Here is a 107,163-nt window from a genome sequence, read left to right on the forward strand (position 1 = left end):
GGAAGAAATTTTACAATGAATACAAGCAGTCCAGAAGCCGATTAAGGTGGCAATCATGCACTGTAAAGCACATCAGTCAGGGAATACAAAACAAATTATAGGAAATAAATTGGCAGATAGAACAGCTAGGAATGTCACAAAAAGAGATGCCTTACAAATGGTATTGATCCCTACTAAGACCATTACCAAGAGATAAACCCAAATATTCAATAGATGAGAAATGGAATGAACCTTTGACTGGTGTCAAAATTGGTTGGGCCTTAGAGTCTTTGTCGACACCTTTAGTAACATATAAGAACAGAGAATGGATGTATCAAATAACAGGACAGGTAGAAAGGTTGGCAAATGTGACCAGGACTTTGAGGATGACTTTATAAATAGAATGGCTTTAGATATGCTCTTACTCAAAGAACATGGGGTTTGTGGATACCTGAAGGATAGAATTGACCGTTGTTCCATACACATTCCAATGTGACTTCAAGATGTGGAGCATGATGGACTTACTGGAGAAGATAGAAGAAAATACTCAAAAGCTTCAACAGGACATACAAGAAACTTCAGATAGATAAAAACTTCAGTGGATTGGGATGGAATTTGAGTTCATGGGTAAAATGACTGATTAGCACTGTATTAGTCTTGTTAATAGTCTTTTTAACAATTATTTTGATCTGCTATTGTTTAAAGAAACAAAGAACAAAAACTAATTTAATTGGATGATTATCCAAGCAGTGGCTAGACAACAGGATGAAAAGGAATTGATGCCAAGGCTCCCACCAGCATATAATGAATAAAACAGAATATTAATAATGCTTATAAAAATAATAATCAAATTTTGAAGAAGGATGAAAGTATTGAAATGATTTTCAAAACTTTCAAAGGGGGGAAAATGTCGCAAATAGTCTGATAAAGTAATCAAAATTTGATCACACAGAAGAGTTAGGTTTGATTAAGAAGTAGAAAATTGTGACACAATGTATAGGATTGTTAAGTTTGAAATAGCTAACCATAGAAACCTTACCAGGAAGTTACTGGGTTTTGATATGTTTTGTTTTAAGAAACTAAGGAGATTGTCACGGACACCAGTTATGCTGCTTGGAAAACCCCTTACCCTTCCCATCTTGATTTGAAGATCAGGAATTCCAGTCAGTAGAGTTAGGTAGAACTGACCAATGATTGTTTTGGGGTAAGAACATTGGTAAGGTTATGTAACTAACGAACCCAGTCATTATAAAGGTTAAATTTAATAGCGAGCATATTATGCATTTTATGTAAAAGAACTTCTGTAACAATGACTCGACAGAAAAAGTATATAAAAACTGATGGATTTTGATACTAAGTTGGACACGTTGGGCGGAGCTATCCTCCATGTCCCCAGCGCTGCAATAAAGAAGTGCCTGCTTATCAACTTTGTGTAGATGAGTTTTTCTTCCCATTGCTAACACTATCCCATGATGCTGTGACGAGGAAAAAAAAGTTACACTGTACTTCAGGATAAAATTTCAGTAACTGCTGCAATAATGTACGATTCACTACATAATTATATGCTTAACCTGTGACATTTAAATTTGAAAGCAGTGGCCTTGTGTATGGGATCGTACTTTTGCAGATCTAACAAGCAGATGAAAAAGAGAAGAAGAAAACTGCTTATTTAGCAGTGAGTTTAGATGAACCAATGATATCCTGCGCTGACACCCAAAGTACAAAAAAAAAAAGAGGAAGTATGAGCCCAACCACTTGCCAATTTCTTCCGTGATCAGGCAGCAGATAAGCTGTTTTCAGCCTGGCATTTACTTTAGCTTAGTATCATCGTAAGTACAGCACAATTTGCACAGGAACTGAAAACTAAAGCCAGCTGATAATGAGCTCCACTTTGCCAGTTGGAATGAGCCCTGAGTTTTAGGTGTGATGGGGAAAAAACTTTCCTGCCTCACAGGCTAGCGTAAACAGAGAGAATGGTATCCACACAGTGACTTGGAAAAAAATGGCCTGAGGTTTGTGTGTAAGCTGAGCCCTGCTTGCAGGCTAGTGCTGCCTGTTGCCTGGCAGGAACCTGCCTGGAGCTGCCAGCTCGGTGCTGCTCGCTAGTGCCCTTGTACAGCCACCACGGAGGGCCGTGGGCTGGGCAGCTCTGCGGAGCCTTGCAGGCTGCTGTGGAAGTGTGCTTTCCCGAGTGCTCGTTTAAACCTAAAGCTCAGTGCAGAAGACATCACAGGATGTCAGAAACAACATATGAACCCTGAAGTGTGCATTCACACCTAATAAACATGTCTTCCGGAGATGTACGTATTTCAGCATCACTGAAATGCTACGTAAAAACACAAAACCGAACTATGTAATGATACCATAGGTCCATATTAGCAATGGAAGTTAAAAATTGTCAAACAATAGAAGATAAAAAACCAAAGATGTGGTTTTTAAGTATTCTTTTTCACCATAAATAAATTGAAATCGTGCTGCTTTTCTTAGTTCATCTTGTTACGCACAGTGTTGAAACAGGGGAGGAGAGAGAAGGTGAGAAGAGTCCTGCTATAGGGAGGTGGGGAAAGTCCAAGCTGATCGATGGAAAAAAGCGCTGTCTGTTTGAAGACTGGAGTAACACAGTATGAAGCAGTCCATTCTGAGTATCACTTAACTGCATTGCAAATACAGTACCAGATTTAGAATAACCGCAAATTGAAACCTGAATAGTGGTGGAAACTGTCATCTCTACAGAATTTTGGTAACATGAGTAGAGTGATCGAGGGGGTCTCTCTTCTGACTGTCTTGTTCACAACCGCTTGTTGCCCTGGCAAAGAGTCTTTTATGTCCTAGATACCAGGAAGCAGTTCTCAGTTTTCCCTTTCTATGGTTTCTTTGGGGTTATAGCCCTAGGAGCAGATGGTCCTAAGTTCAGTCACTAGTGCGTCTTTATGGTGGCTGTTACAACCATAGTAATTTCAGTATCTTTTAAAGGCAGAGTTTACAGTTAAATTAAATTCCAGTTGATAAACCTTTAGGTAATACCAGATTTTTCCATAGTTTAATTATTAGTAAGATGATTATAGACCACAAGCTAAGGCAACCACAGACCCTTTCAAATATGCCCAGCAAGTTATATTTCACAAGATGCTAAACATTCCAGAAGTGTCAAACCCTTTTTTCCAATAGATCTCCTCCTAATAAAAGTAAGGGGTAATGCCAGTGGAATTTTTGTCAAGTAGGCAAAAGCTAATCAGGGATGTAACTAATTTCTGACTTTTTCCCTTTATCCCATATGAGAGTTCTAAAATTGCTACTTTTGCTTTGTTGTGGTTTTATGCTTTAGCTGTTTTGTCCCTGCTCTTCCTCTGCATTTGGCCAGACATTCGTCCATTTTATAGCAGCAGAGAAGCTCAAACAGCAGAAGCAGCCAACCTGCTTTCCCACAGTGAGTAACCACAGGCTTGAAATGGCTGAGAACTATGTGCCACCTAGAAAAAAGAGACATGGAGACAGATTGTCCTCGTTCTGACCCTCTTCCCTTCAGTGGATTATGATTGTTCTTGCTGGTTATGATATTCATATATTCTCCATTGTTAATGGCGAGGATGTATTGTGATGATTTATACAGAGGATTTCAGAGTGATGATGGCTGTTGATGGGTTATGATTTCAGAAAATGTAGATAGAAAGGCCTTGGAGTGTATCTTCAAGTTTGCCTTCACTACAAATGTTCTACTGTCCTGCAAAGTTTTTCAACACTAGTTGCAGGAAGCTCTCTCTCTCAGGCAATGTGGTTTTGGCCACATGTAAAGATAGGTTGGGAGATTTTACACATGCTGATTGAAAACAGTCCTTGGGTCTAAATAGGGTGGAGGCTAGACAGCAGTTTAATAGACCAGCAAATATATTCTCTTCCACAGGAGCTGACATCTGCTGGCAGTAACTGCCATCATGGGATTAGTTTTCCAAATTTTAAATATTTCAGGAGAAAGCATGCTTTTATATGTATTTTTACCCTTTAGTGTTTCTACTCTGAAGTAAAGCTGACATCATGTATATCATGAGTATTCTCTCTCAGTGTCTTCAAATCAAAGGTGATAGGTTTTGGTGATAGGTCTTGTTTTCCGTATTTGCAAGCACAGTGAGTAGTGTGGTCTCTGACAGTGAAGCAGTGTGCTTTTCAGTGCATTTTTCATTGATAAGAAAGATCCTGGAAATCGTTACACCCTTACTGGTATATGTTCAGCCTGGCTTCCTAAGCCTAGAGCTTCAGTAGCACTTACAGTAGGACCATATTGACTTCACTGAATTTGCAGTGATGTAGCAGATTGAAATTCAGCTTGAGAAAGAGGGAAATAGATTCTCAGCTGAGCAAAGAGAAGTTGAACTTACATGATTAGTTTCCAAAACAGATTCACTTGCAGCGTTAGATGTTTCCAACAAAGCTGGTTACACATTGCTGGCAAAAGATTTTGTGAGCATGTTTTGCTTGGATTGTTCTGCTTTGTCAGTGCGGTTTGGAACACAAAGGCTATTGTTGAAAAAAACATGAATGTTGATTTGCATTCCATTGCTGGGTTATTACACAGGGTGTGGAAAGAAAAAGCAGGCTCTGATTTAAAAAAAAAAAAGAAACAAAACATTGTTTCCTTTTCCCTTTCTTCTTCCTCCTGCCTTGTTCTCCTCTATTTTAAGGTTTCTACTCCGGACTATGCTCTTTGAGACGGCGAGTGTCCTCTGGCACTTTTAGGCAAATATATGTGCATCCACAACTGTGTCTGTAGAATAGAATAGAATAGAATATTGTGTTGGAAGGGACCTACAACAATCATCTAGTCCAGCTGCCTGTAGATCATCTAGCAGAGATATATAAATTAAAAAATGAACTTAACTTACAGATTCAATTCTATAATGATGTCTGTGAGCAGTGACACTTGCAATATACCTGCTCTGAAAGTAGGAGGTAATTGCAGTACGCAAATCCATATCCAAGCGATTCCAGAAAACTCTGGGTGTAGTTTCATAAGTGGCATAGACCGCGCTTAGACCACACTGCCACCACATCTGCCACCATCCATTGATTCTCAACCTTGAGCCACATGCTCCAGGAGCCTCCATAGCCCTAGTTCTAGTGTTCAGATAGCAGTGTGGTGAGATGGATGAGCTCACTAATACAACCAGAAATAACCTTACCATAGAGGGTTAGTTTTCAGTCGAACTGGTGAGCTGGTCTGGCTCAACATGCAGCCTCACAAGCACTAAGGTTAGCATAACGAAGGTAGAAGGAACAGGACACAGGAAAGGGGAAAGAGTAGGACTGTCAGGGCCCTGAAGGCACTAATAAGCCTTTATTGGCCCGACCTGGGGCCTCCCCACACCCCTGCCCATGGGCCAAGGGGCTCTATTTAAGTTCAGGTGTATCTGTTCCTACCACAGCCATACTTGTGCCTGTCTGTAGGTCCTGTTGATCTGGGTCATTGTGGACTGTCCTGATCTCAGATCTGTGGACTGACTTCCCAGCCTGACCTCGGCTCTCTCCTGTCAGTATGGACCTGCCTGGTGATCACAAAGCTGGGTCTCATCCTGACCTGTAGACTGGCTTCCTGGCCTGACCTCAGGCCTGCTCTGGCACCGTGGACCTGCCTGGCAATTACTGGGCTGTGTCTGACCCTGACCTGCAGACTGACTTCTCAGCCTGACCTTGGACCTGCCTCATTGCTATGAACTTGCCTGATGACCTGGTTTGACCCTGGCTACTACTCCTAGCCGCCCTGCTCCCTTGTTTTAGGACAGTAGGATGGTGTCTGGTGAGGCTTCTGCTCGCTGTGATGTATCTCCCTGTCCCTTAGGGAGCAGCCAGCTCTCACTGCTCCCTGACAAGGATGAGGTACAGGTAGCAGTGTGGTCTCTGACTGGCTCCTACCAATCTAAACTAATTACAAGATTGTTAAGAGGTGGCAGTAACAATGAAGATGTTAGTTCTTCCAGGAGCTGCTTTCCAAAACAAGCAGTCCTGCCTCTTCCCCAACCACAGGTACTTGTTCCCAACCCTCTTCCTTGTGCCAGCACATGTGTTTTTGCAGCAAGGCAGTAAATCAGAACAAACAAAAGCAATGAAGTTGGTTTGTGAAGGAAACAAGGCATGGATTTACCTGGGGCAGGAACAAGCACCTAGTGTTGAGAAGGGGGGCTGACACAGCTTCAGCCTGAAGTGTTTGTGGAAGTCTGGCTGAAAGATCACCAAGGTTAGGGGTTTTACGGTGATCACACCAGGTCTGTCTGGGATCCTGGGAATTTGTGTGATTGGCCTAGGCTGAAGTGAGCGATGGGATGTCTGCCTTTCTGTCAGGCATGAAGGTGCTGCTGCAGTTGCATCCTGCAACTGGCAATGTAGCTATAGCTGTGTTTGTTGCGGCCTTTCTTACGTGAGTAAACAAAGCAGCAAACGTATTCATCTAGACCCAAAGGTGCTGGGCACAGAGTTTGCTTTCAGGTCATACTGGATGAGGAGGGGGTCAAAACCTCAGTGTTCTGTGCTTGACTCTGCCGACTCAGTTGTGTGAGGATCAGCCCATTTAGTACTGATTGGTTGTTCTGTGTTTTTCTACTGCCTAGTATTTCTGTTGTTCTTTTCAAATGTCATCTTCTGTCAGAATCAGCATGGAAGTAATGTCATGACTGATATGTATCTGAACTAGCAGTGTTCAGCAAATGTTAACTTCTGAAATCTTTAACCCACTAAGTGAAATCTCCAAGAAAAAGCTCTCACCATTGACCATACTTGTAGCAGGGAATACAGTGATTAGTTGGAAATGGAGACTAAGCCATGCTCTTGATCATTAAGGTGTTCTCTCTGTATCTGGATTTAGGCATGCTCAGGAAGTTTGCGCTGCAGTTGATTACTCTGGATCTGCTTCATGTCTTTAGTATCCAGCTCTTACGTTATGCTAACTCAATTTTTATTAAATGAGGAAGGAGAGTAGGTTTCCATGAGAACTGATAAAGTCAGAACTGCCCAGCAAGTAAAAGGTATCTCATTACTTGTTGGATATTCACAAGAGAACATTTGCTTTCTTCTGCCATTAATATTGAGGAACCTGTTAAGGACTTAATTAAAATTATTTGCTTTGAGACTAACATGATACGTTTGCATAAAGATCATGGTATTCTAGACACTTCTGAAGTTCCAGAATTTACCAAACATCATGGACTTATTAGGAATCATTGCAAAGGCAGTCTAAAGGATACCAAGCAGACATATGAAACAAACTGCCGGTGTAAGTAAAGGGCAAGTGATGAATGGTATCAAAGCTGGAAGAAAGACTAAGGATTATTTTTGTCTGGAATAGAGTCCCTGATGCTTGGTAAAGATGAAACTGTTGTACACCTTGTGAGCTATATTAAATCAGATTAAGATTAATGAGTGCCAGATTAAGCATTTTCCAGGATATTCAGCAAGGAAAGGAAGCCAAATCACCTGTTAAATGTTTTTGGTTTGGTTTTTTTCCCAAGAGCTGAAAGTGTTGAAGGAGACTGGAATGGTACTTGGAGAGACATTTTATTATTTTAACTGTTCTGCCCATCTTTCTATATCCAGCTTGATGTTTTAAAGAGAAGTGGATACAGTCATGCTGTCCTCTTTGAAGTCATAAATAATGTGAATAACACAGATGATTGACTCAGGCCTAATGGCCATTACTTAAAATATCCTCCACTTTCAGATTTGCACCTGAGTAAACCAACATAACCAATAAGAAATTCTTGGTGCTTATGAATGATCCTGCAAAGGTACAGTGAGAATTACAAAATAAAAGAACAAATGAAAGAAACTTACCTGCTGTTAGTCCACAACAACACTATTTCCTTCTCTGGTGAGCACTTCCTCACAGTAGTTATATCATGGTTTTGGAAGCCTTTTATAATGTTTGTATCTGACATGCCACTTCCATTTGTCTGACAACAATTCTTGGTTGGGATAACCCACTTGAGCACATAGTTCTAGGTTCTGTTCCTGAGTGAATCACTTAACCTCTCTGTCTTTTTCTCTTTCCATCCATAAAATTAGCATAATAATGCTAATTTATCACAGGCTATAGTTAGGCTCAATTATTGTTTGTAATGATCTCTGAGACTGCTGGATAAAACATGCTGTAAAAGTGTATTATTATTGTTATTAGAGCCTTTTGTACAGCTGCACTCTAACAAAGCATTACCATTGCTCACTAGCTTTAGTCCTAAAATTCATTGAAATTCCTAAGGACTTAATGGGATAAAACTTCCTGTTAGTGTGTCCATTTCTCTTCCTGACTCATTCATACCATCAGAAGAACAGTTTCAGTTCTGAAACATGGAAGAGCTGAGGAGTTTGTGCGAAAAGGAATCATGTAATTTCCTAAGTGATCTAGGACTGAAAGCTTTTTAAACAGGGCCTCGCTTAAACTGACCTCAGTTCTGGCTGAACTAGTTCAGACTTCAGAGAGCTGCAATTTGTAGAACAGCTTTCTTAAAATGATGTACCTGTCTAGCTGGGAATATAAATAATCCTTAACTGTGGAAATGATGGCAGTGTAAGAGAGTGGTAGTAGACAAATCTCAATATGTACCATTGGAGGAAAAGATCAGTAGTCTGGGGTGCATAGTTAATGCTCTTGGGATTTGGTTACATAGACCAGGTTAACAGTTGGAAGACAAGGCTTCGAACTCCCCTCCCATTTGTCAGAAGCAGATGAAAAATGAAGGAACAAGCTTCACAACTGGACTGGTTGGAAGAAATGGTTTGCGCGGATGTGCTGGCCTCAAAGGGCAGGCCATACTGAGCAGCCTAACGGATAGCTGAGCTTGAGCAAGTAAGCTTGAAATGGATTTTTTGTTGCTTTGGTTCTACATTTGTTAGACTGTTTGGAGCTGTGAGACAGTTGTCTATACACATGTGTTTTAGGAAGTGAGATTTCTCTCATTTTATCAAATGCTAAACAGTTTTCTTGGAACTTCCAAACCATTTTGTCTTCTGCTGACATACTTCAGCGTCCTACCCCTGCTTGTTCTGGTACTTGTATTACTCAAAATTGATTTCTTACTACTTTTAGTAATGAGAAATGTGTGTTATTCTCATCCTGTCTGTTCTTCAAAATACCTGAATAGTCCCTACTCAAACTTTAGGGGGGTGAGGGTGGGGCAGGGATTAATAATCACAAAAACTACAAAACCAATCCTGCTTAAAGTCACATGTTTCAGAAGTAACTTTAATCAGGAGTTTATAAAAGGAAATTTTATCCTAATTTGAAGATGTAAAATGGCTGAACTTTCTTTTGCAAAGAATAGATTTTATGTTGACTGCTCTGAGAAACTAACTTTTTTTTACAACCTAATTCTTACTGCCTTTCTTGTCCTCTCTCTAGTATTAATAAGAATGATTTGGCTAAAATGTCTGTACCTCTCTCCAGGATTTTATGTGACTAAATTAAGCCTCTTCCCATATGAAACTTTGAGTCTGTTAAACTTTAAATTAAAAGTCTGCTCCTTAAAACTGGAGGAGAAGAAATAGATGATGTGAACATGGAAGAGCTAATCAATGTGAGGGAAACACAGGAAAAGTGTAGGTATGGGTGTCAAGCACGTTGTGCCATTTAGTACAGAGAAAAATAAAATTAATAAGAACAGAGTAAAAATACAATATGTAAATTCACTAATCAGGTAAATTAGCCAGGAGTGATAGGAGACAGAAACATGAAACCCTTGGCATAGTATCTGGCAGCAGTTTAGAAAGCAAATGGGGCCTTAAGAGGTATAATTAGAGAGAGAGACCATGCTCATCAGTAAGTAAAGCACTATTCAGAGAAAAAGAAAGACAAAGCCACTTGTTATGGCTAACTATTTTGAGTGTCCTGTTACACAGAAAGTACAGAAATACAACCTGTAAAGATGAGTGCAAATATCTATAAAGGCATCACTTTCTTTAGATTCTGTGGATGGATTTACAGTTTTTATTGAAATTCTTTTAGCCATTTGTTTACAGTGAATCCCAGGTGTTGTGTTCTAATCCTTAAAGATTTTATAGAGTACTAGACTGTAAGTGGATGTTAGAAGTGTTTTGCAAGAAAGCATGTACAGCACCTCAATGTATCTTAATACATGACTTGTCTGTGATTCTTCAGTTTAGGCAAGCCCATGCTTTTTCATAAGGCGGATTCGTAACACATTGATACAATGCAGTATATCAGAATACATTTCGTAATATTCAGATATTTGCTATTTTTGTAGAATCTCAGTATTTGCCTTTTATAAGAGGAATTGCCTTTAAGTGCTGTTCTGCTTTTAATTCAGTAGTGCCGAAAAACATCCCCATCTAACAGGAACAGCAGGAGTTTGAACTTGCATCTTAGACCACTTAGATATGATTTTTGATAGCCTGTTTATGTGAGTGTGGCAATTAAGAATGAAGATATGTAAATCATGTATAGGAATAACTAAGAACGACTGTTTTCTGTCCCAGCAAATAATGGAAGAATTTGTTTAGTCATACAGAGACAAAGAAGGAATTGTGGGAAAGCCTGGGAAAACTTTCACCACTCAGCTGATTTAGTCTGTATCCTTGGGGCAACTTGAGCTAGCTGTGTACACAAATGGAACTCCAGGGCATGTTAGCTGGATCAGGTATAGAAGTGCTTTACTTTGGCTCTAGAAAGGCAAACTGTTGAGGTTCTATCATCAGTCCTTTTTTTCCTTCCCCCGCCTTGTTTTCTACAGCCCAACAACAACTAGTTGAGGTTTCGGTATTGAAGAAAGTAGCTTCTAAGTCATGTAGTAAGCAGGAGGATTTTTGACAGAAGGCGTTGACTAGCGAGTTCATTGCTAGCCTCAATGTCTGGGTATATGGATGCTTTCCTGAACATGAGTGTTAGGTAAGAGAATTTAGTTCATGATCAAGGGTGTGTTTTTCCTTTTCCAAAATAACTCTTATTTCAAACTGAGTATTCCTCAACAATGTGTTTTTTGCAATGGCACTAGTGGAATGAAGAGCCAAATATAATCGATGCAGCTAAATTCAGAGGCTGAAACACTCATTCCAAGAGCAGGTTTGTTGAAAGGCTGTAGCCAGTTCTGGTATGTACTTTTGGAAACACCCACCCTGGATTCCCAGCTGTGCTTCATGTCCCCTTGTCATTGCTTTGCAGGGATGGTATCACAGAACAGTTGACTACAGTTTCTTGAGGGCTGAGATTGATTCTTTCCTTTGTTTTCTGCATGTTCCTCGTTTACTTGACAAACAGTTAAAAAATAAAAAGTACCGAGGTGGGAATAAACCCAAGCGTATGTATGTCTGTTCATTCATTTATATATTATTAAGCTGAACTCCCACATCCAGGGTGTCTTCTGTAGCTAGAGGGACAATTTATTCTATTGGTCCATCTTGAGCCTGTGTTGAATAAAGACAGAATTGAGCTGATCCATATAAAACTGAAAGTGTTTGTCACTTTTTTCTCAAAGTCTGCTAGTCTTCCAGGTATCTACTGCTACAAGGTTGGTCCTTGGCAGAGTTCCCATTCTACCAGAATGCCCTCATGTATTTCCCTCTTAGGATGACAAGGTGTGACAATACTTTCAGACAACAATCAGTACAGTTTTAGGGACTTCATGTGAGTCTTTCTTTCCACACCCTATCTCCTTTGGCTTCTGCTCTCCAAATGATCAATCTGGAGGACTAGGACTTTTCCTCTAAGAAACCATATACCACAAGGTGGAGGCTGCAATACAAAGTGACATAGGGACTCCTCATTCCTTACCAGTTTTGATAAACTATACTATGTGAGGAGAGATTAGATGTTGTTGCCCTCGAGTGGTGAAAAATAGAGGAAGAGGAAGCATGTTTACAAGTAGGAAGCTTGAAAGAGGTAAAGGTTACAGCACAAATGGCCTGTGAGATCCAGCAAGGATGCTTGAAATAGCCTCACTTTAAGCTGATTGAATAAAGAACTGACAGAAGCTCATAGCATGGGCTGAGACAGTCCTGACCCAGCAGAGGCAGGGAGTTTTGAAGTCAAGAATCAAGAGAGCCAGTGCCTTGGGACTGTAACAATTTTGGCACAAATCAGGTTAGAGCTTAAATCCAAGTTCCTGACTGAGAAATAACATACAATATGAATATATTTCTACCTTGAAAATTTGGTCCTACTTTGTGCAACCTACAAGTGCAACTTTAAAAATTTATTTATTTACTATGCCATGTATCACGCAGCTGTAGAAGGGCCTAGAATCTGGTTTCTGAACTGAAGTTATGTTGAGTCTGAAGCAAAATCATTGCAAGTCTGAGCCTGGAAAATTATTACTAAGCACTGAAAATGGCCCATTAAAGCAAGAGGTATGCATAAAGGTTTGGACAAGCTCACTCCTCTGTTCACTGTGAGATGTTTATTTCTCTGCTGCGTTCACTGCCAGCAGGCTTCTAGTATTTCCTAAATCGCACAACCCAAAACACCTTGCTGTGTCTCTCCCAGAACCGTCCTTCTCCGGGAGAATGAGAATGCTAACCTCAAGAATGCAGGAACAGATGTATTTGTTGTGAGACTCCGCTGAAATCTGTCTTTCACTAAAAATCATTGACTTTAAACAAACCTATCACTTGGTTCTGAAATTGCAGTATCGTACTTTCTCATAAACCTAACAGACTTCTATATAAGGCCCAAATCTTCCCTTCTTGAAATCTATAGGAGTTTTGCCATAGTTTTAAACAGGGCATGACTAGCTTGATAGTATACATTTGACTAAGAGATGAACATTAAAAAACCCTCAAAATTAATCCATATTTAACATTCTTAATTTAAAGTTGATATATGGTGGCGTGTATATAATCAGACAGCTCTTAGTTTAAAAAGCTCAAAACAAACAACAAAAAAAATCCAAATAAAGGGTTGCTAAAATCCTAGCCCATTTTGTAATCATGTATTGGAATAGCAGTTGTTTTTGCTGGTCTGGTCTGCCTTTCTGCTGGCTGGGTTCCCTTTCTGTGTGACAGATGTGCTATTTATGGAAGTGGATTCTGAATATTTTAAAGCACTGACTGTTAGGATCATCTCATTCCCAGCCTTTAAAATGAAAGAGAACAAAATGCCAAATAACTTCCCAAAGAAAAACCTCCAAATTAAGTAGATAACTATTTAATCATTGAAAAAGAAAGAAGAGGAAAAAAAGCAAAATCATATTGTCTATTTTTTACAAGAAGTGAATATGTACATACTGCAGTCTAGTTGTTGCTGTGCAATGCTTTCTGATTTAATACAATACTTCATTTTTAAAAACAGGTGCTCTTTTAGAAAAAAAAATCATAGGGTACACAGGTTCCTAGATAAAGAATATATGGCTGAAAATTTGGCTGCTTTCTTTCTTAGCTATATTGGCAGGTCAAATGAAAGATTGTGCTTCTCTGTACAAATCTGGCCTCACAAGGATCTATTTATTTCAGCAGTTGGCCAGAAACAATTTATATTCACTTATACATATGGTAAATAGTATTTACCTAAAGAAATCTTACAGTGAAATATTTTCAGAGCTAACACGTTAATCTTCACAGTTCTGGTCATGTGTTGGGTATCAGCTTGCAGTATTTGCAGGTGGAGAAGTAGGAAGCTGTAAGAAGTCACTGCAATAGTGTGTGTGGGATTCTGCTCTCTAAACAGGTAGATCTTACAGTTTGTTTTACCTCACCTGATGGTTTATCCTTCTGGGAAGCTAATTCAGGTTATAGTAAAGTGTGGCATGGTTCTCTCATTCTCCCTTTGGAGACACAGTGACAATGAAAATAAAACCCGTTTTGCTCATTAGGCATTTAAAGAAACCCTCAGATTAGGAGTTTTTAATGCTTTTTGTTTTCTCTGTATATTTTGCACTAAATATGCAAAATATTTTATTGTATTTTGAAGTTTTCCAGAAAATAAGCCTTTTTTAACATTGATAAAAACCTAATTCCCACAATTAGTCTTGCAGTCTCTGCAGAGGGTGATACCAATTTAACGTATGCGGCTGAACAATGTGCATGCTATTAATGTCGGAAGGTAACAGAAAGATGTTAAGTAGGTGATGGCAAATTTTTAATTATAATTATTTTTGCAGCTGTGGTTTAATATTTCAAAATTATTTTTTTCTTAAAGACGACAGCACTTTAGTATCTGCATTGACCTCCATGATGTCAGAATGTCATTGTGCAACCGTAGCTAAGAAAAGCCTCTGAGAAAAAAAAAAACAACAAAGGAGCTTTGCATCTTCCAATAACATGAGATGTGCATGTACAGTACGTAGCATTTTGGAATTCATACTGTGGTAGTGAGTTGTTGCTTTCAGTTTGATTAGACAATCATTGTTTCGTTTTCCTTGCTTTGACAGTGAGTATGCTTGTACGCTGCTTAAGTCGTCTTAGTGCTATCTAGGTCAGTATACTTAGGATAGCTTTTATGTTTTGTAAGTCTGACAGATATCGTGCCTGACAGAGATCAGCACCAAATTTTCTTTTATTTATTATATCTGAGGATAGAAAAATATTTTATAATGAATCAGAATTGTATACCACATAGCACCTACTGTTTCTGCATTGCAGATATATTTAGCTCTAACACTGCTTGTGGTTAACAGGGTGTAGCGTAGACACAGACAGCTGATCATGCAGTCAGACCCTGTGCTCGTGTGGTTTGTCAATACTGCTCAGGATTTTGATGGACTGTAAAAGAGAGAAAACAGAAAGGAAAGAAAAAGAACTGTTTTATCTGTATGAACATTAGACCTTTAGTTATGCTATTTTTTCTATCATTGTCTTTTTATTTTATTTTTTAATTCTGAGACTTAAAAACGAGTAAAGCACAGCAAATGCCTCCAGGATTTAGTATGTGCGACGTGAAATCTTTCTGCATCAAGAGGATGTTATGTAGTCAATCCAGCGTTTCTCCAATAAGCAAGAAGATTGTTTTGTTTTCCTCGGCAGGCGGACTCAGCCATTGCACAGGCAGATTTTGATAAGAGTTTGAAAAGCCTACTACTGTATCATTGTAGAATTTGGAGTTTGCTAACAGTGTTAGTGACTGGAGCTCATCTTGCATCACCAGTTGATGACAATTTTCTTTGTTCCCTCCCACCCAGTTGAACCAAGACTCTGTAGCTGATACGCAATGTCACTTACAACATTAATCAGATACTGCATTTAAGGTGAGCTGTCCCTTGCCTCCTCCCTTACCAGAGCTGTGCTGCAGTATGTATCTTACTCCTGCAAGCCTAAAATGGCAGGCAGGATTAACGTTGCTTGTGCTGTGTGCATGCTGTGTATTGAATTCATTATACTGTGCCTAGTATCTCAGATGTGAGTATGTAAATGGTCTGTATGCCATGTCATGCAGTAGTGAAGACTGGTTTGTGCTTCATTACAGGCTTAGATATTTGAGCATCACCTTAAGAATTCTTTTTTTCATTTGCAATGTGGTGAGCTGTTAGCTTGTCATCACATTCAAACTACATTATTAGCCCTTGGAAAGGAAAAAAAAAAAAAAAAAAAGCAAACTGTGCTTCCAGATGGTGTCACCCTTTTTCTTCTTGCGTTTACTGTAGTTTAAATAATGTATATTGTATTGTTAATTAATGTGAATATCGAATTAAAGCACTTGAAACTTACATATTTATTATGCAGGTAGGAGGCACGTCAAATCTATTTTTAACTCTTACGCAGTCCACGTTGTGCAATGGGCTTTGGTTGTCGAGTTTATATTTTCAGCTGTGATATCAATAGGCTGATTTTCAGTAAATGTGACAAGTGGCCTTTGCAGTGGTCAGCTTCAAGCTTTGAACCCTCTGAGGAGGAGAAAAAAAAAAAACAACCTTGTGTTGCAGTTTCGGAAAACCTTGGATGAGGACATTTTTTTTTTCCCCACTCCTGCTCTCCCTATTGATAAACTCGGTTCTCCTGATCACGGTCTATTCAAGCTGCTTCCCATCTGATCTTTGACAACTGCTTCTAAAAAATTATCAAGAAGACCAAGAATAGAACTTATCTTCATCGCTTTACATAAAAATGGCTGGGTGCATTGCCATGCTAACACTGCACTAAGTGGTACACGCAGGTAGGTTGAGATTTGCATGTTTTACTGATTTCTTGGTCAGTGTTGCAAGAACATGAAATGGGCTTTGGAATGTAGCTTTCAGTTAAAAAAATGTATTAAACTGTTAATGAAAACAACCTAGTATTAAATTGTTGGCTTCACATATTGGCATGAAAATTGTTCTTATATGTTTTTAAAAAATCTATTGTGAAAGTAGAGCAATCATGTCTGTTAAAATAATCATATGTACTAAGGGCGTGGCAACGCTTATGCAACAAAAGAATTTTTGAAAACCCTATTGATTCAATTACATTTTAAAGCTGACTACAAGCATTACTAAGCTTACAGTTAAAATGCAAAAATAAAAATTGAGGTAGATAAGAAAAATGAAAAATATTTAAATTCTGTCGTAAGCGGTTTTGTGTTTTGTGCGAAATCTTAAATAAAGATTAATATGCTTTAATGCTTATATTTTCAGTATTAGCTACAAACATAAACCTGCAGTATTTCTTTTTATTTTAAGGTAGAAGGACTTTAAAGAGAGAGAATGATGTAGATGGCCCTGTCAGCTTAAACTGACTATCAGTTCACTGAAGTGTGTTTTACTTCACACAAAAAAGGTTATGAAATAAAAAGTTAACAGCCTTAGGTACAAAAACCTGAATTTGAGCATTACAAATAAAAGGAATTACGAGTATTGTATTACTTACACTAACTTTTCTAATATATTTGTTTCAGATTAATACTGGGCCAGAACCAGTTTCCTTGGCAACCAAATCCTTTTAAAAGGTGCAATAGTAGGGATGTAGAAAGATGTTACTCTCTTTAATAGCAATATCACAATGCAAATGGAAATTTTGCAGTTGTTTTCTTTCACTTCTAAATGAGAATCTGATCTCATTTTATGTTTCCATGCGGCTATCATTTCTTAAACGATGCCATGTTTATAAAGCTGTACACAACAAAAAACTGTTTTATTCCTGTTTTGCATTGGTTGTTTCCAGAAACGTACCCCAGTTTCTTTTTTTTTAATTTAGCCTAGTCTTGCATGTAGGTCAAGGTTTGTACTGTGTGTATATAAAGTGATAGTTTCATTATCACAAGTATAAAAGTATCACTGAAATACTTAGCAGCTGAGAAATGTAGAGAATCAGAAGTATGTTTAAATCTTCTTTCATCTTTGCTGAATTCAGCCACAGTAATGCTAATAAACCTGTCTTTAAATAGTGGACCCACTCTGAAGTTCAGGTAAAGAGCTGTGTTTAAGGATACTGGAAAAGAACTTCTGTCGGATCTTAAACAAGTCTTTATAGAGTAAGCTCATTTGTGGTCTGCGGTAATTGGCAGACCTTAGAGATTTTGCAAAATTTAAGTTTTACAATTCCTTACTTCTATTTTTAGCTAATATTTTTAACAGTATCAGTAAAGTTAAATCTTACATGTACTACAGGTAACTGCTTATATAGAATCAGATGTTACTAAATGTCTCTACTGAGCTTGTAACATAGTGTATCTCCTTGTGAATCTCCTTTGTACATCGACTTGAGAAATTCTCACTACTGCAATGAGACTTTTGCAGCAGGGTAGCCATTTTCCTTTCATGTCCTTGACTTTAAAATGTCTAAGTATATTTTGTGTGGATGAGGACCGAGCACTGAAAATTAATGCAGAGGATGTATTTAGAAGCATAGCCAATTTATCAATAATAGCTTTGACAGTGTCAGTAATATCAAACTAATTCTCATATATTTCTAAATATATCAGTTCAGTGCATTCCAAATAAACAGAGTATAACTGTTCAAAAATATGCCTTGTCATCTGTCTTGATAGGCCAATGCTTAATAATGATAATAAAACCATTTGATTCATAATTATGAGATTAGTTTGACGCAGTGCAATATTCCCCCGTTCACCTAAAGAACCAGAACTGAAAACGTAATAAACAGCATCTATCAAGTGACATATTAAAGTTTGCATTTTTTTGTAATTCGATTTATCTCCAGTAGCTTGCTTCTGCTGATCATTTTCCTGTCTGAAATGTTAATATAGAGTGCACCATTACATGTAGTTAACAAAATTGCATTTCTTTGTTTATTTCTTGTGTGGTTGTTTTTAAAGGAAGTTGCTGAGCAAATGCTATGTAGAAGCAATCTATTTATTGCTGCTGATATTTATCTTTAGAAAAGATGGGGCACTTAGCGATAAACTGTTTTTATTATGTCTTTGTGTTTGAACATACCCACTCAAGGCATTTAAAAAAAGTGTAGCTCTGTTACATGAGCATGCGTCGCTATGATTGTTTTAAATCCATTTACAAATTTGCTCTTTTGTTAGGGGGTGCAAGTCCTCTTGTAATTAATATGACTGAACTCAAGTGCTTTCATGAGTCTGGAAAAACTCATTGGCAGCCTGTGTACAGTAATTTCTTCTAGCTAAAGAAACTGATTATCTATTAAGGAGTCATCTAGTAATTAGCAAGCTGTTTCCAGTTTGGCTATTATACATGGTCTGCTGTATGTATTTTAATGGTAGTTACATCTAGGTAATGCAGAGTGTCAGAATGTTATAGCCAGAAGTGCCATAAGAAATTTTGTGTAAACTTCATCCATTTTATTCTCTTTGGCTGAGAGGGCTAACCAGGGCACGTAGGAGCAGGTGCAGTTTTTCACACCTCCAGCACAGCCTGCAAATGTTATTGTTAGGGGGGCTTGGTTGTTGTTTTTTTTCAGTTTTATCACATAAGTCTAACTGTTGATACCGAATCCTCCCTTTATAATTGAAACGTGTTCTTTTATCCATGCAAATTCCATTTCTGCCTAACAGAAAATCTATACAAAGCACGAGTAAGAAGGAATTCAAACTAAAAATCATTCACTCAGACACTATCCTACCTGCTTTTCAATGACCTTTCTGATTAAGGTTACTTGTGCCTCTAAACTTAATTTTGATTTGAAACTGTAGGTCTCTCAGTGTGAAACTATCTGTGTTCAGATAATATTTGTCAGACTGTCAGACAGATTCTGGTAGTAAAGAACAGGTACGAATTAACCCTTTTGGGCCATCTAGTGTCTGTTGTAATGTATCATGTGAATTGCTTTATTATGTTTTTAAAGGGCTTTATTATGTATAATATTACATTTGAATTCTACTATTATCAAATTTGGGAATTCTTTAGCTTTGATAAGATCTTTCACTGATGGATTCCTCCAAATATGATGTTTAAGCTTCCCATTCACCGTAATATTTCACGTCATTTGTGAATACGAATTTATTGGTATTTGAAATAGTAAAAATGGCTTAATGCAATTTTCTTTCATTCTGGCCTTTGTTATGGGCAGATGTGAGCTCTAGAATACTTATTCAAATCAAGGTGTACTAAAAATATACTCAGCTAAACCAACGAAAAAAAATTAGCTCACCTTCTTACCTTTTAAAGCCAGAGTAACGGATCCTGTATTTCCTGTATAATGTTCTTTATAAAAGTATATGGTATATTTGCAAATGGAAGATGGATCTATGTATTCTTAATTGCTGCTATATAAATGCCTATCAGATGGACTCATCACCTTATGACTATAAGGCCTTATCTGTAAGATTTTGCAGTTCCTCTATGGAACAATTTAATTTTGTTTAGTAGCTTTGAAACAAAGCCCTGTTCTGAATAATTTTTACACTATTACATGATAACCTTATTAGGATGTTTGATACATAATAACATAAAATCGGGACGCTTGACAACGATGAATAATCTTGTAAGCAGAGAGATACAGGAAGTGTATTCTAGAGAACAAGAGTTGCCTAGAAATGTCATTATCACAGATACTGTGATGACATCTGTGACAAAAGAGACCAAAAGAAAAGTGGCAGCATGGAAAAAGGAGGGGAAAAAAGGCCTTTTGAAAGACTGCAAAAAAACATGGAGGCATTTAAGATAAAGGATAACTTGTAATTGGTTTCAGCAGTTTATGTGGAGTCAAGGGATTTGGCTAGTAATATTGATTGTCTCTCCCTGTACCATGATTTCTTTTATAAACTGGCAAACTATGAAGCTAATCTTAAAATACACTTGTTTTCTGCTGATGTCACCTTGTGAAACTCAGGAGCAGACTAACTGAGGAAGCTGTGAAGCCTCCATTATTTGATGTCTTATTCAGTAAATGTGTAAGGAATAATTTGGATATAGTTGAGATGGGGGAAAGGAAATAGAGCCAAGGATTGGTTTTAGTCTAATTCTTCCAGTGACCCCAATGAAAAATTATTTCAAACTTGATAATGTCCTTACATTTCTGTCTAGACCATATTATGAAACATTATGTCCAGTTTGCACTATACAGGTTAAACCATAATAAAACAATGCAGTTAGAAGCATTATTCACAATAGTTTGGTTAACGGTACTGTTTTATTGCTGCTATGTTGTAAGCCTCCCAGGTGTAGATATGGAGTCCTACAGCACTCCAGGGAAAATTTTTATGAATTACACAGTGTATCTGGAAATTAGTACTTGTCTAATAATTTAGTCATTAAATTTGGATTTTCCCCTTTGCAGGCTGATACACAGTAGCCACAGAGTTCACAAAATTAATGAGATGGTTTTGCCGAAAATACCTGTCGATACCACTTTTAAAAGACTCTAGCAGAAGAACAACCTGATTTTAGGTGGGTAAGTTTATGGGGTGATTATAGCAAGCTGAAATCTCTTTAAAACTCACATAGAAATAGTGCTAAAATATTTAACACTTTAAAACCACTGCATTACATGATTATTTTTTTTCAGTTAAAGTTCTACCTTTTTTACAATCATTTAAGAGTTGTTCTGACTATGGTACAACACTGGTCTATTCTCATGTCAGTATTCTTGGATTTTTCCAGCTCCCGCTGGATTTTTATTGCCATAGAGGTTGGACAAACAAAATCAGGCAGAACAGATCTTTGAAACAGGTTGTTATAGCCTCCAGTGATCTGTACAGACCAAACATATTGGCAGGCAAGCAAACCTCCCAAGCTTGCCAGAATGTTAACTCTGGATCCCAGTCACTAGTGTTCATTACAAATCTGTGCCATACAGTAAAGGTAGAGGAACTCTCTTAGTGCCAATGCCCATTTCTAATATTGTTGTTTTAGTAAAGTCGTATATAGTTCGTCTAATCTCTACCTTTATACATGACTCTAATCAGAGGTAGTAGAAAACCTCTTGAATTATGAGCTGTAAAGAGCACTTTCTCAATTGAAGTATAGTATTGTGATAAATAATCAGGATATTTCAAAATGAGAGTCACGTTTTGCATGGCTTTTTCAAATATTACCATTTTCCTTTCTTCTTACTGTGAATATGCAATAATCATCATGGTTAAAATAAGTATGTTCAGTATCTGTGCTTTAGAGTTGAGATACGTATGTATTGAATGAAAGACTCAGTGAAATCCTGATTAATTCATTAAGTTTGAACGTGGTTCTTTGTATTACAGAGTATAATTTGTGTTATAGGAAGGCCGTAGTTTCATTGGTTTCAGTGGCACTGTTTGCACAAATTTCTGTAGGAAACGTTTTTTTGCATCATAGTCATTAATGCTGTGATATCTATATCTAGAAATAAGTAATTAAGGCTACCAGGTAGAATGTTAGATAAGGAAACAAATTTAAAAAAAACAAACAAAAACCCTCTTCAATTGTCAGTATATCTCAAAATGTTTTCTGTATTTAAGTTTACTTTTAATACACAATGTTGTATGACATAGAAGATGGTAATGGATTTTCAGAGACAATAAGATGGCATTGGTGGTTTAAACTAATCAGCGAAACATTAAAATTAAATAAATTCAGGTTACCTGGACTTAAAGAATTAATGGGCTACAAAATCTAAGTTGTACCTATTTTCAGTAAATTGTCATAGCACGCTTGCTCAGTATATTTTAGGTAGAATACTAGGCCATAACCTGTTTCCTTGGCAACCACATACGAATAAAAGGTACATTAGCAAAGCTGCAGATGTGTGTCAGTGAATGCTTATTAAGTAGCCTAATGCATTTACATACCATGTGCTCACAATAATGCATGCATCTTGAAAATCACCATATAAAAAGATTTCTGGGCATGGCCCAATGTGGATTCTTAATATTCAAAGGTTTTAACCTAAAAACCTCATGTTTTCAATGGAAATATCTCTTGTGATTTTTTTTCTTTTCATTGCACTTTAAATTGCACTTGCGATAAGTGGACAAAATTGGCATGGTAGGCTTGGTCTGCAAATCGAAACCTTTCTCCAAGATTCTGAATACTTATAGCACTGCTTTAAGACAACAAAATATGGATGGAAATGAAGGTTCACAGTATCTTTCATAAATGCTTAGGCATTCTAAATTTGAAACTTGTACCAGCATTCAGGAGCAAGTACGACTACACCGTTTTACACAGTGACGAACTAAAGCCACTAAATAAAAATGAAACTGGTGTTGCTTGCAGCACTCTCATTCTATCCAACGTATTCAGGCAATGAGATATGACCATGTGTTGTCTTCTAATAGTCAACAACAGAAAAAGGGGCAGGGGGGGAAGAAAAAGCTGTAGAAGAATCAAAATGGCAGTTGTTAATGGATTTTCAGAATAAGATGTGGATGTAGCGTTTAGGCAGTATTCACACTTTCTGTGCAAGTGTTTGTGTAGTATGATTTTGTCTTATATTCCTGTATTTAAAAGAAGCTCAGATATAAGATCAGTTTTAACAAATTTGTTTACTGACTTCAGCAAGTTTATGTAGAAGTTATTTTTGGCCTGCCTTCTTAAAGTATTCATTTGTATATAAAATTAAAAGTGTATACAACCCTTCAGGTTAACTATGCTATCCTAAGATGATATATCTTTAAGAAATAAGTCTAAAATGCTAATAATTAACAAGACAGGAGAAAATGGGAATCTGCAAATCCTGAGCTTAATTCAGTTGGTGTAATCTGAGAAGTTGTGTATGTGATGAGTAGCCTAATTAAAACCCCCTTGAAATCAATGAAAAGGTTCCCATTGACTTTTTTGGAGTGTGCAATAAGAGAGAAGGCTTCATACATAACAATGAGATTTAGCAAATAAAGATTATCCTGACAATGTTAAACATTTCCATAACTCTCAACAGTCAAGTGTACCAGAATCTAGTATTCATTCCAGATAGTTTGAACACTATGACATTAATCTTTTCATGATCCTGAACCATAAACAATGTTGTTACATACCATCACATGCTGTAATACTACTAAGGCTTTTGAGTGAATAAGAGTTCAGGAAATTATTAGGGAGATGCAAGTCAACTGGTTTTTTTCTTTTCATTATTTGTTGCTCCCCATCTGAGCTGAGCTCACTGTCAGGCCAGGATTTGTGCCTGGGGCAATTCACATTGGTGGCAGAGCATGCAGCACAAACCAGAGGTGGAGCCATCAAGATTTTCTTCTTACTGCCAGCTGCTACCACCAGCTTTTGCTACAGTCCTTCTCCATTGCATGAGCAGAGGTCCTGCTATAGCTTTAGGTTGGAAACGTCCAGCAGGATGGAAGAGGAGGAATAGGGCTTGGGCTGGGCCACTTAGGTTGGCACAAAATGGAGCATAAGAATATTTAAGCATACAGCCAAAGTTATTGTGTGTCCAATAAGTTGTCATAATAAATGGCCACACTGAAATGATGAGTCAGAGTAATAGCTATCACTTGTGCATTGCTTTTGGCATGCTAAAGTTTACCAATGCAACAGCAAACACAAAAAAATATTTTGGAAGATTTTAAGAATATTGGAGATCAGTGGTGGCCAGTTACAGCTTGAAGACCAGTTCTAGCTTTCAAAATGGCCGTGTCCAGCCATCTAGCAGAATACTTAAATCAGGTGTTTCCAGGGGAAGGGATTTAGCCCTATTTTCAGTCTAGCACAATTGCTGCATCAGCTGTAGTAAAGGGCAAGAATGGCTGCATTGGCCTGGCCCCCAACACACCTGACTGAGAATAACAGTGGCCTCTGAGCATGCAGCTTGGCTGCTGCTCTTGTGGACATTGGTTCAGATACTCAAAGGATGATTCCTCTGAAAATTGGAAAATGAGTGGCTGGGTTCAACTACTTTTACTTTTTCTTTCTGATAACTGCATGGGCAACAGAACACCACATAGTAATTCTCCAAAATGAACAAAATTTAAATGTTTAATTTGCTACTTTTGTTTAAAGGTATTCAAATACATAAATTACTACACGTGACAACAGTCAACAACAGAAAACGTCTGTTTTTGTTACTCTGTCTGTAAACATAGCTTCATTATTTTAATTGATCTGTGCTAGCTAAGGACTGTGATATGTCCCAGAAGTGTAGGAGGCTAGAAAGTGGCTTGTCAGCAGCATATAAAAAAATGAAAGACTTAAACGGAAAATAATACTGAGATTGTTCAGAGATAGCAAGATCTAAAGTCAGCTGATTCTTAGTAGCAGTACAACATAAGCTTTTATATTCTGTGCAAAAGAAGAATTTGGATTTATGTCCATTATTGCTGTTGCTTCATTTTCCTATTTAGACTGGTGGAGAGACAAAGATATACCTTTAAGAATTGCTTGTATGTGTTCTGTTTAGTGTTAATGGGACTCAGATTAGACCGTGCCTAAATTGCAAGAACGCAACATACCTTGGAGAAAGACTTTCTTTGGTGCACGTGCACAGCTCACACAGTTTGTGAGCCAAATGAGTTCTGCCAGGCTCCTCTCTCAACCGGACTTGGAGGAGCAGGCAGCTGCTGCAGGTCTCCATAACTGTGCTCCTTCTGCCTTCCTCCCCCTGCACTTGATGCTTGAGAAGAGGAGAAGGGTTACACAAAGGAACTCTTTCCCTTGCTCATGTAACAGAAAGGGGAGCGAAGCCATCTTGAGCTGCTGGTTCCTTCTTGTGCCTCACTTCTGAGTGAAGCGTTGTCTGCCTGAGGGGTGCAGAGGAGCTGTGTTTTCCTCCTCAGCAGCATCACTAGCTGCTTTGACCTCAGCAGTGAGACCAATGAAGAAGACAATCCATCCAAGTGTTTTTTCTCATGGATAGGGTGGCCTGCTCTAGGCACTGAGAAGGAAACCAATCCTGTCACTCATGAGGAATTTGCAAGAGTTGGTAATGCTATATCTGTTGTTTCCTGCTGCTGTTTAAGAACTGAAACTGCTTGACTAGAGAGGAACATTGGAACATTTTTTTCCTAGGCAGTCTGAAATACTCTTAAGGAAAGAATACCACGTGCCACAAGTTGCAGAAGTGAGATTATCAGACTTCAGCAAAGCATCCAAACACCACCACATCAGTAACCTTGGAACTGTTTTATACATTTTAAAGAAGTAAAAGTTTGCTGACAATTTTCTCTGTGCCTTGCAATTTTACCATATAAGAAGTAATCCACTGCTAAACTACTTGGACTTCTATTTAACAAGAACATAATATTTGTGTGATGTTATATGCAATCATTTATATATTGAACGGGAATTGGTATGCATACACTAGCAAGATTGCTGGCTTTAAACTATATGATTTGTATTGTGGCTTAGCCCCTGAAATCAGGGCTGCAGATGCAGATAAATCTTGTCTGACTTCTCACAGATTATCAATGTAGTCTGTTCACATAGGTTCCACTGCAGCACCGGTTCCACCATTATCTTTGCATGCAATTGGTTTTACATGAAACATCATAATGAGAATGTAAAACCCTAGGTGCAGCCAAGATGGCCTTATGAAAATTTCTTACTCTGAAGAATAATTTTAATACACAAGGTGATGGGACTAAGAATTCCAAATAGCTCAAATTATATATATATTATATATATATATGGAAATTAGTATTTTCAATTACAGTACTAGTCATAGAAAAGGTGATTCTTTTTTTAGTGGACGAGCTGAAGTTGCCTTAAGAAAATACCCTACCAATTAAAAAACAAAGGAAAAAAAAAGAGAAAAATGAGTTGGTTTTCTCCTAACCTGTTATATATACTGCCAGAGCATCAAATGGTCAAGTACAAATAAACTAATGTCTCTAAGTTGGGGGTATCTGCTATACAAATGATGGTTATGCATCTGATTTTCGAAACAGTTTTAAATAATCAATTTTAATTAAGATTTAGGGGGAATTCATAACCTAATCTTCCTTAAATCTGTTTCATGTAATCTAAAAAGATGCTTGTATTTATTGTTGTTCAGGAATGCATTTCTTTCTTTCAAAGGATTACAACAGGTTTAATTTAATCCACATTATTGTATTCTTACTGACAACACATCTGACACAAGTGCCTCTTACGGCACTTGTGTCAGAAATCTTCGTTAATACATATTAATATGTATATATGCACCTAAAATGATAATAAACAATAGTAAATAAGCAATAGACAAAGTCCAAGATTAAAAGTAACCTACCTGTGAGTATGAAACTTTGCTTCCCATTTATGTAGGTTGGAATAAAAAAAGAAGATAGTGAAAACTTTGGGACACACTTTGCTTTTGCAATCAATACTGCTGTGTTCTTCAACTATTTGTGCCACCTCCCATAAGCTGTTGGCAAAGAGCTACTGATAAGAACAGCTCAGTTTGTCATAAGATGAAAGAAACCATTTTTTGGTAGCAGAGAGTCCTAAGCTAAAAAGATACTCATTGCTCAGTAGGTGAACTTATTTATAAGAATTCCAGTGATCCAAAAGCAGTAATTAAGCTCTCCACAGAGATGTTCAGGATTTCAGAGATGATCTTTTAATGTGGATTGTGTAAAATAGTGAAAGAAGGCGGATGTATAGATCAGTCACTGAAATTATGACGATTTCCTGATAAGAACAAATTTCTTTACACATCTTTTAAACAACCAGGAAAGCATATGATAGTTCCAAGACAGAATGCTGGGAAAAAAAAAAAGACCTCCCCTCCTTATAATAGGTTGTATTATCTTATGCTGATATTAAACAGTTTCCTCAGATGATAATCAGCATTTATCACGAAGGGGCTCTAGAAAAGTTCTAACTTCCAGGCCCATTAAGGGCGACAATGATGAAATAGTTCATGCTTCTGGATATATATATTTTTTTTTGTCTAAAATGAATCAGTTCCTACTATTCAGTGCTTCTAATGCATAGGCTTAAGATTTGAAAACAAAATAACTGTCCAATAAAACCTCATACACAATAGCTTGTAAAAATAAACACAGGTCAGCCTTGGGCAAAACTAGTATTTTCAAGCAAGCTTTAAGACAAAAGCAAATTGTCCATTTTTCTAACAATATTTTCCACCTGTCTCAAAGTCCAGTTTTTCTCTAAGCTTCTTGATTCCAAGAACTGGGAAAACAGGTTTTGCTGACTGTTTAAAGGGAGAGGCAGAGGCAGAGAGAGAGAGAGAGAGAGAGAGAGAGAGAGAGAGAGAGAGAGAGAGAGAGAGAGAGAGAGAGAGAGAGAGAGAACATATAGGAAGACTACCAAATATATTGGCGCATCTGGCTAAATGAAATCAAGCTACTTCCTTCTTTATCTAGGTAAGCATTTGTTAGTGCTTATGAAGCGCTAATAGTATTGTTGCACTTGTTTCCTGCGGCAGTAATCATCTGAAGAAACCTAAATTAGAGAGTAAGACTACTGCTTAAAATAAACACGATACCGCGTGAGTTTCTATTTATGCTTATAAAAAGATAATTAATATAATCAGATAAGGAAAATAAGGTAAATGTGATTATATTTCAGTAACCAAATGAATTTATTTCAGACATTATTTTTTGAAGGGAGTATTTCATCTGTCCTTTTTAGCGGGTGGTTGCAGAAGTTCTGCACAGAGCTGGGTGTATCTCCATACGTGCTTTCTCTTTCTTCCTACGAGAAAGGCTTTGGAGGAGAGCAAGGCAATCAAAATCCTGCGTTAGGTTCAAGAGGAATTCTCGATGATGTGGACAAAGCCGCACTGAAGACCACGGAGCAAGGGGCTGGATATAGGAACACTGGATTTCCTCATCTCTCTCAATTTACATACAGTCCTTGCGGATAAACAACTTGGCTGACACGCTGAACCTCCCAGCTGGGCCGTGTTAATTAAGCACAAAGCATTTGCTGCAAAATACACGCACGAGAAATAACGTAGCCGCTAGGAAACGAAGCAGGGAGGCCAGGGCGCTGCCATCAGCCCGTCTTTCACAAACCACAGGCAAATCTGATTACCAGGGATTATCAGAGCAAAATGGCTGCTGCGCCGTCCTGCCGCCGTCAGCGGGCCGCGCGCGGCGGCAGGGCCGGCGGGCGCCGCGGGCCACGCGCCGCCAGGAAGATGGCACCTGTCACGTCACCGCGCACCCGGCGCACCGTCCCGCTGAGCTGCCGCCTTCGCCTGCCCCCCTGCTAGAGGAACCCCCCCCAGACATGGTTTTAACTCAAAAACAGTGAGTCGTTCTGCTTTCGAGCGTACAGTTGCGTAAGCGCGTCCGCTGCTGCTGGGGAAAACCGCGCGCCAGGTTAACGCGCGTCTCTCCCTCGGCCGGAGACGTAGTTTAGCCCAGCGCGGTTACTGCCCGCCAACAGGCAGCGTCTTCGAGCTGCCTGCGGCTGAGGGGTTGCCAGAGGTCTGGGCGTCTCGAGAGGCTCGGCTCCGAGACGGACGGGGCGAGGCTGGCGTTAGCGTGCCGCCGTCGGGAGCCTGCGTCCCATGCAGTTCGTGCAGGAGCGAGGGGCCGTCGCGTTTCGGCTCTGCAGCAGCCGTCGGCCTTGAACGTTCTTGCGAAAGCCTGCGTTTCCCACTCACGAGAAAAAGGGTCGGGGCTGTTAGCGCGCGCGTCCAGCTCCCCCCTGTGGGGGAAGGCTGCGCGCGAGCCCGCGGGGGACCCCCCCCCCTTCCCCCCCCCCCCCCCCGTCCGTCCGTCCGTCCGTCCGCCGCGCCCGGCGCCCTGAACTCGGGTTTCGGAACGGACGCGGGCAAGGGGGTGAAGCCTTTCCCTGCCAGAAGGAGCCGGGCGTGCAGCGGGGAATGTTTGCGGGTTTCGCCTTGTTTTTTTTTTTAATTACTTTTAGAGCCGGATCAGTTACGGAGTGCCCTGCTGCCGAGACGGGACTCGCTTTCGTTTTCGAGGCGAGAAACACCACTTCGTAAAAAGCGCAAGCCTGCGCCGAGCGCTGAAAAGGGTTTAAAGGCCGTTTTCCGCGTGGTGAGAAACGATCGTAGAAAGTGCGAAGTAGGACGTGAGAGAACGAGTTAGGGATGCTGCTCATGGGCAAGAATTACGGCTCTGAAGGAACGGTTCATCTGGTGGCCTCAGAGATCTGCTAATACTAACATAATATTCTTACGCTAAATTCCAACACCCCCCCTCCCCAGCTGTCTGAATTAAAAGTTAGAGGAAACCGTGCGAGGCTGAAAAAAATGATTCAAAGTCTATGATGCTTATGAGGCTATAACAAATAGAAAAGGTAAGTGTTCCGTATTAATAAGGAAGGATGCAAGCAGCGAGAGTCTAACAGAAAAAATATAAATGTACTTGCAGAAGTAACGTGTAGCTATGTAGACTGGAGCACTAAGCTACATGCCACTGCAAGCCGTTAAACATAATTAGACGTCATTAAAACTTCCCTGCATGCCTGAGGTCGTAAGGAGGCTGAAGGGACCCTGGCCAAGGCAGCCCTGCGTAGCCATGCTGGTAGCCCAGATGGGACTGGTGAAGTGGTTCCATAAAAAAACTGAGCTACTGTCATAAAAGCAATGGTTGGATAGTAGGTTTCCAGGTGGGCAAGGAGCAGGATAGAGCTGGGGGGGGGGGGGGGGGGGGAGCGGGGGGGGGGGGGGGGGAGTGTGGTGTGTGTGTACTTGGTTTTGTTTGGTTTTTGTTTTGTTTGTTTGTGATGCCTTAGCCTACTTCTGCTCTAGAACAAAATAGCGCCCTTTAGGAGCGTTAGATACAGATGAATGTTCTTTCTCAGTTGGGGAAACAGGCCGGAAACAAAACAGAGGTAGCCTTCAAAGTACGTTAATAGAGTGGAATGAAACTGAACATAAGAAAATTACGGAGTGAACATGTTTCCATAGTGTCCATGTTGGTAAGTACCAGAAAATACTAGCATCTTTAGAATCCCAGTAGAAATGTGCGGAATAAGAAAACAGAGGGAGAACTGTTATTCCAGTTTATCAACTGTCTTGCTGGTTTTTATTTTGCCCGGGTACTAGCAACTGGCCCTAATGTTTTTTTTGTTGATGCCACTAGTTTGTCTTTCAAATTTAGCTGACCAAAGTGGAATAAAAGTATCTCTTCTCATAGGTAATGGCATATACTTGCGTGGCAGTGGATTTCAGAAGTGTAACGAATGTTAAAAATAATATTCCTAGAGTGCAACGGTTCTCTTTGGTAGTAAAGAATTTTGTATTTGTTGTATTTGGTATTCATCAGCCAGTAAAACTTCTTGTGATCTCTTTGTTTACTTCAAAGTAATATTAATATAAAAATTAACAGTAGCTTACTCCCTATGCAGTGTCCATGTAGAGCTGGCTGCTCTAATATTTATAATTGGCAGTGTCATCTGTGAGGTATAAGTAGTTAAATTTGTGTTTGGATGCATCAACCTCTGATCTTTCCATTAACTTTTAGTATTACTTATTTTCACTTATGACTGTTGTCCTGCAGTGGTATTCATTGATGTCAGAAAAGGTAACTTTATTGGTTTAATCAACCTACTGACCATTACACTCCAGTTTCAGATTAATATTTAAATCTCATTTCTCAAAGCGATTTAACAACTTTTAATGACAGGTTAAGTCTGTTACTCTTTTTGCAGAAAATCTGCAAATAGCAAGGTAACTCCCAATCAAAAATTCTGCTGTTCAGAAGCTAAAGTTATCTATAGGTGCACCAAAGACTATTAAGTTACACTATAGAGGTACTGTTCAGATTCCTGAGAAATTGTTTATATCTGGATTGAGAGTAAAAAGTATCAAAATAACATACATATTTGTGTCAAAAAAAGGATGGCTTAGTAGGCCAAAGAGTTTTGTTGACCTTTAATAGGTCAAATGGTATTTACATGTTTTGGGCAACATTTATAAATAATACTAGAATTTCTTCCATAATTATATAATAAAAATAATACACAATAATAGTAACATTCCAAATGGGACTTTCCAGTGTTGTATTATTATTATAAAATATTTTAAATGAAATCTGGAAAGTTTGATCTCTGGTTATCTTGGTCTCAGTAAAGCTCTCTTGGAAACTGAAGAGCAGGTTTTCCTTTTGCAGTATGGTCTGCAAATGGAACGTAAAATACTTCTAAAATATTCCATTTATGTGTGTGCTAAGTAGAGCATTCTGATTTTATAGCATTTCAGACACATTTTTCACAAATGCAAGAAGCAAGACAGGTAAAATAAAAGGCACTAGAGAATCATTACACACATGAATAAATGGACTCTTTGGGGAATGCTTAGGTTGAGACAGAGAAGCAAAAAGTGTTGGCTCTGAAAATAAATTTGCTCTGGAATTTTTCTGTATAACTTTCCAATGAGATGTATAGCAGATGGTTTAGTACACAGCAAAAAAATTAAATATCCAAATAGGAAATGATAGCTTATATTATCTTTACACAAGAAATCTAGTTTGGTGTTTTACTGAGCATACCAGAATATCCAGGACTACAAAAACTGGCAGTCTGGGTATATGCAAGTAGAAATTGAAAATATTAATTTTTCTCCTTAGGAGGATAAATTTTGAAACAACTAGTTGAATAATAAGACTTATACTAAAACCACTTGGGTTTGTAGGCCTTGCTTGTAAATGCTTCTTAGTATAGAAGTAGCAGTGTGATATATTTAGCAAACAGTATGTCAGATGAAGTGTCTTTTGAACTAAAACCAGCTGTCTCCAGTAAAGAAACAGAAAAAACACAGGCAAGTTCCTATGGGGCAGTTTACTGGGAGGTAAAGTTGACATCATTTATTTTCTATGCTCAGGAAATAACTCTATCAGTAGCTCCTGTTGTGAAATGTTTTTGACGTCTGACAGTTGGTTTCTAATACCACATCACATGAGCAAGTCAGATGTGATCTCAGACATTGTCAATGAGAAAAAAGAATCAATTATGGGATAGTGGCTGCTTGCTTGAAGAAAAGCGTTCTTGTCAGTATTCTTTCTGTAGAAGACTTGATATGCTGTAAACTATTTACAATTATATATGGGTTTTCAGATACCAAACCAAAGCAGATAACCATACCTACCTACTGTGAATTTCAGGTTATCACTCCAAATGAATAAACATCTCTGATTTTAAGCCAAATAAGTGCAATAAATAAACATGATAAACTATGATTTTAAGATTTAAAGCCGCAAAACAATGCATCTATATTTATAGCTGCTGTGAGTGACCAGATAAACAAAATAATATATGTCTACATTTTTATCACAGTTATACTGATGAATTAATTTCTTGACCTCCATGACATACATAAGCATCAGAAGTATTTTTTGTGAATCACAATTTTGATATTTATGAATTATGTGCATTGAAAATTCTTAGCCATTAAACTCTATTTGAAGTTTTGGCCATTTGCACAGATAATACCTTCCTGATAGAAACAGGGGCCATGCTACAAAGTACAAATTTTACTTCCAAGCTTCATGCATAATGTACCAAATTATGATCTTTTACATAGGACATTGTGTTTGTCTTTACAGTAAGATTGTTAATGTTTTTTGTATAATTTAATTTGCAGCGAAGTAGTTGGCGGATTTGTGATAAAGTGTCCAAAGTGTAACTAGCTTAGCTAGAGCAAAGGTGTATGTCCCATATTACTGACTTTGTGATAAAGACCCTGTTTTCAAGAAAGGATTACTTCTGAATAGCTTGGGTGAGAGAGTCAATGTGTTCTAAATGGCCAGTGCTGTTTGCTTAGTGAATATGGGTCAAACCTTGATTTCACCATTAGGATCAAACCCATCTTAATAAATATCTTGGCATTTTTAATGTAAACTATTCTAGGGTAAGGGGCATTTTAAATATTTTCAAACTTAATGTTTATGTTTGGAGCAGTAGATGGAATGTTTAGAAAGTACTCCTAACTTATTAGAGCACTACAGTGTGGTAGTATTTTAAGCTATCTTACAAAATATCTGTAGTTGGTCATTTTAAGGTGCATTTTGATTCCACAAGTTGAAAGAAAAGGGTCTTTAATAAATATGCAGATTTTTTTACTGTGGTGGTTGCTAAGTGCCAGTAGGACAACTATTTCTTCATGACTTGAAGTCAGAAATGGGCAGTGGTAGATAAAAAAAACTACTCAGAGATGGAAAAAAAGGAACAAACCTCATTATACGGTACAGATCTGAATTTGAACAGAGCAAAAAAATCATCTGCTTAAGTCAGAGACTTTTTCCAGATATACACTGTCAAATTCATCCATTTTTCAGTCTATTTTTTGTTCATAACTTGCATCTTTTATCTCAATTAAACAAAGCAGTATATCCATACAGTAACAGTCTGGCTAATCTAAACACTTTTTGTCAGCATTAAGCCTCATTATTATAAATTGGCAGTTATTTAACAGTATTTACTATTGCAATTAAATCTCATTATTTGGTAGAAATTAAGAACATACCGTCAAATTTTAAAGTATGAACACTATGAATCTCATCTATAACTGAAGAAAAAACTCCATGCTATTACTCATTTTACTCACTGAATTTATAAATTCAGTTACTTATAAATTTTCGGTCATTTTAAAGTAAGTGAACACTATTTAATAAAATTCAATCACTATTTAAAAAATAATATTCTGTTTACGTAAATAGTGTTATATGTACTCCGCGATTGTTTACAAAATTGTGTTGCTTGTGCATTCAGTTGTTTATAAAGCCTTATTTTTAACTGAAACTTTTTTGTAGGGGATCTCTGATCCATGTTTTAAATGTCAGCTTAATAAGGGGATCACATGCAATTGTGTTGTTAAGTCATTCTCTGACAAACAGCCCCAGAAAACAAAGTCCTCAGTATCCACAGAACCACAGCAATTCAGCCCTCCCCATAATGTCTACCAAATACCTCAACCGCATGCTGGGGGAATTACCTCAAGGGTTCAGTGAGTCATTCATTGTGAACCTGAGCAGATGCACCCACTGGCAGAATAGAAAGCTGGTGGCTGTGGTCCCCAGTGAAAGGCACGGGGTGGGAACAGACCTGTGCAGGGACAGAGAAGATCCTCTGCCTCCTGCTGAGGAGCTACTGGTGTTCCTGCGTCCTTGATCTGTACATAGATTACCTTCAGTATTGTTGGCATGAGTGAACCTAAGATGACTTCAACCTAAAGTGCGCTGACAAAATTTTACTCATTTTTACAATTTAAAAGTTAATAAATTAAAAATATGTATAAAATAAATATAGAACTATAAGTTTGGTCTGTAACTGAAATGGATGAAAAATGCCTTTTAAATACATTTACATTTTTCTTTTTTTTTTTTTGTAGATGACAATCATGTCCCATTCAAAGGATCTCAAGGATGACTTCCACAGTGACACTGTACTTTCCATTTTAAATGAACAGCGCATTCGGGGTATTTTATGCGATGTCACCATAATCGTGGAAGATACCAAATTTAAAGCCCATAGTAATGTCCTGGCAGCTTCAAGCCTTTACTTTAAAAACATTTTTTGGAGTCGTACTATCTGTATTTCAGGTCATGTACTGGAGTTAGATGATCTCAAAGCTGAAGTGTTTACAGAAATACTGAATTACATCTACAGTTCCACAGTGGTTGTTAAGAGGCAGGAGACTGTAACGGACCTTGCAGCTGCAGGGAAAAAACTGGGAATATCATTTCTAGAAGATCTTACGGATGTTAATTTTTCAAGTTCCCCCTGCCCCTATGGATACTGTATTAATGAAAAAGGGACTGTCAAAGAAGAAAAACATGAAAAGAGACATGAAGACTCTGCTGTGACAAATGGACCACGAATTACAAACGCATTCTCAATTTTTGAAACTGAAAACAGTTTGTTTTCTCCACTTGACTTGAGGGCAAGCTTTAAAAAGGTATCTGAGACAATACAAGCTCCCAGCATCAGCCTTGACAGAAGTGACGTTTGCAAAGATGCCGAGCCAGCCAGTACACTGGCTGAACACTCCTATGCAGTTTCTTCCGGAGGAGATACTTTTCAAGGAACACCTTTTCCTGAACAGGAAAGCAGTCCTTCATACAAGATGGGTGAAGACCACTATGAAAATCTCCAAGCCACACCACTCATTCAGCCAGGAAAACAAGCATGTAGTACTTCTAAGACAGCCTTTAAGCCCCAGGGTACTGGTTTGACTATAGCAAAAGTACCAGCCCCTGCTGTAACCACTACAGAAGCCCAACGAGAAGCAGTTACTGATCAGACAATTATTTCCTTTCCAAAACCTCAAAATAAAGCAGGAGATTTCCATTTATCCAGAGAAGAGGAAAACAATTCTGCTAATGTCTCTGGATCTGTGGCAACTGTTGTTCCACCTGTTTACAATTGTAACTGTTGTGCAAAATCATTCAATGACAGGGCATTACTCAGTACTCATCTTCAGCTCCATTCAGAGCATCAGGAAACTTTCATATGCAAATACTGCAGCAAGCAATTTGCAAATTTAAATATACTGGAAAGTCATGAACAAGTCTGCATGAGGTCAAGTAGCTTATCGGTTCACAATGGAAACGAACAAAATTTTGCAGATAACTATACTGCTACAGATGGAAGGAATGGAAGTTCATATGCAAACGCAGAGCCTCTATTGTCTGAAAACAGCATCACTGATTATTCTAATGCAAATTGTACTCTACCAGAAACAGATCATTTGGTTAAGGTTGTTGATGGGCAGATATTATATACTTGCATTGTTTGCAAGCGTAGTTATGTAACATTGTCTAGCCTTCGAAGACATGCAAATGTGCATTCATGGAGAAGAACATACCCTTGTCACTACTGCAATAAAGTATTTGCATTAGCTGAGTATCGCACCAGACATGAGATCTGGCACACTGGAGAAAGACGGTATCAGTGCATTTTCTGTCTGGAGACTTTTATGACTTACTACATACTAAAAAATCATCAGAAGTCTTTCCATGCAATTGACCATCGTCTCTCAGTAAATAAAAAGACAGCCAATGGAGGCTTAAAACCAAGTATGTACCCATACAAACTTTATCGACTTTTACCTATGAAATGCAGGCGACTACCTTACAAGTCCTACCGAAATTCTTCATATGAAAACGTTCAAACAAGTAGCCAGGTTAATGAAACTGCTTCTACTAACTGTTTCATTCCGAGTTCTCTTAGCTCTGAGCTACCACCACTGAATTTTCAAAGTAATATAATAGCAAACAACAGAACTCTTGCCTTGGATACATCTTCATGTAATGATACAGCATCTTCCACAAATACTCAGAATTCTTCTTGGGGAGTAGGTATCTTAAATTCTGACCTGCAAAGGGACTTTTTCACAGCTGAAAAAAGAGTTTCTACTGCTGCAAATGACTCTGGTTCTCAGGAGTGCGATTCCTCAGTTGTGTCTTTAACTAATGTGAATGAAAATTCAACCTCTGTCATCAGTTACAGCAGTTCTGCACCCTCTGTTATAATGCACAGTAGCAGAGTTTCATCGGTAATAATGCACAGTAAAACAGTCACTTCTGTAGAAAACAAGACAACAGAATCTTCAAATAATCTACCTACTCAGTCTGTAAGTGATGATTGTAAATATGGGACAGATAATTATGGGAAGTGCATTACAAAATCAAAAACTATTAAGGAGAAAAAGAAGACACTGCTGTACAACAGAGTCGAAGCAACTGAGGATACGCAGCACGTCACAGGATCTGGAGGTTCATGTAGCAAAACAACAAATACTGTCCAAGAATCAAGTAAAACTGAAACGTATATTGCAAAGCCTGCCTTACCTGGAACATCTACTGACAGCAACGTTGCGCCTCTTTGTCAAATAACAGTAAAAATTGGTAATGAGGCTATTGTAAAAAGACATATATTAGGATCTAAGCTGTTTTGTAAAAGGGGCCGAAAATCTAAGCATGAGTCCAAACAGGACAATCTAATGGAGGAACCAGAAGTGGAGAGAAAAGAAAGAAGCCCATCTAGGCTCTATAGCTCAGAATGCCTGGAGCTGACAGAAATGTGTGATGATGTAAGTGACCAGGACTCCAGTGATAAACCCTGGAGACCCTATTATAATTACAAACCAAAAAAGAAATCCAAACAGCTAAGAAAAATTAAAAAGACCAAATGGAGGAAAAAGCATGGAAGCAAGAATACCATTATGGAAAGCCACAACACATGCAGTCGAGAGTACGCACTCAGGAATGCTCCTGAGGAAAAGGCAATCAGTCAAGAAGAGAACACAGAAATGCCTAATCTTCATTGTGAGCTCTGTGAAAGAGATCAGTCTTCCACTGCAGAAATCCAAGAACATGTACACTGGCATGTAGCTACTTCAAAGCCTTACATTTGTGAATTTTGCCAAAAACAATTTCAAAGTCCATCCACTTTAAAAATGCATATGAGGTGTCACACTGGGGAGAAGCCCTACACCTGCAAAACCTGTGGTAAATGTTTCTCAGTTCTTGGAAATCTACAGAAACATGAACGTATTCACCTGGGTGTCAAAGAGTTTGTCTGCCAATACTGTAATAAGGCGTTCACTTTAAATGAAACACTCAAAATACATGAAAGAATTCATACTGGAGAAAAACGCTACCACTGCCAGTTCTGTTTTCAGAGCTTCTTGTATCTTTCTACCAAAAGGAACCATGAGCAAAGGCATGTACGTGAGCATAATGGAAAAGGATATGCTTGCTTTCAGTGCCCCAAAATTTGCAAGACAGCAGCTGCTCTGGGAATGCACCAGAAGAAACATCTCTTCAAAAGTTCAGGTCCACAAGATAGAAAAGAACAGTTTTGCAATGAAAGCACTAAACTTTTGGAAAATCCACATTTCCTTGGCTCAGAAAGAAGTGAAGTAAAAAATATACAAAATATAACTCCAGACGTTATACTCTGAGTGACAGTTGTGTAAGAGAGAAGAAAAATCCAAAACCATATATTGGAGAAAATATAGATGCATTAAATGGGAAAACGTCTCCACTCAAATTAGTATCATTTACTAAGATCAAATTTCTTCATCTAAACATGTCAATATATGCAAAAGAAGGAAAAATAACACAGGAAAGAAAAAACTAGTATTTGCAATAACACAAACTTAATGTGAAAGACCCAAAATACTTTTGACACAATAGACTTCTGACGGAGAGAGAGAAAAGAAAAAAAAGACAAAAAAAAAAAAAGACCAACCAAACCCCTTCTACTTAGCATTACAGGAAACTAGTCACCGAACTATTTTACAGTGCTGTTTTTAAGTCAGAATCGTTCTAGCCGAAATAAATATGTAGGTTCACAGTGTACTCTGTAGAAGGAATTTTTGCTGCAGAAACCATATATTGCATTTTATAACAAAAAGTAATGTGTTTATAAACAAAATAATTGTAATCTAGTGTATTCTAAAATGAAGGTGGGAAATGTTTCATGAACTTCGATACGCTGAAGTACAGTTGAGCTCTGGCGTGCTTTTCTGTAACTCAACATTTACAAAACATATTCAGGAGCTTAAACCTCTTTTTCTTTTCCATATTCAGTTTTGTAGTTACCATAATAACCATTAAGTCTGAGTGCTCGTGTGGAAAGTATTCCAGATTTATGATATCTCTGAGACATTTAATAAAGATTCAGTGGAACTCACAACAGCCAGTCTTCCAAACTGCATAAAGCCCAATGTCAATGGCCTAGTAGAGCTATTCAGGTACATTTGTCTAAAGAAGACTGTTCTCATGAAACAGCCTACCTTAAAGAAATCCTGTATATAAATGTCCACCTCCTGGTGGGTCTGCAACTCCTGTCTTTTAGAAATATCATTCTTCTCAGCAGAAGAAGAGGAGATTTAGACAGAGTCTTCCTCCTCATCTTGGAGTAATGCCTGGACAACAAACAACAGAGCAACTCCCCATAAATACTTTGATTTTGGGAGGAGTAGGTAAATACTTAGGTTCTTGCTTCCTTAGGTATCCATGAGGCAACCCCTGTGTATAAACAGGGATGGGGCCAGTTTGTGGGGTTCCCTGTCATCCTCATGCCTTAAATACAACAGCTAACCTTCATATGTCCCTCCTCAGTGATCCCCCTAACCATGCCAGCGTCTGGCCCCAGGGAAGCTTTGTCACAGTGTCCCTTGGCCCAGGACAGTGGGCCCATAGCAGAGACGTGCCTGGAATGGGTTGCTGGAGGAAGAAGTGTTGGCCTTTCTGCCTCCCTCATCCTGCCACACCGAAGGGTTGCAGTGAACCTTACGGCTTCACAGTTTGCTAAGAACTGGGAGAATAGGCTTCTGAAAGACATCACCAAAATATTACGGTTAACATTATTTTGTGAAAATGTGATTAATTTTTAAAAAAGTCAAAGAGGGTGTATGTCTACAAGTTGCATTTTATATGATAGGGCTGTCTTGTACTGTATCTGCATTTCCAATTAGTCATGTATGTTCATCTCTGTGATGTGTTAAGTCAGGACAAAAGTTAGTGATCCTCAACTTCATTCTGCGTGCAAATATGGTACACAGTCTGTTTACTTACTTTGTCTTCTTGAATATTTTAAAAGAAACTATAGCTTGGGTACAGTAAAACTACGATTGAAATGATAATACAGTATTGATTGAAGTAATAATATAGTCCACTTACTTATTCTATCATTGGTGAATGCTATGAACCCCTTGAGAAATTCTGGTTTCATAGCAGCTTTGGTTTCATTTAAATAAGGATAATAGAAGAATAAACACAGGAAAGTACGATGATGTTTCAAAGAAAGTACACAAAGATATCTTCTAAGTGGACTTGTATGATGATAATTATAGACCAAAGCAAATAAGGTAGAATATTTATAAATATAAAGATAATTTTACAAATATTTTATATAACTGTATAGTTCATAAGAAAATTATTGATAGCTTGTGTTAGGTTTGGGGGGGTTTGTATATTTTGATAAAAACACAATGACTTTGTAACTCTGTATATTCTCTACAGTTTATAGCAAAGCAGTTTTAAGATGGCAATGTCATGTTTATAGTTCAAGTGTGGCACTTTTACTACAAGTAACACGTTGCAGTAATGAGTCAAGTATTAATGACCAAATTAGAATTAAAGTAAGTGTAAGAGAAGGTAAATACTATATGCTGTCAAAGACTGTAATTTGCTACATAATCACATCTGTATTTTTGTTTAGAAGAAAATATTAAATGCAGATGTTAAGGATTGATAAAGAGTCTAATTTTATTTTTAGAAGGAGTGATTATAACTCTGTTTTTGCTTAATTAAAATAACATCTTCCTATTTTTCTGTAAGTCTCTCCATTTTTTAAATTATGTTAATACATAATATATAAGATCCAGAGATATGTATCTTCTAATAGGTATTTCATTAGAAGGTTAAGCAACACAGTTACCAAACGTTCCCTTCGCTAAGGTCAAAACAGTGAATCGAGAACACGCCAGAGCTCAAAGGAAGTGATGGTATCTCCTGGCATCGTACCATTAAGGGTGAACACAATGCTGAGGTGAAGAGAATCTACCTGCTCGGTATCTTAAAGGACTTGGAAGACAGGTGAACTGCATTTAATACTTTTCAACATCTTAAACGTGTTTTCATGAGGACCTGAAACTTTAAAAATTCTTTTCTTTTCAATTCTGGTAGTAGCCTTGCAGTACAGATTGTGTATTTTACACACTGTAGTTAAGATCTTTTGGGACTACTGTCAAGAAATATAGTTCAGAATGCAAATATCTAATTGCATAAGGAAGTATGAAGATACGTACAAAATAGATTACAGATATTCAAATTACTTCCCCCTTCAGCCAGGTGTCACTAGTCTGTAGCTTGCATTAAAAATTAAATTTAAGCTAAATCATGCAGGTCATTTTGGGATGATCCTCGGGAGAAATGTGTAACTAAACAAAAAAATTTAGAAGTTGCTACATAAAACAAATATGTTTTTCTCTATTTCAAATGCTAATTAAAAAGGCAAGTGGATCATCCCAAAGTTTGTGCATCTAAACAAAATGTTAGTCAATCTTCATTTATGACATACCCAAAATTAGAACAAGTATACTGAATGGTACTGCTGTCTTCTGTGAAATAACGACACAGCTAAACTACAGGCAGAAGCATATGAAGTAAGCCACGAAGTGTCATCATCACTTTCATTTGTTCTAAAATTCCTTAATATAGCAATAATCACTGGCAATTCAACACCTTAGCTGACATAAAAGGTTATCTCACAAGAGCAAAGATCCCCCCTACTTACCTCCTCATTGTTAAATGAAGAAATATTTCCCCTAAGTTTGCAAGTTAGCACACCAGTGTTTGTCTTAACTATGTCCTTAGCTGAACAAACCTACCTGTCATACAGATGCTCCTAAAATGTAACTTTAAGAGAGGCCAAAAATAAACATTATGCAATTGAAACAGTATTCTGAATATAGTATGTTGGATTAAAACAAGGCACTTTTGAAATAAAATGGAGTGTCAGGAATTAGACCATGGCAAAACTAAAAGTTGCACTGCTAATGTCAATAGGAGGTCTGTGCTTCGAAGGAAGCTGATGCTAAGTTAAACAGGAAGCTCCAACTGTAATCGTAAGTTTTGAGAGGTATGGAAGAACTAGAGTCAGATGATCTAACTTTTAAAATGTTGCAACCCACACGTCAAGCATACATCTTCATTCTCGGAGTACTACCTTGCTACGTTTTTCAGATCAAAGCCCTGGGTTAGCCTCAGTTCACCAGCCACCAGTCAGACAGGGTAGCCAACCTAGAGAGCCAACTGGAGATAATGAAATCCTCCATTTGTACTGTGGAGGAACCTCCCATTTCCAACTGGTTAAAATTCATCTTATGCAAACTCATGTCTTTGTGCAGATTCGGGTTTTGCATGCATACAAATACACCCGTTACTGGTGTGATGAAGCAGCTTATTCCCCACCAGCCCCTTGCCTGCCACCTTTCAAACATACCTGTCCTCCCCCAACCACGATGTGGAGCGTGGGGACGAGGAAGGAACCTCGCCACTGCTGACGGGGCAGCAAGGGAGAAGTTGGATGCAGGAGAAGCCACCAAGGAATGAGGCACAGCAGTGCCTGACTGTCAGATTATATGGCTCGATGCCATATCATAGTAATAATGGCAAGATTGGTGCAGGAGAAATAAAAAATGGTCAGAGAACCACAGCGGAGGACTTCAATTAGAGAAAATGACGAGATGCTGGCGTGAAAGATTCCAAACTTGCCTTTGCTTTAACAGGACAGACTGAGAGGGCTTTCTAGGTGCGAAGTGAAGAATCCTAGTCCTCTGCTGCTTTCTAAAACAGCTTTAGCCCACTAAACTACCTCTGTTTTAGGATACATCAGTCACTAAAGGCTTTCACCGTACTCTGTACCTGCAGGGCCCGGAGGCTGATGTACCCTCAGCGCGCACCCGAGTGTCACCAAACTGGACACAGCGCCTGCAGCCGACATCTGGGTGGATGATGCAGACCGACCTAAAAGACAGACAGACGCCCACGGCCGATGTGGGACTTGGGGTGAACTCCAGACGTAAGCAAGATGCCAGGGAGTTTCACATTAGGATCTGTATCTCCAAGAAACGTTGGTATAAAACATGATGTGGAGGCCCTTTAATTCTGGATGAAGATGGGCTGCTGCTGCGCTTTATCTGTAGTCTGCCAACACCTTCAGGTGCCTTACGGCTGCAGTGAGTGAAGCATTGCTCACGCCAGTTTGCGGGCAGCACTGGGATCTGAGCCGTTTCCCGCTTGTTTTATGGCATTTCGTTTGTGGCCGAACCGGCAGAGGTGAACAAGTGACAGCAGAGAAGACCAACAGAAGCCATCGCGTGCTTTTCACAGAGACAGGCCACGGGCACACCAGAAATCAGAGCGACCGGCTCCGTCGCTCGTTTCAGCCCTTTAACGCGACGAATATTATTAATACGGTAAACACAAGGGTGTAAGGCGCCTCGCAGCTAGAGCCCCTCTGCCCACGTAAGAGCTACGCAAAGGAACAGGACAGGCGGGGCAAGCCGCGGGGCGGCCGAGACCACCGGGCACACGGTGAAGTGGGGACGGAACCGGGGAGCCGGGAGGAGCCGGGAGCTGCCGGGCGCCGCCCGGGCCGGGCCCGGCCGCAGGCCCCCGCCGCCGGCGGCAGCCGCCGCGGCAAGGGCGGAGCCGCCGCGCAAAGGCCTGCTGGGAGGCGGGCGCCAGCGCGCATGCGCCCCGCCGCCCCCCGCCCCGCGTCGGTCTCTGGTGCCCCCCGAGGGCGGCGGGCGGCGGCGGGCGGCGGCCGGCGGGGGCGGAGCCGGAGCGGCCGCGGCTGGCGGGCGTGTGGCGGGGCCGGGCCGGGCCGCGCTGCGCCGTTCCCTTCCCCCCGCGGCGCGCTGCACTGCGCAGGCGGCGGCGCTGGCGCGATGGCGGCCGGGGACGGCGGCGACGAGGTGCGGGTGCTGCAGAACCTCCGGGGGAAGATCTGTAAGTGTGGCGGGGCTGGGCTGGGCTGGGCGAGCGCCCGTGGGCCGCCGCGCTCAGGTGCGCGCTCCTGTCGTGGCTCCGCGGCGCGGGCCGCCGCCGTTCCCTCTCCTTCCCCGCGGCGGGGCGGGCGGCGCGGCGGCGGCCGGGGGCTGGGTCGGGGGGAGAGCGCGGCGGGGGGGTGGAGGCAGCAGGGGCTCCTCACGGCGGCGCCCCTCGGGCCCGGCGCCCCTCGGGCCCGGCGCCGGGGAGAGCCCCGCGGGGCGGGTGTGGGGGCCGCGGGGGCCCGGGCCGCGCGGCGGCGGCGCCGGGAAGGGGCTTTGTGGCGGGCGCGGCCGGCACGTGCTGGCGGGGGCGGGCGGGGCCGGGCCGGGCCGGGGTCTGCGCGGCCCCGGGGGCGGGCGGGAGGACGGGCTGGACGCGGCGGGGCCGTCGGAGCCCCGGAGCGGCTGGGAAGCATCCGTTGCTCCTGGGGTTTCCTTGAGTCAGCGGGCGAGCAGAAATGCCCCTTCCCGTCCGGACCTCGGGCATCGGCGCCTGTTTGTCAAGCAGAAATTGCGAAATTATTGATGTGCAGGAAGTCGGTGGTAGAGGGCTGTTCTGGAAACGGTCATTAATGCTTCTGTTTCTTTGTGTAGCGTGTGTGCGAGTGAGAGGGAGGCTGGTGACTTTATTTTGGTGGTTAGGAAGTGCTGACTAAAAATACCTACACGTTCGGTAACGTGGGAAACCAAAGGATGAGCTGGGGAGGAGGGGCCGGGGAGGAAAACAGATAGTGTGGTGCCGCTCGGGAGGACTTCAAAGCAAGGAGGAGAAACAGGATGTGCAGCGGCTTCCTGAAGGGGTATCAAAATACATTCATACAATTCGGATGCAACCCGTTTATTTCCTTTCTCACGCAGTCGATCGACTTTTTTGAGAATGAAGCGAAACAAGTTGAATTGGGCATGGCGCTGGGACAGAGAACCGGTTGTGAAAATCTTTTGAAGGATTAGGTTTGATGGAGGAATGGAGTCGTGTTTACTTAAATGTCGTCATGCAGTATGGACTTGAATGTGTCTTAAGTAAATAGAAGGCTAGGTCATGGAAGCAGGAGACTGCATGAGGTATAGCTGGAGGTGCTCTCGCTCCAGCGTGTTTGCGATAGAGAGCGACTGATTGCCTGTTGAGTAGACAAGGCTGAACACACGCTTACTGAGATCTTACAATGTTAGCAATTATGACAGAAATAATATGTGTCGGTTGCCTTTAAAGAAGAATACTGTTAGTTTGGGGGCTAAAGCATTAATTACTGAAGCTGACTTATTTATTGACACCATTCTGCTGCTGAACTTTTATCATAAGTTTTTTTTTCAACACTGGACAACAAAACATTCAAGGAGTTTTACATTTTGTGATACCTGAACCTGATTTCTTCACTGTGAGGGTGGTGAGGCACTGGAACAGGTTGCCCAGAGAGGCTGTGGATGCCCCAGTGTTCAAGGCCAGGTAGGATGATGATTTGAGCAACCTGGTCTGGTGGAAGGTGTCCCTGCCCATGGCAGGGGGCTTGGAGCTAGGTGATCTTTCAGGTCCCTTCCAACCCAAACCACTCTATGATTCTATAAAAGTTTTTCCATTAAGCATTAAAAGACAAAACCCAAAATGTCTTGAAACTTATGTTGAAACTCTGGATTAAGCCTGCAGTTGTATTGTAACTTTGTTCAATTACCTGGTAAAAGTAACGGTGAGCTGAGGTCTGTGACCGGCTTCCTAGGGAATACATAAAAAGCTGGTTGCCAAAGATTGACCTGTAAGAACTGTATGAGCCTACCTGGAAAATGAGCAGAAGTAACAGCTGCAATAAAAGACGTGTCTTGAAACAGTGTGAAAATCAATTTGCAAACCTGCTTGTTTCTTCTTACAAAACAAAAACACTTTAAAAAAAAAGGTATGCGTTAAGTATGCTGTGGAAGCTTGTGAACCCTAAAATCCCTAGATGCTCTTTTGGCTTCTTCTCATAGCACATGCTGTTTTATTTTCACTTCTTGCTAGTATTTTACTAATGTGTTTTTTAGGGGAAGAGCCTCTGAATGAACAATAAGAAACAAATGTAATAATGTAATACCCTTTGATCTGGAGGGATTAGCAGTAGCAGACCTCACTTTCGAAGCTGATCTTCATAATTTGTAAGAATTCCTTGTAGCAAGTTTCTTAGAAGTGGAACACATTCCGGTGCCTAAGCTTTGTTGGCATTTAAACTACTACAAGACTTGACGCTGACTCATTTTATATGTGTTGCATGAGAGAGAGTGGTAGTTTTAATGAGCTAACGTCAGTTCTATGTAATTCTGTATGTATAGAAAACACCATCTGCAGCAAGTTCTTATTTATACTGTTGTTTTGCAATACGCAAATAGATGGTAAAATCTCAAGTTAGTGATGATATACAAATCATCACAATGGATTTAGAATTGAGCCATATACATAAAGCTGGCTTAAATAGCCATTACATACCTAGCAGTGAAAAAACACAGTAGGAATGCATTTGTAGTCCCTGGTACTCTCTCTACTCTCTCTGTTTTCTGGGATGTCAGTGTTTGCAACCAGTCTCCTGCCTCCAGTTTTCAAGTAAGAGGCAAGATGAACTGGTCTTACCAGTTAAGACCCCATAATTTTTTTAAATATGGTATTACACTTCAGCAGGTTTCCACCAGAAATCCACTGAAAGTCTGTCTTTTCTTTATGATGAGTTTGTTGCATTAGTGGCTCTATTTTGTGTGTCATAGTAATGACAAAAGTGCTTTACAAAAGTACATGGATATCATGTAGATTTAGACATATTGCATAGTGTAGTGTTTTAAGCTTTATAACTAGCTTCTGTTTTCATTTTATGACATACAGTAGTACATGTTTAGGTGGTAAGTGATTTTAGTTGCTTTGAATTTTTTGGTGTGTTTACTGAAACCTGTCTTAGTGGAGCATTTGGAAAATGTCTGTTGTCTCCCAGAGCTCATCTGACAAAATTCGGGACACATTCTTTTTCAAACTTCTTGCACTGAGTTGTTAACACTGTGTGGTTATCTCAGCTTATGCTGAGCTTCTGTAGTGAATTTAATTGTTGCTATAGAATATGTTTAGTCCTATAAAGCAAATACTTAGGAGTTTGTGTGCATAAATGTCTTCTAAATTTCTTTGTTCTGGGTCCCTGTCAGAGGATGTGCGCTAATGCGCAGAGGATACTGTGAATAGCATTTATCTATCCCACCTCCTGCTTTTGCTTGGTTTCTGATGCACTGTTAACAGTGAACAAGCTTTACCTTGACGTTTTCATGTAGCATCTATGTTTAAAAAATTATGCGCAGGCATGGGAGTTTGACAGAACTGTTGAATTTGGTAGGTTGCTCCATTGCCGTTAGTAATAACTCATAACATTAATGTGGAGAGTTTGAATTTATTGAGTGTTGTACACCTGAACTCCTATTGCTCTAGCACTTGAGTTTTTATTAGCGTTGCATCTTTTCCCTTTTGTTTAGGTTTGACCTAATCTTACTTTGAAGTGAGGTTTTACTGGGTTATATAGAGAACCTAAACAATATTTTTCTAAATATTTTTAAATACAAACCAACATGTATAATTGGCCAAAGTGTGGGTGTTTGTGTTGTTTTTTTTTTAAATTGCTATTATTATTTTTTGCTGTTTTCCTGAAATAGCAGAGTAGCAATAAAGAAAGTTAATTTGAAAGTCAGGTAACTAATTGCAATTGTGAACTTCTATGTTTTCAAAATAAAAAGGTTGACTTTTAGTATTTTAGTGATGCATTTAATGGTTTCCCTATTGAATTGGGCTACTACATGTGTCATGTGAAAATAATTTGTGGTTTAAGTTAGTCTGGTGACCAAAGCTGGTGAATTGATATGGTTAATACAAAATAAATAAGTCTGTTATTGCTGCTGTTTCATCACTTGTGCGTTTCCCCATTTGAACTGCAAGTTTCAGTATCACACTATATAGTTTTTAAATGACAACCACTGTGAAGAGGCTTGAAATAGTTCCACAGTTAGATCTGAAATTGGGTTAACTTCTCTCTTTTCCCCAAAACAACTTTATTTGGTGTTTCTGACTAACCATTCATACTACCTACACTTTCCAAACAAACCCTTGGAAAACTCTGGTATACATTTCCTCAAGATACTTCTCTCACCTCTTAACTTTTTTCCTTTCCATCCTTTGAAGAGTGAAACATACGCAGTCTTCAGAATTCAGAATTGCATACCTGATAGATGCACTGAAAATCTAAACGTTCAAGCAGATATCTGGTGTTGTTCATACTTGATTTTTATGCAACCATTATAGCCTTAGGTTTTCAGGAAAAAGTAAGACTTAGTGTAATCAAACACTTGTGCTCTTTTTATCCTCCCCTTCCCCCCCGCCAAGTAAATAAGCTTCTTTCAAGAGTTGTACCGCTGTATAGCTGAAAAGTTTCCCACAATCACAGAAATTGAGAGGTATTTGGAAAGATGTGAAATCTCATGCTCTGTACTTCACCTGACAAGTGCTCTGAGGTTATTTTAAACTCAGAACTGAGAATCATCCCCTCTGCCTCTCAAAAACCTCAATAAACTTGTCTGTGCCTTAAAGCTAAACACTGGGGCTACATAATAAAAGTTTTTGTCTCATTAGAAAATCAAAGCTTCTATTTCTTCTATTTCCTTGGGTAGAAAGTTCCTTTTAATATTGAAAGACTGCAGTATAGTAGACATAAAAATTGTGAATTATGTAGAAATATTTAATTTTTACTCTGTTAAGAAAACACGAAACTATAATAATCGTAATTACCTTTCAAACTCTGGTGCCTTTACAGTGCCAGTTAAGTAATGGTATATCTTAAATATTTTATGTAAAAGTAGGATGGTGAAGCTACAGAGTATTAACTAAAAAATAAAGATTCTTATCAGGAACACCTGACAGAGTTCATGCTTATTAATTACAAACTACAGTATCAGAAGCTCTCTGGGGATTACTAGCCTCTTTCATGAATTTATTTTTATATTTTCTGTCGTATGTTTTATTAAAATAGCTTTTTTTTCAGACGGTGTTCAATCTTTGATGCTTTTCTCAGTTCTTCTGCAGTATCTCACTTAAGAGTAACTTTGAGTTTAGTCTCTTTTTGGAGTCTAACAGCATTAAAAACCGGTTCTGTTCATGTCTCTCAATCTGTCAACATTAAGTGTGATGTTTAAAAATATGTATACTTCCTCCTCTCCCACACCCAAGTTGATGAAAAGCTCATTGATGCTTCTGAGAGCACAAGTTTTAACTGTGGAAGTTATTTAAGTTTCATGCTTTTCCTCAGTGTACATATGCCTGACTTGGAAAACATCGTGCATGAAGTTGATTCTCTGTTCCTGTTAACCTGTCATGTTCTCTGCTCAGATATGGTTCTGGTAGCCTTTCCAATGCCAGGCATTACTTAACTTTCGAGACTGTAATAATCTATTTAACACCAAAAAAAAAAAAAGGGGGGGGGGGGGAGAGAAAACAAAATTCTGATTTTACTACTTAACAGCATAGACAATAAAGCTGACTCCACTGTACTTCATACCTGCAGTGTTTTAAAAAGGAACATATGTATGACACTTCAAATCTAGTTTCAAGCTGTGCTCTGTGAAAATGGAGGTGTTATGTTATTCAGACGTGATAAGTAATTAAAACTCAATACTTTGGCATAGTTTTTATCCTATTACTTTTTAATACCTTATATAAAGTTTAGATAATGATGATTCCACATTTCATTGGGAGAGGTATTCCCAGTAGCAGCTAAGGATGAATGCTACTGTAGAAGGTCCTGGTTAAAACCTAATGCAGAATAAATTCCGGTTGCCTGTGTTTAGGATAACAGATGAAGTGGAACAGGGACAAAGAGTGGCTACTCACTGATTAGGAGCCTCTCATATGACAGAGTACCAGAAATGCTTGTCTTGTTTCTTTTAGCAGAATAAAATGTGGAAAGGGTCTGTTGGCTGTCTTCAAAGACATGGGGAGGGGAAGCAAACATCTGGGGGGAAATAACTAAGCTAAAGAACAGTGTTGCTGTAAATAAACGTAGATATCTGCAGCATTCGGATCTTGGAAGAGCTCTCTGATTTGAGCATTGGGAACTGCTTTTATCTGTAACAACTTAGAAGTAACAATTTCCAGAAAGGGCTGCCTGATGTCCAGCCTGTGTTATTGCAGTGGCCTAGTCTCGGTATCTAGCAAATCCTTGTATTCCTGTGTCACATTAGAAGCTTCCTTTTCTATTTGTTCTATCCATGTTGCATTTAGTCAGTAGGTGATTTTCCCCCTTCAGCTAGACCAGACAGTTAGGAAAAAATAAACAGTACTCATAGCTGAACCTTTGAAAATACATCAGTCAAAATCAGCTGTTCATTGTGGAAAATGAAACAGAGATTTGATGGGTAAGTTCTTGTTAATCAGCATCCTTTAGCCAAAATATTTGCAGAGAAAATACCAAGTGAACAATAGCTTGGCCAGATCATGTCTTGGTCTTATGACCTAATGCCATATCACCTCAGGCTGCAAGCTTCTCGGATTTAGCAAGCCACGCAGGGTCAAGCTGGAGATGAGACCTCTCAAGGGAAAGTGCAGGTGCTGCAGGAAGTGGTGTTCATGAGTCAGCGTGCTGTCCTCCTCCTGTCGACTCTCATTCCACGTGAAGCTGGATGTAGCAAGTTCTGTACACTGTTGGATCTTATGAATTGAAAATGAATGTGTAAATGCATGCGAACTGAATGAAAAGTACCTTTTGGACACACAGTAAAACTGTTAAATTCTTGTGCCTAATATTTTGTGGGCTTTCCCCCCTCAATACTTACAGTCATTTTTTTTATTTACAGATGACGCCAAACACTTAGTACCCAACAAAATGAGAGACTTCTTCTGTACCATAAACTTGGACCAAGAAGAAGTTTTTCGTACACAGGTAGTTGAAAAATCTTTAAGGTAAGCTTAATTTTTTAAATGGACATGATAAGCAAGACTGCCTCACTTCAGAATAAAAGCAAGATATGTATCAATGTGCGTGTGCTTTTGCTTGTACCTCTTTAAAATGAGAGCTGACTTGGAAACATTACAGCAATGAGTAAATCGTGAGAGCAGTTGAAAGAAGATAAAACTGAGGCTTGCAAGTAGTACAGTGCTTTTAAAATAAAGTATGCTAGAACATATTTCACTATTACTTTATACTATTCCATCGGGCAGCATAACATTCTTTTTCTTGCCAGGTTATTTTCAAGGGAAAGAAATCTACCTGATACTTGCTCTCCATGCCATTTCCTCCTCCTGACATGCAGTTGGTCTGTATTGGTGGAATTCCACTTTTAGTGTCTGTCTTGTAAAACCTGTTTCTAGAATGAAGGATCGGGAACTTTTCCACATATAAGAGTTTTGTGTGCTGTGGGATGTGGGAAAACCAAATCTTAAAACAACTTCCCCTCCACCCCTCCCTTCTTCCTGGGTACAGCTTCACTCCTGAATTCTCTACCTACCCCCCACAGTGGCGCAGGGGGATGGGGAATGGGGGTTAGGGTCAGTTCATCACACGTTGTCTCTGCTGCTCCTTCCTCCTCAGGGGCAGGACTCAACACTCTTCCCCAGTTCCAGCGTGGGGTCCCACCCACGGGAGACAGTCCTCCACGAACTCCTCCAATGTGGGCCATTCCCACGGGCTGCAGTTCTTCACGAACTGCTCCAGCATGGGTCCATTCCACGGTGTGCAGTCCTTCAGGAGCACACTGCTCCACTGTGGGTCCCCCACGGGGTCACAAGTCCTGCCAGTAAACCTGCTCCAGCGTGGGCTCCTCTCTCCACAGATCCGCAGGTCCTGCCAGGAACCTGCTCCAGCGTGGGCTTCCCACAGGGTCACAGCCTCCTTTGGGCATCCCCCTGCTCCGGCATGGGGTCCTCCCCGGGCTGCAGGTGGAGATCTGCTCCACCATGGACTTCCATGGGCTGCAGGTGGACAGCCTGCCTCACCAGGGTCTTCACCACAGGCTGCAGGGGAATCTCTGCTCTGGTGCACTGGAGCATCTCCTCCCCTTCCTTCTGTACTGACCTGTGGGTCTGCAGGGCTGTTTCTCTCACATGTTGTCACTCCTCTCTCTGGCTGCAGTCTCTGTGCCTGTTGCAACTTTTATTTTCCCTTCTGAAATCTGTTATCCCAGTGGCGCGCACTACCACCATTGCTGATGGGCTCGGCCTTGGCTAGTGGTGGGTCTGTTTTGGAGCTGGTTGGCATCGGCTCTGTCAGACATAGGGGAAGCTTCCAGCAGCTTCTCACAAAAGCCACCCCTGTAACCTCCCTGCTACTGAAACCTTGCCACGCAAACCCAATACAAAAAAAACCCCAAATTTTGGGGGGGGGGGGGTGTGTCTTAAGTAACGCACACGCACACCCTCTCCCTCAAATTGAGAATTTTTCAGGTGATAAGAAATTAATATTTCTAAGTTGAGAACATTTTGTTAGGAGTTTAAGTCAGTGTTCTGAATCACTCTGCCCATAGGTGCCTTTCTGTCTCTGCTGACTACATAGGGAAGTCCGTTATCCTCTGAATTATGGCTGCATTTAGATTCACAGCATGACTAGGGTTCCAGACTGATGAAATGTAATAAAATGTCATCCTCTATTAGCAGCGACCAGAGTTGGATGCTTACACTTGATTACTAGTGTGTGTCCAGTTATGACAGCTGACACTTGTTCCAGAAACTTAATTATACCATCTTGTGGCTTATTACTCTGTTAAGGTAGAATACCGTACTAACGTAGAGGTACTGGAACGGAAGATGAAAGTTCTGATCTCTTCTTAGTCTGAAGACTTCATAAATTGCTTTTTAGTAAGGTGTAGTACAGTATAATTTTAGTCATAAATAAAACTTTGAATTTAATTGTTTTGTTTTATTTGTTTGCATTTTCTTACATAATTCCCAGTGACTGTAGTCTGGGTTTTGTTACTGTATTCTAGGTTGCGAACTTATACTAGCCATAATCTAAATTTTATTATAGTTACCTGCTAGTTAAACATCTGTGGAAGTAATTATCACTAGAATTAAAATTATCTTTGACTACAGTGATTGAAAACTAATGACAAAATGTGTTTTTAAAATGTGCCAAGAGGTTTGGGCTTCCACCAGCACTGGGACTATTGTTAAAGTGCAGATGTGAAGCAAATTACTTCAGAGTTTAAAAAATCAGGAATTAATACTGAAGTGAAAGAAGGATATTTTGACTAATGACTCAAGAAATATTTCCTGACATGGGTGGGATTTCTGTGGGTTCTGAAGAAATAAAATTTTTTTTCCCTTGGAAAGTTTAAAGAACATCTGTGAGCCTCCTCAAATATCTGTGGTCAAGTATGAGGAATTGGGGAGGGGAGGGGTTGTGGTATGTGTGTGTTGCATTCTTTATTTAAACTAAATTAAGTTTCTTTTTTTCAAACTGAACCTTGTGTGAATGCAAGGTTATAGCAAAAATTCATTCTCTTCTTGATATAACTGTAGTGCTTATCAAATGACAGATCCAGGGGCATTGGTCAGTTTCTGCCATGGAGCTGCCAGTTTAATGTAACAAGGAAGGGAAGAGCAAATGTGGATGTCACACATTTAAATTTAATCTTCTGTATTACTGTAATCCAGTTCTTCCTGTATGACAGTCTGGTCTTCCTTTGAATTAGCACTGTCTTCTGATTTTGTATCCGTCACAGTCTTTAAAGTTCTTGCATCAAAGTCACAAATGAAAGTGCTAAACTGACTGAATCCCTGAGGAACAGGTTGAGTAAGTTCTCCATTTTAATTATTCCTCATTGGTGTAACCTATATTAGCCCTTCAGCCAGTTCTGTATCCGCCTAAGAATTTCTTTACTAATCCTTTGTATTCTCCACCTTAAATTTTCTCTGTGTCTCATACTTTGCTAAAGAATAATCAACAACTGATTCACAAGGCAATGATATTAATCTAGGTAAGGAAAAACATATCACCATGAATAAAACAATGCATTACCTTCTATTTGTGCTTATGCTATTGACCTGCTCTTTCTTGCCAAATCTGAGACTTCGTGTAATATTGAGGTCAAAATAATGATTGTTAGTGGCTGATCATTCTTTGGCGAGGGGAGGATATAGTTGTGGAGTTTGCTTTAGCCATAGGATATGGCTGCTAAATAGGTTTTTGGAAATCTCTACTAATAGTCTCCATCCCAGACTAATTATCTGATTATAATTGGATGCAAGGAGTTATATAGATCCAGCAAGAATTGGGACTTAACACTTAGTGATACACAGAAGTTGATATTGTACATCGTAGTCTAGTGTTCTCCTTGGGATGCCTGACTAAAGCTGAGTTAGTAGCAGAGTTTCCCTTGATACCAGTGCCAGCTAGTTCACCCACTGTTCACTCTTTCTGCTGCAAGATCTCTTTGTACTGGTGTAACTATTATTTGTGTTGCTAGTAGGGGAGCCATATCATGGAATTGACCCAAGTTTAAAATCAGCCTTTGTTTCATCTTTTTTTGGGCTGATTTATTGCATCAATACAATTAAAATGAGCAGCCAAGGTAATAAGGAAATTGAGGCTGCTTAGGGCTGCACTGTTGCTAAAGGTAATGCTTGTGAATTTATACCTTCAGTGGTAGTGCTGACAAGAAGAACCCAGCCCTCAAAATCAAAGTTGAATTTGTTGCCTTTGAAAACTGGAAAAGAAAAAAAAAAGTGGGGACCTGAAAAAAACCACAAGCAAATTTTTCAACTGAGAATTCTTAAATTATTTCTCAGTGTAGCGCAATGGCTAGTACTGATTTGTCTGCCGTGAAGCCTATGGTAAAAGGTCTGTGTTTGAACAAAAGGAACATTTTCACTTGTGAAATTCCTCATAGTGAATTCCTGCAGTTAAACCTCTTTTTTCTAAAAATTGGCTCTAGAATTTTGGAATGCCAGCTTTTTCACCTGTGTTTTTTCAACACTTTTTAAATTAGTTATCAGCTCTTCTCTTAACTTATTTAATGAACCATCAGTCCGTAAGCATTTGTTGGTTTTTTTTCTGTAATTATTGTAGATGGAATAGAATAGGGATGATATCCTATTCTTCCTGGTATCCTTTTGGGTAGACAATACTATGAACTGGTTGTTCCAAACATAAGCATATCTCTATTAGTTTAATAAAGTATTGTAGCAATATCCTGTCAGAAAGGTACTTTACTGGGAAAAACCCCCAAACCCTTTGTTTCTGGGTTTGGTATAACTGTCATCACAGTACTTTTCTGTAGAAAGAAAGCAGAGGCTCAAATTAGTTTAATGAGGCTGCACACCTTTCCCTGTTGATGTTAATACCCTGTAATTGAAAATATTTTAAGTCTTTAAGAATCCAGTAGTTCTAAAATAGCAGTGTGGGTGTTGTTTTTTTTTTTTGTGAATGCATTGATTTTCAGGATTCACAACTTGCAGTGACACAAATAACGTTGTGGTTTTGTTCTGTCTTTTGAAATACAACGTTCTGACTGATGGCTGTGATTGCATCAATAAGTACTCATTAAGTTTAATGGAAGTATAAATTCCTTGAGTGAAGATACCAACACATGTGACATAGCTAACACAGAGGAACCCAGAGTCTTTTTACTTGGAGGGGTCTGCGAATGGCAGTTAGAGCAGGGTGAATTGTAAACATTATACTGGACTTCATTAGATGGAGAAATGTGGTGACCATTCCAGCATGTGGGAGAACGTGCGTATTTGAGACTAACGTTTCTTTTTTTCACTGTTCTGTTTTATAGTTGCTAATGCTTATGGCTTATTTTTATAGGTCTGAATCTTTGAGCATCATATTTGACGCAGAAGTTAGAGCTAAACAAATGTCTGTTAGTGAAATAATTCCTAAATTGTGTTTTAATGTAATTTAATTGTGTACTGAGTGAAAGAAGAGAAATACAGAACTTGTGTCTCAGGAAGTCGTTTGGGGTGGGTAGAGAACCAACTAGAATAATTTCAAGACAGAAAAATAGAATTGAAATTGCAGAGGAAACAACACTTTCTCTGTGTGCACTCTGATTTCTTTTTCTGAACATACATAAGGCATCCTCATGAAGTTTTAACTTTCAGTGTTATTGTATGTTCTTGTAATGAAATGGTTGTGCATGGCTTTGATGATAGATAAGTATAGTGCTAAAGGCTAAGGTCTGGGACTGCGGTAAAAATGTAGCATTTTAGTGTTTGTCTTCTGTATAAGTTACATGAAGTGTTTTTCTATCTTAACTGTCAGTCTTTCTTTTCAGCCCTTATTTTGGGGAAGAGTTTTACTTTGAGATTCCAAGAACATTCCAGTGGTTGTCCTTCTACATTTATGATAAAAGTGTTTTACAAAAAGACTTGCGTATAGGTAAGTTCTGGGATACTGACTGTGTCTTAGATAACATTTGGTTATCTTCAGTATCATTAGCTGTAGTATTAAGGATACAGTTATTCAAGTGATCCATTTTTCTAAACACACTGTATAGTGCACTTAAACTAAATGTTCCTTTAAAGTTTGAAAAGCAGGATTTTGTTTCCTTGCTTTATCCTATATACTAAAATACATTTATTTTTTAGGCTGATAGGGCATTTTATAGTCTTATAAATATATGTCTCAGTACATTTTTTTAAATTCTGTTTGTTTTTTTCTCCAGTTCTGTTTCATTGGAATATTTGAATAATTGTCACTACCTGTAGGTCTTTTTATAAAGAATGAATTGTGGAATAATTCCACAATAATTGCAATTGTGGAATAGTTCTTAGAACTATTTATAGATACTCATATTTATATTTTCTCTGTTAGTGGAACCTTTACAAGTTGCTACAAAATGCTTTATGTAGCTTAGGTGAAAAATTACAGGAGGTGGATTGTTTTGTTGTTGTTCCCCACTGCATAGTGGCTCTATTGCAGCTGCTATTTGGATATAGTTGCTATAAATCTCTAACAGTCTGCTGTAGAAGAAGGCTTCACATTACTTAAATTGAGGAAGGAAATAATTCGCACCAGGATGCCGGATAATTTGGTATAATAACAGCTTTCCAAATAGCAATCAGAAGAGTAAAAGGCATCTACCTTCAGTTTCCTATTTAAATATTCTTAAACACCGTTACCGTTCTCTCAAATCTTTATTATGTTATTTCCAGCCACAAGTATGTTCTTCATTTTACCTTATCTTGTTATTAGTGATACGCAAGATAATGCATCGTAATAACTTAATTTGGCTTTATATAAACTATTTTTCTGCCTTACTTATGCTTTGTGTTCCTTGTTTCCATAAGCTTTTCATATAGTGTCATAAGCTTAAAAAACCCCACAAAACTAAAAGAGAGTTTAAACAAAAATCAAACTTCAAATCTATTTCAATATTTGTCCTATTCAGATGAAAGTGATAATTATTCTTGTCTCTCCTTGTCCCCCTCCCCCAGGAAAGGTGTCAATCAAAAAAGATGATTTATGCAACTACACAGGAAAAGAGAACTGGTTTATGCTTCAACCTGTTGATTCTAATTCAGAGGTTCAGGTAACTATTAAATTGCACTTCTACGTTTTTTAAATTAAATATAGATAAATGCATGTAATGGTAGAAGTTTATATTGACCTGTAGCAGATGGAGGTTGGCATCTGTCTAATTCTCGTGAGACAGTTGTGCCTTTTAGCGTGATTAGAGAATAATGCATATTCTACATTTCTAAATTGTCTGTGGTGTTTCTCATGATACTTAAAACTGGCAGAAGACTTGAAGCAACTGTTTGGGAAATGTCTTAACAGTATTTTGATGTCTAAAATATTTGCAAGCGGAGCTATGTACCTGGGACAGGTGAATGGTTTAGGAAACTACTGAATCATTTTCTTTTAGTCAGTTTTGGTGTTACCTGAAATGATGACTGTTTATGTGACATGAAATAGTTGAAGTCTCCAAAACTGGAGTTACTTGTGCTGTGCTCATTTATCTATTTTGAAATACTTTCTGCATTCAGTATCAAGTAAATTGTACTTCAGAGTTGTATTTTGGTCTGTGGTTCAAGTTCTTCTGACAGGATTGTTGTAATACATAAAAACGAGTTGGCTCTAGAAGTTGTAGCAGTTCTGTTTGTGGTTTGAGGAAGAAAACAGAATAGTATGCTTGAGAATCTCTTAGCCTTGTTGCTGTGTAAGCAATTTATTAGATTTTAATAGTTTTTTCAGATTTGCCTTGGGGCAAAAGTCTTGAACTTGGCAGTGTTTGTATTTTTCTAGTACCTTGGAAGCCTCTCTGGGAAGGGTGGATCCTGTCCATTTTTACAAGAGGTGAATGTGCACAGAATTCTCAAAAAAACCCAGCCCCCCCACGTTATTTTCCAGGATTAATAATCTGAGCTGTAAGTTTAGCATGCAGCTGTTGGGTATATAGGAGGGCATGTGATTGCTTTTCATGAAGACAGATTTTTCAAAACATCTGAATACCACTTCCTCTTATCTGTTGACAATTGGTACTTGTTTAGTTCGGATAGAATATGATAGAATCGGAAGGGACCTACAGATTGTCTAGTCCAACTGCAGGTTCTCTCATTCTTCTTACAATTCTTCCATCTAATCACTCTGAATATTCTAGAATGTCCTTTCCAGATATAAACTGAAATGCAATTTCTGCTTTGATTTAAATATTGTCATGTTTGTTGTGTTTTTCTCAGTCATAAAAAATGTATTGAATGAAAGATTACTTTCTGTCATAATACTACCCACATATGAAAATTAATGAAAATGTTCCACTAACGGAATTTAGCCATTTCATACATATTGGAAATAAAAAGTTTTTAATTTTCATGGCTTTGTAGCTCACAGTGGAATGTAAGCTCTTACTGATACTTTTCTATGGCTGGGACAAGTGTAAAGCACTCTCCTGCATGATGCTTCCATTAAAGGATAATCTTTTCTGCGAAGGTGTGTGCTCCTCATGTTAATCTTCCCCTGAGTTAGAGCATTTGGGTAGGTTTCTCCCCTGTCCTGCTTCCTTTTTCCACAAAATTTGTAAGAGCAGAGCTGAGACCAGTTCCCATCTGCCAATCTTGTTGGTTTGGATGTGCGATGCTGTATTGAAATGTATTCCTAGGAGATTCCCAAGATTCTTGGTGGGACATGACTGAAAATGGCAGGCTTTTACATAGTATGTGTGCAGAAAAAGTATGTGAATGTTTATAAGGCTAGATGAGTTTGGGGGACAAAAAATTGTTTTCAGTTGTGCTCTTCTCCTTATGGCACCATACATGTGGTTGACATTCTTTCCCTCTAGTTCCACCTATGAGTATTTTCCAAAATTTATGATGGGTGCAAAGCAATAGGATGGCTTAGAAGCATTTTGTTTTCCTTGGCTATATACACACATTGCAGTTTGCTTGGTTGGGTTTTTGTTTGTTTTTTTTCTCCCTTAAATTGTCATTTGTTTCAAGAAAACTATACTTACTGTGTACCAGTGATGTATTTTTCATAGGGGCTAACTTTGGTATAATGAGCAGCCTTAGTGGCCAAGGTGCATACTGAATATTGTGGTAGGGATTTTCTACATCTACAAGCCACATACCAAGTCATAAGTGCTTTTGGGCTAGCTGTCATCGTCTTTACTAATCAGCATACCTTGGATTTTTTTTCCTTTACAGTTTATTGATTTTTATGGTCTGTATGGGGAATTGTCAGCTCTATTGTGGTAGGACAAAGGAAAGTATCACTGGAAGATGTTGGAGTTCGTTAATAACCTTGACAGTTTCTAGAAAGGCTTAAAAGTCTATTAAAAGCAACATTTTGTCTTTTGTGGAATTACCAAGAATTAAACTTGCCAATTCCTACAAAATGAATTTTTGTACTTCAAAAAGTCCTGAATTGGCGAGGTGGGGAAATAAACAGACCAGTCATTTTCTAAAACCACCTTAGTTGTAATAAATTCAGGACTTCTCTAGGGTCACAGTCCACTCCTAATGCAGAAGCTGTAGACCAGTCACTTTCTATTCTGATTCCACAGCTTTGTATGTACAGGTAGTCTGAAGTGGAGATGATTAAAAGTTCAGGAGAGTAAAAGCACTATGTGCTTGAGTTAATAAGTTTTTGGTGAAAGAAGGGTGATAAGTATTTCTTTTCAAAGTGTGTATGGGAGGAGAGTGGCCTCTCCCCAGCCATTGAAAGTGTGTAAAAATTACTTTTGATTGTTAGAAAGCATCTACTCTAACTTTTGGTCTTAGCTGTTTGGGGTTTTTTGCTACTGGTTACAATATTATGAATGGATATTCATCTTGTGTTCTTAAAACTTTTTCCTTTGTCTGCTAGTTCTTGAAAAGTAAACATGAATGTGGGAATACCAAGCAAATAAACTAGCATTTGGAAAGTTGGGTGGAACAGACCATATTTAACTGGTGCAAACTTGTTTTTATATATGTGTGTATACATATAAAAATCTTGATGTTTTCTAAAATGCAGATAGCCTCAGCATGCTAACAGATTTCTTAGGATTTCTTGCCTCCCCCCCTTTTTTTTTCTTCAATCTTTATTTAGCTGATTTGAAATGAGGACTTACTGTTAAACATGTCGTCGATCTTTGTTATTCTTAGCAAGAAACATTTTGTAGAGATTTGATCTATACTTGCAAAATACATTGATAAGGTCAAAATCTTTCACATGCTTCTAAGGTTTTGAAGGTAACTTTAACATTCACTGTTCTCTTTCTTAAAATTGGTAGGATTTATAATTATTGAAGTAAAGTACTCCTAATAGATTCCTCTGGTGTTCATGTAGAATGTGTAAATTTGGAAAAAATAGAGATGAAGCCTCAAGCCAGCTTGTAGATTCCTAGTGGCTCAGATATCTGGGTAAAGTAAACCTTGCAGGGTTATCTGAGTTGAACTGATATTCCTAATACTGTGGAACTGTCGGCCATTACATAGTGCTAGGAGCTCAGTGTGGTAGGCAGTAAGATGTAGTACATTTCAGAAACTTGGTATATGTTTGCTCTAAATGTTTGCTCTAATGTAGAATGGGAAAGCTGGAAAAAAGCTGATGGAAGCTGATAGAACCTGTATCTGCTATGTAGAGACATTTTTGCAGCAAGCGCACAGAATTAACAATTCAGGCGCTACTAAATGTGGGAATATTATGTAAGTTGTTGAGTATTCTAGATCCCCAGTTTCACCTTCCATATGCCACAAGGACTTTAGTTTACCAAGGGTGCTTCCCAGTGGATAACCTGGCTTATTTTAGTGGTTTGGGTTGGTTGGTTTCTTTGTTTTTAATTACAGTTGTCTAACTTTTGGCTTAGAATTTTTTTGCTTCTACTTAGATGTTGACATAATGTGTATGGCATAAAGATGATCTTTCTTATTCTTACAAATTCAGGAGTTCAGTTGTGATATTTGTTCCATTGAGTTGGGGGAAGTGGAAGGAAGAGGACGGAGAGTTTAAGAGAAATACTGTAATCTAGATTTTTTCATGTTGAGGGAGGAACTGGAAAATAACTGTTGGCATTTCAACTCTGTTTAAACCATCCCCACTACCCTCAATAACTTTCCTAAGCATAGACTACCTTTCAGATGAAAGGGTATGCATCTCTTCCTCTTGAATTTAAAGGAGAGAAGGTTTTAATGAAGGAAACTATTACTGTCAAAAGTTACTTTGTGGTACACTTGGAACAGTAGTGTGATTCTGTATACGGAATGTGGGCACAGTATATGAGCGCCTATTGGCATAAGTATTTAAAATACAGTATTAGCCCAGTGTCTACTTAAGAGCTTTAGAAAACTAGAAAACTTGTATTTATTATAGATAGTTCTAGTATTTAATAATGTGGAAATGATCAAAATATCAAAATTGGGAGGGAGAAAAAAAATCTTAAAATACAGTGTTAAAATGCAGTAGCAACTCTAAAAACAAAACTGTGCAACTAAATTGTTTTTTGTAGTTCTGAAGTTTAGGTTGATGATTTGGATGCTCTGGTTTTGGCTTCTTTGTTACTATGTGAATCTCAGCCAGGTGATCAACAGCTCCATCTTCTAGTCAGTATCTGAAAATTGATTGTTACTACATTTGTAAAGTTAAAATGGTACCTACGTGCCTTTGACCAACCCTGAAATCTACAGATGAAAAGTGTGTTCACATAAAGTGTGCTGCTTATCTATTGTATAAGAATGGCTGATTTCTCTATATGTTTTGAACTAAAACCAATATGTACAACCACGTTTAAAACCCAGTTGCACATTATGTCAAAAGTTCCGATATAGATCTGCAGATCAGCCACTTTAGGAAACCATTGTGCTGCACTCAACAAAAAAAACAACAAAAATGTACCCAAAACTGTCCATACATGTCAGGCAAATATTTACTTAGAGCCATGCTACTGTAGTCATTATGGTGCTGAGTTTTGAACAAACTACGTCTACAGATAGTTCTCAGAGCAGTAAACTTGCTATTTTACTCTGATGGATGAGTGTAGAACACAGGATTTGTGTTTAGTTTTTTTAAAAAAGCAAAAGGAATATGTTTAGGCCATTCCCAAGGTCTGCCTACTAAAACTGGTTAAGTCAGCTATTACAATAAATACTACTAATGTTGTCTTTTCATTTGTCATTCAAAAACTTTGCCTTGTAAGGCTGTTGGCATGGTTATCATTATCCTGTTTTTATCCTGTAAATCTGTTTTTGTGATTGAGTTTCTCTGCTTGACAAATATTTTCTTAATGTACCTGTGTTCCCATCCATGTAGTAACAGTTTGCAAAACACTTGGCAGGCATCCCAAAATAGTTATGTTTAAAACTTCCTTATAAAAGAAACTTCACTTCTCCTCCCATGTGACGTACAGAGAGAGAAACACAGGCCTTGCCCCAGGGGATTTACAATAAAAACATATCAGTTTTATGTCAAAACATAAGTGCTATAGAAATGTGTGCAAGGTCAGCTAAAGGTTTTACTTCCATTTCAGTGTTGTACAGCAAAACTAGTTCAAATTATAGTTTGCTTCCTTTGCCGCACATTACGATTGCCTTCCAGGTCCCTTCCCTAAAAATCATGATCGTGGACAGACCACTGTCACCTGATGTTCCTTTAGTAAATGGACAAATTCCAAGAATACTAAGGAGAACATGGTTTAGAGGAAAGACACTGTCAGTGTCTGGTTATCTTAGATGTGAAAGTGAGCACAAATAGTCAGGCACAGGAAGGAGTAGCAGTATTGTTCAGGCAGTAGATATTTGCAGCAAGGTTATAGTACCAAATTTTCGTCATCCCAAGAAAGTTGTATATCATGGTTTGGAGTTTTCGGAGCCTGTTATTGAGAGGGTAGAGTAGGCTGGCCCTTGCTGAGTTCTGAGGTTAATCAGTGCTGTGCCATCAGTTACGGATTCTTTTTCTTGATACATCCTACTGTATCAGAAAAAGAAAAGGAGGAAGCCAGGTCAGCAATTATTGTCACCTTTTCCTCTCCTTTGGTTGTGTTTACTGTTCCATGAGTACATCAGCAGACTTCATGAGATAGTTGCAGCTGCACTGGGATGGACAATAAATTTCTAAATGATCTTCAGTCTGGTGGGATGGACAGGATTTCACAGCTGGTTATTAAATGTTGCTGGTTATGGCTACTGCATACTATTCTACTTTTCTAAATGTACCTAACTGCCTTTAGAGTCCAAGGTAATTTTAGAACTTTCTCCTGAAATGCTCATAAATTCACTGTCTGTGAAAGCCAAGAGGGGTTTTTGCTCCCTGTAATTTCTCATGCTGGAAGAAATACTTTTTTTCATGTGTTAAATCTGTGGAGGCTAGACCAATTCATGTGCTGTCTGCAGTTGAGGATAATGCTTTGCTTTATCTTTGTCTCTCAAAATTTAAATGCATTCCTCATACTCTAATTGCAGGATACATGCTTTAGAATAGATATTTGCTTGAAGTGGATATATTGGAATTACCTTAAATAGCTTCTAACTGTAAACTATATTATTGTTCTAATTACTACTTTTAAAAGAAAGGCTTTTAAAACTATTTGTGTTTCTCTCTCGTTTTTTTTCAGGGAAAAGTTCACCTCGAATTAAAACTGAATGAACTGATAACAGATAATGGATCTGTGTGCCAACAGCTAGTAGTACAGTAAGAAAATACATTAATCCTTGAATATTTAGTTGTTTGATAGAACATTATGTGATTTGTCTCTCTTAATACTAAATGTCTGCACATCCTGGTACCAATAACATTTTTCTTTTTATATGACTTTCCTTGGAGCCTACCTTGCTGAGGGAGTGGGTACATGCTTAGGGAACTCGGGCAGAACATTTGCACAACTGCTCATCTCTGTTGCTCCCAAAGCACTCACTTTTATTAGGACTTAGCATGGCTGTCTGGTATCATTAGTTCAGTGTCTTGTAATTCCAGTTGAATTGGGTCTGGTGAGAAATCTAGGAATGCACACTGCAGCTGACAGCCAGAACTTGCAGTACTGCTATTACTCACAGAGTTGAGCTGATGGTGGTGGTGTTGGGAACAGTGTGACACTTTTTCAGTAGTAATGTTTTGGTTTGCTAGGTGATAATCCACTTACAGTTTTGCTTCAGAATTACTTTCTCATGGTTAACCATGGAAGAAATGTTCATAGAAAAACAAAGTACAAGAGTTGTCATTCTGGAGCAGCATAATGTTGCCACATTTCAGTAAAATTTCTTAGCAACAACTTAAGGAGTTTTCACTACCAAACTTAATTTTGCCTCCAAAGTGTGAAGACATTACAGCATGTTAAAGAGGTTCATAGAAACAGTAAATTTTTGGTATGGTATATGTTACTTTAAAAAAGACAAATTTCAGCAATATTAAAGAAAAAGCATAGAATGAGACATATTGGAAGATACTAACCAATCTGTAGTCTTGTATTGTTACTCTTAGAGCTGTGTTTGATAATGATCCTATGTGGTGGCTTTGGGAGTCTGAATACACAGATTACAGATGTGAGTCACAGAAGACCAAAATTCCACATGTACTGGTGTTTCTGTTTCTTTTTATTCATTATTAAGCAATACATTTAAGGCCAGAAATTGATAAGAAGCTAATGCAAATACAACTGTAAAAAAATGTTTTGACACTCATAAAAAGTTTGTCTGATAAGGGCATACTAGAAGTTACCGGTCTCTCTAGAAACTAATCCTATTCTTTATTTTGGAAGGAACAGCCTTCTAGGTTACTTGCTGCTGGGAGACTATTTGCTTTTATTGAAGAGACAAGTGGAAACCAGTGACTTGCAGAGAGACTCAGTGAGATTGACAGCGTTCTCTTGTGACTCTTCTTTACGTTCTCAGCATGAGTAAGGTTCAGGAGAACAAGCCAGTCTTACTGCAGTTTTTTCAGTTTTTTGTGTTTCAGAAAGAAATAAAGGCTTTTCTGCACTTGTCTTCTCACAAGTTGTGGGATATAGACCATGTGAACAAAAGGGTACAGACAAGGGGCTTATAAAGACTAAGGGAAAATTGAGATTAAAAACTCAAAAGTTAGTAAGATTCTTTAATTTTGCTTTCCAACATTGTTCATTAACTTATTCAGAGAGTGAGGTTTTTTGTTTGCTTGGTTTTTTTTTTAAATCTTCTCTGAGAATTTAGTATGAAAGAATGGGTTGTATTGCGAAACAGTGAAGGGAGGAAATGGTGTGTGGTCTTCTGTTTGTCTCAGTGTCTTCATGTTTAGATCAGCTCCGGGGAGCAGGGGGAGACCATTACACTGTCAATTTTGCTAATGTGATTTTCATTATGAAGTTTAAATTACATTCTTCCTGTCCTAGTCAACTATCTAAACCTATCTAAGGCTTATAATTCAGGTAAGATATGGAAACTTGCTGTACATCGATGTGTATTTATAACTTAAAGATAATTCTGAATGTGTTTATACTTGTATAGTGGGTGGCAGCTTGGTTCATAGGGAGTCCTCCTGCTCTTATTTTTGTATCCCACTTGCAGCACAAGGCAGAATTAAAACAGCTTTTCCCTCATGTACTATTCACCAAAAGCTGGCTGGAGCTTTATGACTTAGTGTTTTATTCCCAACTTAACTTTCTGATAGATGTCATTTTTTTTAATTTAATTTTTTATGTATCCATGCACTTTAGTCTAAGTTAATTTTTTTAAAAAAACATGTTTGGATTTTTCATATGATGAAGAAAAGGTGCTTTAGAAAGATACTGTTGCAGATTGCAGTTTTAAGTAGGAAGTGGATTACTCACTGTGCCCTCTCTTAGGATCTCTTTATGACGGAGATAAATGATCAAAAGGAAGCCAGGGTTCTCTCGTGGTTGCTGTAGTCACCCGCTCACTGACATGTGGGAGAGGATTGTGCGTTAAACACTGCAGTGTTACATCAGTACTTTTGTCTTCATCTGAGATTATGAAATGCACTAGAGTTCCTTAAACTAAAAATGTTTAGTAGTATTTTATCACACATGCTGATAGCCTTGAAATAATTGGCTGTGTAAGTAATTTATTGTACATAAATACTTTTTTGGATGTACATGTGAGAGTATGAGAAATAAGAGATCTCTCACTGGATATAGTATTATAGAAATGGATGTGAGGGTATTTTTGAGACCCTTTTGATCTTAAAACATGAAGAACTTACAGAAAATACATGTGAGATTCTCTAATAGAAAATTTAAACTCTGAAAGTCTGCTTATTTCTGAGGAAAGTTAGTAAGTGATGCACTTACTGCTATGTTTTGGTAGTCGCCAGGCCCTGAGAAGTCATTGTATTAGTAATTCCTTGAACAAAGCTGGAAGATAGGAAGTAGCAGAGCTGTGACAGAGGAAAAAAAAAAATCAAAGAGTGGGCATATATGTATATTTCCCTCCCTGCCTTTTCTCGATCTGTCCAAAACTGAAAGTATTGGCTAAAGAAAAAAAAGTAATGGAAAAAATAATTCTTAAAATACAGGCTATAATACTTGCCTTTCAGAGCCATGTTTTACTTCATGTCCAGATCAATGGTGTCTCAAAGTAATGAGACAGGGAAGCTTTTAAATCTTCACCAGTTACATTTTTTGTAGGATAAGAGGATTCTAGATACTTGTGCTGGCTTTTGTGCATAGGTAAGTTTCTAATGGATTTTCACTATGTATTCTTGAGAGTCCAGAAGTTCTAGAGTTGAAAAATAGTAGCTATAACATGCACAACACAAGATTAAAGGTTGTGTTAAGCACACAGACAATAGCAAGTAATTCAAGGGCTGTGATTCTGAGCGTTATCTCGAGTCTCCCATCACCTTTTTGTTTATGGCTGAACCAAAGCGATAGAATTAGACCTGACTAGGGGATGGATTCATATTATTTTGGTTCTGTAGACATGGTTGTAGAGGCTTTTTTTGCTGGTCTTCTAGATGGATTTTATGATGAGGATTGATTTAAAAACTGAAGATAATTCCAGTAGGAAGCAATTCGTAAAAGTTAAGGATTTGGACAACAGAGAGCTGATGATGATGTTAGCCTCCTACAGCTAATGTGGGAGGGAGGAAGGTTTCATGTCTTGTGCTAGTACGTATAGTAAAACCAACTTTTCCAAACAAGAAGTTCTTTGGAAAAGAACATGTGTTTTTAGAAAGAGAAATGTTGCTGCATATGATGAAGGGATGGTCAGTTGTCATACAAAGAAACCAGGAATGTGATTCCTCATGTTTCTTTCTTTGTCCTCTGTCCCCTCATCTGGCCCCTTCTGGTTTTGTTTTTAATTTAGATCCTTATTGGGGCTCTATTCCCCAATGTTCTATAAGGGAAGTAAGCTTGGGGAAGGATAAATATTAATATATTGCAAACTATGTTTGTATCAGTGAAGCTGTAGGTAACACTCAAAAACCCCCCTCACTTCTTAAAAACTGGAAGTTTCCTTCTGCTCAGGTTGAGCCAGCAGTGTGCCCAGGTGGCCAAGAAGGCCAACGGCATCCTGGCCTGTATCAGAAATAGTGTGGCCAGCAGGAGCAGGGAGGTGATTGTTCCCCTGTACTCGGCACTGGTGAGGCCGCACCTCGAGTCCTGTGTTCAGTTTTGAGCCCCTCACTACAGGAAGGATACTGAGGTGCTGGAGTGTGTCCAGAGAAGGGCAACAAAGCTGGTGAGGGGCCTGGAGCACAAGTCTTATGAGGAGCGGCTGAGGGAAGTGGGGCTGTTTAGTCTGGAGAAGAGGAGGCTGAGGGGAGACCTTATCGCTCTCTACAACTACCTGAAAGGGGGTTGTAGTGAGGTGGGTGCTGGTCTCTTCTGTCAGGTGGCTGGAGATAGGACGAGAGGGCATGGCCTCAAGTTGCTGCAGGGGGGGTTTAGATTGGATATTAGGAGAAATTTCTTTACTTAGAGGGTTTGTCAGACATTGGAATAGGCTGCCCAGGGAAGTGGTTGAGTCACCACCCCTGGAGGTATTAAAAAAAGTGAGTGGATGAGGTACTTCAGGACATGGTTTAGTGAGCATGGTTGATGGTTGGACTTGATGATCTTAAAGATCTTTTCCAACCTAAATGATTCTATGATTCTATGACAAAAAGTGATCATGTACAAGATATACCACAACTGACTGATGTGGTCCTACTTGATGCTGTGGGGGGAGGAAAAAATGGTGGCCAACTTTAAGGTGGGACTTTCTGAAGCCAGCTAGGGCTTTCAGGTTGTATAAACATTCTGAAAACATTATTTTGAAATACATTTTTCCCTGGAGGAAGTGAAATTAAGGCTTGTAATTGCTTATCTTATATCAATGCAGTCCTTACACATTTTTTAAAATACAAGCATAAAAGTTAATCTTCCTTTGGTGAAGGGCTTAGGGACTTACAGTGGGCTAAGCCCTGATTTTACACATAATTTTTGTATTAATTGGAAACTTGCTGTTTAATTTCATGCAGATAAACAAACCCACAGACCATTTCTGAATTAAAATTTTGTTTTGTCTCCGATACTAGGTGTTTCCTAATGTGTGAATGAGGAGGGGAAAAAGATAATGCAGTAGATAACTGCTGACTCAGTGTGGGCTCTTTTTTCAAAACCACAATGGCATGTAGAGTAGCACATTTCAAAAATACATGTTTGCAGCTCTCCTTTCTGGGGGTCTGTAAAAACAAGCGTGCGTGACCATTGTTTGCATATTTGCTGCTGCTGATACAGATGATACTTGAATGATTTTTTGCCAAATTAGGCTATTGGATAGTAGTACTTGCCTTCTCTGTGTTTAATATGACTTCAACTCTGAAAGAAACAGTTTTATGTATTTACAATCCAAATACTTGAAAGCGCGGGAATGGCTTATTACAGCTAATTTTATCTTTTCTTTTTTTTTCACTTTTCTAAATAAATTACACACTATACTATCTTAAATTGACTTGCCAGTTTGTTACAGTCCTGTCTATCTGCTTGCATGAAGTTGTTTTAGGGAACATAACAATTTTAATGAAGTGTACAAATCCTAATGGCTGCAGTTACTTAGTTCCTGCACTTGGAGGACTTCAGTTGATTTGAATGGTGGAAATAAAGTCCCTCAGTCATTTAGGGGGTTTATTGTGGGCTGTGTATTTTTAAGGACTTATTTTCATCTTGGGAGCTGAACATAAGCCAGTTGTATCTGAAAGGCTCATACTTCCTGTATGAAACTCCTCTTGCAGAACAAACTACTGAGATGTGAAGCAAGAATTAATGTAAACTGAAAGATCTCTTGCACTGTACCATAACTGATCGGTAGTTTGAGAAAAGAACAAAAGACCTTCTGTTAGCTATTGCTTAGACTTTACATAAAGGTGTAGTAGTTTAAAACATAAAATCAAAGGCTTTCAAGTTCCTGTATACTTCTTCAAACTACCCATTTGTGCCTTTTGAATGAAAATTGCTTGTGCCAGCCTAGATAGATGAAACCATTTGTCAAAGCTGAAATGTTTACCATATAATGGAAATACATTTATTATAGTTGCCAGAATAGGAATGTATATTTAGTGTTGTTTTCTTTTTTGATTGGTCAAAGTGTTTGGGGGTTTTTTTTCTTGGTTTGGGGGGGGGGGGGGGGGGCTGGTGTTTTTTTTCCTGTTGTAGAAGATTGCAGTTCTAGCACTTGCCTGATTCTTTGGGGAGGGGCACTATTCCTCTGAGATTTGCTAGCTGATAGACTTGTTGAGATTGCACTTTTCCATTTATGTTAAGTTTACTCTAATTGAGCCTCTTCAAATATCTTCAAAAATTTTAAAACTTGTTTACTGGAGGCTGGTTTTAGTAGCTTAAAACTATCTGCAATAATTCAGCCTTGTGTATTCAGCCTCTAGGGAGTAACAATCCAGTTTGATAGTGCTGAGTTGATTTTATGGCTTCCTACCCTTAATGGCTACTGGCCTTGCACTGCTTTTGGAGCTTGTGAGATCTTCTGCGTGGCAAGGTTAATTCAGGTTGCCAAACTGACTGTAAACTGGCTTGAAACCTAAATAGCTTTCTGTAAGGTTAGCATACAGAATCACCATAGGTGACAGATGGAAGGCAGGAGCGTAAGAGAAGGAGGAGGATCCACTGTTTCAGTGCAGTTCAGTTGACTTACCAGTACTGTCAAATAATGTGTCTAAAGCAGATGCCAGGCAGTAACTGGAGAGTTAAGGGATGGTTTTGACTGGCTAGCTTAGAGTGGGAGGTGGAAGAGGAGGAGGAGAGATAAATTTGGAACAAATTCTTGAGCCTGATGGGTCTGAAAAGGAAAAATTTGGGAATATTAGGAGTTGATGGTCAGGGTGGCTGCAGTATTGCTTGGTTTTTGAGATGTTGGAACAGGGTAGGCTGTCTAAGCTAGGTAGACCTTACTTGCTGGCCACAGAACTGGGACTTGGGCAGGAGATGAGAAGGGGATGGTAGACCTGCCCACACAGGGAGACGTGACTGGAGCATGAAATCAGCTTGAAGTGACAGATCTGTATGATGAATCCGGAGATTCTAGTTCTGCTGCAAGGCTGTGTAGTTGTCAGTAAAATGTTTTTCAACTTGCAGGAAATCACGAACAAGCCTTCCTTTAGTTTGTGTAAGTTGTGATCAAGCTATAAGAAGACAAGGGAGGCCGGAAGAAGCTGTGTCTGTAACCAAAATTAGGGCATTGTGATCAGTTTTTGCCGATATGATAATACATATTTTCCCACAGGATCATTATGTCGAGTATGCAGGTATTCATACAGTGATCAGGGAAGGAGTGAGAAACTTTGTACATAGAGAAAGAAACTGCTTTCTGTAGGACTTATATCTGTCTGCTAGAGAAATCTAGGAGTTTGGTGAACATGATGCAGGCTGTAGGAAGAGAAACTGTGTTGTTCTTGTTAAAATAGTTGAATCCTATCCAGATAAGTTTGATTTGATCCATCTGCTATGAGTTTCCTATGAGATTCAAGTTGACACTAACTTATAGGTACGCTCGGGACTCACACCTGAAACAAAGTCTCTGGGAGCTGCAGAGACAGTATGTTCAGTGCTACAAAATGCCTGATAGCCTGAAAGAACCAAGTCCTAGCTGCCTCAGATCAAATAGCCCAAATGACTGAAAAGTCTAGACAGTTTAATTTTGTCGTCACTCTTCTATGTCACGTGTGTGTTGGAGGAGGAATCATTAATGCTTATGAAACAACTGGATGTTTCAAGAACCCGTTTAAATGGTGGGTTTGAAATCACTGTAGGGTTCATTGTGATTCAAAAATAATTGAGATGCTGAAGGCCACGTGCTTGAAAACTGGAAGAAAAATAACAAATGATTGTGCAGTGGTTCAGCACTAAATGTTCCCTGAACTGGCAAAGACAAAGGGACTGTTTTGGGGAGGGAATACCATCTGGTTTATAATTGTGCATACTCCAAAAAGGGTGGAGTTTTGAGGCAGCACAGGAGTGTTAGTGTCTGTTGTTTCCCCACTTGTGTTTGAGTTTGCAACTCTTATTACTCTTAACGCTGTTTTTCTACAGTACAGAAAACATTTAATTAACAACAGTGTGTAGCTACTCTTGCTGCTATGTAACTTTAACTTGATCTGCACAACTTTAATAGTCCACATTGTAGTATTAGAACATTTACTTGATTGTTTATATGACCTTAGAGCAGGAAAATATTTTCTCCTCAAGTTACGTAGGTTTTGGATTTTATTCAAACTGGCTAATTATGGCAACCAAAACTTACTTGCATTAATTTAGTTAAATTTCTGCAATACATTATTTAAAAATAGGTAATTTTAAAAAGGGGGAACAGGAATATAACATTCATGTCTCATTTGTGTCTGTCTTGTTTATGAAATTTTGTAATCTGCTGAATGTTTCTAAACTTAAAGTACTACAGTGCGCATGGCTACATTAGAGCATCATTTTGCTAGAAAGTCTGGTTTCTGCTGTAAATTTACAAACTGTTTTGCTTTACTTTTGTTGTTCCAGCTGTTTTTAATTAATACTCATATGTGGGCAGCATCTGAAGGTTAGTCAGCTTGCTGACCCAGCTCTTTCTAGTAGTGTTGCTGCTGTCGTGATTCAAAAAGATTGCAAGCCTTCAGAAAAGGTCCAGAAAATGTTTTTCTGTCCCCATGAGCATTACTTCTTAACCATCCCATCCCTTTTGCATCAGGAGTGGTGAACAGTGTGCCTCTGTACCTGTTAGACACCAGCTTACAACTTACTGTACGATTTATGGAAGAACACAGTATTTTTAAAAGGGCCATTTAACCTTGATCATGCACTATTGTGAAAAGAGTTTGAAAATAAATTTTAAACCCTCTTTCAAAGGTAAACTGATTTTCTCTTTGTGACCAAATAGTATGGATGAAACCTAGACATGCCAGGACTATATACTAATAGATTTGGATGCTTAATTTTAAATCACATTTCAGGATATAACTTTGCATTTCTCAGCTTACTCAACTCAGACTGTAGTTTAGCCAAAACAAAATATTTGAGTCCATTTTAATGCCTTCCAAATGTAGTTGCTGCCATGTGGATGAGGCCATATAGCTTTTTGTGGGCCTTGAGAAATCAAATTTAAAAGTTTATGAAGCCTGCAGTTTCCCTTAACATAGCAGTTCATTTTACTTGGGATTTTGCCATGCATCTGTGACACTGGAATGTCTTTATCGAAGCAATTCCAAGAATTTTGTTCTCACAGAGCCCCTACGTCTGACTAGTACACTTGCGTATTACCTTGCATTACCATCCAGAGATCTGTAGTTACTATCTACTACATGTACATACGTTATGTTGGATCAGTGTATATATCGCTGGGTAATACAGCAGGACCTAAAAAAAATCTTAAAAAAGAAAGGATTGTGTGGGTTCTATTTTTTTTAAGCCAAAGACATTGATTGTTTCACTGATCTGTTGATTGCCTTTTCCTTGTAGAATAAAGGAGTGCCATGGGTTACCTCTTATAAACGGACAGAATTGTGACCCCTACGCAACAGTCTCTCTTGTGGGGCCTTCCAGGTAACATTTTAATATAAAATTAATGAATCTAAAATGGTGTGATCTTAAACTGGAAAAGAAAGTCATAGTTTTTAAGCAAAATCTTTAAAATACAGAAAAATCATAAAACACTTCCTGCGTACATCACATCTTCTGTTGTTACTGTACTCTCCCCTTCCCTACTGTACTGTCAAGGTGTTTGGTCTGTCTGAATGGCCTGCATTAGTCCAGGACCACTTGTTACTCGGTTCTTTCTTTCTACTCTGGTTTTGTACTGGACTCTTGATATCTGCACTGTACTTCCTATTAACTTTTGTCAAATTCCTGTATGGGATGATATAGTGAATTGTTCACTCACCTTCCTCTGTTCCTTGTTTTTCTTAATGCGTGAGTTTATTTGCATCAAATGTTTAGCAGTTGGGAGAAAGCAAGAGAGTAGAGGTTCTGGTGAGACCTTTCTAATGCCAGCACCTTCAGGATGCTACATTCAAAGTCCTTACAGTTTAAATGTCTCCCTTTTTTTTGATCTGTAATCCTGAATGACTGTTGGGGTTTTTCATTTAAGAAAAATCCCATTTCCCACCCATTCACTGTCTGCAAGTCCCTGCCCAATAACAACTAAAGTCAGCTAGGTTTCAGTTGTTTTCTTTTTTTGCAACATCAAACCTAAGTCTATATGCTTTCTCCGGTACTGAAGAATTGCCACTGTGAGCATAGTACCAGAACGTCTTCTAGCAAACTTGTGTGTTTTAAAGGCTTTGTAAGGATTGTCCCTGAGTAAGGTCTGAGTGAATGGGGCATTTTTTCCTCCTTAGTAATATAGGATCACATTTTTTCAGGTTTGGGTTGGTGTTTTTTGGTGTGTCTTTTTTTTGTTTGGTTGGGTTTTTAAGAGTACTAGGGAGATTTGACCATTATACCTAGGAAGCATGGTGCTGATTGCCAAAGAAGGTAAATTGACATATATTTCCTGTTTGAGTCCTGTGATACAGATGGAACTGGATGAATCTTGATACCACAAAATATTTACCCTGTTGGTATGGGAATATATGTGCAAATCTGACAGAAGTTCCTGGTTAAGATTTTCCAATCTCATGCATGTCTGACTCATGTACTATGACTGGAATATTTATATGGCCAGCGCCTGAAAACAGTTAGTTGATGCTTAGGTCAATTTTTGTTCTCCCTTGTCTGTTTTTCCCCCACATTTTATATTTGTTTCTTTTAGGAAGCAATTTTATACTATCATAGCCCTTTACTAACTAGATAAGACTGTATTCTTTTATAAAACACGTAAAATTAAAAAAAAAATCTATATAAAACACAAGGGAATGGGGAGCAATTGTTTTGTTTGACCCTATGCTGTTTAGCATCTAGAATCAGCAGCGATTCCTTCTGAAGAAAAAATTCAGTGCCTTGGTGTAATCCTCTGTCTCTAAAGAAGTAGTGGGTATTTCTCCAACAAAAGAGGGTGGGGAAAACCAGAAATTGGCAGTTGAACAAGACAAGGAAAACTGTGCTCATAACCTGCAAGCAGTGGTAAAGAAATTGTCTGCAGACTTAAGTTTGAAATGCTTTGGAAGTTGTTGATATATTTTACTGGATATGTGTAAGTTATGCTTGTTTGTGAAATGAAATAGAAATTTTGACCTGGACAGATGCATGATTAACTAGATACAGCACTTGAAATTTCAACTTTTCAAACTATCTTGTGAAGATGAACTCATTTTATTTTAAGATTTTCTTCATCAAAATGATCTCTAAAATGACAAAAAATGTTTTAACTTAAATGCATGGGTCCTTCTTGACAATAGAATGTCTTTATAATTGTGTGTTTAAGTTGTCTATGGTAAAAATTTTACCACATTGGAACAGGAATGACCAAAAGAAGACCAAAGTAAAGAAGAAAACAAGCAATCCGCAGTTTAACGAAACATTTTACTTTGAGGTAACTTTTTGTGTGGTATTCTGTCTGTTTATCTATTTTATGCAACCCTTCAAATATTTATAAGCAAGTTGCATAGCAGTACCTAAACAGAAAGCTCTCTTCAAGCAATTGAAGAACTAGCCTCTCAAATGTAAGTGAATGACATAAATTTCTGTGGGCTGCCAGACAATAGTATTCCCCTTCAATTGCTGTGTGAAAAATACTTCCTCACAAGCACATATGTGAAGGTAATTCATTATCTTGAATCACTTCATATAGCATCTGTTGCCATCAGGAGTTCTGAGAGAACTTTAACCTATCCTGTCGATTTCGATTTAAATGTTTTCAAGAACATGGAGCTAAGCCCCGCCTCCCCCTTATTGCTTTAATAAAACAATGTAGCAATTATACCCAATAAAGGCTAATCTTGTTATTTTATTTTAAAAAAGTTATTTAGGATTTGATTTCAGTCCTACACAAGTTACCCTACAGTAACGAAATCGTGAGTTTGAATTTTCATCTGATTTGTCTCTGTAATAAAAACTACATATGCATGTAAGCATACGATACTGTTCAGCTGAGAGTTGGTAGTAGTACAACTACTACATGTGCCTCAAATGTATTGTGATTTACTGTGTTTGTATAGATCCTGGTCCTGCTGTCGGACTTCAGTGAGAAATTGTTCCATGCTTTATATATAGAGTGTCAGCGCATGGCATGTCTTTCAGTTGACCTGCTCAGGATACTGACTTATTTCTTAGGAAGTAAGATATTAGAATAAGAATGTAATCCAAACCACTCCGATAACTTTATGACTTAAGATTTATTGGAGTTAAACTTAGAATGCAATCAGTCAAGAAATGAGGAGAGTTAAAATAAGAGGTTACAATTGTGGTATAACTAGGGCAAGAAGAGTGGGCTTCTTATTTGTTGTTTCCTTAAAGATCTCAGAACTAACTTTAATGCTTTCTTGCTGAAACCAAAGAAATTCTTGCCATTTCATGTCTTGCTTCCTTCTTGTTTTTTCTAATAGAGCTATACTATAATTCCCTTAGACATCAGCTAGTCTTCATCAGGCTCCACCATGAACCCTTCTCGACCCATTTTTTACCTGCTTTCTGTCAAAAGGCAGTTTGTTTGGTGAATTGGAACTTTTTCCTTTCTAAAAGGAACAGTAACTATTTAAAGAGGCAGGGTTTTCTTTGTTTTTTGACATCCATAATACAACAGTAAAAAGTGTGTTAATAGGAGGAATTTACTTGCAGGTTACGAGGTCCAGTAGTTATACCAAAAAGTCCCAGTTTCAGGTTGAAGAAGAAGATATTGAGAAACTAGAAGTCAGGTAAGTTACGTAGATTAGGAAGTGATTTATTTTATTATTAATAAACCATAATATTTTATCAAGACAATAACAAAATGTTTTATTTTAGTGTAACTCCAGAGATTCCACTCATCAGACTTGTAGAAAAGATCCTTCTAACATATAAAATTACTCAGATTTTTTTAGTGTGCTTCTTAGTGAAGATTAGATTTTTTTTGTTTTTCAGTAAATAGTGGTAGAGTGACTGTATCTGGCAGCCTAAATTTGTTTCCTTTGCCTGTGAGTAAAGAGCCATGAGGATCTCCTATCTATATATATTATTTTGTGCAGAATACTGATGATAGAACTTGTATTGAAGGGTAACAGCAAATCTTGTGCTGGTCTATGGTTTCAAATGTAGTTGGCTGTTTTTATTAAAACAGGGAAAAGCCTCTTTTATGAGATCCTTATGATTTCAGATTGCTCCTTAGAGGAACACTTGTGTTGCACCTTTTCCTTGCAAATGTGAAGAATACTTCAAAGTATGTTCCCCTTTTCTGCTCCTTTACTCTTAGAGCAGGTCTGTCTGTATTTATGCTATGTAGTTAGAACAGTTGAGAGCCCCTGTACTCAGTTTCTTTTCTTTATTGTGCTCATGCACATACATGCACCAAATCTACTGAATGACAAAAAGTCTTCAAGGGTAGCATATGTTTCCTAACAGGCATCAGAAGAAGAGTTCAGTGGTTAGTTTTAATAGCCATTATAGAACTAACTTGGTATGTGCGTTTTTAACTCTTAGCTTCGTTAATATCTTAATTGTATATTTCATTTTAGATGCAAATATATTTAGTAAAATAGTCATGCCCCAACAAATCTAGTATTAATTTTTTTTGTTCTTCTTACCAACTGCTGTCTGTCAGAAATGTCAGAGAGGTAAGAAGTAATAGAAAAAAACAAAGGTGCATGTCTGGAGTCTGTGATTCCTTTTGAGGTCGTAAGCATACGAGCTGCTCTTTGGAAAAGCAAGCGCATGTGTTGGTGTGGCATTGCAGTGTGCCAAATTCTAGCAATTAGAGATATGTAAATATATTGGTTAAAAAGTTCACTTGAATTACCTGAGAAGAACTGTGCACAGTTTTGGGGGTGGAGACTGCTCAGAATACGTATATGTTGCCAATATCACTTTTATTTACTGATGCAAGATTTGCAAGTCTAACTTTCACTGTTTGTTTCTTTATCTGTTCTTTATGGGTTAATAAGTCACTCATTTGATTCTTCTTGATTTAATTAGAATGGAGTGAGATTTCTAACATTTTCTGCCTGCATGCATGTGGATTAGTGCTGTAAGGCAGCTGTTGTTAACTTGGAAGATTTTTATTTCTCTCTGGGAGAAAAAAATATTAAGCAATGTTCTTATTTTCAGGGTTGACCTATGGAATAATGGAAATCTGGTACAAGATGTCTTTCTAGGAGAAATTAAAGTTCCTGTGAAGGTGTTAAGAAACGATTCCTTTCAAGCATGGTGAGAAATGGTGGCTCAGAAGTGAATTTGCTTCTATGTTGCAGATCTTCCCTTCCAAAGGATATATTCTATTCTAACTATCCATTAAAATATGTCTTCCTATTCTAGTCTAGGTAAAATATCTTTCTAGAGAGTTTCCCTGCTCAATAAAGTAACCTTGTCATAGGGTACATTTAGGTCTTCTCCTACCCCAGTCTGCCCACTCCCACAGAATAGTTCATGCTGGTCTCTTCTGTCAGGTGGCTGGTGATAGGATGAGAGGAAATGGCCTCAAGTTGTGGCAAGGGAGATTTAGGTTGGATATTAGGAAAAATTTCTTTAGTGAGAGGGTTGTCAGACATTGGGATAGCCTGCCCAGGGACGTGGTTGAGTCACCATCCCTGGAGGTATTCAAAAAGTGCGTAGACAAGGCACTCCAGAACATGGTTTAGTGGGCATGGATGATGGTTGGACTCGATGATCTTAAAGGTCTTTTCCAACCTAAATGATTCTATGAGTCTATGTGTTTGAGGGGAAAGTGCGGAGAGTGAAGAAAGGAAAGACGAATGTAACTACCTTTCAATCAGCTTGCTGAATTTTAGTGATCTGTGTATGCTTTTCAGCCTAACCAGCAAACCTGGAACTTCTCAGAATTGCATCACTTGTAATTAAATTCCTAAGTCAGACTTCCAGAATGACTGATGAAGAGTTTATTTAAAAATAATCATTAAGCATGAGTTTTTGTTTCCCACTTCCTTGGGGAGGTTCAGAAAGTATTTTTTGGAACCAACCCAATGTCATTGCAGGGGAGCAGGCACAGAAGTTTAAAAGCTGGAAGGGTAAGGTATGAAGGGAATTCAGGAAAGACCTCTGCTTATAACATTGCAGCAACTTCCCTTTGGAAGCTCTTGCAAGCAGAAGCCAATCTCTAGCCCCTTTACTGTCCCAAATGCTCAGTGGCAGGAAGTGATGAGTACAACAGATTCAAACGCGTCAAAGTGTGTAGAATATTCTGCTTTTAGTGAACCTTTCGGTACAGAGAACAGAGTGGAGGAAGTCCCCGTGTATCCACATAGAAAATGCATAGGAAGGAAGTGGGTAAATAGGATCTAAGTGGAACACAGGTCTTGGCCAGGAACCATTACGGCTCTGCTCCATGTACCCACTGCAGGCTGCCAAGTGTCTTGGATGTGACAAAGTTGAACTCTGATTTTTAGTCTTAGTGTTTGAATGTGATTCTAAACATAATAAATGTTTGTGTCAGTATTTTCTGTTTTTTACATGGTGTATTGCAGACACAGGCTTGCTCTGCCAGTGCTCTGAACTGATCAAAAGCTGTATGACCATATTAACATAATGACATGCCTCCGTTAAAAGCCTGCTAGGAGAAAGGTTATATTAGCATGGACTCATTACCAGTGTATTGTGTTTGTGTAATTTTTTGTATTAACCTGACTCGTGTCCAATTCACTTGAAGCATCATCAAAAGAGAGGTTCGTGTCTGCTAATATACTTTGTAGGCATACCTTGTATTGAACATTCTCATATCCAATTATTATCTGCTTTTCAAAAACAGTTCTGTGTCTTAAAATAACTAGTTTTTTATATGATTACTAATTTACATAAAAAGTTTCTTAATACAGCTGAAGTACAGCAGATAAAATAGTATTACTAGTACTAAATACTGGGAAAATAAGCCTAAGAGTCATGTTGTCAAGTAGAGGTTCACCTTGTAAATCGGTTTTACTTCATATTGCCTTCATGGGCAATGCATCTGATTATTAAAAAAAAGTCTGATCTCCTGATTGTAGAAGTACAAGCATAAATGATTGTAAAAGAATATTTGAAGATATTTCAGTTTGTTGGGCTGAATGTTGAAACTGTACTGTGACACTACTTTAAAAGCTGTTAAAATTTTTTGTAGGGCTGCACCTCCTGTTGGAATACAGTTGAACTACAGCAAAAGCCAATGAATTGTTCAATGTATTCTGTATTGAGAGTAGGGAAAAAGCACAATTTCCCCCCCCCCTTAATCTTACTTGTTTCTCAGGAATGCAGGCTGTTAATATTATGTATTTTTACTGGTTTCAGACTAGACCATTTAAATTCTTGACACTAGCTGTTCCATCTGCAGTGTCCAACACCCTAAATATAACCTAGATGTAAAATGAGAAGGTCCAATGTAATTTCTAACTATTCCTGCTATCCCAGTTGAGCTACAAGGCGTATATTCTGTGTCACTGTTTGGAAAGATACAAGAAAATAAATACGTTTCATAATGTGCTAAAGGTGCATCAGATGCTGCTCCTTTTTTTCTTTTGTGTCTCCAGCTTTTTAATTTGAATTTTATTGCCAGTTTTCAGACTTACTTTATGTATACTGAAATAATTAAATATGATAATTTGCTTTATTGTAGAATTACCTGAAGTAATGAAATGTGAATCTAATATTTTAGAATTGACCTGTTGCTTTCAGGTACTTACTTCAACCAAGAGAAAATGGGAACAAGTCTTCTAAAACTGATGATTTGGGATCACTTAGACTAAATATCTGTTATACTGAAGACTGTGTACTTCCATCCGAATACTACGCTTCTCTAAGAAACTTGCTGCTTAAATCATCAGATGTTCAGGTACTTCTGTTGAAAACTTCTTTGAAAATGAAAACTTAAAATGAATTATGCAGTCCTGTATGAGACAATGTGAATTATGCAGCTCTGTGGTTAGGAGAGAAATGAAGTAGACCTTTAAGGCCCCTTCCAACCCAAACCATTCTATGATTCTATGCAGATCAAGACAATTTTTTTGTTCCTTTGCATGAACTACTTCTGTCACAACCAGATAAGCAGCTGGTAGAGCATTTACATCTGCACCAAACTACCAAGATTTTCTTCTTACTTTAGAAGAACCAGAAGAGATAGTGAAATAATCTGTGCTGTGTAACTGGAAGAGATATAAAGTACTTTCTTTTCATTGGTTGCTCTTTTCAACATTGTATTTTCCCACTGGCTGCTATTGCCCCCCTGGATTTAGTGGTTTTCCAGGGACGTTGAGTCATTATTGGCACTGAAGGGGCAGGTAATCACCTTTCCAAAAATGGTCTGCTTCAGAATTGATTACTAATTCCGATTCTTCCAATTGCTTCTGTCTTCCCCAGTATGTTAATCAGCATGACTGGATTTCTCACGTGGATGTGGTGACAAAGAGGGAAGTGTGGTAGATGGTTAGCATAACTTTGAGGCAGGAATCAAATGATAGTAACCAGGCTTTATATTCCTAGGTCTTTTGTAGCCTTTCTTCACTTTAGTGTTGACAAAGTACTGGCAGAGGAGTAGAAAGGTAAAGAGGAAGCAGATTATGACTAAAATTATTGCTAGCCCATATTCAAATACATCTTCACTGGAGTTCAGGAAGAGCTGAGTATTTAGCTAGTGGCAGTCGGCAGCTGTCTTTGTTACTTAAATGAAATAACTTGATCAGTTCTTGTATTGAAATTCTCAACTGTAGAATGGTGACACACACTTCAGAAGTGAGAACTATTTTAATGTGCTCTTTTTATAGTTTTAAAAGTCCTATAAAGATATATGACATTACAGTAAAGCAATTGCTTACTGCCTCTTACTAGGATTTGTGACAAAGCCACATTCTAACACTTAAGGGAGAATGAGAAGGGTATGTGCTGAATTTCATTCTTAAAAGTCAAGGATAGAGTAGATAATGCCAATTTTCAATTAGGTATTTCTGTAGAATGGAAACTTTTAATTGCCATGTTATACAGCAAATGTTGAGACTTTCTGTTAAGAAGCTATGTCTATAGTCTTGTTAGATTGGATCTGTACTTTGCCAAGTATATGAAGAACATTTAACTACTTCACTCATGATTTCATATTCTGCTTTCTCACAGCCAATTTCTGCATCTGCTGCCTACATACTGAGTGAAGTTTGTCGAGACAAGTATGATGCTGTTCTGCCTCTTGTACGATTGTTGCTACACCACCATAAGCTAGTTCCATTTGTTGCTGCAGTGGCAGAACTAGATCTGAAGGACACCCAGTATGTATTTCATGTTTAGTGATGTCATGCCTTCTTAAATTATTCTTAGAGTTTCATAGGGCTTTGTGATGCAACATTTATAAGTAAGCATGTTGAATTTCTTTCTCTCAATGACTATTTTATTAATTTATTATTCAGTAATGACTGAATAGATTCATCTTTTAATGCTAGTTTATAAAAACATTGGTTAAAACCACATTGAAGCTGGGAGTCAGAGTTAATGATTGGGTACTATTTGGTAAAATTTTGTAAAATTTTGTAAAATTTTCTTGGAGCTAGTACACAGCTGAACATAACAAGCTAGCAGGCTAGAGTTCTGTCTAAGAGCACATAGTTTTCATTTTAAAATGTCATAATTTGGCCACTCTTCAAATTTTACTGGTCACTAGATTGGTACTTAATACTTTTAAAATTGCTGAAAATCTTATCCCGTTTCCTTTAGTATGTGACTTAAATGAGGCGTACCCTTTTTCTGCAAAGATCCCTTGTAAGTAAGTAGGTGTCCTCCTGCATGCCTTGAAAGTAGCAAACACAAGGGTTTTAGCAAGCAGCAGTGTATGGCCTGTGAATTTGCAGCTGCGTGGTTAGGAAAGAAATGAAGTAGACCTGAGTAGTGGCCACTGAGGTGCTCAGTCATGTCCTGTGGAGATGTGGAAGGGATTTTGTCACCACAGGATGATTCATTTCAAAGCTGACCTACTCCAGATTTAAATAAGGTGAGACAATTTAACTGTGTAGAAGAGGTGACTCATGGAAAATAATTTTCTACACTGCATTTTAGTACACACATTCCTTTCCATTATAATTGAACTGTAACAAAGAAAGATTAAACTAAATCTCTCAGATTAGAAAGACTTATTTTGCACAGCTGGCTCTCAGTTTTCTTCAACAGCTGTAATGAATAAAAAGCATAACCCTAGATTAAATGTTTTGGTTACAGTGTAGCTCTAAGATTTTTTTTTTTCACCAGGACTACTGGAGGAAGAATTGTATACCGGTGAGGTCCAAGTCTTCAATATTTTGGAATTTTCTCCAATTGTTCTTTCTCACATTCAGCACTGGATTGTAACTTCCTTTGCCTAAAATTTCTTAGGCTTTTCCTTACAGTTTTATTTATGTTTCTGGTTTTGCTAATAGCTGTAATAATATTCTTGTTTATTGCCTTTCTGTTCCTGAGTGCCATTGCAAGCTGGGTATCTAGGTTCTGGAATTCCTGACTGAAATATATGAAAAAATGTTTTCAAAAAAATAATTATTTAATAGCAAGATAAAGTATTAATCAGATTTTGTAACTGAGCTTCTTATTTTTTCCCTGTTCAAATAACATCAATTATTTTCTTACAGAGAAGCAAACACAGTCTTCAGAGGGAACTCATTAGCAACTCGGTGTGTAGATGAAATGATGAAAATAGTGGGGAAGCACTACCTAAAGGTTACTTTGAAACCTGTTATTGATGAGGTAGGTGATCCTACTGAAACGTTTTTCAGGATACTTAGACCACTGGGGTATCCAGTCTCTTCGATAGGCATTCTTCTTACAGCTCCCTGTGTGGTAGCAATCACTCAGGTGGGGGAATTCTAGAGGAAAGCTAAATTGAGCAATAACTGATTAAGTTTAGTTGAAGAAGCTGCTTTTTGTTATTTATGTTCCAGATGCTTGAAAATAGTCAATGACAGTTGCTTCAGCCGCTAACACAATGCAGAATTTACCCACGTGATGCTTTATGTAATTTATCCATGTAAAAAGATACACAGGAAAATGAGGATGATTATTGCATGCTGTTACGGGTAGTGAGAAACTATTTAGAGTTTCACTCCTAAATCTAGGACAGAATCTGGTTTTAAGTAGGTGCATTTCCATGCTTTCTGTCTGAAAAATTGAACTCCTACAGTTTTGTTTGTTTGTTTCAGATATGTGAGTCTCCTAAACCCTGTGAAATAGATCCCATCAAATTAAGAGAAGGGGATAATGTAGAAATTAATATGGTGAGTTTCCAAATGTGTTTTTCTTAACTTAAACTTTCTTAAAATCTGATAGAAAAATATTTTAAAGAGCAGCTCCATGAAATGGAAAATGCATAACTTACAGTAGCAGTATAATTCTCTGATTCCAGAGTAAACAAAAGTTGTATTTTCTTATCCTTGGTTATGAAGACAGCAAAGGGAAAGTCCAACGGAAAATTGGATGGGGAAGAGAAACTAAACAGAGGATTACAGTCTTCCTTATCAATTTGTTGGGTGTTGTGATTCCTGATGGTGTGTACTCAGCATCCAGATAATGAAGTACCTAAATAGGACTGCTTTAACATTTTTCACTGAAGTTTTGCTTGACACTTGCCTTTCACCAGAGGGTGACATTTAAGGCAATAGTTGCTGCAACAAACTAAATAAACATTCACTAGATATGCATGGGAAGTGCTCCTTCCTTGTAACATTGTCAAATTACAAAAACAGGGTTCGATAGATAGTTGTATATTGCCAGACACTGCTTAGATACTTTAATATAAGTCAATATCATTAAATTATCTTTTAACACTAATAATCCCATATAAATATTATGAGGCTTTTAAAATATGCACTATACTAAAATACTTAATTGAATAGTCGGGCAGCGTTTTGAAAAAAGGAATTGTAGTGTTATGTTTGTGTTCAGGAAAGAACCATAGAAATGCAAATATTAATAGTCTGAAAAAATACCTTTTTTCATAATTGCAGGAAAATCTGCGCTATTATGTAGACAAAGTATTCCGTGAAATTGTGCGGTCAAGTATAAGTTGTCCTACCCTAATGTGTGATGTTTTTTATTCTTTGAGGCATCTGGCTGCCAAAAGATTTCCAAGTAAGTGCTCTCTAAAAACTTTCGAACATGGTGTTGAGAGTGAAATACTTAACTGCTGCATTTACCTTATGGGGATTATTAAATTCTTGCCTTGTACAAAGCTGCGCCCCAGACTTCTTACCTTGACAATCAGGCATTTGTTTTTCTGTCAGTCTGTAAGTTAAAGTAAGGCTTTGTGGTCAATCAGCAAGAATTTTGTATTTTCTGATACAAAAATGTAGCAGGTCAGAAACACTACCAGACAGCAGCAAATAAGAAGTCACCAACAAAAGTATTGAGATAATAGAAGAAAAGCACAAGTAATACAGGAGGTAATTTAGTTGAAAGTTATGTAAAATTTGGAAGAGCTGATCTGTTTATTGCTTCTAAAGAAGCAAGATGTAAACTGGAAAATAAATTTGGTATTTACATCTTAACTACATGAACTGCAACTATGTTAACTATGACTAACACAGTCATAACTTATATGAATTTAGCTTTACTACTTATGGGTAGTTTTGAGGAGGGTGGATAATCTGAAATATTTAATGCGTTTGTAATGTGACCAGTATTAGAACAGTTTTATTCTTTCAGAATGGTTTTAATATAGGAAGAATGTGGTGGGTCTGAAATATTCCTGTACTTCAGTCAATTAAAATCTGAAATGTCATATAATAAGCTACAAATGAAGAATATACTTGTAATCTTTCTCTGATTCATGTTTGTCACTGGAACTGACATCATATATTCCTCTAGTTAAGACAGTCCTTTCAGAATAGCTAACTTCCCAGACAGGTCAGGTTAAAGTAGTCATTAGAGTAAGAATGTGATCCCACTATATATCCCAGTGTAAAGGTGTAAATATACCCAAAATACTAAATGAGAATTAATAATTTAATTTATTAATTATTAATTATTTAATTAATAATTAATAATTTACAGCATCAAAATTATATAACACTATGGTTTTTCTGATGCAACCTTGGAATTGGAATTGAAGTTGTTTGTATGTGTTGACTGCATTTGTTGTGCAGCATTAATGTATTTGAGTTGATCAGTGATTAGGTTTATGGGTGAATAAACCCAATAGCCTTAGTGTTTAAAGGCAACTACTACAGTATTTTCTCTTTTGGTTCAGCATGCATACAGCTGTACCTAATCACTGTGTATGTTAATGCTTGCAATAATCTCATCATTCCTGGTAGTGGAGCTGATGAGCCAGTTTTATGAGAACAGAACTGTTGTTCAGAGAAATAAACCCTCCATTATAAGTAGAACATTTCTTACCATGACCACCTTTCTCATTTCATGCACTTCATCATTGATTTTTCTATTCTGATTTGAAATATAAATGTCTCCTTTGATGTTATCTTAAGGATTTTTATGTTGACTGTCTTCATTATTTCCTATTAAGTTTAGTGCATGTTACATTTCATGGTTTTTCTCTGCAGATGACCCTCATGTACAGTATTCTGCAGTGAGCAGCTTTGTGTTTCTTCGTTTCTTTGCTGTAGCCGTAGTCTCACCTCATACTTTTCATTTACGACCTCACCATCCAGTAAGTTTTGTGAAGCTTTGTTCTGTTTTATAACAGTCAGATCTGTTTATCTGGGAAGGCATAGGTTACTTTTAGTGGGTCTGTAACTGGGAAATAAGATTACTAAATGTCTCTAGGTTGAGTTTTCAATTTTATATCTCACTGAAGGAACCAAGACATTTGCAGTTCTTTAAGCATCACATTTCTCAGTCTTTATGCGGTGTTCTCAAATGATGTTGAAGAGCTATTGATGTTAAAGACGCTGTGCCTTTTTTTGTGAATGTGCTGCTTTGTTCGAATAGCAACATGACTGAGGGTTATTTAAGGCATATGCTGAAACTGCATTGGTTCCATCCACTGTGGAAGTTAAATATCCAGATGTCACTTTTACTTTAAAAAAAATAATTTCCATTTGTGTCTTAAACAGAGGTTGTAGAGTTATCCAATAATTGGTCTGTGTATTTATTCTGGACTCCTAGTTGCAGTGGATTGCCAAATCTTCCATTTTCAATTTTCAAATTGTCAAGTACATATGCATAAAAAAAGTATAATCTTCAAAGACAGGAATATCGAGAATAAATAAGAAAAAATACTGTATTATTTTCACATAAAATACAGAATATGTATGAAATCTTCTGCTCCAGAGGTTATCTTTATTAGCTTGTTTTATCAACTTATGTGTGTTGTGCTTTCAAAAGAAAAAAATCTACTTACTCAAATTCCTTCCTTTGATATTATCCAGTTTGTTGAGTAAAAAGATTACGGTATTTTACCATTTGAGGGTTAAACATTTTAAAGGGAACAGCAAGGCCCCTTTCTGTGGCTATGTTTATAATCCTGTACTAAAAAGCAAGCAGTGAGGTAGCAAATAAATGAGGGAAAAGCCTTAAAGACAAAGTTTTAAGTTCACTTAGTATTATGAAAATTTCTACCGTTTGTCCAGCAATAGTTCATTATGTTTAGTGTCAAGTTTGAATAGCGCAGAAGCATTAGATGTGTAGTAATGATTACAGGATTTGAGGGGTTTGAGATCTTCTGTAGGTAAAAATATTTTTCCAAGTACTAATGTTAAATTCTAGTAGCAGCGAGTAAAATATTAAACACTGTGCGGTAGCTTATAAAATACATTCACAAAGCACAGGTACTAATAGAGGACACTACTGCATATGCATTTGTTCTGGCAAGGAAGAAAAGGAATGAAGGTGTGTCAGATTTACTAGACTGTGTAATATAATAACTTTTGTGACATTTTTGTTTTTAAGTCAAAGATATACTTGCAACTGTGAAAAAAATGTGACTTCTGAATTTTGTTTCTTTATTTTAGGATGCACAAACTTCAAGAACATTAACTCTTATATCAAAAGCCATCCAGACTTTGGGGAGTTGGGGAAGTTTGACCAAAAGCAAACTTGTAAGGCTACTAAAATTCTTTCTTATTTCATAGACAACATTCTTTGAAAGTTTATTTATGTCAGTGTACCTTTTCTTTCAGTCAAGTTTCAAGGAGACGTTTATGTGTGAGTTTTTCAAAGCATTTCAAGAAGAAAAATTCACTGAATCTGTTAAAAAGGTACCTTTGAACTAGATTTTTTTTTGTTGTTGATGTATTTGATCAGTCTTAATTATTAGAAGGTTGTGTTATTGTTCAGTTTTCTACTAGAGAGAGAAAAATTGTGGGCTATTTTGGACATTTCAACAAAATCCACACAATGGAATACATAAGAGTTATAGTGGACTAAACTAATTTAGTTTTTTAAAAAAATAGTATAAGTCTTTTGAAACAGACTTTATTAGATCTGCTGTTTAGGAACTAATTAAAGAAATTTGTGTGGCTTATGGGCATCCCTTGTTACATTTTTCCAAGTCCCTGCAATATATTTTGATTTCATCTGTTGCATAAAGTAATTCTTCTGTTCCAGGAGAAACTGTACATGTATATTTGCAAAATTGCTTTTGGTTGTTCTCTGTTTCTGAGTAGTATATTTTCCCTGTGTATTTTTTCCTTAAGTTCCTAGATGATGTTTCCTCTACTGAAAGTAAAGAGCCCAGTGGTCTGAGTGAGCCAGTACATCTAAAAGAAGGGTAAATCTTGAATCTATATTGTGCAAAACAGAATTGAATTGACTGTTTTTTCATTAATGCCAATGTCAGATTAATGCTTATTAAAATGTTTGATACACTGTAGAAATTATTATATTTGTAATCTGTGTTCTTAGTTAGTTTGCAGAATTAATTTAAACCAACAGCTGTAAACTTCCATAACTCATCTTTTAAATACCTTGGGAAAAAAATAATTAAAAGCAGCTTAAAAACCTGTTAAAGCCTGTCTGCATTTCTGTTACAATTCAGTGTGTCCTCTGTGATGGTTTATACAGGATAGTGAAGTGTATTTTAAACGAACATATTCATTTAATTTATAATTACTTTGCATGCTGTTCAAGCCCAGCCACCTAAATGTTCTGCCTCTAAAGTAGAAGAAAAAAATTATCCTGTAATTGGAATACTAAACAGTAATGATAGAATGTTTTTATAAAAATTGAGGTGAAAATCAGTCTTTCAAAGAAATGAATTTTTTTTTTAATGTTGATCAAGAATAGCTGATGAATTAATTCAAATAACATTTATGGGGAAGAAAATACTTGTATTTCTCTGAGAAGCAGATTCATAGCCAGTAAAGATTCTGTGAAACAAGCATCCAAATTTCAAACAAGGAAGAAATGTACCACTTAATAAAATACTAAATAGATGATTGTAATAGATCAACACTTAGTTATAGCAATTTGGAAACTAATATGTATTATAAATTGATGGCTGCTGCTCAAAAAAAACAGTTGCCAGTGAGTACACTTAAAGTGTACGGAATACAGTTTGTGTCTACCCTTGCTGTTGAGTTGTGTTCAGCATAATTTCATTTATATTCAGCTTCTGATCCAGAAAAAGTCAAGCACATTCACCTGTAGAAAGTGGCAGGAAATAGACAATCTTGTAGTTGGATATACCTTACTTCGTTTGGGGAAAAGTTGGAGTTCTGGATCTGAATAAGTATGTACCCATTCCAAATTTACTGCTACAAACAAGAGTCTGGATTGCATAGTTTTCAAACTCCTTTCCTGTTTATGGAACCCTGTACATGATCACCATATTGGGAGGTAATCTTGAAGATCTGTTTCAAACAACTAGTAGTTTGTTGGCTTTTTTTTTAAATCTACAATGAAGTAGATTTTTTTTGCTGCATGATGAACAATAATGTGTGATCTCAATAAATGGTTTTGAAAGTTCTTCAGAAGACTAATGGTTGCATTTCATTTGATTCTGTCTTTACAGAGAAATGTACAAAAGAGCTCAGGGAAGGACTCGGATTGGTAAAAAGAATTTCAAGAAGCGGTGGTTCTGTCTAACAAGTAGAGAATTCACCTACCACAAACAGCAAGGTAAATTATTTTAGTTATTTTTTTCTCAGTATTTTCTAAGTGTTTGCACCTGACTTCTGCTTTTTAAAATGCATGATTTTTTTCTTTTCCTAAAGTACGTAGGATATGTATGTTTGGTTACCTTTGCCCTGATTACCAAATGCTTCTGATTCATGTACATTTTATCAGTAATAAAGATGCACATTTTGAGAACTTAACCTACAGTATCAGTGCACTGACATTATAAAACATTTTTTAAAAAATTGCTTCAGTTTTTTTTACAATTTTTTACAGATAAAGAACCAATTTTCACTATTCCCATCAAAAACATCCTTGCAGTGGAGAAACTTGATGAGAGCTCCTTCAACAAGAAAAATGTGAGTTAAAAGATAGCTTGTATGTAATTCTTGATGTGTTCTTTAAGTAAAAGATCATAATTAGCTTATAGAGTTCCTGAAACCCTATTACTAAACACTTCAGCAAAAAAATCTTTTGAATCGGGAATAAAAAGCTGTATGCAGTATTTCCAAGTACTCTGAACATGTAACTTAACCTGGAGATTTGGATCTCTGCACCAACTTTTCTGACTGATTTTATGACTTCTGGCCCCCTTTCCAAATTTCTGGAATGAAGGTTAAAATACTGTGACCTTAATTACAAGGCACTTTTATGTCAAGGTAGTAGTACTACGTATTATATTATGTTCTTCTAGAAAGGTAATATTACCAAACTTAGATTTATTCCTTTTGATGAAAACTTCCTACAATACCCTCATCAGCTGAGACTGTTGTCTGTGCTCACAGCTTCATTCTGGACCTGTAACACATTGGTATTTCTGTTATAATCCAAAATTCTGAGGCACTGATAAAAGTACAGCTGTTACTTAGGCTGAGGATGGCTAAAGGAGAGACTTCTGGAGATCTTCTGTTACTCTCAGGCTATGAAGAGTGAAGTCTGAGGTCACATTTAAAGATATTTGAATAAAGAGGACAAAGTGCATCATGTACTAATTCTTTAAGGATTCCTTTTTGGATGAGGAAATGGTGTAGGCAGAACACAGGGAGCTGTTCTGGGGTTGGGGTTTTTTCCTCCTCAGTAGGGCTGTATAGTAAAATGAAAGAGGTGAAAAGTCTTCCTTTCTCCCTTGTCTCACTTTCTGTCTTAATTTGGCTTTGTTGAATTGCCTGAGCGTTGAAATCTAGTTTGACATATTCAAAGTTGCTCAATAACTGAATTTTTTGAGCAGAATATTGTTGCGTTCCTTCTACAGATGTTTCAAGTACTACATGGAGAAAAGCCACTCTATATCCAAGCAAATAACTGTGTAGAAGCTAGTGAGTGGATAGAAGCTCTTTGCCGGGTAACAAGATGCAACCAGAAGAGGCTTAGTTTTTACCATCCTTCTGCTTTTCTGAATGGGAACTGGCTTTGTTGCAAGGCTACACTAGAGAACACGGTGGGCTGTGCTCGTTGCACTGCGTAAGTTGATTTTCAAATGAAAATACATGTTTTATAGGGCAAAGAATGCATGATTCACTGTACAACTTGAAAATTTGAAGGCGAGGTGTTCCCTGTCTGCTTTAGCAAGTTAAGCTACTAAAAATACACCTTGCTAATGAGTACTGGCTTTTACCAAGTCTGTTACTTCATCAGCCACCATATGAAATGAAGGTAACCAATTCAGCATGTAAATCAGAAATATTGAATGGTTGATTTCTTTCCACGCAGAATAATAGATTTAATAGCTCAAGTTAATTCAGATGCCAAGCTGAATGCAGAAATATGACATGCCTAGGTCACCTATATGAAATAATTGAAATAACTTGCTGCAGAGGGCTCAGTCTGGAAGTCTGTCTCCTTCCCTAATGATGTTGTCTTGTTTTATACAGTCACTTTTTTATTTTAACCTCACATGTTTTAAAACACAGTGTACTAAGAAAATCAGCTAAATAATCTTCAATGTAGATTCTGACAAATCATTTGGGTTTTGTAGGTATGTCGGGAAAATGAATAACTTCTTATAATGTGTTAATGCCTTTCTTTAAGCTGCTGATTTCTGAAAATAAACAAAAGCTCTGATCTTTTTTAAAAATAAAGTTATCCTTGACTGGATAGGTTGCATAAATTACAGTCTAAAGATCTCAGTCCTCTAAAATTCAGTGTAAGTCCTAGAAGATAACTGTCTGAAAATATGTATATATATATATATATAATACTTTTTCTATGTTACTCTGTTCATTTTTTTCATTAGGTTTCTCAACACTTCAAAAGACTCCTGTTACTAAATAACTTTTGGTTGTGTCTGTCTTTCTGGTTTTTAACTGTTCTGGTTTAGGAATGTATCATGTCCTTCTGTTCTGGTTACCTTTCAAGTATAGCAGATTCTAAAAGAATCGTTTAATTGTCATTTAGTAACAATTAACCTTTGATATTTTTGAAGTATTTTTCTCTTGACATACTGAATAATTCTATTGGAAAAAGTGGGTTTCGGTATTGCTGTATTCATTGCTCTCAAAAGTATATATATGCCTGTTTTTATAGGACATTTGCAACAAATGCTAAGTTTTGTGTAACAATTGTGAAGCTGAGTGATAGATGTGTTAGAAGGCTAAGTATATTGAAACAAAATTGGTTTTTACTTGCTTTCAAACATTTCAACAATGACTTGCATTGACTACCTGTCTCTGTTTCAACTTTTAGAGATGTTCCTGCTGATACTCAAATTGAGATTGATGGAGACAGAGAGACAGAAAGAATTTACTCACTTTTCACTATCAACATGTCTAAATTACAGAAGTTGGAAGGTACTCAAATAATAAGAAGAATTATACTGATATTATTCGGTTCTAATTCTCTAGGCCCATAATATCAGTTTTATGTCTTAACAATTTACCTGAAAATAATAGAGAGTAGAGACACAGATTATATTTTTGTTGTCTTAGTGCTCTGGTATCAGACATTCTTCAGTCATGTCTTTACAGTAGATATCAGGCATGCACGTTGTTCTAATTGAATTTGCATGTATGAAATATCTTTAATAGCCTAAACAGAGAGATAGCAACTATAGCCAGTTGCTCTTCTGTCTTTGCTCTCCTTTTCCTGACTATGAAGTGAATTCTGTTGAACATGATTGAGCTGCAAGAAAGCATTTGTCTTCTGTTAATGTGAACAGGAGAGCACTGGACACTCAAGATGCTGAGCACAACCAGCAGAGAATAAGCCACAGAATTGTAAATACATCTAGTTGATACTGTGTCCTGCTTTTGTCTTAACCCATGTTATGTATAAGCTAGAGTTACTTTACATTTCAGAATTTTAGACTTACCATTTATGTAAGAGTTGGATCTGTTTGTTAATTACTGAAATTCTAATTGGGATAATTGTGGTAATTTTTGTAGAGGCTTGTGGGAGCATAGCAGTCTATCAAGGTCCACGGAAAGAACCAGATGATTATTCTAACTTCACCATTGAAGATTCTGTAGCAACTTTTCATACACTTAAACAGATAATAGATATAGTAGAAAAGCTGAATGAATCGCATGAAAAATACCGAAAGAAGAGATCATCTAGTGCTAAATATGGTAGTGAGTAAGTATCTTACATAATTTTGACATATATAAATGTGTATTTTTAAAAAATAAGTCACAGAAGAAGGCCAGGCTTGTTGAGGTAGAGATAACTAAGATAAAGGTAGATTTAGACAACACAAAGACATAGAGAAAATAAGGTACATCATCTGTAGGAATGCAGCTTTTTACCAGTTGTTAGAAGATACAAGAAGTTGCTCTGGTGTGGGCTTCATTTGTGTTGCTGTTGAGATTCCCATAAGCAGGTGCAGTGACTTTGTTGTTTCCTTGCAACTTAACATCTGAAGTGCACACAAAGTAATCCCTAAATGTCTGCCTACCTTTTAATTTATTTTTTTAAAATTTCAATTTTCAGGTAAAGAAATAATTAAAATATCAAGTTATATAAAACTGTAAAGATTACACTGCAGAAACGTATCTTTCATGCAGTATATTTACGGTTTGTAATTCACTTGCCATACTCAATGATAAATGCTATTTCTGGTGAAGTTAAAAAAAATTTGTTCTTTGGAGTACATTGTTGTTCCAGGCAGATTCTTTCAATTCTCGTCAATCCTGGCTGATACCTGTGGAACACCACTAGCAAGTTCTCTGATTTCTTCTTTGCATCAATAAGGCTTGATTCACCAGAAAAAAAAGACTGCTCGAACCCTGATACTACTAGTTTAGTATTTGACGCAAGTTGTTTAGAAAACTTGACTTTGATTTAGAGGTCTCACATGAAAGTATGTGAGGTTTTCATGCAAATCGTGAAATTTCACAAGTAGTGGTAGAAATTATCCAAAAAATATAGGTTTGCTTAATAAATTAAAATTGTATGTTGAGAACTAGAAAGCAAATGTTAACCTTACACTTACATATAACATTTTATTTTTTCCAGAGAAAATCCAATTGTTGGAAAAGTTTCCTAACCAAAACAAACTGTGGCACACTTGGATGAAAAAAAGAAACTGGAAATGTTCTTGAGTGTTTTGGTGTTTTGTTTGTTTTTTTATGTTCATTATATGCATTTTTACAAAGTATTTAAGAATGAACATAAATGCTAGTTGTGTTGACAATCTATTTAATATTTAATAGAAAAATATCTACTTCAAAATCTGGTCTTAAGGTTTATTCTCATTTTGCTGAAGAACTTGAAGTTCCAGGTTCTTGAAGTAACAGGTGTGAATAAATCTAAATGTTGTTTTGCCATTGTTGTCTTATTGGAAAGAACTTTCTAGACAAATAAGCTTTTTAATGGAAGAAAATCCACACAGCATTTGTTGGTTGGATTACATCTCTCAATACATACACTGCAAACTTGCATGAGTTTACCATGAGTGCCTGCCCTGCTGATATGGATCTTGAAATAGAAATTCCAAGATACTATGACATGGAAAAGATCTGAAGTTTCACACTCAATTCATTTGACCTTTTTCCTTGTATTAGGTGTTTTCAGGACTTGATTTATCTACAGCTGAAGTCTTACAAAATCATGCAGTATGCTGCAAATAATCTGGACAGCAGATACCAGTGTTAGTTATGTTTTTAAGTACTAAAGAAGAAGAAATCAGGGAGCTTATGTTGTACCTCTTGTTTACATTTGGGGTGAGTAATATATGGAGTGCCATTAGACCACTATCTATTTTCTTTAGGATTTTTAAAGGTACATGTTTTTTCTTAATCTAAAAAGAAATGCAGGGTAGCAACATTCTTTTTAAATAAGTTTGCCTACAGATAGAAAAATTTAAATGTGAACAGATTGTGGTTAAGTACTGATCAATTTACATCATCCCATGTATGATTTTATTTCTTTTTTTTATAAAAAGTAATAACTAGGTCCAGCTCACCTTTTGACTACAGATCTAATAAATAATCTCTATTATAATCACTCAAAGCACTTTAGATATCTGGACTATCCCAGATTATTTTTAGATACTTTGTAGTATCTGCTTGTTATGATCAGTTGAATGATCAACATTGTTTTGTCTTTAAGCAATGCTTCAGTGAATATTTTTATATCTTTAGTTATATGGATTCGTATTAGCCACTTAACACAGTTTTAAACTGGCATCCTTGAATTTAGTAAGATTAATTTTTTGCTCACTTCATCTGAGAAGTTAGGTTTATGCTGAAAGAACATACATGTATATAACCAGGAAGAAGCAAAGGTGTTATTGTGGCAACTTTGCTTCATCAGTATTAAATATAATGGTACTCCTTGGAATACTATTTTTAATAATAACAACTATATGTGGTACTTTTATTTTTGGAGCATTTGCTGTGGGGTCTTTTGTTGTTGTTTTGTTGGGTGGTTTTGGGGGTTTTTTTACAATCATGACTTGGCCAAATTAATTAGTAATGTAACTTACAAATAGAATAGACATCCACAATGCTTGAAACTGTAAGCTGTTTAAATTACTATACATTTATTATACTGTTGTAGGGAGGCTTTCTGTAATAGAAGCTGGCAAGACAGGATTGAAATCTCTTTCGGAATGAATGTAACTTGTTAGAATAACTATTTGGTTTAATACCAGACAAACTATTTTAGAATATCCAGGGTTCAGTACTAGTGTCTGCAACGTCACAATCATTTAATCACCTCAGCTGTTTTTGCCTTTTCCTTTTTTACGCATTTGATGTATTTTAAGGGACTTCTATTTGCCAGTGGTTGAAATTGGGGTGGGCGGTGGGGTGGGATAATAATGCCAAGAAATGTGTTTTGCCAAGGTAAAGTGGGTCGGATTAATTGCCATTAATAAAAAGCTGCCATTAAACAAAGTTGCATGTGGTTGAGTGTCAAAGTTACGTTTTGCTGTATATGGATTAACCCTGTGGCAAAATGTCTGTTCCTTGGAGCCATTTTCTGTTGTTTTCAGAGTCAAATTTATGAAAAATTAAATTGTATACTCTTGCAACTTTTTTTTTAATATGCACTTTTTTTTTGCTTTGGTACTGGAATATCTAGGGAAAAAAAAGGCCATTGAATATTTGTGACCATTAAGATTTGATTTCTCATTTTATAATGTTTTAAAATGCAATAGATGTTCTAGAATTTAATTAGGTACAAGTAGGATGATTAATAATAACAGTTGCCTTCATTTTGATTAGTGTAGAAAGATGATGTTATTCAGTAATTAGTTCTGTTAGGATTGTAAATTATCATTAGTTTTAATTTGTATTATGATGATGTATTGTTGAATGTATTTTTATTTAAATTTTATTTTCTTATCAAGACATTAAAATGTTTTGTAACATTGCTTGAGAATAACTCACAAATAAATTACAACAAACTTGACATATCTGTGTGTTTATTGTAAGGCCTGGCTTTTTAAAGTGTTAACATTTATCTGAAGACATAGGGGTTTACATACAGGAGTTGGGTGTAAAGAGATAAATCTAGTTGACAGGAAAAAAACAACACAAAATTAAGTTGAGGCATCTTGCATGGTCATCCATAGCATTACATCCTAACTAAGATTGATGGTTGGAGCGAAAAGTGATAGTTAATCATTTAGCATGCATAGAGGCTGTAGTAATTTGACAGTTTTTAAAATGTTTGCAGTGACTAGTCTGACATATTGAAGGATGTCTAGTACTATGTTGTTAGTGTTATATGACTAATTTTTTTCTTTTACTTCTTTGTTTTTCATTACCTGTCCTGTGTACCAGTACCAGCTATATAATTTGTCAGACCTATTTTAAATATATTGCATATGGAAAGAAATAGTCTTTACTTTTCTCAATCCTCCTTCTTTATGTAATCTGGGCACTTTTTTTGCCACCTGCTCTCCCCTCCTATGCTTATGGGTATATTTATAAGATAATTTTGTAGAAGTGTGTTTTAACGTCTTCAGATGTTTTGTTTTTTTGTACAGAGAGCTGACCTGTTGTCCTTTATTGCTGGTGTGGAAGCTCCTATTAGCAGTTACAGTGCAAACCTTCCAGCCATTTTGGAATTAATTTTGATTAATTCTGAGGTAAGCTGTATTAGGGCCCACTCTGAGTGGTCACTACATTCATTTGCAGAGATGACAAAGCAGAGGAAGCTCAAGATGAAATTGCAAGTACAAGAGGAATTTTAGGATTTTGTTTCTGTGGACATTTATTAAAAAAAGTTATAAGGATTCTGTGAAGATTATAGCAGAGTGACCTATTCTTTTCGTTGCTAATACGCTACCTTCTCTAACTGTTCCATTAAGCTGAGTTTTCTTTAAACCATGACATGAAAAGGGCATTCCCATTTAAAATCTGTAGCTTCTGTGCTGATCATACTTTTTAAGTTCTGGGCTAGGCTAGCAATCATAGTTGCGTAAGGCCTTTGTAGCTAGACAGTTCTTCCTGGGACTCTGGATTCCTTGAAAATCAGTGTGCTAGCTTCTTACACAGTTCTATATATCTTCTGTCCCCCATCATGCATGCAGATGACTATAGTGAGAAAATGCATACTTACAGCCTATATATAGGTGAAGTTAAATATTTATCTTCATATAGTCTACCTATAGGCTATGTACAGTAAACAGAATCAATAATATATGGAAAATTAAGTGTTTACAAGACATTAGCTTTAATTTCTGGTCATTTGTATGTATTTTAAAGTACAAAGTTTGCAGTATTTATTAGTGTGTGATAAAGACTGATTCAGTATTGTTTTTAAAAGAGCATACATATGGAATAAAAATCAGGCCAATAAGCAACAGCTCCCAGTAACAAATAAGAGCAACTTCCAGTAGAATGGACAAATACATACAATCAATTTACTTAGGGTTCTTGCAAATACTTACAGCAGCATATTTAACTAAGGTTTAAATGATTTATGCAGATTAAATACACCAGAAATCTTTTAATAGCAGTAAGGAGACTATATTAGTGCTACTGGATTCAGCTGTGATGAGACTGCTGCTGGAATACTTTGTCTGTTCCTGAGATTCAGCAATATAGCAAATGTTTAAAAAAAAAAAATAAATCGAGTTTTGAGAGCAGAGCTATAAGAACTGGGAATATAGACTGTAGTTTAGCTAAAGTACTTAGTTTAAAAATACAAGTTTAAAAAGTCACTTTCTGTACCTAAATCAGGAACAGAAATTTGATAATCAGTTCTCCTACAATCAGAATAAGATTCTAAAAGATCCAGTGTCTGCAGTGTTGAGGAAATGCATATGCTTTGTAAGAATGCTTTTTTTAAAAAAAAAAACAAAAAAACAACAAAAAAACCCAAACACAAACCCCCAAAATGATTACAGGCAACTTTGCCGAATTGCTTTTAAAATATTCTTTACATTTATTAATGTTTATGGAAAATAACAAAATTCATCCATGTATAAATCTTACTTAATATGATGTTCCATAAAATTGTATGACCAAGCTTTTTAACTGTTTGAGGTCATAATTATTTTAGCATAATCACTATTGCAAATGCTGTGGCAGTTTTATATAAAGTCTAGTTAACAGTTTCACCAAGAAGAGGATATAAATCTTTATTCTTATTTTAGAAATATTAATTATATGGTTTTTCTTAAATCCAATCAGACAATTTAGTTTGCTTAGAGGGGTTGTGATTTTGTCTCTATTTTTGGTAATTCTTTTTACACAGGGAAAAAAGCTGAGTGAATCATAGAACAGCTAAAGTAAATCTACTGTGTGACTTGAATTCAAGACTTAAAGGTAAAAATATCTTACCTGGTCCATCTGAAATATCAGTGCAGAAGATTTTGGCTCTGGTTTCTCAAAAAATGCAAGATATCCCCTGCTGAACTCCAGGTTGGTGTTTCAGTGACAAATTCCACTGTGTCAGGGAGCAGAGAGAGATGATATTTTGAGGGATGTGTGTGTATATATAACAACAGAAAGCTTCAAAGCTAGCTATACTTGTGTTCATGCAGTGTTTTCCTCCTAGATCAGCATGCAGACACTGTACCTACTGAAGGGTTACTTCAGTAGCTGGCTAAGAAGCTTGGGGTGAGAGCTCCACAGGGTTTAACACCGCCTGCTCAGCCTTCGCTTTTCCTGGACACCTTCACATTGTTGCTAGGTGATATAGAAACAAGCCTTTATCAGATGGCAAAAAGCAGGCGACAGAGATAAAATTAGTAAAAGGGAAACTCCCCTATAAAAATCAAGTGATCTACAATAACACTCAGACCTGACATTTATGTTGCATCTTTCATCCATAGAACTTCAAAGTACTTAATGAAAGAAGGGTAAGTATATACAATTCAGTCTCTTCTTTCCACGCTGGGGGATGGCAAGGTGCTATGTATCGTATAGCAATGCAAATTGTAAAAGTCAAAGAGAAAGGAGTACTTCCCTGTAGTTTCTGTAGCTAAAAAGTATTTAAATGGTGCCGGATGCAGACAAAATGGATTGTCAAATATTTGGTCATTTTAACCATTTCAAGTCATGAACTGACACTCCAGAGGGTGACAGTGTAAGCTGAGAGGTTTGTGCAAGGATTTTCTCCATACGATAATGATGCAGTATAGATTATCGTTTACCTCGCAGATTGTATTTAGTCTGTACCTTTCCTTCTCTCACTTTTTCTCCTAATCTTGCTGATTTACCCTAGTATAAATTAGACCAAATATGTTAGAGATTACCTCACTGATTTTACAAGTATCTTAAAATCGAAACAGAAATAATCCTAGTCCTAGATACAAGATCTTAAATAAAGCATCAAGCTGTACAAATGGAAAAATACAAGGACAAGTTCCAGTACTGTGGAAAAACTCTGTAAAAGATCTGACTTTTTTAAACACAAAACTTATAATGATTTCTCTAACAACCAAAATAATTCACCTAGTTTCCTCCTGAATAGTTGATTCAGATTGCTGTCAAGTTGATTCCACCATTCTGTCATGGTGTGACATTTACATGTCTTGGGTTTTGTTTGGTGTTTTTTTTAATTATGTATATACTTGAATTGTATATGCATATATTCTGGCACTACCTTGGCCAAAATCTAAAAGTAGAAAGTTGGTTCTAAGTGAAAAAGTGTGTTAAGTGACATGGTACGCAGGATATAATGTCTGCAAGTGTGAATGATGACAGGATAAAATTCACCTATACAATACCTTCCAGTAATTTAAACACATGAGTTAAGGGGGTTTCCATAAGGCAAGTTTCTATGTGGCTTCCCTTGCCCGTGTGGGGTTTTTTTTGGGGGTGGGGGGTGGCTATCCTGATACTAGGCAGGTTCCAAATATTGGTGGGATGTTAAAAATATTAAACTGCACTACCTCATGAATTTATAGGAAGTGTCAGTATTTCAAGAGGTGGGGGGTGTGCCCCCTCATAACAGCAAAACAACGTAACTTGTTTTTCAGTTTTCAATTCAGAATGCAGTTCCATTCTCAAACAGCTAACCTCAGTTAAAATATGCGTAATTTTGTCTTCACAGTTAACTTTTTTTTTATTAATAATGAGACCAGTTTCTAACTTGAAAATCGACACTGTCCAGGGGGAATAGTAATAGCTAAGTTTTACTCCAGAGAGTAAAACAGTTAGCAAACAAGGACCTAGTGTAGAATTTCATGAAGTAGCCTGGGGTCTTTGTGTGATTGGTTTTAAATCTCTGCTTCAGAAGGAGAGATGGATGATCCTGACTGTTGGATGGAAAATTGAGACATTTCAAGGGTTTAGACTTAATTAAAGCGGCTCAGCAAAGTCAGGAGCTATTTTCTTGTAGACAGGGTTTTCCCGTTAAAGCAGAAAGGCTCCCATGCAAAGATCATTAAGGTTTTTTGTAAAACTTCTGTAAGAATTTCCCTTCTATATATTGGATGTCATGATGTCCATTTGTTTGACTTAATGAGTAATGCACAATGCATTTAAGAATCTGAAATACTGGTAGTTCTGTCTTTGAACTCATTCCTGGACTTCTATAAAGTTCATGCCAAATCACCTGCATATGTGGCAATATAGGGAAAATGGTGGGGATGTACTTTTTTTAAACTCCATTTGCTTCTCTGTGTAGCAATATATTTCTGTGATTTCTTCGCTCCAGTCTCCCTTCCAGTGAGATTATCCCAGTGTAAAAGTGGCATGCCATTTATTCCACAAATGCAGTATGTTTCCCTAATTCCTGTTTTGGTTTCTTTTTTATTTCTGGATGTCCCCTTCATGCTTCTATTTCACAGAAACTGTACATATTAACATTGAAGTCTACTTTCTGTTTTAGCAGTTGCATCAGGCAGCTTCAGTAAAACCTTAAGAACTACTATGGGTGGTTTTGTCACAGGTGATAGCTAGTGTGCTGATACAGTACTATTTCCTGTGCTGTCTTCCTCTATTGCAGCCCCACTGTCTGCCCTTACCGAGGTCTTGGCTATAACCACAACAGTATTTATTAGTACTAGCCATTAATAGCCCTGTTTAGCATATTCCTACTGATAAAATGGGACAGAGAGGCACAGATAATCTAGAGTTTAAGAAATAGTTTTGGCACAGAACTATGCTTAAATTCTTTTATTTGGCAGATAAATTGACACAGTACTTAAGTATTCTGATATATATTAGTCTATTGACAGAACAAACAGTAAGTGTAATAATACAATTGGCACGTGCATTAGTTGGCCAAGATACACACATACTTACATAACTGTTCTTTGCATTATCATAAAACTGACATTTCCATAACAATTTTGTTATTAGTAAAAATAATCTTCGATTCTGTTTCAGAGTAAGCAAGCTGTGGAAAAAACAACAAAAATCTCAAAAAGTTGTAAGAGGAAAGAAGAAATTAAAAAAGAACAAAAGTCAGGTCATTTCCAGACATCTCCATTCTCAAAAGATTCGTGAAAAATCTATGAAAGGCGTTATATGTGCTTCCAAACCACTGTCTGTGCAATATTCAGAGTTTAAGAAGGTGTATAGAGAATGAAAATGTTCTTAGAAGGTGAAGGTACATCTGTATATTCATTTGAAATGGGATTAGTGTATGAAAAGAAAACTATTATGGCAATTATATAAGTTGGGTGTCAAACACTTGGAGCTTTGAATGAGTGTTATTTGGCATAGGGACAATCAGAATCCAGAATCAATCCTTGATGTACTACGCTGCATCCTTACTGTGAAATTATTGTAGAAATTTAATTGATTATCAATTGTATAATATAAAACAGTATTCCAAATTTGGATACCTACTGTTATGTACGTCCCCATTCACAGTGGCCAAACAAGTTGTTTCTTCCCATTCTATAGCACCACTGAGCAGCTATAGTTCTAGCTGAATGTTCACTTGATGGGCTGAAAGGAACTTGGTTCAAGCTCCTATATTTAGATATTCAATTGGAACATTTTCAGTGAAGTCTGAATGAGATAAGCAAATGCAGTTTTCCCCTGCCCAATCTGAAATAATGAGTTTTATTTACAGTTAAAAACGGTGACAAAGTACACAGGGAAAACTCACTGTAAGAGCTATCATATTTAGTGCCACTCTACCATGTGCAACCCCCTTAATGTCATGTGTGTCTGTGGGGAACAGATAAATTCTGGAGTGCCAGAATAGTATTTCTCCAAAACAGCTTGAAATTTTTTATACAGCTCTCTAGGTGATAAAATAGCCAAGAAAGTAATTATTAGTTGGGAAACTGTTATTTTATTTCTATAAAGCAATATGGACAGAGTTAAAGGTACCTGTATCACATTTGCTCTGCAGCTTTCACTGCTAATGTAAGTTTTGGCACTACACAGTAAAAATTAATTTGCTTTTTAAGAGTAGACAAGACAAAGCAAGCAAAGGTATACTAAATCAGAAGTTACCTCCTTTCTATTTTGAAATAATTGGTTTTCAAAACTTCTCTTTCATCCCAATACTCAAAACAGTGTTTCATGTTGGCAATCTCTCTTCTATCAAAGGATATCCTAGTCTTCTGGAATAAATTCAGAGCTGCATCTCAGTTGAACTGGCATGCTTGGCAGAGGAGCTGATTATGCCCGATGGCTTCTTACACGAGGAGGAAAGACTAAAGGAAGGGATCATAATTGTTTTAATGACCATGTTTGATATTTTACTGACTTTTTTCTATCCATAGACATCCAGAGCAGTTCCTATATACTTGAGCCACTTGTTTTGCTGCCCCCCTCCCAGTTGTGCAAGAAAAACTCCTTTAGAGCATCATGAAGTGATTAAGTTCAGGAATGGTTAAAGGTTAAAACTAGCATTGCCAAATTATTGATATCAGTGTATTTATATTTGAATTTGCAGGTGTACAGCAAACATGACATTTTGACAGGACCCAAACACAATTATAATCTGTGTCACAGTTTGCTCTTAGGAGCTCTTAAAATTGAAGAGAATTGCATCCAGTTGCCATCTAATCCCTGCGAAGAAAAATTAGAGGTGACAAGGCAAGTTGTGTAAATTTAAAAAAAGACTGACTACAACTGGCTTTTTTTAATCTCTATTTTAGAGGCAGTTGACACTTTACATAGCAGAAATTAAATGTGCTTGAATTTTAGAATTTTTTAATTTTAGGAACAGATATATTAAAAATTTAAACATCCATGCAAAAGGTATAAAAATGCAATGTATTATCAAGGGAAAATTAGGTATACATTTTCTTTTCAAGTTTTACAAAAAGCAGTTTTAATTTTAAACTTTTCTAGATTATGCCTAGTCCCAGTTATTAAGATTAAGAAGTGCCATGATGGTTTAAAAAGAGAAAAAAGAATATGATGAGTCACAAAGAACTGAATTATCAAAGTTAATGACGAATCTATGACTTGGAAAGTAGTTACTTCAACTTTGTATCATTGATCTTTTCAAACTTTCTGTGATAGCTGTTGGGAACCTATTGAGAGAGGTCTATTGATAAGATACAACCACAGTAAAGAAAAACAGAAGCAATTTTGCATCTAAATATTTTCATTGTAGTTTAATTAAAATATTTCTTTCTGATTGGGAAATAGAGTAATCGTGGGGGTTTTTAGCTGTAGTCCATGTTATGATCACACACTGCCATATTAGCGTAATGACAGTAGTAGCTTGAGCATCACACCAGCTATGTATGTTGGGTCCTCTGGCCAAACCAGAGACTTAGTGACATCAAGACAGCAGTTGTTCCTTCCATGGCTGACTTCTGTGAGTTTGGGAATTGGACAGTGTAGATTGAGAGAAGTGTGAATTGGCCGAGGTAAGAGCAAAAGATCTTATTCACATGTTGTTTAATAGTGTTTTCAAGGAAATGATAGGTCCTTCTGAATTGATAGTTGATTAATGTAGAAACAGAAGATCTTTTAGGATCAATATAATTGAAGTGATTGAACTATTTTTATTTTGCACTTTATTACGAAAGGCCAGATTTTTGTGGCCAAGATGCACAACATGGAAGCCACTGCTGAAGTGTGTGGTCTACTCTGTTAGTAGACTTAGGAAACAACAAGAGTTGGAATTCCAGGAGGATTTGGCCATCCTCTTCCCTTAGTGAAGGAAGTCCAGTCCATTCAGGTGAAACTAATTCACAGCTGGAGAAACTTGCACTACAACTGCTCATAATACTCCTATGCAGAGAACATGATTCATGAGGGATGTCCATTTGGCACCTGCTAGGTATCCTTCTTAAACATTAAAAAAATGTTTTAAAAATACATAAATGCAATCAAATCTTGCACAAAGTCTTCCTTGGCTTTAAAAATGTGTGATCATGTATGAAAAGTTATTTCTATTCATGTTTTGTATTACTTTAGAGAACTTGCAAATCTGTATGGATGTACTGTGTACTCCTTTTCTACGCTAGCAAGAATTCATTCTGAGATTGTACATGGTCCATAGAGCTACTTGGAGCTGCTTTCTTTCTCAGCAGCTTGAACTTGGTTGTTGTCATCTGCTATACCAGGCAAGCAGAAAATAAATTTATGTTTACAGCATCAAACCACTGTGAGTTTTAACATTGATTATATTCAGTGTAACTGAAGGTAGGAACCATTTCAATTTAAAGTATTAAGAGTTCTACAAATAAAGATTCTCAAGTTTCTGAATGTGAAGAAAATCTGGGCTTAATTATGACATTCAAGTTACCCGAAGTAGCTTTTTCTCAAACAAATTTTAAAATTCACATCAATTTTGTACATATTACTTTATTGTTGTTACCATCTAAGAGCTGAATTACACAGAGATAAATGATAGTTATTTCTGTTACAAGGAAAACTACATTTCTGGATGGAATGGTATTTTGAATGGTAAAAGGAGATTAAGAAATGCAGTTTCTGTTTCTGCCCTTCCTTTCCTTTGTTTTTGACTCTGTACTCCTTATTTATACCATATTCTTCCACATCATTATTCCTGTGCCTTTATAATCATATGTAACCCTACTGGGACAATCAGCAGCAAATGTTATTGAAGTTAGCAAAACCAAGAAGTTAGTATTTTGAAACCTCAACTCGGCAGCATTTCTGATGAGCACAGATACTATTTCTTTAAAGTGGTAGAGACTGAAAAACAATTTCTCAAGTTAGTAAGGAGTAATCCAGCCTAGTTTTTAAAGCTTGGCACCACAATCTGTTGTAGATCCAGAACTGGACCGGTACTAGTACGGAAAAGTGAAGATAAGTACTCTGGATGGTATGACTTTTCTAATAGTGGGTTAGGGAATAGAGAATCAACTGATTTTTCTGCAGTACAAGTGGAAACTGATTCACATTTAAGATCTTCCCTCAACCACCAAAATAAGTGTGATTGGAGTCATTTGACTTTGCAAACTGATGCTCAGAGTTCAGCCCAACCACCAAAACCAATGTGCACATACTGAGATTTCTGCAGTGTGGTCAGAGACTTGATAAACTGCAATGAACTAATCAGAAATTAAGGGGTAGGGAGAGAATTTTGCTGTTAACTTTTTTGCTTTGTGGATGAGCTAAGGTGAACCAGTGTGGTCCGTGCACATCTAATGTTTTGTTGTTGATCCTTCCTGTTCAAGGTGTATGATTGGGTATGTTACTGGTTTAGGGTATAGCTCCATAGAAATGTCCTAGACTACATACAAAAATAGGTGCTCCGTATGTATTTAAAGCTGCCAAGAAGATGCTTTGTTGGGCACAGTCGGGCACTCTGAATGTAGTTGATCTATTTGGCAATGTGATATGAGAACTTCTGTGCAGATGAAGTACTGGCAAGTCTTGATAAAAGGAAAAGAAAGGTGGACTGTTTCTAACTTTAGCTCTTACAACTTCCATTAATTTGTTTGTCCTAGCTTTTAATAGAATGTTGTATCTTTCAAGTTTAATTTGTATGTGAATATGAACATTATTTAACAAACTTATCTTAAAGTAGGCTTAAAGAGACAGGGCACTATGTTGGAAAAATCACTTTTGTATATACTTTTATTTGGGTGAAGATTAGAAAAGAAATGCAAGTTTCTATTATCTTTTAAAATAATGATGTATATTCTTTAGCTTTGTTCCTATCCACACTTTGAAGCTCTACTTTTTAAGATGTATGTAGTTGTACATGTAAATATTTTATTTTTGAATGTAATTGGCCACTTCAAAATTTCCTTTTAGCTTTTTAGTTCCCTAGTGCTTCACAACTCTTACCTATTTTCTGGTGATTTTTTTTGTCCCCTCACAAATTCAGGATGACAAATTAGCAAGTAAATTCAGACTGTCCTATTCTGACATTACAAAGTAGCCATATTTAGTTGACAATTTCCATGAAGGATTACTGCTGTCGAACAGGACCTAGCTTTCAGTCACTGGAGACTGTAGACTTTGAGAACTTTTGAATGCAAGATAGCGATGGTGTTTCCACACGAGGAGTTTTCATAGTGCGTATATAATGAAATATGGGAACAATGAAAAATAGAAATAATACAGATATTGAATGTTGAGGAATGTTGCAATTTCAAGTCAGTGTATGTCAGTTATAATGCTGTGGGCTGATGGGGCTGGGAAGAGTATTTGGTGGTTTTGGGAACAGTTCAGGCTGGTGCGGTAAAAGGCTATGCAGCCTGGTCAGACTGGATCATCCCCTGGTTGTAATCCTCAGCGCCCTGTTCAGAAAACCCTTCACACG

At 37.5% G+C, this 107,163-nt stretch overlaps 2 protein-coding genes across 12 annotated transcripts; both read left to right on the forward strand.

Annotated features, from left to right (window-relative positions):
* The first annotated feature begins 14,938 nt into the window (after window positions 1-14,938).
* Window positions 14,939-40,398, forward strand: ZBTB38 (zinc finger and BTB domain containing 38). Of its 8 annotated transcripts, none has more exons than XM_049803183.1 (3): window positions 14,939-15,149; window positions 20,581-20,690; window positions 34,471-40,398. In XM_049803183.1, exon 3 carries the CDS (start codon window positions 34,471-34,473, stop codon window positions 38,044-38,046), a length of 3,576 nt encoding a protein of 1,191 aa, XP_049659140.1. In that variant the 5' UTR covers window positions 14,939-15,149; window positions 20,581-20,690; the 3' UTR covers window positions 38,047-40,398. The 8 variants fall into 8 exon arrangements, with proteins under 8 accessions (XP_049659140.1, XP_049659136.1, XP_049659139.1 ...); XM_049803179.1 differs by lacking the exon at window positions 14,939-15,149 and adding an exon at window positions 15,643-16,054; XM_049803177.1 differs by lacking the exons at window positions 14,939-15,149; window positions 20,581-20,690 and adding exons at window positions 28,424-29,438; window positions 29,946-30,062.
* A 3,072-nt stretch (window positions 40,399-43,470) lies between these two features.
* RASA2 (RAS p21 protein activator 2) lies at window positions 43,471-96,400 on the forward strand. Of its 4 annotated transcripts, XM_049803186.1 has the most exons (24): window positions 43,471-43,609; window positions 50,485-50,590; window positions 55,906-56,009; window positions 57,068-57,162; window positions 63,661-63,737; window positions 72,976-73,059; window positions 74,914-74,986; window positions 76,231-76,307; window positions 77,692-77,790; window positions 80,245-80,401; window positions 81,673-81,821; window positions 83,166-83,280; window positions 83,733-83,807; window positions 84,537-84,660; window positions 86,091-86,197; window positions 87,501-87,587; window positions 87,669-87,746; window positions 88,185-88,258; window positions 89,501-89,607; window positions 89,881-89,963; window positions 90,857-91,065; window positions 92,287-92,390; window positions 92,985-93,174; window positions 94,054-96,400. In XM_049803186.1, the coding sequence occupies exons 1-24, from the start codon at window positions 43,549-43,551 to the stop codon at window positions 94,082-94,084; spliced, it is 2,466 nt and encodes an 821-aa protein (XP_049659143.1). In that variant the 5' UTR covers window positions 43,471-43,548; the 3' UTR covers window positions 94,085-96,400. The 4 variants fall into 4 exon arrangements, with proteins under 4 accessions (XP_049659143.1, XP_049659145.1, XP_049659144.1 ...); XM_049803188.1 differs by lacking the exon at window positions 43,471-43,609 and having other exon boundaries at window positions 50,485-50,570; XM_049803187.1 differs by lacking the exons at window positions 43,471-43,609; window positions 50,485-50,590 and adding an exon at window positions 53,330-53,601.
* The last annotated feature ends 10,763 nt before the right edge of the window (window positions 96,401-107,163 follow it).

The sequence above is a fragment of the Accipiter gentilis genome, chromosome 6, assembly GCF_929443795.1.
Source record: "Accipiter gentilis chromosome 6, bAccGen1.1, whole genome shotgun sequence".
NCBI classification, from domain to species: domain Eukaryota; kingdom Metazoa; phylum Chordata; class Aves; order Accipitriformes; family Accipitridae; genus Astur; species Astur gentilis.

Bases quoted from the DNA above. Each gene is read 5' to 3' on its own strand.
- ZBTB38 (XM_049803177.1), top strand. From the start codon at position 30,006: ATGAAACTGAACATAAGAAAATTACGGAGTGAACATGTTTCCATAGTG. The intron at 30,063-34,470 runs GTAAGTACCAGA...TTTTTTTTGTAG, and splicing joins TTTCCATAGTGTCCATGTTG to ATGACAATCATGTCCCATTC.
- RASA2 (XM_049803186.1), top strand. From the start codon at position 43,549: ATGGCGGCCGGGGACGGCGGCGACGAGGTGCGGGTGCTGCAGAACCTC. The intron at 80,402-81,672 runs GTACTTCTGTTG...GCTTTCTCACAG, and splicing joins TTAAATCATCAGATGTTCAG to CCAATTTCTGCATCTGCTGC. The intron at 92,391-92,984 runs GTACTCAAATAA...TAATTTTTGTAG, and splicing joins TAAATTACAGAAGTTGGAAG to AGGCTTGTGGGAGCATAGCA.